We start from the raw sequence: 117,011 nt of genomic DNA on the forward strand, positions 1-117,011 counted from the left end.
TTAGCAATTCCTAAAGATAAAAGCAAACGGAGAAAATGAAAAACATTTGTTTAAACTTTTAAGATTAAAATTCCTAATATCTTTACTTTATTGCAATTTCAAAATCGATGGTTAAATTTATTTAACTTTAAATTGAGTGTCGGGATACCCTTAAAGCTGACATACAAACCAAGCATAAAACTAGTTCCTAAAAATAATCACAAACGAAATATAATTTGATGCAATCAGGAAGGATCTAAGCGTTTATTAGGTTTTACGCCAAAAATATTTTGAGGTCCTCTATGAAAAATATAAACCCAACATATTGTTACTTTAAGTAAATTATACCTTATAAGTAATTATTGCGTTACATCTTTTGTAACGTCACAAAACAATTTATTTAACTATTATATAGTTATATTTAACTAACATTATCAAGTTAGTTAAATATAACTATATAATAGTTAAATAAATTGACATGTAAAAATTATCGGAGCTTGACTTAGAAGTATTGCGTCATTTGCTTTACCTCAATTCATTGATTCAAAAGAGTTTGGGAGGTCAATGGCTTATTTTCTATGCCTATTGTTTGTATAAGGTTATAAACAATGATGGTACATAAGTTGTTAAAGATTAGTCATGAAGTTAGAAATAAATAATAAATAATAAAATAGTAATAAAATAAATGAACCATAAATATTTTTTTTTTTTTTGAAAAAACGATTATTACTTTTTAGCCAATCCAATATTTTACAAAGTAGAAACTCTACCAAGCTAGAGGCAAGATAATCTCTAGGTGAAGACTCAAAAGTAAATAACTCTTCTCATCATCTTATTCAGGCAAACCTTGGAGTTTAGCATTTTTTGAGCTTTTATCATTAAAGTTTGATGAGAACTGCTCCCCTACCTTTCCCATTAAACAATATAACATAAAATTTCAATATAAATTAAGATCAGAGTAAATTTCTAAACAATAATGAAATGATGCAAATTATGCTCAACAAAGCACTGTCATTTATAGAAAATTATGAATAACCAACACAGAGACCTACGTTACAAGTAAAGTTTCTAATATAACAAATTAGCAACAAGTGTTTTTTGTTCTCTTTTTTTTACCAACTTTATTACTTTTATTTATTTATTTTTTACATTAACTTAAGTTTTCTAGCTTTAACTGCTTTTTTTATACTTTTCTTTTTTCTTGTTTCACTAGTGCAGCCAATTGAACTGCAACTTTAAAAGAGGAACTAGTCTGATATGCATTTTGATTTGATATTTAATATTTTGATTTAATATTAGGTTAACTCTAAAGCAAAAAGATAGTATGCTAACTCAATTTATGTTTCATGTTAAAAAATGGCAACAGACATGGCAAATGACAACTTCGATCAATTACTTTTTAATCCTTATTAATCAGTGATTAATAAGGATTAAAAAGTAATTGATCGAAGTTTTTGAAATAACTTCAAGTTTATAACTATAAACAAATTTCGAAATATCTACTACGAAACGTGTTCACATGAATTAACTTGAACTAAAATAAAAAAATTATTTAAAAATTGGAAAGGTATATTTAATTTATGAAAGTAATAATCAATCAGATATCTTTAATTCTAGTACTTTCTGTATTCCTAAAATTATTTGAACGTGTAAGTTATCATAAAAGTTATAACCATTTTGCTAAAAGCAGTTTTTTATTTGCACAAAGCATATAGTGAACTAATAAAACTCTATGGAGTAATAAATAAAACTTATGAATAAAAAGTTCAATGAAAGAAAAAAATATATGGTTTATAAAGAACCCGGACAACTAAATCTTATGCGTGGAGCTCTACAAGAGTCAATTCTCGGTCCACTCTTTTACATATCTAAATGGTTTCAAGAATACAGCAAAGACAAACTCAATAATATCTTTTAGCAATACAATATCTTTTACTTTTAAGCAGAGGCGTCATGCAGCTTTTTTTTGACATGAATTTTAAATGATGGAATTTCAATGAATGGTTTAAGGTTAATAAACTTTTACTCAATGTAAAAAAAAAATGATTTTTTTTGAATGGAATACTGTAGACCAAAACTATGAACCACTTTACAAAAAAATAAAAAATTTAAATATGGTAAAGTCGTTAAATTTCTTTTTGTTTTAAGTTTGTCATAAAGAATGAACTTTTTAAATTAGATAAAAAGTTATATCTAATTGAACATTTAATAATTTTAATATTTCTGTTTATCTTTGTTTTCTTTTATTCTTTTATATTCAACAGAGAAGAATTTATTCTTTATATTAGTGAAAAAATATATTCCTAATATAAAAGCATTTAAAAATAAAATCTTCTTGTGATCTTTGTAAAATTCATTTAATTCATCTAAACCAGCGGTTTATCCAATCTATCAAAACCAGTGGTTCATTTAACCAATCAAAACCAGCGATTCATTTAATTTAATGATATAAACCGCTGGTTTTGAATGGTTAACCAATCAAAACCAGCAGTTTATATCAAACAATGTTGTACAACATTGTAACATAAGACAACCTAATAAGAGATGGGAGGTTTTGTTCTGTATTTTTGGTTGAAATGGAAAACTTATTAACAGATTATTTGATTAAATTGAGAAAAATAATTTTTAGTATCATAATTTGCAGTTCAATATAACATTGCTACGTACCAATGTTATATTGAACATAATTCGTTTCTGCAAAATCAAATGCAAAATTTCTGAGCTATTCTGTTGTCATACTAAAAACTCTTTTTCTCATTTTAATCAAATAATCTGTTAGTAAGTTTTCCATTTCAACCGAAAATACAGGATAAAACCTCACATTTTTTATTAGAAATCGATCAGAAATTTTTTAAGATAAGGTCTCAGTTTTGTTTCTTATTATCCATACTTTAGTGCTGCTCAGTTTTTACCACAAGCATTCGAATTGTATGCTTAATAGCTAAAAACGTGTTTTGCCATTTGACAAGCGTGTCATTCTCATCTACACATCATTTTAAAACATTTTTTGTTTTCACTTATGTCTAAAAGTTATTTTTCTGAAGAACCAAAAATCCCGGCTAAATAATCCTTAAACCTAGTGTGTAAAACACTTGGTGGCGGAAATGAACTTTCGTAACGTTGCATAAAGAGTAAAACAATTGTGCTATCTATAGCAAGATGCTGAAACCGATAACTTTGAAACTCAACAATTTGAAATTTTCATTTTTATTGAAGAAAAAATTTGCTTTTATTATCTTTAGATTGTAAAAAAAATATTTTCACAATAAAACTATTTTTATAACTTAAACTTTAAAAAAGTTTCAAAATAAAACTAACTATAATTTAATGCAAAATTATATTATTTAGAATTATTTTCAGAATATCTTGTTTATAAAAAAAAATTATTTTGTGATCTATTTAATACAACTCGCAACATCCAATAAAGATTGAATTAAGCAGCTGATCATTTTACTAGTGAAAAGTTTACATCAAAGGAATACGTAAACACACAACTCTATATACTTTTAGTTTTTTACAAAGTTTTTATTTATTATCATTACGTATTTAACGTTCTATGGCAAGTTTGTACCCATAAATTTGCTTAGTTTAACTTAGTTTAAATTAACTTCTTACTGTCAACTAGTTAACACTGATGGAACTTAAGATGGGATATATGTTTTTTCACATAAATATACTGACGCCTTTAACCCGATTTGCGAGATAAGAGTTTTTGATGTTTTAAAATAGATAAAAATCGTAAACATTTCCGATTGAGGTTTAAACACTACACCACGTGATTTGAAGACTTCTTTTTATTAGTAATGGTATTAAACAGTTTTTGAACTGCTTTTCCACTAAGATTTTAAATTTATTTATAACAGTACTATTTTTTGAAAACTAAAATAATAATTACATCTACTTTAAATGGAAAAACAGTTCTTTTAACAGTTAGTAAATTTTTTTAGCTTTTTTTCAATAGAAAAATCTATTATGGTAGATCATTTGATAAAAGGTTTCAAAATTGATGAAAAAAAAGCCTGCTTGGAGACGCAAAAGTTTAAGTATCGAAACAACAACCTAACTGCTGATCAAGCTAAAATGGACTATATTTGTTTACCAAATTCAATTACAAGAGACCATCGTATGATGCTTGCAATAGTCTCTGCCGGAAACCAAGTCGTGTGTAACGAAAGAAAGAAAAAAGCTCGATTTAAACTTGAACACATTTTTCAAACATTTAAGATAAATGATAATCAAAAACCGTTAGAACAAGATCTTGTTAAAGATTCTTATGAACTAATTAATAGTTGTCCCTTGATTAAAGGCGAGAACAATGGTCAAAGACGTTATTCAATGGCTGAAAGATGGAAGAACGATAGAATGTTAGTCTATCATGCATGCAAGAACTATTCTCAATTGGAATTGGTTGATAACAACATAAAAACCATCGAGAAATAAGTTTATTTGAAATATTGTGCGAGATATTAGATTTAATTTTATTTTAAGTTTGCATAAAAGTTATTTAACATTAATTTATCAAGGATTGGTTTTATCAAATATTTACATAAAAGAAGATTTACTTTTTTTTTTTTTCTTCTTTTTCCTCCCGAAAAAAAAATAAAACTATTTAAAAACAATTTAATTTCTTGTAAAGCCATTCATTCATACATTCATTATGTCGATTAATTGAAAGTAACGAACGTCGAACGTCGAAAAGTTGTTTGTTCAAAAGGTTTTCCAATAGTTATAGATATATTGTTCAAAAGATTTTGTTTTAGATAAATTCTTGTTGAAAAATAATTAAATGAGAAAATAGATTATTTTCTCATTTAATCTTTATTGTTGCGCAATTCCTATACAAAGTTTCTACGACTATTGGAAACCAACCTTGGTAGTTTGAAAAAACTCCTTGTGTGCGCTTATGCGCACACAAGGAGTTTTTTCAAGAACCTTTTTACTCGACTTTATTATTAGACTGTTTGCAACTAATCCTATACATCTCCGTTTCTGAGTCACATATCGAATAGTTGTTTTTTAAAAAGTTTTAAAATATTTATTTTGATGTCACTTCTTAACTATTTTTTTTTATTTCGGCTTTTTCTTAGAATATACAAAAAGTTTTGCTTTAAAATATTAAAATGTGGTAACTGCTTTAAAAATATTTTAGGATTCGGATGTAAAATGTAATAGTAAAGAAATCAGAAAACTGTTAAATACCTGGTAAAAGGACAGATTTTTCATGAACTTTGATTAGAAAATTTTTGAAACATTTAGATGTAAAATTAACGGTCCAAGACACTTACTGTTTTGCACAGTTTTTAATTTAGTTTTCAACCATTTCTTATATTATTTTGCAATAAATTTAGGCGAGACTTAGTGGTTCATTTTTTATGACATAATTGTTAACACAGTTTTGCGGATTTCCAAAAGCAAATGGCATTGCTTTGCTAGGCTTTAACTAAGAAATTCTTGCGGAATCTCACCAAATATAAAACCTTATTGAAGCACCTCAATTATCAAGAAAAAAACAACTTAAATTTTCGGAAAATGAAAAACATAACTATTATCAAGAAAAAATTGCAGTGTTTTTAGTAAACAACAGTTATCTGTCGGAAAACAACAAACAGAATTAATCTCTGAAACAAATAAACTGAATACCGATTTTAATAACGGTTAAAAAAAAGGAAACGTAATTGTCATTACAAAACAAAGGAATGTACCAATCAAAAATGTAATCTGTCTAAAAATAACAATTGCAATTGTATTTAAAAAATTACTTTTAAGAAACTACGTTGATGTGTAAATATTATTACAGTTTAAAATTTTATCGTTCCTAATAGTACTTAGTTTTCTAATTACTTCCATTTGGTGGTGCCTAATTAAGATAATTATGAATGAATTAATCATCCGTAAATAATAAATAATGGTTAACGTATAAATTTTTATGACTTTTTATTTTTCTTAATTATTTAAGTAATGTTTTTCTGCTTTTTCTTTCTTTTTTTTCTGGTTGCTGAGACCTTACTTTCGTTGATACCATAATTAACTCGTAGCCTGTTCATAAAATCGGCTTTATAAAACGGTTTTTATTGAATATAAGAAAGTCTATAAATAAACTGATAAACTTCACCGAAGGCGCCTTTGAGTTAATACTAATTGGATTTCATTTTTATATCGTTTTTTTAATTTTAAGTGTACGCTTTTAAAATTATTAAATAGAAATAGCAGAGCAACAGTTTTCAGACATGCCGAACTTCCCATTCATTAGTGAGATGAATTAAACAGAAAAACTAAGGTTGCAGTACGTACTGCAGTACGTACTGCAGTACGTACAACTTTAGTACGTATAACGGGAAATGCTGTGTAGAATAAAAAATGTGTAATATTTTTAAACTACTATTTAAGGTATTATTTTATTATTTAAGGTATGCAATCAATTAAATAATTAATAAAGGCGTACAAATAAAATATTAAAAAAAACTATTTGTCTATTATGAAAGACTCTTTTTAAAACTTTTAAAAACTAGTTCAAAAAGATTCATTAAGAATTGATAAAAACATGTTTGACCAAAATCATCTCATCATACCTAATGCCACCCTGTACTATGATATCTAGTATGTACTCTAAATGTGCTACGAAAAGAAGTGCCGTTTTTAGCCACAGGCAGCATAGGCGGTAAGCTGGAGGGCCGAAAGAGAGGTTAAAAATTAGGCTAATAAAGTTGTTATCACCCGAATTTCAAGAAATTCGGGTAATAACAGTTTTATTACCTTAATTACCAAAAATTAAGTGTAAAAAGATGCCAAAGTTGCAGTAGTTCGCGTTACAAGTTTCAAAATAACCTTCCATAATCTCTATGGAAACGTTTTATTCGACCATTATTCTGCGCCACGCTTTTTGAAGTCTGTTTCAGAGTTACAACCCTTGTAATAAAAATGTAAATTTGTAATAAAAATGTATATTTGTAATAAAAATGTATATTTGATACTAATGACATTGATACCTAATACTATCATTGATAATAATGCTATTAGTATTAATGATAGTATTAATGAACCTTTCATTGAAAATCCTTCATTGAAAAGCTATCAACCCTAGCGTTATTAAGTTATTGGGGGTAATGTTGTATAATAGAGGCGTAAAAACGTTTTATTATTTTGCTTAAAAAAAAAATCTTGCAACGGAATTTTATGTATAAAAAAATAAAAAATGAAAAATCCTTAACTACTCTTTTAAACTAAAATCTTTAACTCGTTTTCTATTATTTTTATCAAAGGTAAGATAAACTCTTTAAATATTTTAAAAAGATTTTTAATACACATTTTAAAATTATTTCTTAAACGCATTAAAATATTTTTTAAATGTTTATTTAAAAATTTAAAATTAATATTATTATTTAAATTTAAAATTTAAATAATAATAATAATAACAAAAATAACAATAATAATGTTTCATAGCTTTAACAACTTCTTTATTTGTTTCATTTGACAAAGTTAGGCAAAAAAAAATCAAATGTAATACTGATGTTAAAGCAAATTACAGGGTGATTTATTATTTGAAAAATGATATGCTCTATATGGAGGAGGGCAAAACTACATACATGAAAATACCAGAAGATGAAAATAAATATTCATTACAAGAATGATAATTTACAACATATAGTTATGTTATGTCCCAATAAGTAACGTTTTCAAGCTGATAAGAAAAATGAGGCTCGATAACTTGACGTTATTTTTATAGTACTTTTGAGAAAATTCTAGGTAATTGAGAAAATCAATAACCTTGAATGACCATTGATTAATACGAAAACGGTGTGCAATCAAAATGATTGTATTGCATTTATTTAGGCTTTTAAGCCAGAGAACCAAAAGCAAAAAGTGAAGCCTAGTCAATCGTCTATGAAATAACTAGCTTCAAGTTGATAAGAAAAAAGTAGATTAAAAAGAGTCTGTAATTTTAATTTTTATTTAAGGGGCATTATTTTTTTTAAAAGGATATTTGTTCTTCATTAATATGGTTCTGCTTAAGCTTTTTTTAATCATAATAGTAAAGTCCTTAAGATCTTTGTTGCAAAGTTTGTTAAACCAACATTTTGTTACTTTGTGTCTTAAAGTTTTTGCAAGCGGGCGTTTATGTAATGACTATGTGTAATTATATATACGCCATCAAATTTATTTTAAATGCTATAAGTTTTAAAACTGAGAGCAAAAGTGAACAGTTATATTCGGATCCAGTAAACCAAAAATCAATAAAAATTTTGACTCTCATACTCGATATGTTTGTCAAACAAGGGGACAATCCCAACAGCAATCTATTACTAGGATCTCAACTTCAAAACAAGGCATAAAAGTTGATGTATTTTTAGAATTAAAAATTCTAATGTGCTTTACCTTACTTCAAAGATTCTCAAACTTTGTGATCTTTTTTCATTTCTAAATTGCCAGTTTGTCTGGAATCACCAACACAAAACCTACTATCAACAAATTCCTCCCTAGAATTTCAAATAACTTTTAGTTTCTTCAATCCATTAATAATTTGAACCTACCAGTCATAAAGCACTGTTCTGCTACTTATGGACATAAGTCGATAAAATATCAAAGTATCTCGCCATCTTGCAATAACCTTCCCTATGACACAAAAGCTCTCTAGTCAAACAAAATTTTTAAAGGCAACTTTTTCCACTCCTTCCAAAATAAATACGATTAAAATATCCAAGGATATTTGAATGCATATAAGTGTGTGCGCGCGCGTGTGTGTGTGCGTGGGTGTGTTAGCGTGTATTTGTATATGTGTACTACTAGTATTATTAAATCACTAATATTTTTATCATAATTATTGCTATTAGTTTTGCTATTATTTGTGTTATTGCTGTTATTATTGTTATTATTACTACTTCCACTTTTATTATTAATTCCATTACTACAATTATTGATTACTATTATAATAATAATAGTATTTTTTATACTAAGTATTTTTACAATAATTGATGTTATTGTTATTAGCTCCAACAAAGTTTTTACTTAAGACATGTAAAATGTACATGTACAATTTTTAGTATTTATGAAGACTGTACATGTAAAATGTACATGTACAATTTTTACATGTACTTAAGACTGTACATGTAAAATGTACATGTACAATTTTTAGTATTTATGAAGTGTAAAAACTATTTTAGAAATATATTTAGATTGATTGATTCCATTTGAATGGAATCAATATTGAGCAAAAAGTACAATAATAGTTCGTAGCGCATATAACTGCAATTTCTCTCATTTTAGAATTGCCGATTGAGAAATATATATATATCTTCCTCCGACTCACTTTCTGTCTTACAGATGTATTTATAAACAAATGTGTCTTTTTAATCGACAAATGTGTGTTTCTTTTTAATCGACAGATGTGTGTATTTTTTTTATTTCTACAAATGTGTGTGTTTTAATCGAAAAACCATCGTGTGTATCTTTTTAATCATTATAGAAACGAGTTAGTTGTATCCTTGTTCTTGATTTTAAACAAGTCAATAGTTGTTTTCCTTCTAATTGAATTATTTAAACAGTTGACGTTTAACGTAAGGGAAGTAGAAAGATTACAGCTCCCGTAACTTTTAGAATATATATGAATATATATATATATATATATATATATATATATATATATATATATATATATATATATATATATATATATATATGTATATATATATATATATATATATATAATATATATATATATATATATATATATATATATATATATATATATATATATATATATATATATATATATATATATATATATATTTATTATCATATAAAATTAATCTAAAAGTTACGGGAGCTTTAATCTTTCTACTTCCTTTATGTTAAACTAAAAACGGCATGCGTTTTTTAATAGTTTGCTTGAATAACCACACTGAGCTTAAATAAATAAATTAAAATTTTTTATACTGTGCAGTGCTTTGTAACTTAAGTCTGAATTTTTCTATTTGGAATACTTAAAATTTCCGTAAGTGAAGCATTCTTTGTTTCTATAGTCTTATCAACTGTTTGGAAATTGTTTTTTTAGTTTTTAAAGCCATGTTTTATTCCAGATTAGCTTTACATAGTGAACTGTATATTATAACTTTTTTTTCTTTCGGCAATGTTTACGAGCTGAATGATGCAGTTGTGCCACTTGTGCATCTATGCATTTCTGCCCACAGAGAATTGTTTTATGAAAAAATGCAGTTTCATTGCTTGCTTATTCGGTTATGTTAATATCACAAATGGTTTTCACTTGATGAAATAGCGCTGATAACACATAAGTGTAACACTAAAAACAAATGTTGCTTAATCCACAAAAAGATCTTGGAAAAATATGATGTGAATATGATACTTTTATAAAATAAATGATAAAATTGTAAAATGAAAGTTAAATGAAATGATAAAAAAAATGATCAATATGCATCCATTTTTGTAGAGATTATTTTGCTATTTATGGTTTTGGCTTTTAACACTTTGATTTCGTTTTTTTTTATTTTAGTGGTCGAACTTAATATTTTTTTTTTTTTTAATTTGTTACGTTTGTTTTGTTTGTTTGTTGCTTAACGAACGGCAAAGTTAATTTTTTAAGGCCTGAATTTAACTGAAAGACGAGTTTGGACTTTATACCGAACTTAATTGAAAACCAGATTGGAAACCATATTTTACATAAAGTTAAATTTTGACTTATGATGCAATAGCTAAATTACCATGCGGTAAATGGTATTTATAGAATGCAAAGTACGTTGATATTGACACGAGCTAAAGCATTAAACTTTGACATATGGATTATTTTTTTTAATTTAAAGATAGTTCTGGGTAAGAGAGACAAGCTTCTCTTCATTATTTTTGCTAAGATTGATTCAGATCCAAGTGACAACTTGGCCAGCTGTAAAAAGTACTTTTTCAGAAGAAGCTGAACTGAATATATTTTTCTGACAAATATGAGATGCCAGGTCTTTCACCACTGCAAGATACCAGTTTTTTGCTACCAATGGTGATGAAAGATATCTTTAATTCCAGTTCTGCTTGAATGTCAGAAGTGTTTTTGGATTTCGGTCTGAAACTAAGGCCATTCTGAGTAAGAATATCCTGATTTCAGTAAGAGAAGTCTCGTCAGAATCTAGAGTATTAGTAAGTGCTTTATGGAGAAATGGTTATCGAAAAGGTAAATTTGCTTAGAAGATGAATCTAAATTATATTCAACTTGGATGTTTTGGTCATTACATATTTGTCATACTTTGTTTTGAGAAGTTTGCCTTGAAAGACTGGGTCTAGCATGTGAGCAATGGTATAAGTGGTGTTCTCCATGCCATCATGTCACCTTCTTTATAATTTTTTTATTTGCTTATCCATAGCTGTTGCTAACTGTTTGAGATATTTTTTACTTCAGCAAGTCTGATATTGACGAATCTGTAATAATAATAAACAATAAGTAAACACATATACAGCAAATTTTATTAAAATATAAAATAATAAAATAATTGTGAATGAAAACTTAAAATCATTTTTATGATAAAATATATCAAACTTCAAGTACATGAAAATATATAAAATAAAATAAAGTGAATTTAAGATTATTTACAAACAAAATTAGCCAAAATACCAAAAACTACCTGTGAAGATTGATTATGCTGGGATTATTTGCTGGACTGTGAATGTTTTGATAGCAAAACCTTTGACAGAAACTTAGAGAAATGTTGAAAAATAGTCAAAACGTTTTTCAAAATCTGAAACTGAGTGTGAGATGGATCTTTGTCCTCAAACGGGGGTCCTTTTCTGAAAAATATTTCAAGACCCACTCTGATGTCATTGACTTAGTTCACACTCAAAAACTGACTGTTCAATTAAGTCTTGCGAAGTAAAATAATCTTTTTTTAGGTGATATTCAAGTCGACACAAGTTATTTTGAGTTTGGTTTTTGTTTTTAACTTTTCAATTAAACTGAAAGTTAAATGAAATTTTGCAAGTGTTACCGAATTTAACTGAAAAAAGAACTTCTATTTTAAGTTTCTGCTCCTTTAAGCTAAAGTTAAGATGTTTATAGATTTTTGTGAATAACAAGTTTTATTGGAATTAAAAGAAAGTTTGGAACAAAGCCGCTGAACTAGATTGGCAAGATCATGGATGATGTATTCGTTATTTTTTTAGAGGTTTGTAAGCTGTTGCAAACCTAATGGATGTATGTTGGTCACTTTTTCAAAATTATGTCTGCTTCTAAATACAATATGATAAATTTTTATTTTCAGAACAAAGTTATATAAGAAATATATCTACTTAAATAAAACTTTTTTTTTATTAATAAGACAAATAAAATAAAAATCTTATTTTTACTTCATAAAATTTTTATGATGTAAAATATCTTTAAAATAACAATTCCACAACTTTCTTTGCTCATGGAGGCATTTTTAACGAGAGTTTTAGACTAAAATCTAGACATTGACCAAATCTAGATATAGACTAAAATCTAGACTACGTAATAACTCTATTGCAATCCTCATTTTACCTAAAGATTACACCTTCAATATAACACATTGAACATTGATCAAAGTTCTGATCAAATATATCAATATCTATGAAAATACTCAATAGTTTGTCACCTATGGTCTTATAGCTGTTATGGAATGCTAATTTGTGATTAAATTTTGAACATTCAAAATAACGACTCAAATTGTTGTCTAAAATAACGACTCAGACTGTAGTTCAAAATAAAGAATTAAGTTGTTATACAGACTTTGGTTATGTAAGGAACCATTTGAAGGCAAAATAAAAGTTGCCGAAGCGCTCAAATTTTACTTTCTCACAATCAAAAAGTCTATTCTTATTCTAGCCATATTTGCAACATAGATAAGAGAGGCGGCATGAGTTAACTCATTAAATTCTTTTCCACGGTGCTTTGTGACAAGGCGGTTAGGTCTTCTTAGAGCAACTTATTAATCAGGAAAAAAACTTTTGCATAAAAACTTCTTTATGTTTACATAGCTCAAGACATGTTAATTTTGGAAACACAAATGTTTTGTATGGAAGAAAAGCACTAGTTGTCATACAGAGCAACAGAGCTTTTTCTAGGGTTGCTCGAAAACATCGAACATTGTTTTGAACATTAAGTTAGGTCTCAAAAGAAACAAAATAAACAGAAGAATTAACAGGATAAAAAGAAATTTAGAACAGGAAAAAAAAATGAAACTGCAATTGTTGCGAAATTTTGAAAATTTAAAAAATGAAGTTTTAAAAAAGCACAAATGCTAACAGAAGACAAACAAGCGAAAAAATCGAAAATACAAGAAAAATTAAAACTAATGAGTTTAGTTTTGCTTGCAACAACAAGTTATGTGGCGATAAATTCTTAGGTTTCTTCTTGGCATTAATAAAGGTCTTACAAAACAACTTATTGTTGAACTAATGATGCTTCAACGACTTTATCATTTTCTATTTTGAGCAAATGCTCTTATATCCAAGAAACATTAAATTATTTAAATTGGTGTGAAATAGTTCACATAAAACAAACTTTGTCTATGAGTAAAGCATATATTGACTAGAAAAAGTATTCCATTGAAACATTTATGGAAGCATTTTAGTATTTTTTTTCCCTTTCACAATTTTCCCTACAACCGCATCAGAGAAGATTTTGAACTTCAAGGTTTACTTACTTTAAGAAGAATTACATCGTATGATTTTACTTGTTTTGAATATGTATGTATGTTTTGACTTGTTTTTATTTAAACAGGTTCATTTTGGAGACAATAAAAAATAACGGGGGCAGTTATCTGTAATGTAACAGTCAAATAAAGGTTTAATAACTTTTTGAAAAAAAAAAGAAGCGCGGTGCATATTTCTTTTATTTGATTACGCCCGTTTAATTAAAAAATTACGTAACAACTAGGTCACCGGAACTTTATATTACGATAAAAAAGAAAATAACACAGTGGTCAATATTTATAATTTATATAAGTTTAAATTGAAGAATATTGGTAAAATATCTAAACTAATAAAATTTTCTTTATATCAAAGCCACTTGAAATGCCAACTCACTTGTCTGTGAGTGCTTTGTGATAAGCATGAAAATGTCATTCAAACCTGCATGAAAACAAAGAGACAATTACTTTATTTACTAAAGTTATTGAATTTTTCGAAAATACTTAGAATTCACAATCCTTGTGTAGATATTCGTTAGAAACTTTTTAATCGATCTTCTTCTGCTAATGGTGAGAATTTAACTAAAGATATACAGTATACGATTTTAGCACTCTAACCTGATTTACCGCTGTGGTTAGAGCGTTTGTTTTAGAAACAAGAGATCTAGGGTTCGAGACAAACACTGGACATATTTTGCATTATCGGTAAGGAAGGAGGCGTGAACTTCCTAGTTAGTTGTTCTTCCGTGGTGGTCTGTGACATAAACATTAGGTCTTCTTGAGGCACCTAAAACAAAAATAAAATAAAATTTTTTGCAATGCAACATTAAAAAATGAGGCATTGAGAACTGTTTAGCTTAGATAATAGAATGTAAAAACCTTTTTTACATACTATTATCTATTTTTAAAAACTCCCCAGGGAAATAATCGGCAGATTAAGTCCAATTTGAAAGACGCTTACTTTTTAAATGTTCAATGTTCAATTTTCTATTCTCTTTATAGTCTATTAACCCTTTTTTATTCGACATATATTTGTTAACTCAGATTTTTAGATTTAAAAAAAGCTGTTTCACTTTATTGTAAGTGTTTTATATTTTTATTTTTGTTGCACTTAAAGCAACATTGTTTTATTTTTTACTCTAAGTTTTGAATCTTATCCTTTTGTTTCAACCTTTTAATCTTTTTTCTGAGTAAAAATTTTTATGGCAAACATTAAGTTTTGTTTTGCATTGTAACATCTGCTAAGTCTATATCTAATATACACATTTTATATGTCTGTTGTATTTTAGCTTTAAAATAGCGGTGAGGCGCGCGCTTTTTTAAACCTTGACTATAATTAAGTTTTAAAAAACCCTGCCAAAAGCACTGCCTCGAGGCGGCGCTTTTTTTAACCTTGGTTGTATTACGATAGTTGAATCCGTTTGTTGTTCCTCATACCTTTCAACAATATAACAAAATTAAATATTAAAGAGACAATACTATTTTTCAACATCTGTTTTTCGTTATCTTGATACACGAAATTTTTAAACGGTTGTTTATTGCAGATTTGATAGTCACTAGACGCAAACTGTAGTCGCTAAATTACCTATTTTTTAATAAGTTATTTATTATTTAATGAAATCACAACTTCTTTCCTTTAAACTAAAATAACTATTTAGGTATATTAAAAAAAAAGTAATTGATGGTAACTTGTCCCCATGGCCTACTATATTACACGGCCATGTATGTTACATTTTAGAGGCCGATTCTAAGAGGCCCAATGATATATTATATAACTAGATGTCTAACTTCGATCCGAAAAGTGAAGCCACTTTTTGAATTTTTACAAATGGCGGATTAAACTTGTAAACAAGTATTTTCAACTGTTCTTTTCTTAAATGAAGTAAATATATTTTAAATTTAAATACTATTTACGTAAAAATGTTAAGCCGAAATTATAATACTTGTAAAATGATAATTTATGATTTTCGATTAAAAAGGGAATAAAGTTTTGAATAGAAAAGTAAAACGACTGACGCTTTTGAAGCATTTTATGAATTAAAATACTTTTTAATAAACATAGGCTCATAAACTTTGATAAGTGTTTTATAATTAATAAAATTTGTTTTTGAATTATCTTTAATTTGATTGGAACTTTTGAGTTGCATTTTTAACTTTTATTTCACACTTCGGCTTCAGCTTTTGCCCTTTTTACAAATGGCGGACTATTGTTATAAACAAAAAAAGCGGCTTCATTTTTTGTCCAATAAAATCCCGCAAGTTAGACAACTAGTTATATAATATATCATTGAAAAGGTCTATTATAAATAAAGAGGGCTGCGCAACTATAGAGAAAACATATAGCTATATCTCATCTAGACTAAATATATAATATAAATATAATATTACGAGCAGGAATATTATGAATTTAAAGTATTTACGTAAAAAAACTGGCATTTTGTGCTTTCATACTAGCGATTTTTGTGTTTATAAACATATATATCTATGTATATTATAAATGCAAATATTTGTATCTATAATATATATTTTTATATGTTGTTAAAAATATCAGAAATAATTTATTACTCTGCAAAAAATTTGTCATTCCATCTTTCCATTATTTACTTATAATATAAAAGATGATATCTATAATTGTCTAGCTAGTTATATAACTTGGAGAGATTTTCATCTTCTACATTCTAAAGATGAACAAATTAAAGGTAATTTGAGAAAAGCTCCAAAAATTACTTATCAAAGTCTTCACCCTGGTAATAAAAATCAAAATGTGTCTCTTAAGAGACTTAATCGACGGTGCAGTTGCACCGTCGATTTTCAATGAAACAACAATAGCAAGTTTTAAAAGTTACTTTCCAGAATGAAACGACATTTCTGGTTTTTTAAGTGTTTTTCAAAAACGGTGGACTGTTTCAAATTCAAAACAACAATTTAATCCTAATAAACTTGGCAATGCAATTATTTTTGATGTATAACCACATTTTTTAGGCAACTAGCTGATTGGATTGAACTTTGGCAGAAATCTCAATTTTTTACTTTATCAAAACAATTATCATCTGCTCTTATCACAACTCTGCGTTCTCAAGCAATGCTTATAGACGAGCTTATCGAAGAAGGATATTTGTATGTGCTTACTTCACAACTTCAAAGTGACCCTATAAAGCATAGATTTTCTCAATATCGACAGATGATGAGTAGTGAGAGATTTCTAGTAAATTTACTAGAAATTCAACATTCAGAAATTATTTTAGCATGTTGGACTTTTATTAAGGAGAATGTAAACTTTTGGGATGAAGATTTAAAGAACAATTTTGATGACCCGATTAATGATGAATTACTAATAACATTAGATTCAAACTCAAATGAGATATAAGAACTAACTCTATCACCTGAAACAGAAGTTGCAACAACAATTGCTGGTTACATAGCAAAGAAATTAATAAAAAGAAGCAAATGTAGCAATTGCAAGTCTATGCTTGCTACAGATGCAAGCAATATAAATATTTGTCTATATCTACTAATACTTTCATGAGATGGACTTACTGTGCCTTCACTTTCACTCAAGGATTTCACATATTGATGTTTTGCAGTCTTAGATAATCTTTCAAATTTAATAACTAAACAAGGTGCTAATGTCAAAGATGTGTCAAGCTTTGTCTTATCAAAATACTTTCCAACAGTTTGCTTTACTTGCGATTTACACAAAGAATGGGGGTTTAAAATTGCTTCTAAAATTATAACTAATGTCTTTTTTAACAATAAGCAGAAGATAATCAATGCCATTATACGAAAAGATACTGTTAAAAGTTTTAAAAGTAGACAGAGAGAAAAATAATATTAAAAAAAACAAAAAACATAAATAGATAATAACATGAAAATATATAATTAAAAGAAATACAAATTTTAACCTTTTTTTTTGTGTAAATTCCCAGTGTTTAAATGTGTAATGTACAAATATGAACACTATCATAAAATAAGTATATTTTAATATTTGAATTATCAGGGTGATAAATAAATAAATTTGACTGATTACCAAATTTGGAATGAAGTAAATTAAATGCATTTACATTTGCTTGATAATTGTCAGTAACAACTCCTCGAATTTTAAAACCAGATAAAGAAAGAGAGCTAATAGAATCTGATATTTGCTCTGAAAGCCATTTACCACTAATGGTAACTTCGGGTACTGCTTTTATAACATAAGGAATAGATATTTTTAAACTAACAATTATAAATGCACTACAATATTGTGCCTGTTTCTGAAGATAAAATTCATCTACAATTAATATTATATCTTCATGTATTGAACCCTACTCACGAAGTGTGAACAACCTTTATTGCATCAACTCGACCTTGTTTTATTTTATTTAATAAAGAAATTGAAGGTAATGGAAATGATTAAAGTAAAATTTCATAAGCTTGTTTAGATGTATATCTTAATAATAAAGCATGTCTGATCATATCTGCAGAATATTGTAGTTGACCCTTTGCTTTATAGTATATTCTACTATTTATTTCTTCAAGAGGTAAATTTCTATTAGAAGAAGCTATGTTTTTTATGTAAGATGCAAGATTTTCTAGCATACTTAAACTAGTTAACTTGCCATTATGACCTTTAGTTAACTATGGAGGCAGTGGAACATTATTTTCTTTGTATTTCAAAGCTACACATAAACAATGATCAATTTTTAATGATTCAATAACAGAAGGAAAATGCATTAAAGGATCAAATATTAAATTGTAATAAATAACACAATTGAGATGTTTTTTAAATTGAAAACCTTCTGGTGAATGTTTACTGTTTAACTTGTTTCATTCAGTTATTTTATCATTTTCAGAAAAAAAAACTAAGTTCATCTTCTTGATAAATACGAGTTTTAGGTGGCCTTCTTAAAGCAATAGGTGATGGTAGTGTTTTAAGCATTCACTTGAGAAAATTTTAGGAATAGGGTTTAAATTCCAATTTAACTTGCATTTTATACCTCGAATAATGTACTTTTCATTAAATTGCTTTTCACATAAGACAAAATTTGGTGAGGGCACCCAACCACTATGGTTTACAAAACAAACCCAATAATTTAGCAACTGTTGATTTGACGGAAAATGAAAAGACGGAAAATGAAAAGAAGTAACTTTTATATCTTCCAAAGAACTGCTGTATCCAGTTTTACAACCATATGCAACACATTTGTTAACCATAATATTCAGCTTTGCTAATAATAATAAATTGTCTAAAATAGCATTTTATATATATATATATATATATATATATATATATATATATATATATATATATATATATATACATATATATATATATATATATATATATGCATGCATATACATATATTTAATGTTTTTTTAATATTGCAGTGTCATTATTCTGTTGCGTTTATAGGCCAATGTTGTATTTTACTTTAAATGAGCATTAAAAAAAAAAAAAGTGTAAAAATTTGCTTCATTTATTCAACATTTCTTCTGTTTTAGCAAGTTGTTTAAAAAAGAGATTTCTTAAAATGTGAAGATCCTTTTTTAATACCCTTTGGTATTTCAGATACTTATATATTAACTTAGGTACCCTAGAAGTTTTATTCATTCTAGTAGTATATTTCCAAAGTTGTAGACATTTCCATAATAGTTTCAACGCTCTTGTTGAGTGATGACAAAATCAAAACTTATAATCAAGCAAAAATATTTATTCTGCAACCAGGCCTCTTCCAATGTATTGTAAAGAAACTGGGAAAGTTTCAAATAAAAAGAATAAATCTTTCTGGGGATATCCTTTTTTGACTTTATCTGGTTTGCTATAAATCTAATATGGAGATAATCGAAAAACAATGATAAAATTACAAATAAAATGTTCCAGATTCTTAAAAAAAGAACTGGTTCTACTTCTGCTTATTTATCCAAGAATTTTTATATTCCTCTCAGCTTCTGGGTCTTTACTCGCCATATGTTGGCAGATATATAGTTTGCTTTTGATATATGTAACACATCGTGTAACTTAGTAGCTTTATTCATGAACCTTCCATTATTTATGCCTCAAGCTTTCAAAACATTAAATACTCCTTGAAAACCATTATTGAATGGATTAATAGTAGAAATTAATGATAAATTTAAAGATCTTTTACCAATATATAAATCCTTCGGACATCTTTTCCAAATAGCACCATTTTAAGCTTTCATTACCGTTCTGTACTTTACTGCAAAGACATTTTTTAGTAAATCTTGATTAAATAAATCTCTGTCAGTTTTAAAATTTTTTGAATGGCTAATGAAAGGCTTAATTTTTTTTATATTTAAATAAGTTTGTTAGTTTGTCAGAATGCCACTAGCAGTATTTGGACAAAACTTGGTAGCATATTCATAAATGCTGCAAAAGTACAAAGAGATTTATAACAATTTCCAACCTCTCAAAAAGTCATAATAGCATTAAAATTTACAGCAGCAACAGATTTTCAAGGAGAGGTTAAAATTGGCTTAAGGCTTGAAAGAGATGTATCAAACTTTGCAAAGAACTTACACATATCATACTATTACTGTAACTCATATGAGAAACATTTTATTTATTATTTGTAAATTGTCTTTTAGTAATAACTTTCCACCATTTAATGAACAACATTCACTTCATTTCATAATCATTAAACATTGTCTTTTAGTAACAACTTTCCGCCATTTAATGAACAACATTCCTTACATTTCACATCATTGAACATTGTATTTACATCTTTAAAGTTTATAACTATATTGCTATAAACTATAACCTTTATAACTTTATTATCCTCTGTAATTTATCCTTCAAGTTTTTTTTCTACATTATGAAACTCAGCATTATCTTTTAAAAAGTTTTATTGAATTGCATTTCCTTTTTTGTTTAAAACAGAGGTTTAATTAAAACTGTCTATACTTTAATTGGTAACATATTGGTTTCCTCTAAGTACTTTTCTTATATAAGTTCGGTAAATCTTGGAGTTTTTTTCAAACTTTTTTACGTTTATATCAATGTATCATGGATAAATTAACATATAACTTGAAAAGTTTACACTGCTGCTGTTAATTTACACAGCACTATACAGTATTATACATGGTAAGCGAAAGATACTATGACTCAAAGTGAGGTTTTGATTTTTCAAAAAACGGAGACCAGACATCATACTGATTTAGGGAGAAATGTAAGAGAAATATATCGACTGATTTAGGTAAAATATGCGAGTGAATGCTGCTAAATTGACTGAGGGTTGGGGCAAGCATAAAGAACATAAGAAGATAAAAGATAAAGATATATCTATATTTCATAAGAAACTTAAGTAAGGTAAGGATTTCAAAATATAGCAAAAAGTTACCAAAAAGCCATTTAAGACTTAACAGTGTTTATTTTTTATACTATGACTATATGCATATTGATTTTTGAGGTGATAATTATTAAATTATTTTGAAAAAAAAAGTTTGCTATGGGCGTTATTAGGTAAACAAAATCTACCCTTCCTAAGGGTTTCTAAGGGATCGTCTATAAATTACGTGGCGCAAACTTATACAATAAACAAAACAAGTTCAAAAGTTTTCCCTTGCAGAATTTAAATAACAAATTAAATTAGCAAATTAGTTTAATAAAAACCTCCGCGTAAAAGAGCATAATATCTACTCTTCATATCTACTCCTACTTCTGTTTTTTAAATATTTTTTGCGTTGCGTAATTAATGGACGATCCCTAAGATGAATTAGACCAGTTTATGTACAAATTTGGCTAATGTAAATTATCTAATTTGTTTAGAAGGTTGAAATAAAAGAAAATCACTTTTTATAAAATCTCGAAGAAAAAAATTAAAAATACGTTTTGAATTGAGGTTGACCACCTTAATGGTACTTGTTAGTAAATTACTGTATGCTAACCAATCCCATAATTTTTTTTCGGAGTGGCTAATGAGTGGCGTAGAGGTCATATTTATATGAAAACTTTTTTTTATTTTTTCTTGATAGAAGTATTCGCGCCGATTGTTACGCTTTTATGATTTTTGACTAAATTTAGAGCAATTTCCAAGCATTGGTGCGAATAGATTCTGATTTCAAATCCAGTTAATTTGTTTAACGATATTTTCTAAATGTGTTCTTGTACCAAAAAAAGCACTGTGCTTAATAATTTAAGAAATATGTTGTACCTATCTTTCACTGATTTCGATAGATAAATTAACACTTTGGCTATTGTGAAGTAATTTTTTGCTGATCTTTGAGCTTTTTCTCAGTCATACGACAAAACTTATGATTTTTATCTAATTTTGGTATCAAATGATGTTTTTTAAAAAAAATACTGTTAGGGGAGAGTGGGGTAATGGCGAACGCGGGGTAACTCCGAACATGGTCAAAACAGCATTGTAGAAAAATAAATTTGAAAATTTCTTTTTACCTGCTGAGAAGGGATCCTATGCTCAGTTCCAGACGTGCAGTAGTGTAATGAAGCTGCAAATGTTGTTTACTATAATTTGATTTTAACTTTTTCCGATAATTTTATGCAACTTTTTTCTTGAGTAACACTCTATGGTAGCTTCTATGGAAATAAAGCCACTCCTTTTTTGTTGTTGTTGTTGCATAATATAATTTTTAGACTTAGTTATTACAACTAGCATTTTATTTGTTATTACACAACAGTGTTTGTGATTGCCCCCCCCCCCTGATGTGTTCGGAATTACCCCACGTAGGTAGGGTAATTCTGAACACCAATGGTTTTTATTTTTGCCATAAATTTTTATTTTATAATAAGACTTTTAAAAATTGCTTTGAGGGTTTGTGACTGAATAGTTAAACTAATTGATAAGCAATATATATGATCAATTTTGTATAACTGGTGTCTTTAATTCGCATTCCCGCTTAGGTGTTCGCCAATACCCCACTCTCCTCTACTGGAGTCTTGGATCAAACAAATCCAAATTTAAAATGTTTTCCTAAAGTGATTGGGTAAAGGACTTTGACCTTTTGTTGTAAAAAAAAACTAGATCAAAACGTATAAATGTGATTCAAAAATATATACACACATTTTTCCTATGCTTATTTTAGGTGCTCCAAGAAGACCTCATGGTTGCATCACAGAGCATCGCAGAAAAACATTTAACTTGGAAGTTTACGCTTGCTTCATGTCAAAAAAAAACCTAGAGTAGGCATCGAACCACAGATCCGTGAAGGATTCTGCATTTTTTGGTGATTGAGATAGCTAACAGGCATGGCGCAAACTCCAAATATTTGTATATTTATACTTATGTCAAATAATGATGCTTTGCAAAATATTACGATGATTGAAGGCTGGGAACAAAAATAGTCCTAAAATTTTATCCTCTATGTCATAAAGGAGAGAGCAACAAGTTGGTAAGATAACTTTTTTGCTATTCTTAACTAAGTTTATATTCAGCGATAAATTTTAAGTTTCATAGTGTTATCTCTCAGCGTTCATAAATTAGGACTATATAAAGTTTAAACCCCAGTTAATTTGAGGAGGTTACAAATTTTATATGGTCATAATTTTTGAACGCTAAGAGATTGTAAAACACTTCTTAAAATTTGTTGATGTATATAAATTTAGTTAAAAATAGCAAAAACAATTTTTCATCAACTTCCTGTTCTCACGTTTGAGGCAGGAGGGATAATATTTTAAGGTTTCTTTGTTCCCAGCCTCCAATCATTGCAAATTTTTAAAAAACATCATTACTTGATATAAGTATAAATATAAAAATGTTTGAATTTTGCTCCATGTTATCTCAAACACCAAAAAATGCTGGATCCTTTATTACCACAGATCTCTTTTTTCTGAAGCAGAATTCAGCGTTTAAATGCTACAAATGTTCAATAAATGTTTATATACATATACATTTTCAGCTTAAGACAAATATCTCAAGAAAATATTTATAAAAATAACTTTTAAATGTAATTTTAAGGTTCAGATTTTGCAGTTAGGTACCGGATCAAAATTCAAATGATTAGAACCATTCAATAACGAGAAAGCGAGAAAGCAGTCGCCGTAGCTAACTCCTTGAATCATTTTTTTTCTTTTTTTAATGGTTCTTTGCAGAAACTCTTTATTTGAAGTAGCTTTTGAAGATTCTCCAAGCTCATCACACGCTCAACGTTATTTTGAATAATTTTACTGTAAGCACAAAAATACGTTTTTTGTTTTAAGAAATAGATATCCTACCCTGCAATTTATTTTTAAAAATAAGAAATATATTTCTTGTTTTGAGAAATAAGTTATTTAAACTATGATCAATAGATTTACGATTTTGCATTGAGTTCTGATGAGTTGTTAGCAACTTTGAAAGATTTTAAAAGATTTAAAAACATTTATTTTTTAAAAGTTTTGGAATTCATTGAATCCAAAAAGTCTCATCCGAAAGCATTTTTTCCAAACTATTACCTTGATATCAAAAATTAATCTATTAGTCTGGTGAAATATAAAACTCAAAACCTAGTGGCAGGTCTTTATCCATTTTTACATCTTTTTGGACCTCTCCTTGTTTTTGAATACAGAACTTGTTATCATTTTTATATTGTGATCTTGGTCAAAAGATACTAACGCCAGCACTAATACCTTATGGTTTTACCATGATTTGAATTTCACCTCTGCAGCAGGCCTAATATACATCTGCCAATAGCCTTGTTGATCTTAAAAGTGTAAATTAAAAATAATGCAATGCAGATAAAATAAGTTTTAAATGACACGGTTAAAACTTCTTACATTTAACTTTGACAAGATAAAATCAAAGTGCTACTTCTATTGATTTCATTTTTATTAAATTTCTACTGATTTTAAGAAAAGTTTGTAATTGAAAAAAAAATTGGTTTAGAATTATTTTTTTTTTGTATTTTGCATCTGATTTTAAACCATTTTGCAAACCATTGTTGTTAAACAATTTGTTACTTATATCAAATATCAAAACTTATGAAATTAAGTTTTACTTTAAAAATTGCAGAATTTTCTAACATTTTATGGTGTTATGATATAAATAATTTATTCGCCAGCTAAACAGTTTTATTTACGGCTACGGCTAAATGAAGCTCTCAGACATGATGGCAGGAGGTAATCAAGAATAATGGTTGGTCAGCTAATATTATGTATTTATTATCGATATATTTACCAGTAAATATTATGCAAAGGCATTAAATAACATAATACCGACTGGAAGGTTCACTCTCATTTAGCCTGGCTAAAGCGAAAAGAGCGACCTTGTAAACAATAACAAATTCATAAAAGACAAGGACAAGAAAATAAACAAGTTTCAAAAAATAAATACAAATAAAATAAAAAAGAATAAATGAAAACAAACTCAAAAAAGAAACAAAAAATAGAATAGAATATATATACATATATGAATATACCACTATAACGCTAATGGAAAACTATTATCTCTAATTTTGTGAACTTAAGAAGAATAATTTAAGTTTTTCTTTTAGACTTTTTTTATTTAGTTCACAGAAATGAAAAGTATTTAGCTTACTTTGTAAGAAATTCCAGTCACTTATTGCAGAGTTTTTAAAGGAATGTCTACCATAAAATTTTGCATCAAAAAGCTTGAACACACAATCCACCTTTTTGAGACATCCTAGTAGATTGAGTATGAGCATGTATTAATGGAGTAAACATTTCTGTAAAGATAGAGGAAATCTCATCATTTATGCAACTGTGAATAAAAAGAGATTTTTCAATTTTTATGTAGTTAGAAAAATTTATTAATTGGAGATCCTTGAATAAATCTATTGTGTGGGAGTTATGTGGTTTAAAATTAATTATTCGTATAGCTTTTTTCTGAATGACAGAGAGACGATTCTTGATAGAAGAGCTTTGTCCCCAAGATAAACAACCATAAGTGAGGTGTGAACTAAATAAGACAAAATATATAGATTTTAATGTTTTTTTGTCAATAAGATGTCTAAGTTTAGACAGAATTGCATTGGATCTGTTTAATTCTATTGTTAAATGATTGATATGATCCTTCCAGATTAAACTTTCATCAATCTTTATTCCAAGATAGTTAGCACATTTCATGGACAAAAGTTTATCACCGTTTAACTTTATTTTAAATTGATGACAAGGATTTTTTAACCTTGGTTTGAAAATAATCAACTCAGTTTTACTTGTATTTAAAGAAATTTTGTTGGCATTTAACTAGTTGCAGAGCTTTTTTAGATCATTGTTGACATTTTTATTGATTGCCTTGTTAAGAGACAGCAGATTTATGTCATCCGCAGAGTGTTGGACTCTACAAAATTTTATGGCTTTGGATAAATCATTTATATAGATTAAAAACAATAATGGACCCAGCACAGACCCTTGAGGCAATCTAACAGTGACATCACAAATATTAGAGTTTGATCCGTTGATAGACACAAACTTTTTTCTATTTGTAAGGAAAGATTCAAACCAGGTATTTGAAAATCCTCTTATACCATAGTAAGCTAGTTTTTTTAATAGAACTTTAATACCCACCGTATCAAAGGCTTTTTTAAGGTCTATAAAAATACCACAACCAAACAATCCTTTATCTAGAGCACTTCTAATATTTTCAGTCATACTTAATAGGGCAAATGATGTAGAATATTTTGTTCTGAAACCAAATTGTAAATCACATAGAATGTTAGAGTTATTAAGGAAATTTTAGACTTGATTAAACATAAGCCTTTCAAAATTTTATCAATATTTGAGAGCAGGGATATTGGTCTATATTTAGATACTAACTTTGAATCTTTTTTAAAAATAGGAACAATTTTAGCAGTTCTTAAAATATCAGGAAAGACTCCCTTAGAAAATGAAATATAGAAAATATATGACAAAATAATTGAAATTTCATTTCGGAGTGGTTTTAAGATATTTATTGGGACACTATTAGGACCAGACGAATTGTATGCATCTAGAGATTCAATAATCTTTATCATTTCACTACTATCCATAGGCATAGTAATAAAGGAATTCGGTGAAGGGTTTAATAGGTAATCAGTAAAGTGGTTCATAGATAAAAGAATGTTTGAGTGGATGTCTAAGCCAACATTGGAAAAATAGTTGTTAAAAGCATTACAAATGTCAACAGGATTAGTTAGAGCAATCTTGTTTCGGAGAATTATAATTGGTGAAACCTGTGCAGTAGACTTAAGGTTGATAATATTAGCAATACCTTTTCATGCTGCTTTCATATAATTAAGTATATTTTTTAATAGTTGTTAAAGTAATTTTTTTAACTTTCTTTAATAATTAATTGAAGTGTACTACGGTACTTTTTATAATCATTATAAAATACAGTTTTAAAATATATTTTTACATTATACAGTTTTAAAATATATTTTTACAAATACATTATAAAATATATTTTTTAAAAGGCTTATTTTTGTATTTAATAGAGAGTTTTAGATCATCAGAGATCCATGGTTTTGAAATGGTTTTGATCCATGGTTTTGAAGTGGGTGAACTATATTAGATCAAAAGCATCTAACAAATTTCTAATTGCTGTGTATTGAGCCTCAACGCTATTGTGTTTAAAAGCCACGTTTTTTTAATTTCATAACGAATTTGTGCGTTTTTAAAATACCACCAGTTAACAAAAATTATAGCAATAAAAATGTGCACAATTTTTATAGATAAAAAACCTTCCATTATTTGTAATGACGTTATTATGTAGTTAATGATTTGTAAATTTCTATTCGCACCGATTGTTTCAAAATGCCCTTAAAAACTCAAAAAATATAAAAATGTTAAACTTTAAAAGAGTGGCGCGAGTATAAATGTTCATCCAAGATAAAAAATAAAAAAATTTCATTAAGAAAACAATACCTTGGAAATATTTTATGACACTCGCGTATTAAAATTTGTTCACGAGGGTCATATTGGGATGGGCTACTATATGTAATATCATTTAAATTCTACAAAAAAGCAAAGAGAACTCGTCGCGTTGATTTGATAAAGTTCTAATTGCAATTTTTTATACTAGGAAAATTTAGAAAAAATCTTTTATCTTTTTTTTAATGTTTGATTTAAATTATTTATACAATTGTTTTTTTATTCGTTCATGTACTCTTATTTTGGTTGATGTACAAAAATGCATAAATAAAAAATAATTGTATAAATATTTTTATTTAGACATTTAAAAAAAAAAGATTTATTTGCTATTCTCCAAATATAAAAAAAATCATTTACAATCGTGTCACACCAACGCACTGTGGACCGGATATTAGACATATGACGAACAAAATTATTTTGATCTTTTTTTTACCACTACAACCCTTTAAATGTCCAAAGAATCACTTTGTATTATAATATATTTACTTTTATCATAAATTTTAATTAAATAGTTGCTACTAAAAATTATTTAACTAACTTAATAAAACTTAAAAGAATTTTTAATTTTTTAATTTTAAATCCTTTAACTTATTAAAATCGTGGAACTGAATGAATGGAAGAGGATGAATGGAATAAATGAAACAAACTCTTCCGGTGGAATAAACTTAGAAAAAAAATTGATGCCACAAACTTTAAAAATAAAAATGCGCAATTCAGAAAAAATGAAAATTTATCATTAAATTTGAAACTCTGTTATCAAATTATCATATATACACGACGTTTCAAATGTCTGTATTATTTATCATCTCTATATATAATAATTTTTATTTTTAAGCTTATGGTCGCACATTCTGGAAAACTACAACGTTTTTATTATTAAAAAGTCTGGTGAGCCCTAAAGATAAGATGCATATAATCAACAGACACTCTTTATTCGCTAGATCATGTTCACTATTTTCTTTTTAACTTTTCTGTTTGTAAACACTATATTCTGTTGCACCATTAAAACCAGCTTTGCATTTAAACGTCAGTTTAGTTAATTCCTTAGTATTGCGATTAGCACATTAGTTTGTATATCACACAGTTTTTTAAGAGTGTGTTTTAGAAAATCTTAAAGCGCTATTTGTACTAAACAGCCAACTACTTGAATGTTCTTGGAATAGCATTTAGCTTTTAAAGATCTTATACCATTATATAAAGGATATATGTGGCAGCCGTTTTCTTAAGCACCATTTCTTAGAAGCTGGTATGTTGATTTTGATATATCACCATTAATAATTAATGCTAAGCTTCATCAGGTTATTATACCTAAGCAGGTTTAATGGGGTTTTTATATCAAATTTTAGCAATTTTTGTACAAGTACCGTAATTAAACTCACTTCTTAGTTTCAATTTTGTTGTATGAAGTAATTTAGAGTTAGATAAAATATTAATAACATTGTTAAACTTATACTTTTTGTTTTGTTAAAAGCTTGCATGAAGTAATTTCTGTTACAAGCTTTTTCAAAAGAGCAACATGGTTTCCCAAATTCATTAACTGATACATTAGCATTTAATGTACCGTAGGTGTATTGAAAATCTTAAGCTAGCCAATTTTCATCTCTGAAAATAAGTATTATCATCGTTTACAGCTATCCACTTTTAACATTATACTTTTATAAAGTTTTTCATGCAGAATCCTTTAGTTTGTTATCTGGGGAAACTACAAGAGTTGATTTTAATGAAAAAAAAAAAGTATTATTAAGAACTATTTTAAGTATCATTAAGAACTATTTTATTTTGTCGTTTAAGTCCGTAAATGTCACTAATTTTTATGTTATTACAAAAGAAAAACATAAAAAAATTGTTAGGTAAACAGAACAATTTGTAGTGAATTAAATAACAAACAAAATAACATTTTTGTTTACGAGAAGTTAAAGCAAATAACTTAAGTTACAAGTCATTATTTTAAAATGTTAAAGAAACCTAAAAGGGAAAATTAGGGGCAATGTATATAGTTTAAATAGGTTGTTTACACATTACCTTTACTAGTTTTAGTATTTAATATAGGCAAGATCGGTGCGATGAGGAGGATGTAACTCCCCCCCCCCCCCATCAGTGATTTTTTCGTTCATTTAGTCGGCAAATTTGACCTTTTTAGACAAGTCAGTAGGCAAATTGTGGACCCTTTAGACAAGTTAGTCGGTAAATTTGGACAGTCGGCTAATTTTAAAAAACGAAAACTTCTTCTTTTTAAGTCGGAAAAAGTTATATTGGCATCCCCCCCCCCCCCACACGGAAACACCTTCTCGCACCGGCCCTGAATATAGGTTCTCGTAGGCTCCCTAAATTTTGTGACACTTTTTGTACAAAATTAATTCCGTAAGCTCATAAAATTTTCAAATTTTTTTTTACTATAGCTATGCATAAAAAAAAAAAATTCCACTCTATTTAAAAAAATCTTTTTTTCCCCCATTATAGATGATTTTTGTGGTTTTAAAAGATACTATTATACTCGTAGCAGTTTTTAAAATAGTAAATGAGAGTATTACTAATATGTTTTATTTATGGTTTTGAATATAATAATTTTTTGAGACTTTGTCCACCACCTGGCTTGCTGTTTAACTCGACGAACTATTGCAATTAGGAACCCAAATATATATTTTTTAAGCGATAAGAAAAGCTAAAAAAAAGTTAAACGCAGTAGTTTTTATTGCTTCTTGAAAAGTATTAGAACTTGAAAAGTTGCAGCACTAAACGTCTTATTTTATAGAATTCATCAAACTCCGATGAAAATTGGCACCAAATATAGCAAACTCGTCATGAGATAAACAAAATAATTTGATTAAAAGCATTAAAAATATCATTGGGTAGAAAAATAGAGATATTAGAAAATACCAAGAATAACAAGTTTGACAGATAAAAAAAGAACACGATTTATTAAAATTATAAATAATTTTTTTAATTAGCAAGATGTAGAAAAAGTTTAACAATTTAAAAAGTTAACTTATGCGGTAGAAAATTAGTAGTAGAACACTTAGTTTACAATCATTAAAACAAAGTTTAAATTCACCCTACTCCGCGCTCAACGTGTTTTCCTCGCAGAGACCTTTGTGTTTCGGAGACTGGGGTTAAGAGAATTACAATTAAAATTCTTAAAGAAATGAGTAGATTCCTTGACAATATTGGGAAATAGGGAAAGTGAAAAAAATATATATACATATTAGAAAATCTTAATAAAATAAACACCTCAATATACCTTATTATACCGCCATATACCTTCATATGACAATAAGATTGAAAAAATAATTTTTGAGCAGAACAGTTTTTATAAATTTACACAATCTAACTGATCTAATCAGAATTTCTTCACAACAAATTTCACGTCGTTTTTTATATTACTAATTTAAAAAAAAAAAAAAATGACAATTATATTTATATACACAGTTAATAAGCGAGTCAGGTATATAAATTTACAGAAACGTTTTCCAGATTTTTTTCTTCTTATTTTTAATTAGTAATAGTTTTGCTGAAGTAAAAACACCAAAAACTTCGTAAATAAATTACTTTATTCCCAGTGTTTCAGTATGTACCTTTGGTACTTTGTATTGAATTAAAGTCGATTGAAATTGGATGCTTTTTTATGGGAATATGGGCAGTCTTTTTTGAAGAGTTTCCGTTATCACCTTGCATATCTGCTAGACAGGTCCAGTTTCCTAAATAATTTGCTAAAATAAAAATAATTAATATATAATTTCGAATATGATAAAAATGCATCCCTAATACAAAAAATTAAATAAATTTAGTTTGGTTATAAATATACAAAAATTTACTAAATATTTTTAAAGGTCTTTACTAAATAGTCTTGTTTAAATTGTTGTACATATAATGAGGGGAAAGTTCTTTTTGTTAATATCAGGTGAAAAAATGAGGTGAAAGTTTTTCTTGTTTCAATTAGTTTGAATTGTGAAAAATTTATTTAAATATGTAAACAACTTATGTAAATTGATCACAATTTACAGAACTTCAAGTTAAAACAAAGATATTACAATACCAGGGTTAACTATTATTAGTTGTTTTTACTCTTGAAAAAAAGTCAAATAAACTTAGGTCCTTATTTATTAAAATTCTTTGCAATGAAGTTTAATTTATTTGCATGAAGTTTTTTTTTAAATTGACACAAATTTTGTTACATAGTTACATAAATATCTAAAAATAATTTTGGTTTAGACAACCTTATAGATTAATAAATAAAATTATTCAGAGGGGTATTTATTTACTCTTTAAAATTGTTGATGAATGATCATTGATTTTCATGATCAATAATGAAAATCAATGAATCAATCATTGATTTTCACTATTAAAGCCTTAAAATTTTACATTTTCTTAAGGTTACTTAAATATTTAACCCTAGCCTTGTAAAATATCCATAGAATTTAAGTGGATATTCAGTAAAATGGTTATAAATTAATAACTTTTTTATTGTAAAAACTACTTTAAAAGCAATTATTTGGAACATATATGGAAAATATTTAATAAGCTCTCTCTCTTTATATATATATATATATATATATATATATATATATATATATATATATATATATATATATATATATATATATATATATATATATATATGTTTATATACTCTTGCATGATGGTCGAAAAGTCTTTCATAAACTATCGTTTTAAAGGGAACGCTTATAAACCAGACCAGAAAAAAATTAAAAAACTTAAAATTTTTTTTAAATTGATAGATTGCTTGCCCAAACCAAACCCTCTGTCGATGTAGCAGCACTCTTGGAATGTTTAGGTATTTGTCAGTCAATGTAGCAGCACTTCTAGCACGTTCTATCTATTTGTCAGTCGATGAATGTACACACCTTGTATGTTCTACCTATTTGTCAGCCGATGTAGTGACACTCCTTTCTTGCTCTACCTGCTTAGTCTGTACATGTATTATGTATGTACACTCATTGCATGTTCTACTTAATTAAGTTAGACGATGTAAAATGGGGTCAAATGGAATAGTTAATGATTTTAATTATATACTTTTTACGGAAAAAAGATATTTAATTTTATTGTTGTTGTAAGTTGAAGAGAATATTGAGCTGTATTTAAATATATAAAAATCAAATGATTTTTTAAAGACTTGTGAAACTTTATATGAATAAAAAAAATTTGTTCTATTCTACACTGACATTCGAGGAGAATAAAATACGCAAATATACATGTAAGTGTAATATACATGTAAGTGTAATTTAAACAAGATTAAAAAAATAAAAAGTAATTAAAAAGAACAATTAAAAAAACAATCAATAATAGCAATTGAAAAATCAATCAAATAAAATTAACTTTTTTATTCTTGTGATGTTGAGTAGTTTAGAGTTACTAGAGATTGAGTTAAGTTTTCAGTCGTGCGCCACTTTTTGGTGCAATAAAATTCAGCGCCTTTTACGTATCGCTTTGGTATGCATGTTTGACATAGCCAAACCTTGCAATTTGAATTTTCACACTGGTACCATTCCATATTTTGACTTGCTGAAGCTTCGCTTAAAACTTATAGGCACTTTTTACACATAAATTGGTTTTAAGCTAATATTTTCGTTGGGCTTGTTGCTTGGTTTATTTTCTAATTGCCATTTGAGCTAAGCTTACGTTGATTTTTAGCTTGATTTGCTGCTTTTTTATTTTCAAGATCTCTTAACCTTTCAAGTATTTGGCACATTTACATTTTTCTTTTTTTTGTGTGTCAACGTGTCAGATACGAAACATTTGTTGCAAAGCTGCTGCAAGTGATTAGGCTGATTGCAGTTGTTTTTCAACCTTTTTTTGAATTTCCTATTGAATAGCCGGAGTTACTACAACATTAAAGGTTGGTTGCAGAAATTTATAAAAATATATCATTTAATAAAAGCAGTCAGTAAAAGTCATTCATTTAAATTCAGAAAAAATTCATTGAAAATTTTTTTTCAATACAAAAAATTTATAGTTGGAGATTTATTGGTCACTTGAGATTTATTAAAAAAAAATATTTAAGAAGTGAGCTATTGCTTCACATATTATTAGCGTATTTCAATCAACCCCACAATTCTCCTTTTCTATTTTTTACTCGTAACTTTTTTTCCTAAATAGCAAATTTAATTTTGAAAAAAAATTTTTGATCAGCATAAAAAAATATACCAAGAAACTTTTTAAGTTCAATGATATCATATTTAACTACTTAAGTTTTTCAATATAATAAAACAAATCTTATTACGCATACGAAAACTTAAAAACTTATAACAAATTATTTTTCATCAAAAATAAACTCAGAAAAGTATTCTCTACAACATGATTTAAAATTTGCAAAAAGATTATCCAATTGTTAATTAAGAGCAAAAGAATAAACATTGTTATAACTATTTCATTCTACCTGCTGTTTCATTTTACCTTGTTTTACTTTATGAAACAAAAATAAAATGAATAAAAAGTAAATGTTAAAAAGTGTAAAATGATAAAAAAAACATTAATTAAAAAATTCATATTTATTGCAGTTTTTTAAATAACGATTAAACTTAATGTACTTGCGCATTTATACAATTGTTTTAATGTTTAAGCAACATTCAAATGTCACAGAAATGTTGATGGTTGCTTAAATATTAAAAAAAAGGATTGAAAGAGACATTTTTTTTAACCATAAAAGGCTCTCACGACTTCTATGCAAAGATATATATATATATATATATATATATATATATATATATATATATATATATATATATATATATATATATATATAGCTTATTAAACATTTTTGCTAACTACATCAGCATTAAAAATTTAATAAAAAAATTTGACCTTTCCATATTCTTACTCGACCATCATCTCCTGTTGATGAGAGAATAGTTCCAGTAAGATTCCACTCAACACGCCAAACCTATAAGAACATCAAAAAACTTATATGAAACTCTGTCCTCTCTGTGTATGTATATTTGTATGTATATATATATGTATGCGTATGTATATATACATATACACACACACACACATATATATATATATATATATATATATATATATATATATATATATATATATATATATATATATATATATACACACACACATATATATATGTATATATCTTATACAGCTGATTTAGGTGAGCAGTGTGATGTCATATTAAATTAGCCTGCTGCCGAGGGCTTCAGTACATACATCCACTGAAAAATAGCCTGACTCGCAGTGGAGTGCTGCTACATCGACTGAGGGTTTGGGATGGGGCAGTAATCTTTTCATTTATTATTCTTTGTTTTCTTCTTTTTCTAAAAAGGCATACTGAATTAGATAAGCAAAAAAAAATGAGCAAGTGCTCACATAAATATGCTATAGTATATATATATATATATATATATATATATATATATATATATATATATATATATATATATATATATATATATATATATAATACATTAAATTTAAGTGAACCTTTAATAGTATGTGTAACAATAATATAAGCATTAAAACATTATATACAGTATCGTACTAGTTATTTATTTTTTTAAGTAATATTTTGATGCCATTGCAACATCAGACATTCAAAATTTTTTAATTTTTAAAAAAATGGTTTCCAATGGTGAGTTATCACCAAATTACCATTGTCACAATTTAAAACCTTTTTATTTAGGTTTTGAACATTGTATACATTGTATTCCAATAGCCTCACAAATTTTTCTTGTGTTATTGTTTGCAATAAAAGAAAGCTTTTTAGGGTTCTCCCAGTTTATTTTACTATTACAATGTTGTGAATGTTCTACTATTCCAGATGTTTCCCAGTTGGCTTTTGTAACATTTTTATATTCTTGAATTCGTGTGAAAATCTTTTTTCTTGTTTCCCCAATATAACATGTACCACATTAAGTTGGTACACTCCTGGATGACTATTTGTAGGCAGTTTAGACTTAATTCGGCAAAGTATATCAACCAATTTATTTTTTATTTATTTACCAGAACAGAAGACTGTTTTAACGCCGACTTTACAAAATTCTTTTCTAAGAACAAGACTTAATTTTGGGACCCATGGTAAAATAACAAGAATTTTTGGTATCAGTTTTTTGAGAGCAAGATGGATTTGTGGAGTATTTATAATTTTTAGCAATATCTGAATACTGTTTAAAGGAATGTCGATTTTCAGTAAAAATCTTAATAAGAAAATTAATTTTATCTTGAATGTTATGTTCTGAACAAACTTTGGTCAGGTTTGGGGATAACAGGTCTGAATATTATAGAACCCACACATGACTCATTTGGTTAATGGGTCTAGCAGGTTTTGGATAATAAATAACAAGACCCAGACCTGATTCAAAAGAGATTTAGTCAAGTCTTTTTTTTAATTGATATGAAAGAAAATTTAAAACCTTGTCTTTTCTGGGTATTTCTGGGTAGTTCGACTTTAATTACAAGCTTTTAATGGTAAATTTTTTTTTTTTCTTTATATAAAAGAGGGCATGAGTGTTAAGTGTGGCGCAATAGTTGATTTAATGCATTTCACTTGTTGGGTATCTTGAGTATATTTACATTAAAGCAAATTTAGTTTTAAAATCTTTTAGAGTTTAGGGATGAGGTAATTTAACTTGTATGTGTTCAAAAATCTATCAATATCAATATTTATTTGCAACTTGCATATTTAAACACTTTTTTTTAACAAAGGAATATACAGGTTTGTGTAGGTTGAGCCAATTCTTTTCTATTAAAAAAAATACACTTATACTTGAATCAAATTTTTTTCAAAACATTTATACTAAAATCTAAAGTTTTTTGGGTAACATCTTTAGTTAGCTCTTCATACTTAAAATATCCATGTCCTGCTGCCTTGTAGGATACGCCTTTTTAGGCAAAGGCTAGGAGATGCCAACTCCGATTTAAAACACCCCCTGCCTTGGGGCTCTTGGTTGAGTAAAGGCTAGAGATGGTGTCTCGATAAAAATACTCATCTTGGGCTGATGTTAAATGCACCCGGCTACTGTCTTGTAGAAGGCCTCCTAGGCAAAGACTTAAGGGGTAAACAGATTCTATCTGTTGACCAGCCTCGCACCCCTTCTTCATCTATTAGGCTGGCGCAGATGTATTTTTAATACATTGTTTCCAGTTTAGGATGTTGAATGCTGGATCTTCTTGACTCAATGCATGGGTTTGCTTGTGTCACTGTTTTTATGACTACGCAACTCATTCTATTATCTCCTAATGAGGGTACAGCTCTAAAACTCAGTTTTATGGTTCTGAGGCCGGCTGGTAGTCAGGTTTCCCGAACTCTGTGGTAGCTCTCAGAGAGGCTGATTCCATCAACAGCTGAAAAATATCAAAGTATTAACAGTGCCATGTTGCGCATGGATGGTGTCCCTGTTTGTACTTTTGGTGTGCATTGCGGAGGCCACATTTGGAGCCCTTTGTTACGGCTTAGGGTTTATTAGTAGTAATGAGGCAATTGCTTGGGCTATTAAACGGTGTTCTGAGTACTATCTATGCTTTGAGTCAAGTTCTTCAATCTAATTTAAAAATGAATAAAGTACCAAAAACTATAAAACACAAAAAACCATCATCATCACCAAGTTCTCTAAACCTATCATTCACTAATATTCGTGGTCTTCGAAGTAACTTTTCTTCTGTTGAGTCTTATCTCTTGCAAAGTTCACCAGACCTACTTGCTCTTTGTGAGACTAATTTGAGTTCGGCTGTCTCATCTTGTGATCTTAGTGTTGATGGTTATCTTCCTCTGATTCGTAAAGACTCCAATAGTCACATGCTTGGCCTGGGCATTTACATTCGTAAGAATTCACCTGTTTGTCGTGAAACTAGGTTTGAATCCACAGACTATTCTTTCATGTGCTTTCGTTTAGCACCACTTCACTCTATTGCCTTTCTCTTTGTTCTATATCGCTCTCCTTCATCTCAAGACTGCACTCTTTTTGATGTTATTTCTGATCATATTGACCAAGCCCTCTCTCTTTATCCATCAGCTAATATAGTTGTTGTCGGTGACTTTAATGCTCACCACTCTGAATGGCTTGGCTCTAGTATCAGTGACTCTGCAGGCATTAAAGCCCACAACTTTTGCCTTTCTCAATCCCTAACTCAAATAGTCAACTTTCCAACTCGCTTTCCTGACAACCCTAATCATTTACCTTCTCTACTCGACTTATGTCTTGTTTCTGATCCTAGTCAGTGCTCAGTTTCTCCGCATTCACCCTTAGGTTCTTCTGATCACAGTTTGATCTCTCTAAAACTAATATCTCATTTTCCTTCATCACCTGAATCCCCCTATTACCGAACCTCTTTCAACTACAGTAAAGCTGACTGGGATTCTTTCCGTGATTTTCTTCGTGATGGCCCTTGGGTAGAAATCTTTCAACTTCCTGTCGACAAATGTGCTTCTTACATAACTTCGTGGATTCAGGCTGGCATGGAATCTTTTATTCCCTCTCGACGATTCCAGGTCAAGCCTCACTCTCCTCCATGGTTTTCCTCACACTGTGCTGCTGCGATTGCCAATCGAAACCGTTACTTCCATATTTATCAGCAAAACAATTCTCCAGAAAACAGACGTCTGTTTATTACTGCTAGAAACAACTGTAAAAAGGTTTTGTCTAACGCCAAAACCCGCTATTCTCAGGTCATGAAATCTCGTATCTCATCTCAAAAATTAGGCTCTCGTGACTTCTGGAGAATCTTTAATAATATCAATAATAAGGGCAAATCTATAATTCCACCTCTCTTGTATGGTTCAGACTTTGTCACCTCACCTAAAAACAAAGCTGAATTGTTTGCTAAAAACTTTTCATCAATATCATCTCTTGATTCCACTAATTGCGTTCTACCTGATATTGCCAACAAACAGGTTGATCCTTTGCTTGACATTCATATCACTCCAGCATCTGTATCTAAGGTGATTTCCTGCCTAGATTCTTCTACAGCTTGTGGCCCGGACAACATACCTGTTATTGTTTTGCAGAAGTGTTCTCCGGAGCTGTCGTCTATACTCTCAAAACTATTCAACAAGTGCTTATCAGAGTCTTGTTTTCCAGCCTGCTGGAAAGCCGCATCTGTTATCCCTATCTTCAAAAATTCTGGGGAGCGATCTGATTCGTCTAACTACCGTCCCATAAGTCTTCTTCCTATCATAAGCAAGGTTTTTGAATCTTTAATTAACAAACACTTAATTTCTCATCTTGAATCTAATAACTTACTTTCTGACCATCAATATGGATTTCGATCTTCTCGTTCTACAGCTGATTTGCTAACAGTAATAACTGACAGGTTTTATCGTGCATTAGATGAAGGTGGAGAGGTTAAGGCCATCGCTCTTGACATTTCAAAAGCTTTTGATAAAGTTTGGCATGCTGGTCTTCTCCATAAGCTTTCTTCTTATGGTGTATCCGGCAACATCTTTAAGATCATTGAATCCTTCCTTTCCAATCGTAGCATAAAAGTTGTCCTCGATGCACAACACTCTTCTTCTTATTCTGTAACTTCAGGGGTTCCTCAAGGTTCTATCCTTGGCCCTATACTCTTTTTAATTTACATTAACGATCTTCCAGATATTCTCACATCTAAGGTGGCATTGTTTGCTGATGATACTACCATTTATTCTTGTCGTGATAAGAAACCATCACCCTCTGATTGCTTGGAGGGGGCATTTGAACTTGAAAAGGATCTCACTTCTGCTACAGCATGGGGCTCACAGTGGCTGGTGAACTTTAATTCAGATAAAACTCAATTTTTTTCAGCCAATCGTTATCGCAATAATTTAGATCTTCCTATATTTATGAACGGTGATGTACTCGATGAGTCACCTACTCTTCATCTTCTAGGATTAACTCTTACTTCCAATCTTTCTTGGAAACCATATATCAAAACAGTTGCAAAATTAGCATCTGCTAAGGTTGCATCTCTTTATCGAGCTCGTCACTTTCTTACTTCGGATTCTATTCTCTATCTCTATAAATCTCAAATCCGGCCTTGTATGGAATACTGTTGCCATATCTGGGGCGGATCTTCTAATGATGCCCTTTCTCTTTTAGACAAGGTGCAAAAACGCATTGTAAACATAGTTGGACCTGCTCTTGCAGCCAACCTCCAACCATTATCACATCGTCGTAATGTTGCTTCTCTTTCTCTTTTCTACAAATACTATAATGGGCACTGCTCTAAAGAGCTAGCGTCTCTTGTGCCATCTACTAAAATTCATTCTCGTGTTACTCGTCATTCAATTAAGTGTCATCCTTTTTCTGTGACTGTTCCTAAGTGCTCCAAAAGCGCTTATTCGTCTAGTTTTTTTCCTCGAACATCAGTTCTTTGGAATTCGCTTCCTTCATCTTGCTTTCCTGATTCATATAATTTGCAATCTTTTAAGTCGTCCGTCAATCGTTATCTTGCTCTACAATCTTCATCTTTTCTCTTACAGTAACTTCCAACTTTAATTAGTGGCTGCTTGCAGCCTTGTTGGAAGCGAAGATGTTTAAAAAAAAAAAAAAAAAAGTCTGGGTCTAGACCGGACCCATTAAAAGCCCTAAGATATATTCACTTTAAATAATATGTACAAAAAAAACCAAAATGCAATATTTAATTCTGCCTGTTACTCCCAGACAATCTAGATTTTTTACTTGTTTTTCTGATGGTCTAGATCAGAATTTTGACAAGAGCCGCAATAAATATGTTGCTATGCCAACTTCATTTTTGAAAAAAATAGTTGGTGAATGTAAATTTAGATTTTTTATACGACAATATTTAGATTTTTTTTAAAATGGAAATGCTTTTATAAATAAACTTAAGAACACAATATGTGTGTTTAGTATTTAGTTTTTGTTACGATAAAGAAAGTTAAAATTCTTTAAATGTAAACATGGCTACATAAAATCTGATTCCTTTTTATTCACGCTAGAAAACCATATATAGAAAAAATTAGAGAAAGCATCTCCAGATCATAAATTTTTTTTAAATTAACACTATTACAACAACCATAAATTTTCTAATAAAAATAATTTGGAGCAAGATATAGAAATCTAAAGATAAAAAGGTTTCTTAAAAAAAATTATTTTAATGTATTTGAATTAAATTTGCTTTTATTCGAACTGAATTATAACCACTTAATAGCATAAGCTACTAAAAACCGCACAAATACCAAATAAATAAATCACTACAAAATAAAAAATTATTTTCAATGAACTTCAATTAAGTTCAAATTACTTTGATTTTACAATTAAAAAATAAATTTTCATCATTAAGCAAAAAATTAGACATAGCAAAAGAACTCTTTTTATAACATCAATTATTTTGTAAAAGACCATTAGAAAATTCTTCTTGCATAATAACTTGCATAATTTACTATAGATTTATTAGGCACTAAGATTTTGAACACTACTGGTAAGTTTTTTAAAATTTGGTTTCAAGCTTGTAGTTGATATTCTAAGCAATTCTAACCAATGTTCACTAGTTGAATTGGCATGATAATTTGATTTAACAAAAATCATAGATGAAAATAAAGATAAACATGTATATGTTGAACCAAAAATTGAAATGAGTTTTATACTAATCCTTTTTAGTAAAGGAAACTTAACTTCAGAAATTATTTTCCAAAAATTCAATAAAGTGTTTTATGCAGCATTTGAAGATTTTGATCTTCTTGGAGATCTAACAACTCCATTTCAAATTGATATGTTTCTTTCCTGAAATTAGACAACCATCACTAATAATATCAATTAAAAAAGGTTTTACTAAAAATGCTAATGATGATTTAAGAGCATGCAAATCTTTAAACCTGTTTTGAAAGTCTTCGAATAAATTCTGTAGTTTTGCCCGTTATGATTCAATCTTATGATTATCGTACTGAATCATAGGATTATGATCATCATACTGAATTGTAGGATTAGGATTATAAATCACATTTTTCATTTAAGAAAAACGATAAAAAGTTTTTAAGGTAAGATCTTTCTGAAATAGAGCAATTTTTTTTGAAAACTAAATATAGTCTGAACAAGATCAGATATATATACATTTTTTCCCTGAAGTGACTAATTCAGATTTTGTAAATGTTGCACTACATCAGTTAAAAATAAAAGATCTCGCAAAAAATAAAAGATCTTGCAAAAAATTCACATCATCAAAGATTTCAAATGTCTTTTGCTTTTCAAGCAAAAAAGGTTTAATTGGTTCTAATAGTTCTACAAGCCTATAAAGAACGCCACTAACTGAAAGCCACCTTACAGCACAGTAAAACAACAAGTCATTTGGTTTGTCAGCAAGATCCAATTCACTAATGAAAATTTTAAACTGTCAGTGATTTTTTGCGTTAGATCGAGTATAATTTACAATCTCCAAAAATGATTCAAAAACAATTGGAAAATTAAAATGCTTTGCTGCTAAATGGTCTCAATGAATCATACAATGAACTGGGATAAACTCTGGATATGTATGATTACTTTGTAGTAAACCAATAAGCCCAACATGTTTTCCAATCATTGCATTGGCTTTCACCAGAACAGTGTCAAGGGCTTCTTTTAAATCAATTCCACGAGGTGTGTCTTTAGCTCTACTAAATCTAGCAACACTTCTTTCTCAAGTACATCTGATGTTACATATCTAACAAATACTGCCATTTGAGGTTTATCTTGAATATTTGTTAATTTATCCAATGCTAAACTGCATGCTTCAAAATTTTTTAAGTCATTTAACAAATGCTGTTCAACTTTGAAGCTGATCTCAGATATTCTTCTTTCAGTTGTATGTTGTGAAACAAAAATATTTGAAATTAACCTTTAAATTCTGCTATTATTAGGTTCTTATATCACATCTGAGATCACATTTAAAAGATTTTGTTTTACAATGTGATCTCATCTGTGTAAGGATGTTTACTTGCAATATTCCAAGCTATAATAGAACTTGCTTCCGTTGTAATATTTGATTCTTTGCTGGAAGATGAAATATCCATTTGTTGATTTTAAATATTGTTTTAGGCAACTCGATTTTATTTTTTCTATGACATGAACTTAATGAGTATTCTTCAGAAAAACACATATGTTTTGTTTCATAACGATGTTTAACATTACATGTCTTATTATGAGCAAGTTCGATATTGCAAATTAAACACAGATTTTTTTTTTTTTTTAATATATCCATATTTTTCTGTCCAACCACCATGAAATAATGTGTCATCTTCAATTTTTCTTTTGTTACTTTTATTGTGAAGTGCATTATTGTCACCTTTTGCTATTTATAAATTCAATTATAAATCCACTTTTCAGTCAATAGTATGTCTTCCTGCTATGTATAATTTAATTTTTTATTTTTAGTTAATCAATAAAACTTGAAAAGAGCCACAATGACGTTCTAAGAGCTGCTATTTGGCCATCCCTGGTCCTTTTTGGCTCTTGGTTCTATAATAAACTGAAGCAAGCATGCATAACCTTATTACCTCTTTCTTGTGAAAAATTTAAAGAAATTAAAACTAAATGTATAAAAAAAGGTAAGTGAACAGAAAAAAAAGAAGGGGGAAAAAAAAGAAAAAAAAAAAAAAGAAGTGTAAAGTGAATGAGAAAAGCTAATCTTTAATTAATTGCTTTTTAATAACTTATTGTCCAGGAATCAGAAACAGAGCAAATTTCAGATTCAGAGTTGAAAATTATAAAAAATTGATATATAGTAGAAATACCAGTGGTCAGCCATGTTATTATAGTTTGACGTTTTGTTTTAAATCCACTATAAATAACGCCATAAATAAAATTAACCAATAGGGCTGTCTCAAAATATATTTCATACAAATAAGATATATTAAGTAAAAATATTATTGGTTGAATCTATTTATAGTGGATTTAAAACAAAACTAAAGGCACACTACTTCAGCATGGCTGACCGCTGATATTTCTACCCTAAATAATATTAAAACTGAAAAATTTACTTTATACTTACTTTGATAATTTAAATTCATTTGGAAATAAAAAAAATAAAATTTTTTTTTATGCCTGTGTGCTTGCCAGGGTTATACAAATTCGATATAAATTACAGATTATTTACAGATTTTAAATATGGTATATAAACAGTAGGTTGTCCTAGATAAAAACCTTTTTTGTCCGCAGGATACTTCTCAAGTTTTTCCCATTCTCTTCAAGTCCTTTGAAGTTAAAAATCAATGGGAAAAAAAAATCAGTTGTCAAAAAGTGCTTTCTGTAAAACTTGAAAAAATTGAATTTTTTGAAAAAAATTTTGTCAATTTGGGATTAGTTAGTAAGGAAATTTTTCTCATCTTTTTATTTATTTATTATTAAACTTATTTATTATATTATTATTATTTATTTTAGTTGAATATTATTAGCCTGATGCGTGTTTTTATAAACATATTTATTTTGAAACAGGTTTGGGTATGCTTATGCCAAATTTTATGAGGCTCACAAACATGCATAAACTTCTGATACATAAATATTTTTGCTTTGCAAAAACACAAAAACACGATAACTTTATTTAATGATTTTTATGCAACAAATAAGCACTAAAATTCTGATATTAATAGATTTTTGCTGATATTACGCAAAAAAAAGTGTAATTTAGAGTTAGGCTCAGCAATATACTCGTTAGAGAGGATATTCAGTTATTTTAAGACCAGAAAGAGGATAGGAAAATGTATATTACAACAGAGGCAGACAGAATTTAAAATATCTGTTAAAAACAGACAGGCTTGGCAGTGGAGAATAAATAATATATAAAATGCAGAATTGGAGAAAGAATAAATAAAGAAAAACCTGGCTCTAAGTGAGGTTTTTTTAGATTCTGATGCTGGTTCCTCTGCATTAGACTCAGAAGATGTATTTTTTACAGATGAAGGTTCTGTTGATGAATTAATTCAATATTCTTATTCAACATAAAAGCCAAGGCAAACAAATGGTTATAAAATAAAAACTTGGTTAAATTTACATTAAACTAAATTAAAATTCAATTGGATCAGAAATATCATTAATTTTTATTATTTAGATAATGATAATTATTAGTCCTGATGATCTGGTGGATTGTATGCCTGTAGCATCTGCTCGTTATAGGGTTAGAATCTGACTTCAAACCATGATCATTGCAGCAATATGCAATAAATCAGGTGTAAATCTTGAAAATATTCCCGCTTCCAAAAGCTCTTTTCATCAAAAGAAATTCAAGAAGATTGAAGATCTAGGTAAGAGTTATTAGTATATAAAAAAAAAGCTATGATAGATAAAGATTTAATTACGTAAGTTATAAAGTTATTTTGATTATTAGGAGACCAGATAATATATATACATATATATATATATATATATGTATATATATATATATATATATATATATATATATATATATATATATACATATATATATATATATATATATATATATATATATATATATATATATATATATATATATATATACACACACACACACACACACATATATATATATATATATATATATATATATATATATATATATATATATATATATATATATATATATATTTAAGATAATGGAAACTTTAAAGGGAAAAAGAATTGTCCTGCACTTCGACAGCAAAATGATCAAAGAAGTTGAGGAGAATTTGAATATCACTGTTGAAAGAATATCTGTTAGTATTACTTTACCAGATATTGATGACACAAATAATATCCTCCTTGGAGTGGTTAAAGCTGAAAGCTCAAAAGGAGTTGACCAGTCAGATGTAATCTAAAATCTTCTAGAGTATTATAAAATTGTCGATCAGTTCTTTGCCATATGTTGTGATAACACTGCTTCCAATACTGGAGTATTTATTGGCGCCATTCCATTTTCACAATTATTCTAAACATCCCTTTTACATGGTTTATCTGCAGGCAACACATGTTGGAGTTACACATTTCTTATTTTATAGAAACTCTCACTGGAGAGAAAACCAAAGGGCCCAGTAGAGCACTATATATAAGATTGCAAAAATCCTAGCCATTAAACTAGGAAAAGTTTTTCTTGTCAGCATGCAACGGCATACATGGTACTTAACAGAGCAGTTAGTTATACTGCCCCTAGCTGACAATGATGTTAGCAAGAATATAAAGCTGACAAAACTTAACAAAAAAACCAACTCAAAAATGTTAAATTTTTTAAAGGGAAACATATATTCTGAAGAGAGCTCCTAAATAACGTATTTTTTTACTAAGAAATGATTTTTTTATTAAATGAATTTTACATAAATCACTTTTAAATAAACAAAAATGCATTTTTAATTGTTTTAAGCCTATTTGGACTATTGAGAATACGAAAAGCTTGAGAGATTTTTTTTTTTTTTTTGGGATACCCTAATAGACAGGGAAGAAAAAAATAAGGTTGCATGATTAAAAATAAGTAAAATTTATAAAAATCAGTTGTTGAAATTAAATACTTTAAATGAAAAACCAACAAGCTAAAACATCCCTATATATATGCAAAGATATATACATCCCTATATATATGCAAAGATATACACATATAACTCTACATATATACAAAAATATATAGATATACACACATTTATACAAGGTTTATTTAAATATATTTTATTTTCCTATTTTTTATTAAACATAATTTTAATGTGTATTTTAAATTTAACTAAACATTTACTAATTTCAATTTCTAAATTACTATACTCAATTTCTTAATTACTAATACTCAACTTCTAAATTACAATCAGCATATAAAATATATTTGGCAATGGCTTTATCAATATATTAAAATGTTAGCAAATCTTATTTAAATTATAAACAATATATATTACAAATAATATTTTTCCAAACACAGAGTTATAGTATAGTTTTATAACTTACACAATTTACAAAATTACAAAGTTTGTATGACTAAAAGTAATCGATGTTTCAAAAGATTAACTAGGAAATTATGGCAATTTAAAGTATTCTTTACCGGTGCTTCGTGATCGTGAAGAAGAGCAACTTGAGAGATCTCTGGTTTATCAACTACCAGTGTTCCACTTGTTGATTGTGTCATTTTTTCTCTAATAAAAGTATAAAATAATTTATGAATACAAAATAAAGAAACACACAAAAAAACATAGCCAATTAAATACAATCTTACTTAGATGGTTTGATGGACATTATGTAAACATCTTTAGATGCAATTGCTAACAGATGATGAGTTCTAACACAAAATAAAAAACCTAAACTCTACAAATCAATAAACAAACAAAACTGAAAAAACAAAACAAAAAAAACCCAGCATTTTAACTTTTTATTACCTGCCAATATTTGGTGCAAAAGCAACATCATGTACTGCTTCAGTTACACTCATTAAAGTTCCAACTTTCATCCATTTTCTTGATAAAGCAATAATGCAAAAAAGCTTTTTAAAGTCATTTAATTATTTGTTTCACATGACAAAATTCAACACCTTTTAATCATTAATTACATATTTTTTTAATGTGCTATAATATATAGGCATTGAATGCGATTGTTATCGGATTAAAATGAGTAAACAAACATTAGATTGAAAAAAGCTTTTTTTATTGTCATAAGTTGACACTTTAAAATTGTTTCACCAGTGTTTCTCAGTCCTTCGTTGAGTTTTGTGGCAATATAAACAGACTCAATCTAATAAAAGAGAAGCTGAAAGTGGAGAAAGAAAAGGAAATAAAGATAAATATAAAAAAAAATCTATCTATCATTTGCTTCATCATAGAAAAATCTATCATTTGCTTCATAAAGGCAACTTTTTAACTGAGAAAACCAGTGCATAATTAAAGACAAAAAAGACTAGAAAGGACACAATTGCCAAGTTGCCAATATTTTTAATAGTCAAATAGTGGGTGTGGCTAAAAAATTCAAGTAATAAAACTGAGAAACTTGGTCTTAAATTTCTTATTTAAAGGCAATCCTGTGGTTTGAATAGTATATCATAAATTACTTGGAAAACTTTGAACGTGGATTTGTATATAAAAGATTGCTTAGAGTAACACCTTTTGCCATTTATTCAAAAGTATGATATGCCCAAAATGTTTTTACTTGGTTTGGCTACAATCCACAACTCCCAGAAGTCTCTAAAATTGCACGAACAAAATGACTTTGAATTTGCACCTAAAGAAGTAAATCCTCCAAATTATCCTGAACAGCAAGTTATTGAAAGTTATTGGTCAATTAAAGAAAGAATTAAAAAGCAATAAACTAGCTTCAGATAAAAAAAGTAACACAAAGCGAAAATCAGCAGATGATGTCAAGTAATTGCTAAAATAATTGCAAAATAACAATATTTAAAAAAAGGTCTGATAAAAAGTGTAAAAATTTAATGAAATAAATAATTTAATTAGCTTATATCTGCTAATTATACAGCTTATATCTGCTGAGTAGTTTTTAAGTAATTAACAATTAATGGGTGCTGAACTTTATTGTGTTCAATGAACAATAGATAATGAACAATAGATAATGAACAATATACTTATTATTGAACAACATACTTATTATTGAAGAACATTTTTATGCTTCAAAATTTTTTATATTAAAAAATATAAAATAAAGTTTTTAAATCAAATTTTGAATCAGTACATTTTGAATCAGTACATTATATACTACTTATATAGTAAATATTTATAACTACTATAACTAATGTGAAAATATCAAATATTATATGAATATTGAAACATTAATATATAGAAACCTTGCATTATTGTTATACTCATGTATCTCAACTTTTCCACCAGCATTTGGGCTTGTATCATCACTTCCGACTGCTAACATAGGAGCATGTGCTCTATTTTTAAAAAAATATATATATAAATCCTTGTAATTCCACACAACAGCAATCATATAGGTTATGAAAAAAGTAAAAAAAGAAAAAAAAAATTGATAAAAAAGAGTAATTTTTATAATTTTTTTTAGAGCAAAAGATCAACATTGAAAAAAAAAAGAAAGAAAAAATTTAATAAAGTATTAATTTAAAAAAAAAAAAAAAATTAAGTCCCAAAAATATATATTATATATTTAAAAAGTGAAAATATAAAGTTAAAAAAACAACAGTCAAAAACTTTTACAATGTGAAGCCATTCTAAAAATTGATAAAATTAAAAAAATGTGTTAATCAACATTAAATCAAGTGAAATTGTAATGTTGAAAAATAGTATGGAGTCTTTTTGTTTAAATATAGCAATAGTAAATCTTTCAATTAAACATTATTTCTTCAAAAGAATTTAAATCTTCATAAATATAGAAATAGTAAATCTACCAAACTTTATGACTATGAATAAAAAAAAATAATTATTGGTGTTCTTCGTTGCAACAATATTGTGCAATGGCTTGCGAAAAACATTATTTTATAATTAAACGACATTTGTTGTTTTTGCTGAAGTTTTGTAATTGTAACTTTATTTCGCTATGCAATTTATTTATAAAATTGAACTCGCAATAAATGTGAAATAGTGAAACTTACGAAAAAAAATGAAAAAGTGAAACTTACGAGCTTGTGTTACTATTTCAAGCTACTATTTTAAAACCTTTTTTACTTTTCAATCTTTAAAATTTCTTTTGATGACACAAATTATTACATGATGGTTAATCTATAAAGATCATCAATCAAAATTTAATACGTTTTTTTTTTGAGAAATGCATTATCGATTTATTTGTTTTCTCGATTTGCTTGTGTATCAAAAAAGAAATCCATTTACACGAATGCCCACCAGTGAAAAAGAAATATATATATAATATAAATATTCAAAATAATACTCTTTAAATACAAGCAATGATATATTAAATTAAAAATAAATCAAATATACAATTCTTAATAATAATTCATATACACTGATTAAAATAATATAAAAATATATAATACTTAATATATCTTTGAAAATCATAGTTTAATTTGCTGTGTCCTGGTGAAGCCAATTTAATTTTGAATTGACTTCATCTTCATCTAATAAATGTTACAGACAGTATTTTTTTAATTTAATTTTTTTTTTAGCGCTATCCAAATAATATATGTAGCGCTGAAGGGGAGTAGAAGAGGAAAAGGACCCTACACATTCCTGAAACAAATTTTAAATTTGGGGAGAGAAGAAGGATTAGAAAATATTTTGACAAATTCTCAACTTTGTCAAATGCTGTATAAAATTTATTCCTGGTTAACAACCTGTGTGCGTGTGTGTGTGTGTATATATATATATATATATATATGTATATACAGAAAACATACATGATATATCATGATAGATCCTGATAAAAATCTGTTCAAAAAATATTTGAAGGTTTAGTGGTTGCAGATATACTTATATAATAATTATACATGCATTTTTGCTTATGTAATAATTTTTGCATATAATACAGAAAAACAAAAATATAGAAACTAATGTTTTTAAAACACTCAGCATCGGCTGTTTTACCAAGACCAAAGCAGATACATTGGGTAAATGGTCAACGAATCAGCAGGCTGATGCCGATGCACCCCTCTTTTATATATATATATATACACAAACCTTGGAACTAGGGTTGGCATTCGGCAATGCCGACCTTAAAGTGTTTGAGGTTGGCAAAAAATTGCCGACCTCGTTTCTATGTCTTATGGTAAGACTTTTGTATCAAATTTTATATATTTATATATATATATATATATATATATATATATATATATATATATATATATATATATATATATATATATATATATAAATAAAACAAGTTAAATTAATTTCTAAATCTTAAATACCCCTGATTAGGCACCTATATATTATATAACTGTAATGTAACAAAATATTTTAAAAAATTCAATTCCAATTAGAAATCTACAAAAAAAAAACAACATCCAATTAGAAATTTGAATATTCATAAATTGTTGCATTTGTAATAGTTTACTAATTATACAATAGAAACAAGAACTCATTGAATAAAAAATGTTTAAAGGGAACTTAAACCTCCAAGATATGTTGTGTTCATATTAAAGAGAATGATAAAAAAAAAAAATGTTTGGGTTAAAGTATTTTGATTAAAACAAAAGAATATATGCATACCAAAAAAAAACTAACTTTTTTATTTTAGTTGAAGCTTGCCTTATCCGATTTGTTGTCGATCAACTAGTTAGCCACAATCTACAGACTTGATTTTTTTAAATTTATTCAAGCGCGTTTTATTCCTATGAGTTTCAGTACATGACATCATTGATTTTTGTTTGTGTAAAAGATCGATTATGTAAACTATTATTGAGCAATTGTTGGCTTTATAAATCCATCTTGCTTTTCTTGTCTGTAAAACTAAAAGCTAGAAGTTATTGCAACCTCTTTCACAATTCTTTCTATAGATTGTTCATGTACAGAAAATTCTGAAACATCTATTGAGGCTTCTAAGAACTTAATAAGTTCTTCTTTACCAAGTTGGCAAAGAAATTTGTAGGCTAAGGCTTATATTAGTTAAATTAGGCTCCTAATAGTTACTACTAATGATCATAGTAATAAGTTCCTATAGTCACTACTCCAATCAATCAGTTTAATAATGATTTCAGCATTGATGTTAAATTTTGGAATTTTCTTTATCTAACTTTCTTAAGTAAAAACTTAAACTTCGTTATTGAAAGTAGTCTTTACATATCTCCTCCCCAGGTCTTAGAGCTATTGCTTTTTAACAACAAAAGTGTCTGCATAATTTGCAAAATTAAAAGTCTAATATTTCAAGAACTGTATGGAATTGGACAATTAAACTTTCAGTTTTTAGAATATTCATAATTCCTATAACATATGTTAAAACTAGTAAAATTAAACACATCTTGTAATCATTTTTTGTTTTTTCTACTGAATTGACAAGGAAGTATAAATATATAAAAATTAAACTTAAACGCTGTTGAAAAAAATTAAAATTATTTAATATTGCATAAAAGTTTATTTTAAAATAAAAAGAGTAAAAATATAGAACAAATGAATTAAAAAATACAGAACAAGTAAAAAATACCTTGATGGATTCCAAGATATTGAACTTGCACTGGTTATTTTGCAGGTAATAACGTGCTAAAATCAATATTTTTATTTCTGCTCAGAATTCTGTTAGAACCAAGTTTAACAAAATTATTTAAGTTTAACTTAAGTTTAGTTCAAAGTAATTTAAGTTTAAAAATTGTGACAATAAATACATAACAAACCTGAACAGACCAATGACTAAGATTCATAACATCTGTAGCTTCATATATTCGAACAACACCATCTTTATAACACATAGCCTAATAAAAAGTTATATTAATAAAAAAAAATACTGTAAATGAGAAATTGTAGTTATTATCAAAGTTGCTGCAGACTGGTCACACTTCAAAATATTTATGGGCTCAATAAGAAAGACATAAGATTTTTTGACCAATTTTTTGAGTATATAACAGATTAAAACTAACAGCATATAATAAATCCTTTTATCTATTTAACAATTTAAACTTAAAAAAAGCCAAAGCACTTGGACCGGACCAGAGTATGTCTGGACTGAAGTCCAGTTGTAACATGACTTGTTCAATATGATTACCTAAACTACATTCCAATACACTGACAAGCTTTTTGAGGATTAAATTATCTTTTATTTCAACATGTAAATAAAAAAAATATACCACAAACAACTATATTTGTATTGAAAACAATAATAAAAAAAAAAGTATACCAATAAAAGTCCAAGGTGCTTGGGAGAGAACTTTATATCAGTAACTGAGTTACTACTGTCAACCAAAGAAGCTCGTTGAATCTTTAGAAAAATAATCAAAAAATCTTTTTTTTTTTGTAACAAGAAAACAAAAGCAACAAAAAATTTAAAAAAAAATCTTTAAAAATTACAACATGTATTTTAGTACAAAAGTTTAACAAAACAGAAAAGAACCACATCGAGAACTACAAAAGAAATAACCACATAGAGATTTACAGTAGTCACTTAACTTATGCTAATGCAGCCTCTGTACAGTAGGGTACATAAAAAAAAATTAGGTAAAAAAAAAAATATTCAAAGTTTGTTCCTTTTTTTTAGATTTTTAGAATTTTTTTATTTTCAACTATAAGCAATGCTAATAGTTAGGTATGAGAAAAAAAAAAAAAAATACTGGTGATTATAATTATTAAGTAACCAGGGTTAAAATTTGACTAGTGAAAGGTTTGATAAAATACAGCCAGGGCCGGGGCCAGGTTGTGACTAGGGCTGCATAGACATTTATACATCCTAAAATATATTTTAATTTTAAAATTCATGTTATATTTTGTATTTATACGCATATAACTGTTAAACATCCAAATCACTCTGGCTTCCAATGATAAAGTTAATTCTACAGGTTTTTTTTCAGACAAGATTTCCATCATGGTCTTAAAAAAGTGTTCCAGAACTCTTTTCAATTTTTGCTTAACTATTGAAAAGTGCTAAATAAGTGGTTCCAATTTTTAAAAACTCTAGAAAACACTTTGACCTCTCCGGCTATCTTAGGATTAGTCTTCACTCAGTTATTAGTTTCATTATATAAAGTTTTTGAGATTATTAAATCATTTCTTTATAACTGCAGTAATAAAATTATTCTTGAAGGCCAACACTCTTCTTCGTTTCGAGTAACTTTACGGGTACCACAAGGTTCTATTTTTGCTCCTGTATTGTTTCTTATTTACGATAAAGACCTTTATTTTACATCCAAAGTGACTCTATTTGGTGACGATTCAACTTTATACTCATCTTGACAAAAAGTATTCACTTTTTGATTGCTTAGAACAAGCTGCCAATTTTTAATCTCTTTTCTGTAAAAGTCTAAGATTTGCAGTGGTTTGTGGATTTTAAGTCTTGACTTAAAATCCACAATTTTTTGTTAGACAAAAAAACTCATTTATTTATTGCAAAAAAATATTGTAATATTGTTGGCTTTCCTATAATGAGGAACAAGAACCTTCTTAATCTCAGACAAAATCTAAAAGCACATTGTAAGTGTAATTAGACCTGCTTTTTTGATCTGCCAAGCCTGAGCCACTCCCATTGTTGTAAGTTTGCATTTCTCTCTTTTTTCTACAAATACTATCATGGTCAATGCTCAAACGAGCCAGCTCTATTACAATAAACCAAAATTAATTCTTGCTTGGCTTCATATTCAACAAGTAGCATCCATTTACTGTATCTGTTCTTTTATGCTATAAAAACTTTTATTAATCCAGTTTTTTTCCTTGCACAATAAAATAACCTTATAACTCTTACCCATCTTCATGTTTTCCTTTTTTTATACAACCTACAACTTTTTAAGTCTTCAGTTAACCGTTTCCTAGCTTTTTAACCCTATCCTCTATTTTAAAGTAACTCATAACTTTAAAGTGGTTGCTTGCAACCTTGTTGGAAGTAAATTAGAGTTTAAAAATATATAAATATATGCCAGTATTTAACAAATAGTAAATTTATAAAATAATATAAAGTATTATAAATTTTTTTCCAGCCCTGGCTACCAACCCCTGCTAAATCTTATAATTTTACTTAAATATATTGAACATAATAGTCATAACACAAATATTAACTTATATAAGACTTACCCATTGACTTGTTCGTCCAATTTGCACTGAACTTGCTTCTCCAACTGAAAAAGAAATGAGTCCAATTAAAAAAAATTATGTTAAATGTTTCCTGGTCATCAGGGCTGGCTCGTGCGAAGTGTGCGAGAACACAGACACAAATTTTATTTCTAAAGTTTAAATTTTTACAATTTAAACTTTAGAAATAAAATTAAAAAAAAATACCATTTAAATGTTATTATAAATAACTTTGAATCATTAATTTTTTGTAAAGTTTTTATATTATGCTTAGGCTGTTAAATAAAATACTTTAAATAAAACAAATTACTATTTAACGATTATCAAAATAAAGACATTTTACTTAAATAAACAAAGAATATGTAGTTTATATAAGTTTTATGAATAATGCACATGTTTAAAAACATAGTTTTGAAAGTGGGTATTTTTTGATGTTTTTATTTTTAATATTGAATTTATAAAAGATTTTCTTTAAGTTACTTAAAATTTCCATAGGAGTGAATATATTTGCAAATTCAAAACTTATTATAAATCCAAAAAAGATATTGTCTGATTGGCAAAATATAATAGAACGAGGAAAAAAAAAAGCAGAAGCTTTCGAAAAGCAGAAAACTCTTTAAAATTACCTTCAAACATCTGTAGAAAATGACATTAAATATGAGAATTCAAACATCTGTAGAAAATGACATTAAATATGAGAATTCAAAGAAAAATAAGAACAAAAGTTTAAGTAAAAAGCAAAATGTTTGATTGGCAAAATAAACTAAAATAAAACAAAAAAAAAAAACAAAAAAAAAAAAACAAACACAGAAACTTTGTTGAATAATGTGTTCAATTAGGATTCTCAACTGCTCTGTTTAAACAGTTTTTTGTATTTCTGTCATCCCTTGAATTTCAAAGATCTTTAGAAATTATGAAACTTTTTTTCAAAACATCATGTTATGTATAATTTTTTCAGTGCGCCTATAAATGCTTACCAAATATTTAAATCAAAATGTTGCAAATTAACAGTAAAGTTGTTAGTACTACAATATAAGAAAGTCATGCTAATGCTGTTTGTTCTTTAAAATTGGAGTTAAAAGAAATTTATTGGGCATTGAAAGAAGTTATAGTCATTGAAAAAGATTCCATTACTAGACCAACTATTGTGCCACTTACATCAAAATTAGACAGTTTGAATTCATATGTGTTATAGTTTGGCACAATGCATTAACTGAAATTAATTGTACTATTACAATATCAAACTGTAGACATGAAGACTGATGCAAATGCATTAAAGAAAACAATGTACTTTTTATTTAATAAACACACTGATGATTCTTACAAAATTTCAAGGCCAAAACTCTAGCAAATGATGCAAATTTGACTGACATATCCAGTTCTCTTCACGCATAAGAGCTAGAATAAAAAAAATATTTTTTGATGATAAACCTTTTAAAAAAGATAGTGACTTACAACTAAACCAAAATATATTAAAAGGATTTTTGATGTACTCTTTAAAACAGCTAAAGATTCAAAAAGTGGAACAATTTGAAGGCTTTTTAAGTACACTAGAACCATTTGAGTTTTCTAAGTATTGACTCATGCTGAATTAAAAGCTGTGTATTAAGAGGATTTGTTTCTTGAAACTAATTTGCTACCACAGAAAGTAGATGAGAATAAATCACGAGAATCTGTGCTTAAATGGATTTATGATAACCTTAAATATGCTTTAAGAAATTCTAAGTTTCCTAATGTTTGTATTTCACTACAAATTTTATTAACATTTATGATCAACAATGGGCCAAGAATATTTAAATGGTTTATCAATAATTGAAAATAAAATTGGTGGATACTAATACTATAAGATTAAATTTTGCTAAAGTCAAACATTAAATCAAAAAAAACTAAAAATATGTGCAAAATCAATAAAGTTATTTAATATTTATTATTTTATTATTAAAAGTAATTTAAAGTTTTTGAAAACAAGTTTAAGTTCCATTTTAAAAGCCGAATTTCTTACTAACTTATTCTCCCACACATAAAAAATGTTAAATGAGCCTGCCCTGCTGGTCATACATGTCAAAAGATTTTTATTTGACATACATATAAAAAGATTAATTTGAGGATTATAATCCCCCAGAAGTTCTAGGTGTAAAATATGAAGAAAAAAAAGCAATAACTTATAAATATTTGTATTAGTTTTGGTAATATAAACCACAACTAATATAATTAATAGGATACTATTCAATTTTTTGGCATATCTCTTTTCTATCTGTTTATAATACAATTTCCTTATATATATTTTACTCCTATTAATCAGGATATCCAATCATTGTGGTTTTTTACTGGTACTATTGTATAATATATCTGTTTGCGAATATTTCTTTTACAATTGCTAAATAAGAAATGTGCAGTTTTTAACTTATTTATTTTATTATTACTTATTTTGTTTGCAGCTCAGACAAGTTACCAAGACAACATACCTAGTGCAACCAGACAAGTTACCAAGTGTAACATTTTAAATTACAATTGTACTATTTGTTTGCAGCTCAGACAAGTTACCAAGTGCAACATTTTAAATTACAATTGTACTATTTGTTTGCAGCTAAGACAAGTTACCAAGTGCAACATTTTAAATTACAATTATACTAATTTATTAGTATAATTGTAATTTAAAATGTTGTTTTAGTTGTCTTAGTTGAATAAATAAAATTGCTGAAAGTAGTAGAAAGCGTGGTGACACTATACAAAAACTGAAAATGGTTTACAAGATAGGAGTCTGATGAATTTGCAACTTCACAAAGCTTATGTAAGCAGTTACACATGCAAGGATTAAACACGAAGTGATATAGAAAAGTTTCCAACAACTAACAGTAGTGAACCCAAGTGGAATAGACTATCCTATGACCATATTTAGTTTCTTTTATTGTAAAGAGTGTATTCCATTTGAGCTTAAACATTCAGAATCGTAGAATACTTTTAGAGAGTGCAGAAGATAGGATAAAAAAAATAGTTCAAGTTTGCTAAAAACTGTACACACACACACACATATATATATATATGTGTGTGTGTGTGTGTGTGTGTATATATATATATATATATATATATATATATATATATATATATATATATATATATATATATATATAATTAATATTATTGTTTGTAATACTTCAAAATAAAAATGGTAACAACACAAAGCAGCAACCACGTTTTTGTTTTGATTTTCTTAAAACACAACTTTACCGCAAGCAAATACGATTAGTATTTTATTGTTTAAAGAACATAGCTCAACACAAAATTAAAAATCAAAAATTTTAATTTTTCTATTACTATATAATGATATATATTTTATTGTTCAATAATATAAATTTTTTTAAATTATGTATAATTTTTTTTCTAAAATAAATATTGAAAATCTTGAAAAATAAGAAATTCTTTTTATTTTATGAGAAAATTTATTTTAGTTTATGCTTTTGTTTAATTCGGTGTTTTAACTTTTTTTAACATTTTCGCGTTTTCGCTCTTAAAATGGTGCCGTTATTGACATAGTTTAAACATAAAAGTTTTTATAATGTAGTTTCATTTAGCAGTTCATCATCCTTTTTTTAATCTGTCTGAGGACAGGATATTACAGAGTGATTTCTTTATTTACATACAATATAAACTGTATAAAAATAAAAAACTTTATTTATTATTAAAGAAGTTTATATCTGTTTATTACTATATAGTAATTGTATTGCGTTTTAATTCATTTAAGAAAAATGTTTTTGGGTTTAAATTAAGTTAATTAAAGTCCAACAATAATAATAGCTATTATTATTGTTGGGTCAGCGGACTTTCTTAAATTTATTTTGTCAACATTACGATTGTTAAAAACCGTTTATGGGTTTATTATTTTCTCATGAAAAAAATATCATAATAAGTCTCAAAACATCTACTTTGTTTTCAGAACAATATTATTACTATGCAAAATACTAATATAATTGTGGTCAAAGTCGAAGACTTTAAATCAAGTGATTAATAAAATTTGATTTGTGCTTACATAAATATTTTAAATGATTGTGGAATTTCTTTAAAATGTAGAAACAATTAAAATTTGCCAAAAGGCCCATATTTAGATGAAAAAGTGAAAAGCCCATGCGGGAATCCCGCTTAGCCTCTGAGGCCACCACGCCTCTGTTCAAATCACATTTCACTATCTTTCATGCTACAACTTATTATTATAAACTTTATGCTCAAAATATAATAAGTGTACAGAAGAAAAAGTAAAATCATAAAATATTAGTTTTTCCCTACTTCAAAGTCACATGGTTAAACAACTGGGAGACTGTGTAAATATTAGACATCACTATGATCGGTTGAAATTTGGACGATTTTAAATCGAGTTAAAGATTATAAATATCATAAATTTATTAATGAATTATTATAAATATTAAAATTATTATAAATTTTGAATTGTCAGACAACATAACCAATTGTAATGACTTTCTTTTTATAATGATGACATAATTGATTTTTATTTATATAAATAATTTTTATTTACATAATCTTTATTTCAATAAAGTAAGTATAGCCTTAACTTTACAAAGTGAAAGTAGTTTTTTGTAAAGTACCTGTCATAGTCTCCATAATTTTACTTTGCGCCACTTTTTTTGTAAAATTAATCAATAAATCTCAGAAATTTTTAACACTATTTTTACATTTGTCTCTACTCATCAATATTCCCTTCACAATTGCCCAGATAATTCGCAGCTCAGGACAGTTTGGTGGATTAGCATCTTTTGGAACAAAATAGACTTTTTTCTTATACCACTGAATTACTTTTTTGGAAAAGTGGATTGATGCCAGATCTGGCCAAAATAAGGATGATTATTTGTGCTTTTTAATTAGAGGAAGTCATTTATTTGTGTTTTTTAAATAATCCAATTGCTTTGATTTCTCCATCAAGCGACCTTTTTGGTATTTTTTCTTGTAATATTCTTTCAGATTTTCTTTTTTGAATATTCTTTAAATAAAAGCATTATTGCATTTAAACTTTGCAGCTAAATCTTGTTGTGACTGAGTCGGATTTTGAAGAATTGAGTCAACTATTGATTTTGCTCTTTTTTGGAAATAAATCTTGATTTTCCACCACTTTCCGATTTTATTTTACAGTTTTATTTGCCTTATAACATTTTATAACAATTCCAACAGTTGATTTTGGAACTTTACATGCTTTTGAAATCATGAAATATAAGAATTTCTATGTAAGATTTCAATTATATATTTTTGATTTTCTGACTCTTTACTCAACATTGCAAAAACTAATGAGGAGTAAACAAAACTACACTCACACACAAGAAAACTAATTATGCTAGCATCATTATAAAAAAAAAAATCATAACTGATTAAGTGATTTTTGAGAAAACTCAATTTAAAATTGTCCAAACTTCAACAGATCATGGTGATATAACACTAACACATGGCTAAATTAAAATTAATTTTTTATTAACTGAAACAAGGAGCAATAATATCAGCAATATAGCTAAATAAAAATAAATAAAAGCTACCAGCAAAGTAGCTAGATTTTAGCTTAGTGTAAAAATAGTTTTACTATTTTATCTAGATCACACAGGTTCAGTAACTTTAATTCTTGCACATGCTGAGCATAAAATAGAAAAACATTGTTTTCAAAGATTGGGAACAGAATCAGAGCTGGATACAAAGATAACTGACTACTATGTTTTTAGGTTTAAGCAATAATATATTCAATAGAATATATAATAACGCACTCATGTGCAAGCATTTTCAGAAAATAAAGAATAAATAATATTTTTTATTCTTTTATCTTTTCAGCAATAAATAATCCAAACATTATATACGCTTTGTACTTTGTAGAGAGGCATTATTTTTATATACACAATAATCATATTAAAAATAACTAAACAATATATGAAATAAATAAATAATAAAAAAATAATAAACAATATATAATTTATCTACAAAAACACAATATATGAACTATTTATTTACAAAAACATTTAAAGAATTAAAAGTAAAAGAACTTTTTTGTTTTAATATTATAAATATAACGAATATTAAAATTTTAATCGTGAACTAAATATTTATAAATATAAGAAAGACAATGTATTTATTCTTCTATAAAACTGATCACCAAAAAACCACAAAACCAGCTAGCACAACCACAAAACAAGTTAACTTTTTAAAAATATTTGTTACAAATGTTTTAAATATTTTTATTAAACTATACATAGATACAGTGGTGTGAAAAATATTAAGACCATTGTCAAAAAAGTGAATTTTTCTAATATTTCTTATGAAAACACAAACACTATGTCATAAAATGAGCCAAGTTCAGTATTTTGTGGATGCTCCTCTAGCTGCAATAAGTTTTTCAACCCTCTTAGGCATCCCATCAATCAGTCTTGGGCACATGTCTTGTATTCAACGGCGCACATACTGACATTTATTGTCAAGTATCTCAAACATAATACAAACACACTGTAGAAGTCTTAATCATACATTAGATAACATCCTGTAATCACTGGTTACATGTTCACTTCATTTTGCATTCATGCAAAAAACTTAAGCATTGCTACAATGCTCAATACTTATGGACATAAAACAATTACACTAGCAGATAATGTATGATATTAAACATCATTATTACATGAAAAAATATATTAATAAAAAATATGTTAGATTTTGCTTCAACTACGAGCACATGATTGTAAGCTCTTATATAAAAAATGGTGCCTTCCTCCATTGTTCTGTGGTCCAATCTTTGTGATACATGGCCTACTGCAACCTTCACGTTTGTTGAGCATTGGTCAAGAGCAGTTTTTTGCTTGGTCGATATGCTAAAATCCATTTTGTATCAGACAACCCAAACACAACTTGTTGAGACATTGATCTGGTGCTTCTATAGCACACCTTGGAGCTGCTAGCTGGTCTTTCTTCTGTTTTTTCGAAAGTTTGCAAGCAGAACCTGTCTTGCATGTGGCGTCATAACTGGTTTTCAGCCTGAAGTGGAACGTCTTGAAGAGGACGTAAAACCAAAGTCTAATCATATGTTGATGGTAAAAACTGCTGTTTTACTTAATCCACATTTCTTGGCAACAAAAAATTCTTGAATAATTAAAACCAGATTTAAAATCAGAAAAATATTAAACTGTATCACTATCAACAGCAATAATCTAACAAATATTCACTTAAAGGTCATTTGTATCATAGATATTCACTTGTCCGCAACTTACATTTCACAAGGCAAAATATACCAAATAATCACTAAAATACATAATTCTACAATAAAAGTTAACAGATTCAAATCAATAATTTCAATACTCAGCCACACCCGCAGGATGATAAAATAAAGCAGTGCTGCCACTTTTTTAGAATCTAAAAAAAGGTATCAACTAATAAAAAGCCTTTTTTCTTGGTGGTCTTAATATTTTTTACACCACTGTATATTACAATTCGACATTTTAAAGAACCAACCTTGTTCCTCCCATACAACTGCTGTTCGATCAAAAGAGCATGTCGCTATGACTTGACCAAACTCTGGATGTGCCCAAGTGACTTTCCATACAGATCCTGAATGAGTCTAAACTCATTGAAAAGGTAAATCTATAATAATTGAATATACAACTTGTTTCTCCAAGCAAAGAGGCAGAGCCAAAAAGTTAAATAATTAAAAAAAATAAATAAAAGTTATAAAAATAAATAGGAGACTATTTATTTTTATAACTTTATTCACCTTCACCTATGAAAGATAAACTAAAAAAATAATGCACAATAAAATCAAAATAAAAAATCAATAGAAAAATAAATACTTGTTTGTCTCATTAATAAACTTAATTAAAAAAATAAAAAAAATAAAAAACTACCTTCCAGTCAGCTGTGCACACCCATTCCCCATGCTCATCAATATCCCAGATCTATCAAATCAAGATTTTAAGTTAATAATAAGATGGTTATCAAATAAATTCAATAAAATGATTTAATAAAAACATGTTAATATAATCGAAGAACAAGCGCAATGATAAATCACACATGTAAATATAAAAAATTCTATTAGTTCATACAAACACAACAAAAAGTAAAAATGATCAAAAACAATGATTTTATATGGACAATGATAAAGCATGCAAAAAAGATACTTTTACTTTGTGTAAAAAGATAACAAACAAAATAATTATATCAATACAAAAATAACAAACTCAAATAAAAGTAACTTTTAACTTTGACTGTGTGATCAGATGAACATGTTGCCATTCTTCTACCATAAAAATCAAATGAAACATCATGGATGATATCTTTGTGATCAGCAGAAATTAATCTTGTAGTATACATATTTTCAAATAAAAAATTAACTAAACACAACCAGAAAACTAAGCATATTTACTACAGAAGATAAGTTTGAATTTTGTATGACCAACCTCTATGCGATCCTCCTGTGATACATCACAGGAACAAATAAACATTTACTATAGATTAAAACTTAAAATTGGTCAGATGTTTCAAACTTTGATCTAATTCCTAAGAAATTTACAAGTAACATGAGTACAAGTAAAAATAGAGAAGAAAAAAATAAAAAAATAAAAGGGAAATCTAAAACCATATAAGCAATATAAAAGGCAGTCATCAAAAGAGTCCATATCAAAAATCACCATCAATAAAACTTCGAGAAACTAAAAACCAAGTTTGCTATATCTCGATATTTTTTGCTTTATATATATACATAAGTAAAATAAAAAAAAATTTTAAATTAAAAAAAATCTCAATGACTGCTTTTTTATGACTCTGCTACACTAATCAAAACAAAATGTTTTTTTCAGTCAATTTTTGCGCGTTTTCGAGCAATAGCATCTTCTACAGCTTTGAGTTCTTTTAAAAGTTCATCTTTTCTAACAGGGCGTTTAGTGCCTGCCCCAACTGTTATTGGAATCTGTGCAGACACCTAGATCCAAGAAAGAAAAAAAAGAAAATATTATAGATTTCAAATTTTGAAATACAAAAAAGTAATAGTTCTGAAAAATAAATTACTTTTTCTGCAGGTTTTACATTTGTTTGTATTTTATTAAATGGTTGCTTGGTTGCAGCAGGTGCAATAGGTGCTGCTGCTGGGAAACGTGTTTCGCTATCAGTATCACTATCATCAGAATCAGAGTCACTACTATCTGATCCTGAATCTGTGTCAGAATCAGAATCACTATCAGAATCACTATCTGAAGCTGGTTTTCGCTTTGGTGAATCAAACTTGTCATCATTTTTTGGTACACTGATGGAAGAAGCTCTAAATAAGAAAAAAAAATTAACAGAAATAGAATTGCTAATAATGAAAAAATAAACTTTTCCTTAAATACTTTTTTGATTTTGTTATCAAAATTGTTTTTTTTTAAATTATAAATTAGGAAACAATAGTAGATTTTTAAAATAAAAATTTAATTAGTACAAATTTTTATTTAATTAGTAGATTTAATATGAATTTCAAAATTTTTAAAGATGTTTATCAAAAAATTTATAAATTTGAGTTGTGCTTATAACAAAATTTTATAAGTCTTAAGTTATACATTTTTTTTGAAAGTTGTAAGGTGCAAAACTTTTTCAGAAAGTCATAAGTTTCACAATTTTTTTAGAAAGTTGTGAGCTTCAAAATTTTTTCAGAAAGTCATAAGTTTCACAATTTTTTCAGAAATTCTTAAAAGTTTCACAACTTTTTAAGAAAGTCATACGTTTCACAATTTTTTCAGAAAGTCATATGTTTCACAATTTCTTTCAACATAAGTTTAATCAAAAAAAATAATTTTTTGGAGGGAAAAAAAAATTTTAAATTTTGTTTTATGTGAATGTTTCGTGCAAGTGTTTTTTTGAACTGATGTATTAAAAAGTAAAAAAGAAAAAAAATTTCAAGGCGTCAATTAATAGAAAAAAAAGAAAACTTACAATATTTCCCTTTCAATTGGTTTACTTGGAACTATAGGAACCTAAAATTATGAAAATGTTTGAACTTTAACTTTCATTAAAAAATTAACTTTCTTCGAGTTTCACCATACAAAACTTACTTGTCGCTTTTCGAGCAACCTTGGCAAATTTTCAGCAGGTCTTAATGGTTGTTTGACTTCATCTGGCTTACTTTTTCGAATATCAGATCGTTGCAAATCTTTTTGTCTCGAAGACTTGATGTCTTTAACTTTTTTATCATCAGATTGAATTTCTCTATAACATTGTTTATTGCATATTAGAATTAAAAAAAAAAAAAAAATTCTAATTTGATAACAAAATAGTGACATACTGCATTTTATTTGTTTGCTGATTTTGGTTGGCCATTTGTTGATAGTATTGAGCTTTTTGCTTGTTTTGTAAATGTTTCCATTCTTCATAACTAATAAAAAGAAATTCAATTGACAAAATCAATTGTTTAAAAAAATTTAAAAAAATGTTTGTAGATAAAATAAAGTTGTTGCAAAAACTAACCTTAGAGGTTCATTTTTGTCTTGGTTAGGTGGTGCTGGTGGCGGAATAACCTTTAATCTATCTGTTCTTGGTTTATGTTCCAACTCTTTATGCCTAGCTTCATCATTTCGAACAGGTAAAACACTCTAGAAAAATATTTTTACTTAAAATAGTCAATATTTTCTTTTAAAATATCAATGTTATGATTTTAACATCAACAACAAAAAAATGAATTACAAACATCATTATGGAGTAAAATGCTGAAATAATAAAATTTTTAAACTCAAATGTTAAAAGCCACTAATTTTTATAAGTGGATTTACAACCATTGAAGTGTTCTAAAAGTATTAGCAATTATCTAACTTAACTTATCTGTTTAATCCTAACATGCTATAACAAAGTTAAGTTCTTTAAGATTGTTTCATATGGCAAAAGGCTAAATTATCAAATTATTAAAAAAACTTATTGTTAACTTAACAGTTAACAGAAAAGATTTTAAAAAAACAAAAAAAAAAGCATATGCAGAAAAAGATTGCATTGAAAATAAGAAATCGCATGTGGGTGATCAATTCTACTGGCTAATATAAGGAATCGACCTTATATTAGCCAGTAGAATTAAACACAAAGAAAAAATAAAAATTTTGTCCAAAAAAAAATAATTGATTATTTTTTTTTGGACAAAATTTTTATTTTTTCTTTGCTTAAACTTTTACCTTCATAATAGTTCATTACTAAACTTTATAAAAACAAAAAAAAAACTTGAAAAAACGTGCAATTATATTTGATATTTTAAAATTTATTTTTAAATAATTCATTTATTGCAATGACTTCACAAATGGTGGTAAAAACTATGAAAAAAATAAAAAAGGTTAAATGGAAAAAAAAAAGGACAGTTGAAAAGGAAAATGTTATTAGTTACACACAACAACTTAACATAATAATAAAATAAGAACATCAAACTTTAAAGTTAACAATTTTAAAAAAGAAAAATGATTGTACATTTTATATATCTGCTCATTAAAACTGCTAATATTAGTTAGTAATAATGTTATTAACTCACGTGAGCAGGTACTTTTTAAACTGAATACTTTACACTAAGTAGACATTTTATGAAACACTCTTATAAAAATTACATAAAACAAGATTTTTACTAAATATATCTATTCTTTTGATAATTCTCTATATAAGGAGAGGTCCATAAAGTTTATATGTCCAAAAGTTAGAAATTTGGTCCCTCTTAACCCTTTTACCATGCACTTTTTTGTCCTCCCCGGCCAAAAAATTATGCAGTTCCTGTCCCTTAATGATATAAAAAACTTCAAATTTAGAAAAAAATTCTAAATTAGAAAATGTTTCTTAAAATTAGAGCATGTGTACTTAAAAAATGTACTTGAAATTGATCATACTCCAATAAATAAAAATAGAATCAAATAAAAATTAACTTTACATAGAACAAACACTTTTTTTCAGGCACCCTCCTAGTAAGTCCGTAAAAAAAGTGTCTTAACTGAAATAAGTAATATTTAAAACAAAACCTAAAACCTGTTTTTTTTGGACTCAAAAAAAGAGTTGCCTAAAATACGTGTTTGCCTTACTTAAGGTTAATGTATAAGGGATGGCATTTATATGCATAGAGGAACGCTAAGCACCCATTCCATTATGCATATATCCTTTTATGTTGGTAAACTAGGATCTACTGTCAGAAAATTAACTTTTTTATTGGTCAGCTGACAAATTATGGAAAACACCATACCATCTCAAGGTATGGTGCTGTTTTTTTTTAAAAAGTTTTTATGTTTCATCTGTAAGCTCCATTTGTTAAAATTGGGTTAAATGACTGTTCTCCTTATACTTGGAATCAATTTACATTTGTGAAAGCATAGATGTGCAACTTATCAACTGACAAGGTTCTCTTAAACACATTAAAGCTTTTTTTTCATAAAAATTTTAATATATTGAACTAATAATAATACCTTTTTTCCTTCATTCTCTGATGATGACGATGAGCTAGAATCACTTCCAGATGACCCTTACAAAAAAAATGTTAAAAAGAAATATTGAAATAATAAATATTTCAAGGAAATCCAAATAATTTAAACTCAACAAAAATATTTAACCCAATCTAATTTTGAAAGAAGAATCAAAGAAATACTAACAACTTATAAAAGAAACATAAATACAAATTTTTAAAATAAAAACAAAAGTTAAAATAATGTAAATATGTTGCTAAATTATTAAATTAAAATATAAAATAAGTTGCTAAATTGTTAAATTAAAATATAAAATGTGTTGCTAAATTATTAAATTAAAACATAAAATATAAATTATAAAAAATAAAAATAAATTGTTTGATAAAAGAAGATATACCAGAATCTGAGTCAGAATCAGAGCTAGAAGAGTCAGAATCAGAAATTTCTTCTAATCCTGCTTGCTTAGGTGTATCATTCCTCTGTGCAACAGGAACGTGCTGTGCACGCATCCATGGATCATGCCACTCTACAGCATTTATTTTTGAAGAAATTTTTGGAGCAGGAGAATCGCGGGTCAATTTAATACGAGGATCAACAATTACTTGTTTTTCCTCATGCTGTTTGGAATATATCTCAGGCTGGTAAATGGTATCAAAATCTTTCCCAGACCTATCATGTTGCTCTTTTTCTTCACGATCTCTTTTATCTCTAGCTTCTCGTTCACGCTGTCGTTGACGCTCTTCTCGTCTTATTGGATATGAACTTGGTAAGTCATTAGTGTGTGTTCTGCTAATTCTAAACATAACATTTGATATTACAAAAGAATATATATATATATATATATATATATATATATATATATATATATATATATATATATATATATATATATATATAACATGACTACTTTTGAATCTTCATACCTATCACTCATGTATAAATCGTCTTTTACTCTTGCATATCGATCAGACTAAAAGCAATAAAATATTGACAATTAGCAAATAATGTTTAGTAATGATTAATATAAAAGCAATGATAAGCAAGTAACAGCTTATAATATAACTATTATAGAAATTATAGGAAGAATAAAAAACCAGTAAGTTACAGAGTAATTGCTTATTGTTCTAAAATATTTGAACTAATTGGTATTACACTGCTAAATTAGTTTCTCTATTATTATGTACACATAAAGCTGGATTTTGAAGAACCATTTTTTTTCTACTGTAACTCTGGCAGTGTGACACAAGTGTGTTGTGTTATTTGTTAAAACAAATAACAGTTTGATTTTATTTAAATAGAGTAGTTTTTTTTTATGTCATATTTAATTTAAAGTTAACAATATCTTTATTGAACTAATTGGATTCAAAAATCTTTTAAAACCTATTCTTAAAAATTTCCTATTTCTTTATTATTCTTTATTTTGATACAAATTTTACCCACCTACCAAATTTTATTCAAATAAATGGATGCTCTCATATTAAAATATGATTGAAAAACCAAATACAGAAACAACTCAGCTCCTTTAAACTTTATCAATAATCGCATTATCAATGCATGGAACAGCTTATCATATTCCTTAAGTCTACTCTCTGCCAATCAACAGCTTCAAAGTCTTGACAGACTTTAAAGTTGTAACAGCCCACAACTCTATAACTTGACAACCTGCATTTTGTATTATAACAATTATTTTTGTATACTTAATATACTAGTGTGTGTAATTGTATTTATGTATATATATATACAGGGGTGGGCTGCCAAATTTTGAACAACCGGCTTGCTATTATTTAAAAAAAACAAAAAAACAGTAAATGAGTAAAAAAAAAACGGCTTGCCGAGTTTTAAAAAATTTTAACAACCGGCTTGCAAGAGCCAGACCGAGCTGGCTCCAGCCAACCCCTGTATATATATATATGAACTTTATTTTTTTTTTTTAATTGATATTAATACTATTAAGCAACCGGGGTTGAAATTTGACAGAGGCCAGGTTTGATAAAATATAGCTGGGGTCGGGTTTATGCATCCTAAAGTATATTTTTTTAATTCAAAACTCATGTTATATTTTGTATATATATGCATATATAAACATCATTATAATCAACATGATCATCATAATAATCATCACTGCCATAATAATCTTCATGATCATGGTTATGATCGTTAAACATCATCATTATCATTACCATCATCAGGCTTTAGCCTTCCATATTTATGCCGTTTCTCTAATAAAGAATAATCTAGAGCATTTTCTTTCCTTTACTAAAGCTCATTTATGCAATATATAAGGAACTCTCTTCAAATGTTCTTACTCCTACCTTTACTATTTATTCCTGAAGCTGCTAACTCTCTATATGCTGATAATTAAGTCATCTTCTCTAACAAACATTGTTTGATACAAACTTTTTTTCTAATTTGTTCTTATAACTCTTACCCAACTTCCTGTTTTCTTTTTATATGCAACCTACAACTTTTTAAGTCTTCAGTTAACCATTTCTAAGCATTTTAACCCTAACCTCTACTTTAAAGTAACTCATACTTATAGAGGTTGCTTGCAACCTTGTTGGAAGTAAATAAGAGTTTAAAAATATATAAATACATGTCAGTATCTAATAAGCAGTATATGTAAATATAAAATTATAACATATAAAGTATTATAAATTTTTTTTTAACCCCTGTTAAATCTTATAATTTTGCTGGGGCTGCAAAAAGTCTTATTTTTAGCTGGGGCCCCGGTCACTTCCTAATTATATATATAAATTAAACTAAAGAATAGGGTTAAATTGAAAACATTTAATTGAAAAATTAATTTATTTTCTTTTTTATTAATTAATTTCTTTTTGTCAATGATTATTATAAATTACGGTAACCTGCAATTTATTGTGCACAAAGAAAATAAGTTTGAAATAAAAAATTGCACATATCAATATCTGTTAATAAGTTTATCTTTCAGTCATCTCTTTTAAGTTTTAATGCAACTTTGTTATTTTACACTATTTTTTTAAGGTTTTCAATTGATAAAGAGAAAATCCTTACATATCTATCAGGTTTTCTATCGTCTCTGTCATTGCGATCATAATAATCTTGTTTTGGTAAGCAATAACTCATATCAATGTGATTCTCATCAGCTTCGTCATCTTTAACAATATTTTCTGGAATTTTTAAACTTAACCTTTTTTTTTCAAAATCCTTATCTTCTTCTCTTCTTCTAGCAGCAGCTTCTTTCACCTGTTTAAATAACATATATTATTAAAAACAGTTATGCTGTTAACAATCATAAACACAATAGTAGATTTTTTTTTCTTTACTAGGCAACCATTAAACTTAATTTAAATTTTCTTTTAGTAACTTTTAATTGTATTGTTGAAATAAAAATACAAAAAGTGGAAAACTAAATCTTATAATATAATATCCTAAATCTTTTTTTTAAACTCTTGAAAAAGTTTAAAAGTTAATAAAAAAAATTGTTCAATCCAATATTTAGCCTATTGTTAAAAATATTGCTAATAGTTCAAAAAGGTAACAACACAACCGTGTAATCAAATAATATTTTCTAAGCAAATTAACTAATATTTTTAAAATTAACTGAGACAAATAATAATTAGAGGAATAATTAAAATTTTGGATCAAAATGAATAGGTTTATGGAACATAAGTCTAAATTATATTCATTTTTTATATAAAGAATCTTATCAATTTTTCAAATATTTCTCAAATATTTTTGAAATATATTTGTTTTCAAAGTTTTTTTTTTCATTGAATTTTAAAGATGATTTTTTAAGGAGTTTCATATCAATACCTTTTAAACAACTACGTATTGATAACTTTGTTTACCTCTTTTGCCCGTCGTAAACCTTTTTCCCATGCTGTTTCTTCCTTAATTGGCAATAATTCATCTATCACTGAAACATTTTCTGAAAACATCTATACAAAAAATATAATAATATTTTATTGAGGATTCTATACTCAAAGGTTATAATATTCAATATTCTATATTCTAACATACAAGTTTATAAAATAACATCTGATAAATTAATTGCACCAAAACAGATATAAAATGTACATGCATAAACTAGTGAGTTTAGGTATAAACAGGTACTATATTTAAATGAAAGGGATATATTAGACAAAAAAGAGTGTGTACGTTTGTTTATATATATATATATATATATATATATATATATATATATATATATATATATATATATATATATATATATATATATATATATATATATATATATATATATATATATATATATATATATATATATAGCTTTAATAAAACTAGGTGTATTAAGGTAAAAACTTATTTAAAGTATTATAAAAAACTAATGAAAATATTATATACTTAATTTTTGTTTATTTTTTAGAAATTTTTTTTTAGACAAATCAGAGATATTGCATTATCAATTTATTAATTCAATTTCTTCATCACTGAAAACTACTGTTTCCTCTACTTCTACCTTCTGAATCTTGTGAGTTGAACTTTGACAATATAGGTTTTCTTGTAGCTATATAAACATCAATGTCTTTTCTAAAGTAAAATACCTCTGTCTTTAAAGAAAAAGCTTCATGTGTTAGAAACTTTATGACAACTTAACCTTGGATACACTTTTGACCAAATATAAGAATGTTTTTTGCGCTTTTAGTTTTATGTAAACTTCTGGATTCTGCATGGTGTTAAAGGCCACTTGTTGTTTTAAATGCATTCAGATTATTTCTTTTGCAATTCTCTGAAACTTTTAACCTCCTTGCTACTTCTCTGTTACTAATCATAGAGCCATCTTTCATATATATTTATAATTTTTTTACTGCTTTTGACCCAGTTCTGAGTACCTTAACTTTTAGATCATATCATAATACTTAAAAAGGTTTTAAATGTGACTAAACTGGTCACCATAAGCTATTTCATGCAACCTTTTATAGGAAATTATCAAACTAATATATAATTTAATAAAATAATGATAAAGGCTTGTGATAGAGCATTATACTGAGCATTTCGCTATATGCGTATGCATATAGTGGGTAGGGCTAGGATGTTAACATTATACTTTAAACACTTTTGGTGGGTAGTATTTAAACAAGTCTAAAGATATATTTTTAAGTGGTTTAAAAAATGTAGGAATTACACAACATTTTTACAAATATTTAAATGACAATTCCATAAAGTATACTGATTGTTTACAAATGGAATAAATTTTAGATAAAATGAAATAAAATAAAAAAAAGTTTTAATTTTTTTTAACTAACCAACTAATTTACTTAATCAAAATATTAAACATAAAAACTTGTATATCAAATATAAAAAATGAATATATATATATATATATATATATATATATATATATATATATATATATATATATATATATATATATATATATATATATATATAAACAATTTCTTGCAAACATGTCAACATTTATTTAGACTAGTTTAGTTAGTTTGATAAGTTTGATAAGTTAGACTTTTTCAGGGAAAGACAGCATAATTCAATTCAGCATAATAACAAACGATAATTTTATGTTAAATCTTCTAATTTCAATTTTGTCCACTTAATATGTGACGCATCTGACCAAAACCAGTCGGATGTCGCGTTATGTTATATTGAGAAAACCATCAAAACATCTCAAAAATTCAATTTTTATCATTATTTATTTTTTTGCATAATTGTTTACATAATTATGTAAACAATTATGCAAAAAAATAAATAATAATAAAATTGGATTTTTGAGATGTTTTGATGGTTTTCTCAATATAACATAACGCGACATCCAACTGGTTTTGGTCAGATGCGTCACATATAAAAAATCTTACTTTTAATTTAAAAAACAAAAATTTATTAAACAAAAGGAAAATAAAATAAATTGCTATTTAATCATAACTAAGCGCAACTTTTAAAATCTTATTTGTTGTTTTGTTTTAATAATTATATTTTCAAACAATTCTATTAAATACAAATTCAAAAAAATTTTTAAATTAAAGAGCTATATTTTCATTTCTTACTAAAATTAAAAATAAATTAAAGCTATTGTAAATTTGTAATTTTAAGGTATGTATTGTTAAACAGTGTTCCATTATGAAAATTTATTTTTTTACTAGAAAAATGTCTAGTTCTTGTTTTTCGATGGAAATCTCTCTAATAATGCTTCTATTCTCCCTTTTTTTATTTCATTTTAATAGAAATGAAATACCTTGTATATGCCAAAAATGTGCACGAAGCTTACGTCAAAGTTGTTTAAGTAATTTACGTCAAAGTAGTTAAAGTAAAAAAATTTTAGTAGCTTTTACATAAAACCTGTAATAAACTATTGTAATAAACTATTGTAATAAACTATTGTAATAAACTATTATAATAAACTATTGTAAAAAACTATTTTAATAAACTATTGCAGGGTTTTTATTCAGTAAGTAAAATTTTTAGTTTATTGTTTGCTAACTTTAAGTAAAAAAAACAAAAAAACAACTTATTTGCCAAATTGTTAATACATATTTAAGAAATAAAAAAAATTCAAGTATTCAACTTATATTCATTTAGTTTTAGAGAAAACATGTCCAAAAAAAAAAAACTTTTTTAAACTTTACAAAACCAGAAGCAAAAAACATAACATTTTTACATAACATTTCTACATTGCTTTATGTTTTTTTTATACATCTTATTTCTGCTTTGAGATTTTTAAATTAAACTACTAATTTACTAAATTGCAATAGTTAAAAAAAGTTAACATCAATCAGAAAGAAAATAAAAATAATTTTATGTCAGGCTACCTCGAATCTGTAAGAGCGGGATTGAGCAATGAAATTGTTCATCAAATGGAAAACTTTTATGCTTAGCTATATAATTGTAATCGAAAAATTGACTGCCATAAATGGTAATTTAAAAATTTTTAGTTTAGTTCAAATATTATGTTATATTTAGTTCAAATATTATTATGTTATATTTAGTTCAAATATTATGTTATATTTAGCTCAATTATTATAATGTTATATTTAGTTCAAATATTATATTTGTTATATTTGTTATATATAATGTAATATAATATAATTTGTTATATTTAGTTCAAATATTATGATGTTATATTTAGTTCAAATATTATAATGTTATATTTAGTTCAAATATTATAATGTTATATTTAGTTCAAATACTATAATGTTATATTTAGTTCAAATATTATAATGTTATATTTAGTTCAAATATTATAATGTTATATTTAGTTCAAATACTATAATGTTATATTTAGTTCAAATATTATAATGTTATATTTAGTTCAAATATTATAATGTTATATTTAGTTCAAATATTATAATGTTATATTTAGTTCAAATATTATGTTATATTTAGTTCAAATATTATAATGTTATATTTAGTTCAAATATTATAATGTTATATTTAGTTCAAATATTATAATGTTATATTTAGTTCAAATATTATAGTTTAGTTAAATGTTTTATTTAATAACATTATTATAAGTATATTAACAAGTTTAGTAAAAAAATTTTTTTTTTAATATTTTAATTTCTTAACATATTTAATTTTCATACTTCCTGCCTATCAAAAGCCAAAGAAATAACATCAGCATTATTAGGTGATGGAAGAACAGGCATGCTAATACACTGCATTGGTGGTGGGGCCTTTCCATATGCATTAGGATACATTCCAGGAGGACGGTGCATAACATAGTTTCCAGCTGTAGCATTCCATGTTGGTTGAACATCAAAAGGTATACCTTAAAAAAGTTAGGTTTAAAAACAAAACAAAAACATAAAAAGTTATTAGCAAGTTTAATTTAAGTTAATTTGCTTTTATTAATCTGCTATATAGCCTATTTATTTTATATATCAGTAATGGAAGGGGGAGGGGGTTCGAAATTGACATTTTTTTTGGATTTTGTGTTAACCTTTCTTAATTAATTTTTTAATTAAGAAAGGTTAACTTTTCTTAATTAATTATTTATGCTGATTTCGAATTACTTTTTTTCGTTATAAATATTTGGCCTTCTACTTTAATTCTAATAAAAGTAGTTATTTTGACTAACTATTCAATTGTTAAAATAAATGAAATAATTATTATTATCAAGTTAGAATACATAGAAAACTTTTTTTTCATTTTATCAATTTAACATATCTTTTAACATATCTTTCTGTTTTCAATATATTTTTTGACATCTGATTTGCAAGTAAATGGGTCGCCTTGTAATTTCAAACAAGCTAAGATATAATATCTCTTGGACACCTAATGTTAAGCTTACAGCTCTATTTTTTGCTAACCCGCTCCGCCTCAGTTGTTTCTGTCACTGGTTCCAACTGCATTTTATGTTTTTAAATTCTTTAACAATGAGACCTATTTCCCGAAATATTTCAAAATTACCTAAATCTTGATTTCACAATGTTTAGACATTTAATTATATTACCACGAGAAATTTATTTAATCAACTGTATTTATGAAGCCAATTGCATGAGTCCCATGCTGACGCTTAAGTTCAATGTTATTTGAAATTGTTTTATAAATTGCAAAAACCTGATTAAAAACGTAATACAACAAGTATTACATTATTGTATCTTTTTTCCAAACCCACAATACTTTTTTATTTTCTGTTCAAGAAAGATAGCTCAATTTTGCTAAACTATTTGCAAGAATGATACAATCATCACAAGTTTTTGATGCATATATACAAAATGCTTCTACAACTACTGAGCAGTCAATCCTATTTAATAAAAATTTCTGAAATATAATTTATTGTTGATTTTATTACAGACAAGTAGAAAAACAACCCTGAGTAAAATTTTGCATAATAAAATTCGCCTATTACTGTGAGGCTTCTAAAGAAATTTATTAATTTTGATTAACTTGTTTACTACTTTATGATTTAATAATTTATAAGTTTGTTACTTCTTTTTGCAATATTTTTTATTTTAATCGATATCTAAATTCAGTTAACAAAATTAAAATCAAAGCACTTCCTTGCGAAGTAAATCAAAACAAATTTTTACACTAAATAAGACTTATTTTTGTTTTTCAAACTTTCATTCATTTTAATTCAAAGTTATCCAATCCGAATTTAAACTGCATAAACTTTAACGTAAAGCTGCATAACTTTACAGGCTGCAAAGATTTCTAGTTTTTAAGTTTTTTAATATTTTTAAAATGTCATAAATTGAAGTAGAATGTCACCCATAAAAAAACTGAATTGTTTATTGAACTTTTCTAAAAAAATTAATCAAGATTAATTTTTTAAACAAAAAATATAGAATTTTGTACCCCTCCACCTCATACCAGGGGGTATTTTAGAAAAATAATTTGGATGGGGTACCCCCTGCCATATTTTTGACCCTCTTAAATTAATGCTTAAAAACAAGTCAAAATTTTCCTAATGATAATTCAAATCAAGTGTCTTTTTTTAATAATATATTCAACAAAATTATGTTGTAATATCATAAAAACATGGATGCTTAAAGTTGTAATTTGTAAACAGAAAGTTCAAATCCATTGAAGATTATTTTAATGGCAATTTTTTTTTTTTTTTTTTTTTTTTGCATTTTTACAGTAAGATAGATGATACAAAACACTGAACATTCATTTCTGTTAAAGATATTTATTTTCCAGCTGGACTCTAAATCTAATTTTATATGAAGTTTGTATATAATTGTCTAAATAACATCATCATGATATTGCTTTATTTTTATTTTAGGCAGCATTACATTAAAAATAAAAAATGCATTAAAAACAATGTGATTTTATAATTAATGTAAGTGTATAAGTATTAATCAATAAGTAATACTGATAATAATCTGTAATTATAAAAACTATTAATACATAATTCAAATAACAAAAAACATTTTATAATAATAATATTTTCAACTAAATAGTTTATTTAGTTGAAAATATTTTATTATAAAATAATAATAATATTTTCAACTAAATAATTTATTTAGTTGAAAATTACTATTTAAAAGTTGATAAATATAAAAATTATTAAAGAAAGTTATAAAACAAAAACACTTTAAAAAAATAATGAAGCCAATTCATTTAATAATAAACTTTTTTTTTTTAACTTTTGTGCTTTGTTTACTTTACCAGTGATTACATTAAAATATTTATATATATAATTTCAAAAAGGTTAAACAATAAGAAATTATTATTAACGTGTGTGCATATATATACAAATATATATACACACATATATATACACACATATATATACACACACATATATACACACACACGACTTTTCAATTTTTATTATTTATATATACTTTTTACCTTTTATTTTAATTAAATACATTTTTTAAATTATAAAATGTTTGATATTTCATATTCTTTTGAATTTTTTATTTATTTATATTTTAAACTATTATTATAATATAATAATAATCTGATATTTAATACAATAAAATAACAAAATCTGTTAATTATAATTATATTTCTATTTAATTATAATTATATTTCTGCTTTATCATAATTTATAAATTAATATCAAGTTAAATATTCATAATTTTGTTAGTTTTGTTTAAGTTCAAAGTTATGCAAAGAAAAAATATTCACAACATTAAAAAGTATATATTCATAAACCTTGTATAACCCCTTGCTTACAAAACATAAGAAATTCTAAAGTTTTAACTTAAATTATTAATTAATTGAAAAGTCTAAAAACAAAAATCACAGCATTTAAAAAAGAAAATGTTCAGCACTCTTTAAGCAATAAAAATGCCTATTAAGTTAGTAAGTTAAATCTGACTTATGAATGGCCTAAATTATAAAAAAATATATAAAAACAGTGTTCTTATTTTATTTTTATGCATTTCATATTGTTTTGTTCATTACTGACAAACTACATAACTATATGATATATATATATATATACACGCGCATACACACGATTGATTACTAAAAACTATAAATCCATTACCTTTATCATTGACTCCGGGGTGTAAAAACCTACAAGTAGATCCCCATCGACATAGTCCTAAGTAACAAAAACCATTTAATTTAAATAAGATTTTTTGTAAAGTTTGATTAGAGCTCCTTGCATTCTTTTATTTCACTCAAACAATACCTAAACAAATTTTTTGGGTTGCAAAGTTATCTTTACTTAAGTTTACCATATTCTTAAATATAACAGCAGGTGTAAGCAAAACTGGATATCCAGTCCCGTTTGTTAAAATCCAAATCCTATATCAGATTTTTGATAGTTAAATTTTATTTCAGATCCAATTTTCCAATATCTGTTTAAATCAGATCAGAAACCTGATTTATTCAAATCCAAAACTAATTATACAACAATAACATCTAAGTACATAACCACCTGGGTTTAAAAAAAACATTTGTCTTTGATTTAGCATACCAAAAAGTTCATGGTACATTTCATTTTTTTCTTACCAAAAAAAATAACTACTTTTTAAAAAAATTCATAAAACATAAAAAACATTGAAAAAACAAAAGTATATAAAAGAAAATATCACACACATAAAAAATCTTCTATTGAGTCTGAATAGAAGGAAAAAGTTTCTCTTAACAAAGATAAAACGAACACTTTTATTTAGTGCTTACATATTATTTACTAAATTAACTTTAAATTATTAAAAATATGTATAAACAATATTCTAAAGTTATAAAAAATGTATTTTTAAGAACATATCTGTAAAGAAAAAAAGAAAAAATTAAATAACTACTTTAAAGTTAATCTTTGTTATATCTGAATACTTAATTGTTATGATTGTGAAAATCTACAGATGAGCGTGCAAAAAGCTAATATAAAAATTTACTTTACACAATTATTCTGCAACATTACCAATAAAATTTTTATATTTTTAATCAGTATAGAAAATCGGAATAGATTTGGATCCGATTTATTAATAATTCTCAATCCGAACCTGAATTTATAGAAAAAAAAAAGAATTGGATATCCAGTCTGCTTTTTCTGGATCGGATACCCAAATTTTCGGATATTTTAAATCAGATACCAGATCGGAAATAAGGATATCTAGTAATTCAGATATTTTTTCTCACCTCTAACACACAAAAAGATGTTTCATTTAAATATATTTATCTTTTAAAAAAAAGCTTATGTCTTGGGCTTAATTTTCAACTTTATGTGTGCTAAATTTTTAAAAATAATTTTGTTCTTATTTGTATATGCTTTTTTGTACATAAATTATTATTCATTTTAATTATTTCATCAAGTAATAATACAACATATTGTTTTTGTATAAATAAATTTAATAATTCTTTTATAAAACTATATTAGTTTATTAACCCCTTAATTAAACCTTATTTAAATAAATAGTGAAATACTTTTATTTTATATTAAAGAATACCAGTCCAAACATGAACGCATAGTCAATGTATGTACACTCCCCCTGTGCCCTTCCCTATTCAAGTCAGTCAATCTATGTACACTACTGTGTAGTGTACATAGATTATATACTATATTTATATCAGTCAATGCACTTATTTTAAGAAATGCTGATGGTCTGAACTAATTAGGTGAACTATGGTGAAGCTGCAATGATATAAATGGTAAAATTATGTAGTGGCCAAAAGCTATGGCAATAAGTGTCATAGGTGAGCGCACAGCACAGAAATGGTTTGCAAAGTTCAAAAACAGTGACTTGACCTCGAAGACATCCCTCCCAGCGGAAAACCCACAAACAAGTTATGAATTGGCCGAAAAAATGAACTGTGATTTTAAGACAATCCTCAATTATCTTCACTCAATGGGATTTGCCAAAAAGCTCAATGTCTGGGTGCCTCACAAGCTTAACAAAGTCAATAATGAAAATTGCCTTCAAACCGCTGCTCAACACCTTGCGCGCCATCAAGCAACACGTGACCGAATTGTTGTACCGAATTTGTACCGAATCATTAGGGGAGATGAGAAATGGTGCTTGTACATCAATATGAAATAAAGAAAGTAGTGAGTGACCCCAGGAGACGTGTCGACGCTGAGAGGCTATGCGACTGAAAAGACCTGATCGTTAAGGTCAAGTTATCTCGCTCCAAGACAGCGCCAGACCCTGTGTTGCACAAGTTGTCAAAACCGCACTCCAAGAGCTCGAATGGGAGGTTCTTCAATATTCACCATACTCTCCAGACCTTGCGCCAACAGATTATCACCTTTTCCGCTTCTTGTCAAATCAAATGATGGGTGTTAACTTTGACGGCGAAGAGGACCTCAAAAACCGGCTCATCAAATTCCTCAACACCAGACCAGATGATATTTGGCGAAGCGGCATCAACAAATTGGTCGAGAGGTTGTAGACAGTAAATGCAAATACATAATTGATTAATTTATTGCTATAATTATTGTTTCTTTTTAAAGAAAGCTCTTTGGACAAAACCGAACAAACTTTTTCCCAAACGCAATATGAATAGTGCAAGAAGAAATATTTTCAGCAGATTTGACTAGAATTCTTTTAAAAGTTATAAAATATTGGGAATAACAAACAGTCAACATGAGGGCTCTACATTTTTAGTAACCCATATAAGCATCTAAGCAGAAATTAAACTGTATAAAATAAAAACATTAGATTTAATAAAATTAATAAAAAAAATTTTTTAAATCACTCACCATTATTATAATACTTGCAAAGAGTCTTTGGAATAAAACGTGCTGAAAATAAAAAATCGCATTTTTAATTTTCCATAAAAATTTAATTTATAAAAATTTAAAGAACAAAAATTTTATGTCTAAATAAATTAAACCTTCCTCTTAAAAATCTAAAAGTTTCTTTTATATAAAAAAATCTTTTATATAAAAAAATAAAACAAAAATAAAACTTAAAAAAAAAGTTTATGAAATAAAGTTTTAAAGCTTATAAGTTCAATTTTTATTTTAGAACTTGATCTAGTCAATCAGAGCTCTGTATTTACTCAGCTACATTTAAAAATATAACTTTACATTGAGAAGATCCAAGATTTTATCTTTGTTTATTTTTTTATAAGTTTAAGTAACTGCTGAGTTAGCAATATATTACTTTTGATAACAGTATTGCAGATCAATGTCCATGTTATGTTGTAAGAGGAGAAAATGCAAAGAGGCATTGTCTGAGCTCTTGCTATCTTCTTCTAATGACAGAAGACTTTTCTGCTCTAATATTATAATAATATTTGACTAATATTTATTAACTATAAATTTAGAGGGTAATTTATCCATAAAGACTAGGTTCACAATTTTGTGACAATGCTTGCTGATTCAGATAAAATCATAAATTTAGATAAATTGATTTTCAGAAAAATATACATAAAGATTTAAGTTTTAAAACTATTAAGGTAAGTTTAAATTAAGTTTAAATTAGAGAAAATCTGATTAAAGTTATTTGAGAATTTAGAATATTCAAAGGCTGTTTTCTAAACTGTTTGTTAAGCTTAAAGAAGAATCAAAAGAAGCACCTTATAATGAGGTAAAGAATTCCATAACTCTTTCACAGAAAAAAAGTCTCCTTACATCATTGATGTATTTGCTACGTGATGTTAATTTTTGGGAATGACATCTAGTAGAATAACGAGTAGGAGGGAGAGTAAAAAACTCAGGAAAAGGCAAATCAACCAAATTTTAAAATTCATTAAAAGATCAAATTTTATTCTTTGACATTCAAGAGACTCAAGATTGAAGATATCAAGTCTTGAAGCATAGTCTTGCAGTTAGTCAAACGGTGTTTGCAGTTCAAAAATTGTCTGCAAACACCGTTTGCAGACAATTCTTGTATAATGTTTCTGGACCTTTTCTATCCGACGTATATCTTTTAAGAGATACGGATTCCACACTGGGGTACATGATTGATTGAATATTAACTTTAAAGACTCTTATCAAATAGTAAACGACCAGGGCTTTGGCCGGGGCTAGGTTTGATAACACATAGCCATGACCAGGGCCAGGTTTATTATCAGGGCTGCGTTAATATTGATAGATCCTATAAAAATGTTATCTTTAATTAAAATTTATGATATGAATTTTATTTAAAAACAATATTTTATAGGATCTATCAATTTAATGCAGCCCTGGCCGGGTTTATGACCGGGGTTGCATTTATATTGATAGATCCTATAAAAGTATTGTTTTTAATTATAGCTCATATCATAAACTCCAATTAAAAATAACATTTTTATAGGATCTATCAATATTAATGCAGTACTGATCATAAACTCATCCCCGGCCGTGGCTATGTGTTATCAAACCTGGCCGTGGCCATAGCCCATGTCATTTACTATTATCAAAAGTTGAGAATCATCACTGATGAAAGACTTTAAGAGTAAGTAAGCACAAGAACTTGCTTTGCTAGCAATATGAGAACAGTGATTGGAAAATTTCATATCGGAAGAAATAAATATTTTATATATACATAAATGTTTTATTTTAGTATTGGTGTTATTAAAATGAATTTAAATAAAGTTTTCATCATTTCTTTACTTAGAAATATTGTAATGAAATTTCAGACAAAAGCTCTGTTAAGCTTAATCGAGAAGGCTTTTTCCTGCCAATGAGAAGTCATTGCAATCAATGAATTTTTATATAAATCAAAATTATCATTTGCACGCTTGCCACGGCCTTCTATAATAACAGGTCTTGGCATCGCGCAATTAAGTTGTTTAACTGAAGGCCGATTTATTATACTGTTTACATTTTCATCTTTTAACTTAAGACGAAAGTTTGTCTTTACAATTTTTTAATAAATCTTTCAAATTCGATTGGTTTATAAATTAAAAAGTGCAACTTCAAGACATAAAAGTTAACATTTTAAAAGTTGACAATAATAATAACTAAGGATAAGGTATTTTAATAGTTAATATGCCTTTAAAATGCTGTATTGTTTTAGACTATACAGCAGCATGTCGACTGCATTGGCCAGATAATGCACCTTTTTAAAGCAAATATGGGAAGCAACAGCCATTGAACCTGTTTTTAAAAATAACCAAGTTATTTTTAAAAACAGGTTCAATGGCAAGTTAGAAAAACTGTAACAACATCGGTTTTCATAATATTTTACCAGATGAGTCAAAACTTTTTCTAAAAGAGGATGAACTAATATTTGACAATATTCAATCTTTGTTAAGCAATAATAACAATGTTATTGTTTTCCAGCTTAATAAAAAAAGTTTACACATAAATCAAAAATTTACAAACTTGGTGTTTCACAATTTCTTTTATAAATTTTTGATGATTATTCATCTATAGCTTGCCATAATGGCACAACTTGTAACATTTCATTTTAAACTGTAAACATTTGGTTTATATTTATCATATGATTATGTGCATCTATAAAAATCTATACGAAACAATTAGTTGACAGAAAAAACTGGCAACCTTAATTTTTTGCACAATGAAGTACTGGCTTGGTTAATTGGAGTGATTTGGAAACCTTATATAAAACTGAGTGCAATAGTCTTTTTAAATTCTCTAAACTTACTAAAGTTTTGTTTGTTTGTTCTTGCAGAGAAACATTAGCTGCCTTAAGAATGCACCCAGAGATTGAAAATAAAGCATTTGAAGGTACTGCTGTATTTATTGAAAAATTATTTATTTTTATGTTGTTAAAAGCACCTGGTGATGGCATTCAGTTCAAAAATGTGGAGAAATCCACTCAGTTGGTGATCAGCAGTTACAACTGCTACGAAGTAATGCTGAACTGTCAAATTTTATGAAACTTACAGGTAAGCAAGTAAAACAGCTTACGTTAGATACCAGCAATCCAATAGTGCATACATGTTGCTTAATTGATTTAGTAGAAACTTTGTTGAGTTATAGAGCAAAGTATGGCTAATTAGGTTGGTTCTCAACAGATTCACTTGAAAGAGCTTTTTTAAAGCTTCGACAGGGATCTGGAGGTACTTACTTTATAAATGCTAAATCTATAATTGAAAAAGTTCATATTCAACATAAAAAATTGATATTATGACTTGTGACATATGTTGTAGAGATATATCTACTAATGAAAAAGAACTATGATCTTAAAAACTCAGTTAATAAATCTACATTAGTGGCTATAGTTTACATTGCCAGCTCTGTGCAAAAATGCAAAATAAAAATTTATTATTACACAACCAATTATTATATTAAATATGGAAGTTATCTGAATAGCCTGAAACACAGGCAGACTTGAAATTCTTTTTGATATCCTTGCCCAATGGTCAATATTTTGCATTCTACTTTTTCAAGATGCTGTTGGCCCTTTATGCACAACATTTGGTGTTACTCAGTTGAGTAACACCAAGTACTCATAGCAGCTGAGTGTAAATTTCAAAATCACAAAAAATAATGCAGAATATATTCTAATATTTTGCTAAAGAATTACACACTATTACCACTCCCAGTAGTAGAAAAAAATCTAAAATGAAAATACTAAAGCTATCATAATTTAAGTGAAAATTAGTTTTGTAATATATTAAGCTATTTTCTTATTGTTTTTTATTTCCTATTTAGCCTTTATGTCTTTCAAAATACTTAAATTTGTAAATATTTACCCTATTGAGATATAATTATAAAACTTTTTTTTTACATGAATTGATTTTTGATGGTTTCATTGTTGGTGATTTTCATTGTTACATTTTTTAGTTTCTGTAAGCAAAAGAAATACATCTTTCTAATATATAGTTAAATATTGTTCTAGCTCTGCTTGTTATTGTGTAATATTACACTTATATTCCTGATGAAACTTCAAATATGAAAAATATAATTATCTTTTAACAATTTTTTTGTTGTCCTTTTATATTTTAGTCTTTATTAGAGATTTTCATTAGAAAACATAGACTACCAATACACATTACTTTAGATGAAATCAATTTTCAAAAAAAATTTTAAATCAAAAAAATATATATCAATAAAAGTAATAAAAATAATCAGCCCTTCTTCTAGTATAAAGTATTCAGTTTAAAATTTTTTAACATTGTATATAATTTGTTTGAATATTAAAAAAAAAAAAAATTTTTTTTAAAACTTTGATATTATCAAACTTCTTTTTTTTAATTGAATGAAAATCTGTGCGTGCGAGCATTATTTTAACATTACCAGATAATTTAAACATTGCCAGCTGGGTAGCCAAAGGTGAATCTCTTTCTCTAGAACAGTAGTACAACAAGCCTGTTTCGAAACAAAAAACATGTATTCTATCTTCTTAAAGACAACAGACGTTGTTCATATTGATTTTTTGGAAAAAGGTAAGACTATAATATCTAATTATTACATTGAAAATTGCTTAAAGCCAATTATAGAAGATATAAACAAGATCTACCTCAGGTACAAAAAACGAAATTTTTTCATGACAATGCTAGACCTTATGTCACAAAAGCAGTGAAAACTTTCCTAGATCAAGCCAGATTTAATATAGTTCGCCACCCACCTTACTCACCAGACTTAAATCTATCAGATTTTTGGCTATTTGACTACATCAAAACTCATTTTGACAATCATACAGATGTTGAACATCAAAAAAGGTAAATTACGAAGATACTTTTAGGCATACCTACCGAAGACTATAGAAAAACATTTGAGAAACGGTTGGAAAGGATGCAACTATACATAAATAATAATGGCAAATATTTTGAACATTTAATAAAAGAAAATAAAAAATACATTAATTTTTTCATATTTTTTTGGGGGGTTGTCTTGGAGCGAGATAACTTGACCTTAACGATCAGGTCTTTTCAGTCGCATAGCCTCTCAGCGTCGACACGTCTCCTGGGGTCACTCACTACTTTCTTTACGCTCACAAACTTTCTTGACGCTCTAAGTATTCTTCAGATAAATATTTAAAAAAAATGCAAGCCAAAAAAAAAATTGACCGCCCATTCCATGTGCTATATATATATATATGTATATATATATATATATATATATATATATATATATATATATATATATATATATATATATATATATATATATATATATATATATATATATAGCACATGGAACACATGGAATCACACCCTGAATATAATAAAAAAATACTGGATTTAAAAAAAAATTTTGAATAAAAAATATTTTAGGGGTTACTGACCCTCGAACATTAAATAGATCCCTAATATTATTAAAAAAAAGTTTTCCAAAAGTCAAGTTGGGTTTCAAACAAAGTAAAATTATATAAAAATTTCAAAAATATTAACCATTTTATAATTAAATTTTTACTTTAGATTTTAGTGAACAGAAAATTTCACTTTTTAACTGAAAACGAAAAATAAGGAATTAAACAAGATTTTTTGATTATAATTTTTTTTATCAATGTTTTTTTATAAAATGAATATTATTTTATTAAATATCTATATATTAAATTTAAGTATTATTTAGAAAAAAAACTCGTACTTTGATTATTCAATGTTAAAGTTTTGCTGGGAGGCGTTTCTTCAGTATCTTCAATTTGACCTTCCTCAAGCTCCTGCAAAGATTTTTTAAGAAATAATTTTTATAGAAAAAGCTTTATAAATAAAAACAAAAATAAAAAAAAGAATCAAAAGAAATTTTTAGGAATAAAAAAAAATTATAATAAAATAAAATTACTTAATAAATAATAAGATAACAAAAGAACTAAGAGAAAAAAAAAATAAATTATTTTTGATAAACATTTAAAAGAAAATACTCATACTTGGTCAGTTTTTGAAACTTTTTTCCATTTATCATGCAAAGGATCAACACAAACATAAACTTGGCCAGTCTATAAAAAAAGTTAGATGCAATTAATTAATACTTAATTAAGTTCGTTTTTTGGACAGACATCACATTAACATTAAAATTAGCTTCATGGCCATAACTCATGAATCACATTGTTGACAAATAGAGGTATCTTTAAAAATCCTTTTTTTGGTGTTTTAAAAGCAATACAGAAAATAGCTTTTAGTGTTACTTGCTTATTTTAGTTGCAAGTTACATGCCAGTTTTCAGAAGTTTCATTCTAGTAAAAAGAAACCCTACCCAACTAAGTAACCACAGCACAAAATTGAAAAATTGTCAGACAAAATAAGTTAAATCAAATCAATCTTAAAGTACATTTCTTCAATTACACTATTATAAATGCAGTTTAAATTGTCTCAACAAATTGTCACACTAATTCACTAAGAACAGGTATTGGTAATGCATCGAAGGCTACAAAAAAGTAGAGACAATTTTATTTGCTTCTTTACAGAGTTTTGCCTCCAATAGGCTTCCTACAAATAAAAAAATGCTCAAAACTTATCAACTTAAATAACTATTCAGACAGTGACTTTTCAAGCACAGATAGTTAGAATCAAACTGAATGCAACAAACTATATTCACCTCCAGTTAAAGTCCAAAATAAACAGAAAAAAACTCAGAGTGACATCAAAGTTTGCCTTCAGTTAAGTATGGATGATATTCTTCACAATTGGATTCCAATTATGACCAGATTTGGGACTGGATTCAGGCCGGGTATGTGTCTTTTGTCTTCTCTTTACAAGGCTGGTGGAGTTAATATTGATAATATGTCGATATCAAGACTCCACAACATAATGTTGTGGAGTCTGAGGCACAGATAATTAGAGAGGAAAACATAGATAAAATAAGAGGTTTGAAAATTGTGGTACATTTCAATACCAAGATTTTGAAGAATTACGATTGGGAAAAAGGAATATCTAAATATGAGGATAGAATTGCCATTAGCACATCTTCAACAGAGTCTGGCCCACTTGACTTTTTTCTTGGCATCTTAAAAATTGAAAGTTCCAAGGGAAGTGATCAAGCCATTGCAATTTAAACAATGATTGAATACTATGAGATGTCTGATCAGATTATCAAATTGTGTTCTGACACAACATCCAGTGGGATCCATCCACTCGCAAAAATAAAGGTGCAATAAGAATTATTATCTCCTATGCCCTTAAAAGACCGTTTCTTTAGTTAATGTGTAGACATCACTTGAAAGGCACGTGGCTCATGTGATGAAAGAAATTTTTGCCCAACAAGTAGTCCCAGCAAGAAACTCTATGTAATTCTCTAAAAACTATGGTTGCAGATTTATGAAGATGTAAACAATCTTAAGAGAATTGCAATGTTTGACTGGTCTCAAGATGCTTTCCAGCTCATAACTGTTCAAACCTGCCTTGGATACTGAAGAATTCTGCATCACAGCTTATAAGAATACTTTCCAGAGAGGTGATAACAAGTATTTTTGTGAACTTCTGGGATTTTTTATTGAGATATCAAAGCTGAGATATCAAACTTTTTATATAAACAGCAAGGAATTCATCATGATACAAGATGGCTGACTGTATATAATTCCTGGTTATTCAGATGACTCAAATGTACCACCCTGCTAATTCCAGCAGTTTGAAAAAATACATTAAACCATCTGAAAGCTGTGACCAACTACATTGTATTTTTTCATTTACTCTTCTTTCTAAAAAGCCCCAATGCTTTTTTTCCACTACAAACAGTAGATGAGTTTAAAGAATTTGTAGCAATAGAAAGGGTTCTTTACCAGAGTCTTATGCATCATACTTGGTACCTGTCCCTAAAACAAGTAATTTTTGCTCTTGCTGATAAGGATCTGAAAACCAAAGTTAAGACCAACATGTTAAACAAGCTGCTTTCTTATGATATCCCAGAATTAAAAGATCTGATTAAAAAGAGACCTGAAACTAAGGTTGAAATAATTCTCACATCAAAATTAGAAGACTTTGTCAACAAGTCCTACCTTTTTGTTCCTGCTATTGGAGATCTCCAAGAAGGAACTTCTGCTATGGAAAAAAAAAAGACATAGAAGCATGTGAAAATGAGGATGTTTACCAGTCTCTAATTTTCTTTTTAATAGGTGTAAGAACACTTGCAATTGTAAATGACCGTGCAGAATGCTACATTAAGTTAATTCAAGATTTCATTGAGAGAACACACAATGAAGTCAGGCTTCAGGATTCCTCCAGATATTTTGTTCAATAATGGTTGTTGCTGTATAATTAGTACTTTTTATAAACTTATGTATTTGTAATTTAGGTAGTTCAGAGGAGCTGGCAAAAAATTTCAAAGAATGCTACAAAGAAAGATCTTAAAGTTATTTAGTTTAATATTATATGTTTTATTAATATTGGTTTACATTATATTACAATATTATAATAAGATAAATAATAAGAATATAATACTATTTTGGTTTAAAGTAAATGATAAATTAAATCTCTAAACTTATTTTTTTACTTATTACAATAAATGATAAATTTGAGGCTGAAACTTTGACATTACATGGGGGATCCAGCATTTTTTGATGCTTGAGATAAATGAGTAGCCCCCTCAAATTGAGAGTTGATACATACCTCATCATCATCTCGTATCTCACCATCTTCTCTTTCATCCCCATCCTATAAAATTTTAATAATAAAAACTATTAAATCAAAAATTTACGTGTATGTATATATATATATATATATATATATATATATATATATATATATATATATATATATATATATATATATATATATACATGTAAATTTTTATGAAATTGATCATTTATAAAGAGTACGACAAATCGTTTTTTTTTTAATAAACATTGACATTCGTTTCTTTATTTATTGACAAACATCTAATTTAAGAGGTATGTAGAATAACATGGCCGACAACGCATGAGGGGGCATGTGCCCCCTTCCCCCACTTTTCTAAAGACCCTTTTTGGTTGTTTTTTTTTAAGAGAACTTCTAGAGGACTTTTTTTTAGAAATAGATGGTTGTGCATCTCCACTTCGAAACCTGTGCTGTTGGCCATGAATAAGCCAGTTTTATTTTCAGTTCTTTCAATTTTAATTCTTTTTTATTTAAATAATTTTTTATTAAATTATATGGAAGTTTTATAAAGATATATAATAATTAGATATATCAAAGAAGGTTATTTTAAAATTTTTTTATTACAATTTTTCACGTGTTTGCAAAGTGCGCGCAAATTAATGATAACTAATATGCAATGTAAATTGTTATCCATTAATATATAAATAGTGAATTTTTCATAATTCATAAATAGTGAATTTTTTGTAATTCATAAATAGTGAATTTTTCATAATTCATAAATAGTGAATTTTTCATAATTCAAAAATAGTGAATTTTTCTCAATTTAGTTTGTTAAATTTATAAAAAAACTTAAAGAAATTTAATAAAAGGGAACTAAAAATAAAATTAAGGCTGTTTTGACATTTCTTTTTTAAAACATTTAAAAATAATAATATAATAATAAGTATTAATTAAGTTATTATATTAAGTTATTATTAAATATTTAATATGATATTATATTTATAATATTAAGTATTTAATAATAAAATGACGTACTATTAGTGTTGTTAAACGCACAGTAAAAAATGAATACAATAATAAACAATAGTTTTATATATTAAATTAAATTATATTTCTGCAAATCTTAAAAAAATTTTCAAAACTGTAAAAAGGGCAAGCAAACATTACTTTAATTTAATGATAATAAGAAAATTAAAAAAACACTTTTAAAGAAAGCAATGTTTTAGCATGGTTTCTTAAAAAGTAAATCCAAATGCATTCGATTTAACTAAAATTTTCCATGCTTTTGTAAACACATGTAAAAACTATGCTAAAATATAATTTCTTTCTTCAGTTGCGTACTTAATTATTAAACTTAAAAGTAACGCTATTGAAGAAAGCATTAGCATTGTTTCTTTTAAAGTCGTTGAAAATGCATTTTAAATTTTAGTAACTTACTGTTTTTTTATAATAAATATGTTTTTTTTTAATAAATAAAAAACTATCTATAATTACTGAAGTTATGTGTTCATTTTGAAAAATTTAAAGCGAATGCCAACGTTTGCTTAAGTAAAAGTGAGGAGCATTTGTTACAAAAAACGTTTGTTTTTTGTAACAAATGTTTGCACGTTTGTTGAGTTGTCACACCCTATTATATAACACGTAATTTTATAAATAAATTATGAGATTTTGTTACATGTATGTGTGTGTGATTATATATATATATACATATACATATATATATATATATATATATATATATATATATATATATATATATATATATATATATATATATATATATATATATATATATATATATATATATATATATATATATATATATATATATATATATATATATATATATACAGTATTAGACAAAACATTTGCAACCAACATTGAACAATGCTAAAAAGTGTTCCTAATTTTACATGTCTTAAAAACGAAACGAACTATACTACCACAGCAAACAGTTCAGGAGTCTGGAGTCATAGCATGCCATAACATGAGCAATCAGCTGACAGGTGACAGCACACAGGCAGAAATTCGTTGACAAGTGCTATTTTGCAGCGGACAAAACAAGTGCAACTTTTTTGATTTGTTTCATTTTCTGTCCATGTCAACGTCACGGAAGTTTTTTAATAATTAAAGAAAGTATTCAGAAGTTTCCAGAAGCATGCAGAAGCTTACAGAAGTTTCCAGAAGAAGCATCTGGAAGCATCCAGTAGCATCCAGAAATATCCAGAAACATTCAGAAGCATCCAGACGCATCCAGAAGCTTCCAGAAGCATCGAAAAGAAGCATCGAAAAGAAGCATCTAGAATCTTCCAGAACAGGTTCACACAGGTTCATTTTACTATATAAGTGACATGTAATTCAGTCAGTATATGGAAGTCAATCAGTCAGTATTATCAAGACAGTTTATCGAAGTGAGTTTTATCAAAGTGTTTTATCGAAGAACATTAATACAAGAAGTGAAATACAACAAGTGTTTCATTACATCAATACAGTCCACATCCAACCAAGACGTTGTGTTCCACAGAGCATTATTGTATCATCACAAGGTAAATGTAACACGGTAAGCCTTGAGAAGCGTGATTATTTATTTTTATTATTTTTATGACTTCAAGTGCAAAAATGGCTCCCGACAGTCTTGGATTGGAACTAAGAAAGAAAATTATTGGCAATTACGTAAGTGGAATGTCACAAAAAAGTATTTGTGATAAATATCGCATGAAAAAATGGACCGTATCAAGACTATGTTCCAAATATCGTTCTACGGGGAAGTTGGCAGCAGATAACAAAAGTGGAAGACCATGTTCCACCACTTCTAGAGAGGATTCTATAATCGTCAGATCCGTCAAGAGGGATCCATGGATATCAGTCAAGATACAAAAGCAATTAGAGCTGCCTGTATTGGACTGAACAATCAGACAACATGCTGTTGAAGCCGGATTGTTTTCTCGACGCCCTGCAAAGAAACCACTGATTTCACTAAAAAAACCAGAAGAAAAGACTCCTGTTTGCAACATCTCATATTGACTGGAATGTGCAGAAATGGCGGACTGTCCTGTTCAGCGATGAATCAAAGTTCAACATGATTAGGAGCGATGGCATTTGCCATGTACATTGACCGGCCGGAAAACGCCTCGATTTACGTTACTGCCATAAGACCGTGAAGCATGGTGGAGGCATAGTAATAGTCTGGGGGTGTTTTTCTGCTAACGGTCTAGGTCCAATACATCGAAACGATGGAATAATGGACCATTTCATGTATAAAAATATCCTGAAAGATGTTACCTCATGCTGAATGGAATATGCCAATAAAATGGGTTTTTCAGCAAGCAATAAAATGGGTTTTTCAGACAACGATCCAAAACACACTGCAAAAGTAGTCAAGCAGTGGTTTCAAGACAACCACCTATCGGTGATGGATTGGCCGCCTCAATCTCTGGATCTCAACCCTATCGAGAACCTGTGGGAGATCGTCAACCGCAGAATTAATCCTGAAGGTGTTCGTAATAAAGATCAACTGTTTGAATAAATCCAAAAGGCCTGGGCAGCGATTCCACAAAGTTTCATTGATCACCTGATCGAATCTATGCCTAGAAGATGCAAGGCTGTGATCGACAACAAAGGATTTGCCACGAAATATTGATAGCGAAATACAGCTTGGTCAACATTTTATCAAGTTGCACTTGCTTTGTCCAGAAGGAATAAATATATTTAAAAAATATATTTATAATCGTTAAACATATTCAAACATGGTTAAAAATTAAATTATGTCAGCTGTGTATTTTAAAGTACCGCATTATAATTTAATTTAACTTGAAACCACATTAAAAATCATTTTAAGTCTTTGTCTTTATAAAATATCTTAAAATTAAACAATATTGATATAAAAAAAAAACTATTAATGAAATTTAAATGTTTGAAAAAAATATTTATTTATTTATTGTGAATAACTTATACTTATTTAAACTTATACTATTTATTTCTTAAAACATTCATAACACAACATTATCTTCTTAGGTTTGTTTTCTCACGATTTAGTTTTTTTTAATGAGAGGTCAATTGTTTATGGTTGAATTAAAGGTCAAAAATTAAAACTGTTGAGTGAAATCTATCATAAAATCCGAATAGAGTGACTTCTTAACAAGGCCTGTCAACAATTCTATACTTTCATTTTATAGTTTATTTAGGAAAAAAATACTTAGATGTAATGCCTAAAAAAGAACTAAAAAAATAATTCATAAAAAAAAATTACACTTTGAACTAGTTTTATTAGACAACAGATAAAAATAATGTAACACTTAATGATCGTATTGCTGATTTTGGACATTTGCACAATACCTGAAATTAACGAAATATTATTAATTTTTTACTCATTGATAAAAATTAAATGTTATTATGCATATAGTTATTAAAACGCATTGATAAGCATTAGAATAGAAATATTAAGCTGCAGAACTAAAATAAAATATTATCGATATTTTACAGCAAAATAAATATTACCGATAAACAAAAATAACATATAAAGTTTTATATGAAAAAGTTAAACTACAAAGGAATTTGAAAACCAAAGAAGTGAAATTCCAAAATATTTCCACACTGACTGTTGAAAGAATATAAGAGCTTAAACTTTTTTATGGCAGAGTGTATATAAACATTATTACAGATACAGTTATTAAACATTTAGTTATTAAATTTATCTTATGTAATATCTTTCTTACATGATCTGAAACAATTTCACCATCTTCTGAAGGTTTATCAGGCTTTCGAGCAATAGGATCATACTCTGGAAGATCAGGAAGATCCTCTACATCATCATTTACAACTTGATCTTCCTGATTTTCCTCTTCTTCTTCATAATCTAACTCCCCTTCTTCTATATCTTCAAGCATGTTACGAAGCTTAAATAGCAAAGTTCATACTTATACATGTGTGGCTCTATATATAAATATATATATATATAAATAAATATATATATATATATATATATATATATATATATATATATATATATATATATATATATATATATATATATATACATATATATATATATATATATATATATATATATATATATATATATATATATATATGTGTGTATATATATATATAACGTAAAATTAAATAATAACACCTCGTAATTAAAGTAACATGACTCCGAGCTAGTAGCATTTAATTTTACATAATATAATTTGCTCTACTCTGTATTGAGCACTCTATACCAGTATTTATTAACACAATTATTATTATCACAATTATTGTGCTGACACAGGGCTACTGCCATCTGTATTATTTTACTAGCATAGTCTCTGATATATATATATATATATATATATATATATATATATATATATAAATAAAGGCTTCGGCAGGAATGGCAGGCTATAGCCAGCGCCCGCCTCCACACCTGTGCAAATCAGTTTATACGAGCAAAATAAAGCCTGTGCAAAATATAAATTTTTGGTAAAAATAAAGTTAAACATTTTTATGTTTTTATTTATTTATTATTTTAAAAACTTCTCAAATAATGTAATTTTGTAAAACTATTAGTTTTACAAGTTAAAAACGAAACTATTTCATTCAGGTTAGGCAAAAAAAAACTATGAAAAAAATAATTTTTGAATATTCTGATGTAAAAATAATAAATAAAAATCGAATAAGTTATTTCAAACAGATATAACTTTTTGTATTATTCTGTGTTATGTTAAAAGATAAATAATTAGTATATTAAAAACCAGACAAAACATGGATGTGTTGCAAAAGAGTTTAACATCTCATTTATAATCAACAGACTGCAAATCGATTTTTATAGTATAAATTATTTTATAGTAAAAATGTTTACAAAAACAGCGAACAGCTATTTTCAATTCAATGATTCAACCTGCTACAGGTTGAATTATTGGATTAAAAATAGCTGTTGCCATTAGTAAACGACTGGGGCTTTGGCCAGGGCTAGGTTTGATAACACATAGCCATGACAAGGGCCAGGTTTATGATCAGGGCTGCATTAATATTGATAGATCCTATAAAAATGTTATCTTTAATTAAAATTTATAATATGAATTTTATTTAAAAACGATATTTTATAGGATCTATCAATTTTAATGCAGCCCCGGCCGGGTTTATGACTGGGGTTGAACTTATATTGATAGATCCTATAAAAGTATTGTTTTTAATTATAACTCATACCATAAATTTCAATTAAAAATAACATTTTTATAGAACCTATCAATATTAATGCAGCACTGATCATAAACTCATCCCCGGTTGCGGATATGTGTTATCAAACCTGGCCCTGGCCATTTACTAGTTGCCATTGAATGAAAAAGACGACATTGATTACAATAGTTTAAGCAGTGAAAGTGAAACACCTGAATCGAGTGAAAGTAAAGAAACTGTGTTCAATTTTGAAATTATAGATATTTTGGGCTAATTTATTTAAAATGAATATTTATAAATAATTTATAACTAGATATATTCCTTTTGTATGATAAAAATAATACTATTTGTTTTTGTACTTTCATTACATTTAATACATTTAAATATGTTTTACAACAATAAATCTGATATATAAAATAATACTGCATTTAATACCCTTCTATTGGTTCTATTCATAAAAAAATGTAAAAAAGATTTGTTTTTTTTTTAAATTCATTTAACGCAATTTTTTTTTTTTTTTTATACACGCCTTCATTATATAAGAAGAGTATATTTAAGAAGTATACATACCAGAATCTTAAAAATATTTGTACTAAGTCTCTTAGAAATTAAAAACTAGATTACATCAAATTTTAACTTACATATCGCGTCAACATAACATACTTCTTTTCCGAAATTTTCCGAAAAACATACTTCTTTTCCGAAAATTTCCGAAAAGAATATAAAATCAATTACAAGTTCATAAAAGAGTATGATAGTAAATTGAACAAAAGTGACAGTGATAATTAAAATTTTAGTCTAAACAGTTGAAAAACAATTGTAAAAGAATAGAACTCTTTGGTTTAAAGTTTATTTAAAAAAAGATTTCAATATAATTGTCACTATATCTTTATAGCTTAGAGATATCATGGTTAAATTTTTAAAATTTAATTTAATTCACAAAGCACAAGAAAAATGAATCAACTAAAGAAGTGCAATAAAAAATGTTATATTTTATTCTATTATATTAATACTGAAATAGATCTTGTAAAATTGATACGTTCATTGCGAAAGTTTTTAAGCAAATGTCAAGATGCTTGAACAAAGAAACGTGATGGTTGCAAAGGTTGATTTTCTGCCATTTTTTGTGTTGCTTGCAAATTATTGGCTTGACTATATCTGGAATAAACTCAACAAAAATCTGATTATACAACTAATAAAATTGGAGAATTATAGAATAAAGTCTGAATAAAAATCGAGAAACAAAACCAAAACAAAAACAAAATAACAAAAACTCACTAAGTAGAGCGCACACTAATAACTCTGAGCAAAAGATAAAAACTGCAGTGTAACTTCGAAAAAACTATTATCTCAACTTTACAAGTATCTAACTATTCAAAGATTAATTGCCCAAGGTTTTTTTTAATGATTTGTCACTCTCCTACTTGTTAATAAAGCGATTGTAGAAATTTTTATGTACGATGACATTTTCATTTACAAGAGTAATGAATGAACTTTTATAATATAATTAAGATCATTTGTTTTTATAAAACAACTATATGATGTATACCAGTTTTTTTTTTATATATTGTTGTTTTATTAGAAAGATTGATTACATTTTAACATTTGAATATTGTTTTTTATTTATTATTTAATTAATGACTAAATTATTAAATAAAAACTAAATACAAAAAATTATTTAAAAAAAAAACATTTGGTTTTTCTTTTTTGCAAGTTGTATATAAATATATATATATCATGGGCTATTCTAGACCGTTTTTGACAGTGTCAACTGTTATTGGGCACTGATTTGGGTGCCGCCCAAATTCAGAAATTGAAAACCTTTTTTTTTTTTTAAATAAAATAATTATCTTTTGTTTTGTTTTTGCAAAAAAAATGCCTATGTAAGGCAAATTTCCTTATGGAAAGGTGCCAGCATGGGGGTACTGCCACCCAAATTATTTTCCTAGATATATATATATATATATATATATATATATATATATATATATATATATATATATATATATATATATATATATATATATATATATATATATATATATATAGGTCGGCCTAACTGCCGACCTGAAAGTGTTTGAGGTCTGAAAAAAACTGCCGACCTCGTTTCTATGTCTTATGGTTAGATGTTTGTATCAAATAATTTTTGCTGACCTGATGCCGACCTCTAAAAGATTGAGGTCGGCATCAGGTCAGCAAATTATTGCCGACCTCATTTTTCCTAATTCCGAGGATTGTATATATATATATATATATATATATATATATATATATATATATATATATATATATATATATATATATGTATGTATATATATATAGCTCTGGGAATAAGAAAAATAAGGTCGGCAATTACAGATTAAGGCCAACCTTAACCTATGCAAGATCGGCAGAAAAAATGTAAAACGAAAACATAGAAACAGTCGGTGATTTTTTGCGGACCTCAAACACTTCTAGGTTGGCAGTTAGGTTGACATTGCTGAATGCCAACCCTAATTCCGAGAGTTATATACATAAATACAGGCCTTGCTTTAAATAAAAGACTTAGCACATTAACTTGTCGTGATTTTGACATTATAAAGTTACTTTTATTTTTCTTTTTTTAAATTTATTTAAGGACATTAACTATTTTAACTACTACAATAATATAAACAATAAAATAAACTACAGCAAAACAAGTTTATTTTACTAATTAAGAAAAATGGATCTGGAAGTGTTACTTTCTAAATGTACATATTGTGGAATGTCTATTTTGTTTCAATTTTTTTTTTAGTGTTTTTTAACATTAAATAAATAAATTTAATATTACATTTTTTTATTATCATTTAACATAAATCAATTTCTTTCTATTCTCAACATTTGTATAAATGAATTTATATATTACACATTTGTATAAATATATATATATATATATTTTTTTTTCATTATTTCCTAAAATTGCAACTTAGAAAACAATTTTTTACTTGAATATTACTTTACCAGCGCATTTTTTTTGTGACAAACAAAGATTTAAGTCTTATTTATAAAAAAATACTGTTGAGCTTTCTCAAGTCTTAAGGCAAAAAAGTTAATCGTACGTATTATGAATAGTTTTGATGCAGTGTTATAACATGTTTACAAGTTATAACATGTTTACAAGAAATTAAATATTTCGTAAAAAAATAGAAAATGATAAAGAAAAAATTTTTTTTTAAATAACTTTTTTATTCAAAATTCTTTCTAAATTATAAAGAAATTTCTGTTTTTACTTTTTTGATATCGCACAACCTGTTAATTATATAAAGCTAAAATATATAAAACTAAAATATAAATATATATTAAATATAAAATATTAAAACTATTATAGACTAAATTAAAACTATTATAAACAATATTAAAGCTGATTAAAACTATTATAAAATATTATTATTATAAACTATTATTTTCGCAAAATAAAACTTATAAATATAAACAAAGACATTGCAAGAGCTTGCTTCAAGCATAAATTCAAGCAAAAAAATTAATAATTGAGTCTTATCCATAAATTTAGTCATATCTTTAATTATTAAAAACTCTTTATAAGATGTTGCTTAAAGTTTGTAACAATGTTTTTTCTTTACGTTTTTTTAAATCAATCATTATACCAAAAGAAACAAACACAAAAATTAAAATATCAAAAGTGGCGTTAATATAAAATAAAATTTAGTGTTAGGGCGTCAAAAAAAAAAAAAATTTTTAATTGCTGATCCTAAAAGTTTCTTTATGGTCCCACAATAACATCTATTTTTTTTTAGATCATTTAAATAATATTTAGGGGTCCCTCAAGGGTCATAAAGTTCTAGAATATTAGAGTAAATTGCGTTCTATGTCTTCAATTTGAGCAAATTTGGATAAATATTTAGAGATCAGTCTTTGATCCAATGATAATTGTTTATCAAATCTAGAAAGTTATTTGAAAGAAATTTGTAGAATCTAGATATATATAACTTTTGTGTACATAGAAATTTGCTTTCAAGGACAAACTATGTCAAAATTAAGCAAAATCATGAATTTTTAACTTCTACTGTGTATTTTATGATGCTAATAAATTTACATAAATTATATTATATATACAATTGTACATTAAACCATTAGGCTCATAAGTAGTACAATGTCTTAAATTAATGTCAAATTAACAATAACAATAATAATAACAATAATAAAAAAACTTATTTTAGATTTTTTTATTTCAATAATAATATTTATGACATCATTGTTTAATGAGTTCTGTAAATAATAAAAGTGAAGAGCAGGTAAATATTAAACACCATATCATTTCTAGAATATTTTTTGTTGGTCATGTGAGATGTATGCATTCTGCTGTTGGCAGAAAACATTTTCTTTGAAATGTGAAAAGTTTGTTTATTTATATTTCAAAACATAATAACTATAATTATCCACTATGTTTGATAGACAAACTTGTTAAAATCAAACAGAATAAGTTTAAAAATAGACTTTACTGTATATTAATAGATTATTACTAGTTTTGTTGATGAAAAGACAGTGCCAATTTACTATGGTTGTGCGAATCTCAGCTAGTAGCTAGTGACAATCAATATTATTAGCCTATTAGGTCTGTATAATTTTTATTTTTCTGATCTAGTAAACTCAATGCTCACAAAAGAAGTCACACATGTATGACATTGTATGTTGTCTAATAAGATAATTTATAATATAGTTATATAATAATATATAATATATATATATAAATATATATATATATAAATAAATATATATGTATATATATATAAATATATATATATATAATATATATATATATATATATATATATATATATATATATGTATATATATATGAATATATATGTAAATATATATATGTATATATATATACATATATATATATACATATATATATATATATATATATATATGTATATATATATGTACATATATATACATATATATATATACATATATATATACATATACATATACATATATATATATACATATATATATATATATATATATATATATATACATATATATATATATATATATATATATATATATATATATATATATATATATATATATATTATAAATATATATATTTATTTATATATATACATATATATTTATTTATATATATATATATATATTTATATATATATGCATGTGTGTGTGTATATATATATATATATATATATATATATATATATATATATATATATATATATATATATAACAGATAACTGAATAATACAGGTAATTTCCAGAGTGATGTCAAAATCCACTTCGACTGGAAGTAGCAATATAATCTGGATGATTGGACATCCCAGTGACAAGATAACAGGGGCACGCCTACCTTCTGGTTGTAATGTTATGAGAAACTTTGTCTTCTATCATCGGAAGCATTCACTGTCAAAGACAGCTGTTTCGTCAAGAAACTTCAGAACAGATCAAGGAGGAGGACTTTCGAGCAACGAAATCTGTCGTGCACTGGGATGGGAAGCTTCTGTCTAATATCACTGGAGTAAACACAGAACAAGTGAATAGATTGCCAGTTTTGATATCTTCTCTTGTTAATGGAAGCATCAAACTACTGGATATGCCAAAGTTTTCTTGTGGGTCAGGAAAAAGAGCTTCATCAGGTCAGCAGTTTCTAAATGCAGCTTAAGTGTGCCTTGGTCCATTCACTGGACCGGAGATTTTGATATATAAAAAATTTAAAGAAAACTGGTCCAAACTACTTCACTGTCAACTAAAGCTGCGACCAACACTGCTGATCTCTGCAAGTGAAAAATTAAAGGAAGTCATTGCTGATCAACTTAAACTCTGCCATCCTCGAGATGACTACAAAGAATTTCTTCAACTTGCGGCTTCCATGATTGGTTTGAACAATTTTACTATAGCAGCTGTTGAGCATGTTGGATGGCAAAAGCAATCTGCACAATGAAGGTCAAATTGCTTTTTGATGGAAACAAACCTGTAATAAAGCTAACAGCTTGAGAATTGCAAGAAATACAACGATTCAACAGATTTGTAGTCAAAGTATATCTTCAGTCTTGGTTTTCATGTCAAATGGTTGCTGATACACCAGTCAATGACATTCTTCTGATTCAAAGGCTCCATAAATATGACGGCCTTGGTTTGTAGACAGCAGGTCTGAAGATGTTGGTCCAGCATTCTTGGTACTTAAGCCAAGAGCTTGCAACACTCTCTTTGTCAACATCTATCCTGTGAAGAGAAAGTAAAGCTTGTATCAGAAATCAAAGATGATCAAGGATTGCATTTGGTCAAGTCACTTCCTTATTCAATATCGGTATTAACCATTTCTAGAAGTTTCTTCAAAACTACTGAATTGACGACAATTTTTTTGTCTTGCCTGTAGAAGAATGGAATAAAAGCCAAACTTATCAGATCGCATAGGAATAGATAAAAAAGCTTGGCCTGTGTCAATGACTGTGCCTAATGTGGTATTGCCCTCATACAGAATTTCAATGCCACTATAACAAATGATGAACAACAAAAACAATATCTTCTGCAAGTTGTCGAGAAGCAGACACAACTCTTTAAAGTGCAATTGTGACAATCTTCTGGACATATAGACAAGACTATAAAATTATAATTGGGTCAAAATTAAAACACTTTACTACTGAGAAATGATGTCAATATATTTTATATATGTAAATTTATAAGTAAGCTTCATAAAATATACCTAGTACCTAGTTCGACCGTAGAAGTTAAAAATTTATGATTTTGTTTGATTTTGGCATTATTTGTCCTTGAAAACAAACTTTCATGTACACAAAAGTTATATATTTCTAGATTCTACAAATAAATAACTGTTTAAATTTGATAAACAAATTATCATAGAATCAAAGACTGATCTCTAAAGATTTATCCAAAATTTGTCCAAATTAGAGACGAAAAACGCAATTTACTCTAATTTTCTAGAACTTCATGACCCTTCGGGGACGCCTAAATATTATTTAAATGATTTAATAAAAATTAGTTGTTATAATGGGACCATAAAGAAACTTTTAGGAGGGACTGCATCAGCAATAAAAAAAATTTTTATGAGTGCTTTGGAACACCCTATTTTTGCGTGTACTTTTTTTTAGCTCACAATTTTTTGTTTTTTAATTTGTTTAAAAATTTGATAATTATTTTTGTTATTGTTTGTAATAAGAAATGGTTTAAATAAATATTCTTGCTATTGCAAGATGATAAATCTACTTTTTTTTTTCTTTTGCTGAACATTTTTGATGAAATAGTTAAAATAATATAGATAAAATTTTCTTTGTTTTTTCTTAACTTACTATATTTGTAAACTGTGCAAATACCAAACTTAATTCTCATGCAATCTTTTTTATGTCATTTAAACATTCAGGTTTTTATAACCTTAACTACTTCTATTATCTTACTGCTTAAACCATTTGTTTAAATAATAAAAAATGATAAAAAGTGGCTTGATTGAAATGGCTTTACAGCTTATGTTAAATGGCTTAGCGCATACATAAATGGGGTGGCAGTTTACACTTTAAAACAAGGCCTGATAAAAATGTATATATATATATATATCAGTCTTCTCTGTTTGAAATTTAATGCCGGTGCACAAGAAATCGCTGACACAGAATGGTCATTTTAAAGTTAGCCTACGCGATTATTAAAATTCATTTTTTTCTGCTATTTAAATTGAAATAATAATTGCGAAAAGAATTGCTTTGAATAAATACTAGATAAAATAGTTTTAAAAAAAAACTGGTAAAAAAAAAAGCTTTTTTTTATAAAGTTGAACAGATGAACAAAAAAGTTTTGTTGCAATTTAAAACAAAATGCTTTTATTTTTTTGGCAAGCACTTTTTTAAGCACTTGCCAAATTTTTCGCAGGAGTGTAGGCAAGCACAAAAAGATTTAAAGCGCGAAAGCGCTGGCTAAACAAAGTAGACTGATATACATTATATATAACCCTCAGAATTAGGGTAGACATTCGGCAATGCCAACCATAAGGTGTTTGAGATCGGCAATATATTGCCAACTTCGTTTCTATATTTTATGGTAAGACCTTTGTATCATTTTTTTTTTGCTGACCTCTAAAAGATTGAGGTTGGTGAATTATTGCCGACCTCATTTTTCTTAATTCCGAGGGCTGCTATTATTTTTTAATACTTTAAAGTTACTTTTATCACTGATATTTACAAGAAATTTAAATTTTTCAATTTCTTAATTTCCACAATTTATCCTTTTTCCTTTCACTTATATCTTACATATCACAAAATTATTTTTTTAATTGACGTTATTTTTAAGTATGGGTTTCCTGACATTTCATTTTTTGGCCGTGATATTGTGTGTGTATGTGTGTGTATGAGTGTCCAAAAAAACAATATTTTGAAAAAATATGCAGGCACCCCTAATGTGTTCTATATGATAAAAAAAAATGGTTTTAAAAAATATGTTGACTCTCAAATGAAGCAATATTACATGAAAAATTTAAAAATGATAACTATCTTATAAATATGTTAGATTTAACAGCATAAAGTATAAAGTTTATTAACTAAAAAAAAAAAAACATTTTAACTAATTTTTTTTGACAACATTTTCTTTTTCAATAAGTTTTTTATAATATAATAATTATTTTTGAAATTTTCATATGATTTTGCTTCATTTGAGACACAACATAATACATTTTTGAAGAACTTTTCTTTGATAGTATTAGGAACTTGTTATATGTTTCTATTCAAAAAATTTTAAAACCAGTCTTTTTTTATCACATTAAGGGGGGTGTCAGTACAAATTTTTTTTTTTAATTTTAATAAAAAAAGCAGCCATTGTGCAGCGGTAGTACACTTGCCTCAAAAACAAAGAATTCGTGGTTCAAACCCCACCCCTGGGCAAGTTTTCCAACATCGGCTAGGAAAAAGCCGTGAACTTCCAATTAAATGCTCATCTGCAGTGCCCTGTGATAAGACTATGGACTTTTTGGAGCACCTAAATAAATTTTTTTTTTTTTTTTAAATGTTGTTTCATGGGACACCCTAATATATATATATTATTAGAATATTTACTATTTAAAAAAAATGAAGCATAAAACTAACTTGTTTAAAAGTTATTAGTTGTTAAAAACCATTTAAAGAAAGATATTTTGAAAAGGGAAATTTTATGGAAAAACACCCACAATTTAAATAGTGTTTTCTGTCCTAAAAATTTTGCTGAAATTTTAAGGACATTAAAACATTAAGGAAATTTTTCTCATATATATGTATTGCTTAAGTATTGCATACTTAGGTTAGTCAGCCATCAGTACTTATATTGACTGAGTTAGAGTTTCCTAAAAAAAATTAATTTATAATTCTTTATTTTCAACTTTAAAAAATGTCTAGGTAAACACATTTCAAAAATAAAAGTAAGCAAAAATTAGTATCATAACAACTTTAATCTACAGAAACAATAGATATAAAATTAAAAAAACCTGCATGACTGGTTTAACATGTTCTTCAACAGTTGCTAGTTTAACATCATGTTCAATAAATGCAAGCTTATGCTCTTCTATAGCAATTGGATTATTATTATTTTCTATAGTAACTAAATTGTCATGCTCTTCTATATAAGGTGACTGTTTATCCTCTTCAATACTGGCTGATGTAATAGGCTCTTCTATATAAGGTGACTGTTTATCCTCTTCGATACTGGCTGATGTAATAGGCTCTTCTATATAAGGTGACTGTTTATGCTCTTCAATACTGGCTGATGTAATAGGCTCTTCTATATAAGGTGACTGCTTATCCTTTTCAATACTGGCTGATGTAATAGGCTTTTCTATATAAGGTGACTGTTTATCCTCTTCAATACTGGCTGATGTAATAGGTTCTTCTATGTTAGGTAAATGTTCATTCTCTTCAATATTGGTTGATGTAATAGGCTCTTCTATAATTGTTTCAATAGGTGTTGTTATTTTTTCTTCAGTAGTCTCTGTTTTAACAAATTCATTTTGTTGTTTTGCTGAAAAATTTGGGGAATTACATATGTTATCGGCTTCTTCTTTTGGTATAGAAAAATCACTGTCACTTTTAGCCTCAACAATATTAGGAACTTCACATTTTTTTAAAGTCTCATCATTTCCTTCTAAAACATTCTCAACTTCTATTGAATGTGTTTGTTTGCTTAAACATTGTGAAAATATTCCATTAGTATTTATGACATCAGTGACATCAGCCATAATCTATATGAACTAAACATAAGTAAATTAACTTATATTAATAAATATATAGAACAATTCATAAAACTTTTTATCTTAATAGGATTAATTATATAAATATAAATAAAAAATATTTTTGAATATACACAATTAGGTCTGAATAAATTAAAAACAGAATTAGATTGTTTGAACTTTTACTCAACTGTAATGAAACTGTAATGAAACTAGCTGTAATGAAACTGTAATGAAACTAGCTGTAATGAAACTTTAATGAAAGAACTAACTGTAATGGAAGAACTGTAATGGAAGAACTGCAACGAAAGAACTACCTACTTTTAACTGAAAAAAAAAAAAATTTAATAACAATGCACAAGACTCTATAGGTATGAAACAAAATATAACATATTTGATGAGTGACACACTGAATCAAATTATTTATTTTTTGGGAGGCCATACGTCTATATCTTAATGTTATTCTTAACTGAAAGAGCAATAACAACAAAAATTCATCTGCTTTTTTAATTACTTGTTTGTTGAAGCAAATATGTAATAAACAATCTTTTTAAGTAGTAAAAATAAATAACAAAACAAAGCATGTGTTTAATCAATCACACTTTATGTCAAAAAGAAGCTAAAACATCATGGCTAAAAAAAGTTCACAGTTAACTCCATGGTTAAAAACTGTATAAAAAACAAAAACTTATAGTTTTCAGGTTTTGGAAGCAAAAAATTATTTTTAGTCTTGAGAAATGCTGCATTTTAAAGTAATCAATTCCATGTTCCTTTTAATAAAAAAATCATACCTTGAATAATAAAAAATTTAAATTATAAAAATTATATTTTAAAAAATTAGGAAAAGACTTGGATTTTTATTTTGCTTTGGTAGTGACAAATAAACTTTGTAACAAAAATGGTTACCATACTTATGTACAAGGTTTCATAACAGTAATTAAATTAAGATGGAAATTAAGTGACCGGGGCCCCAGCTCTAGCCCTGGCTAAAAATGAGACTTTTTGCAAACCCAGCCCCGGCCCCAGCAAAATTATAAGATTTAGCAGGGATTAAAAGCCGGGGCAATAAAAAAATTTATAATTCTTTATGTGCTATAATTTTATACTTATATTTACTATTTATTAAATGTATAAAAAAGAAAAACATAAGAATGGATAAGAGTTATCAGGTTTTTTTGATGTGCAAGGAAAAAAACTGGATTAATAAAAGCTTTTACAGCCAAAGGGACAGATACAGTAAAAGAATGTAAATTGTTGAATAAGAAGCCAATAGAGATAATACCTTATTTGAGCATTGACCATGATTAGAGAAACAGCATAAAAGAGAAAGGCTAAAGCCTAATGATGATGATGATGATGATGATGATGATGATGATGATGATGATGATGATGATGATGATGATGATGATGATGATGATGATTATGTTGATCATCATAATGATGTTTATATATGCATATATATACAAAATATAACATGAGCCCTGGTCACAAACTTGGCTCTGGCCATGTTTTATCAAACCCGGCCCCAGTCAAATATCAACCCCGGTCGCTTATAATGGAGAGAGGAGTATTTGATTTTCACTTAAAACCTTGAATAGAACAGTCAACAAATTTATACACAACTTCATACAAGACTAAGCATGATTTTGTTATGATTTTATTTAACCGTTTATTCTTAAAGAGTCTTTTAGAAAAAATTATTTATAAAAAACTTAGGGTTTGTTATGGTCAAATAATTATTTTTAATAAAAAAATTTAAATATAAAATTTCTACTACAACAATATGCATTAGTGGTGTAGTGGTAGACCGCTCCCCTCATAAATGAGAAGTTCTGAGTTCAATCCCCAACAGTTCCCTTGTGGGATTGTTTCTTTGCATAGCAGCCTTGTTCATCATTATAGAGTTGTAAGAGTTGAGAAAGGGTTGTAACCACAATTAAAGTAGCCTCCTTGACTGAAGAGGCTTTCTCAGCCTTAGGGAGGTGAATTAACAAAACAAACAAAATAAACACTTCATGTTTTATTATTGATTTAGGAGCTCATTATAAATTTTTGTGGCACAACACAAAAGCATTATATTTATTATCTCTTAACAATATTTAAATTTATGTGGCACAACACAAAAGCATTATATTTTTTATCTCTTAACAATATTTAAATTTCAAGCTTTCATACTTTGACTTGATGCACTCAAAAATTATTTGTTTAATATTTCTCGAGCGTATATTGTAAATATATAACAATATAACTATATAAATATTTTTACTAAATAAAATATCTTTAAAAGACTGATTTTAATAAATTATTTTTTATTCAAGTCAATCAAAATAATAGAGTCAATTATTATTTTGATTGACTTGAATAAAAAAAAATTATGCTAAAAAGTGAAACTACTATTATATGGAAGAAAACCTTGCTTTATTTATACTCATTATTCTTATAAATATATACATATATGTTTTAAATATTTTATTTTGTATAGAGAGAACTCGTAGTATAGAGAATACATTTTACTATAGTAATTTTTTTTTTAAATTAAAATTACTTTTGCGGCATATTGCAAAATAATTTTTTCTAAAATTGTTAAAGGCAAGATGGCAGATGGCAAATTTATATTGGATTGGTTTAAAAAGAAACATTAAAAAACAACATTCAATTTTAAATGTCTTTACAACTAAATTTCTTTTATTTTAGAGCTGACATTGATGTTAGGAATTTTATATGTGAAACTTTTATATTCTTGTTTTGCATATTTATTCAAACGATTTTATGTAATTTAATTTATGCATATACACTGACACAATATTGCTACAGTTCTCAGTTGATGCATACAATTTTCTAAGTTATCAATGAATACTCTATTCATTGATAACTTAGAAAATTGTATGCATTGACATGCAATAAAAAAAAAATGCTTATAGGAGCAAAATAGTTACTGAGACATTAACATTAAACCTAACACATGTTGTAGAGTTTAAAAACCTGTTTTATTTACAAAGCAACCACGATATAACATGTTATTTTGAAAAATATATTAAGCAAAATAACTTAGAAAATTAAGTCAGCAATAATTAGTCATTCAAGTCTTCATCTAAACTTTTCCTCTTTAAAATTTGTTAAAAAATATAACTTCCTAATAACATTATTTATAAAAGAGTTTAAGATGGTAATTGACTATTAACTTAAAAAAATCTTTATGACTTGTTTGTATTATTTTTACCTTTTTCTTTTTAGTTTTAAAAAACTTTTTAACTTTTATATAACCACAATATCAGGCATTTTATGCCATACAATTTATTGTAAGCCTTATAAATGATAATTTTTCATACATTTACTGTTTTTAACAATGAAGTTTGATTTGGAGAGAAAAAACAACAATATAATTGGGTTGATAATTGCCTTGTATCTTAACAAATAATTATTTTTTGATAAGTTCAGATAACTTTAAACCTAACTTCTAGTGTTTCTAATACATAGAACTTGTCGAACTACGTTGGCATATCTTTACCATTATATTATTATTAATTATGGTGACTGGTTCCTTTCAAAATTTGAATATATTAAACACTAAAAAACAAATATATCTGGTAGTTGTTTATTGGCCTCAGTCATTCTTAAATCAACCTGGCCTCATGAAAAGTTAAGGGAATCTAAGACTTTTATTAAAAATAAAAATAAAAGTTAAGGGAATCTAAGACTTTTATTAAAAATAAAAATAAAGTGACAAAAAAAAGTTCTTATATACCTCTTACCTTAGCATTATAGCCCTATACTACCCCACCATAGCCCTCTACCCCACCCCATGAAATTCTTCCATATAAAGATGCTACTTGTCATGATACATTACCTAGAACTAAAGATCCTAATAAAAAAGTTTTGTTTTATGAACATACTGGTACGTAATATTAATCTGTATATCAAAGAGAGATTTTTCAGACAAAAAAAAATAAAAAATAATACTTTAACTTTCTAATTTTTATTTTTTTTTTTAATTTTAAATTTATAGCTATAAAACCAAAAAATTAATAATATTTTTTTTAAATGACAAAAAAAAAAAAAAAAAAAAAAGTAGCTTTTTTGACAAAAAAAAAATAACTCAATTTTTGCTCTCCACTGAAAAACAAAGATAAAAAGAACTTAGTATAAACACAGCTCATCTCTTTTAGTAAAAAATTAAAAATGAGCAACAACTTACCAGAATACCAAGTTGTCTTCATTTATATTAATCTTGTGTAACAATAACTCATTTAACTCATTCTCAACTAATACAATGAATCCACAGCAACTATAAATGCAAAATTGCGTGAAAACAAGAATTTGCCTTCAAACTATTATTGCAAGGTATAGCATTATACTTGCTGTGAATAAACTAATTAGAATAACAAACAAGAGCAAAAATTGCTCACTCTCTTGAACTTTAAAGTTAAATAATTTTTAAATAATTACCCAAAATGCTTCTGATAATGCAAAAAAAAAACTCTCAGGAGAGTAGGAAATAATAGTATTTTAAATATTATCAAAAGAACCCTAGTCATTTTTGATAATGCACTATTCTCTCAGTAATAACTTTCTTTTATGCCATATCCATCATCCATGTCCATCATTATTAAAATAATCCATTAAAACAAACAATGCTTCAAGAAATAAAAACTAATTTCTAATTTTTCTGATTGTTTTTTAAAATACTTAGATAATTTTCTAAGATAAATATATATGTCATCATATAGAAATATGTTTCAGTAAAAAAAAGAAATAGCATTTAAAACTTCAAACATTGTATATTTTTTAAAACTAAAATTATATTCAACATTTCAAACATGATTTTCAAACATGGTGGATTCAAATAGGGTGATACTCTTCTTTTATCTATGTATAAAGCAAATTAAATTAAATTTAAATTTAAAAAGAAATTAATTCAAAATGCTAAACCAAACAAATTGATTACAATGTTTGATTGGAAAAAATTAATTAAAAAACTAAAATAAATAAACTTATCCAAATCATTTAAAGAACATTAGACTCTTCAAGATCAAGAGGTTGGTAAGGTTTATATATTTATGTAAGGTTTATATATTTATATATCTGTGTGTGTGTAAAATAAAACCAACCTAAAGTTGATTTGGATATGTTTATATTTTTTTACATTTACTATAACTAATTATTACAATTATTATTGTAATAATAGCACTGTTTTTTACAATATAATACATTTTACTATATTATAATTTATGATTTATGACTGAGAAATTCTAACATCGATTATTATCTTTTTTATAATTTACTTTGTGCATATATTATGTTCCTAATTTTAAAACAACCCGGATTTTATATCGTAATTTTTTCCATTAACTTTATTCTGAAAATTTAAAAAATTAAAAAACAAAAACCTGAAAAAATAAATAACTTTTTAGGATTTTCCTTTAATTAAAAAACTGCCTGTTCTAACCAAAACCCTCAGATGTAAATACAACCAAAGTACCAATCCCTAGAACATCATTCAATTGTATATTGCTTATGCTTTTAAACCCAAATTGTTTTAAAATCAAAAAATCAAAAACTCATGCACAAAGTTAATGATTAAAAAAGATGGGGATCAATAACAAATTTAAGTTCATTTTTTAACATTAAAATAAAAATTTAAACTAATTTTCAGACATACAATTTAACTAATTTTTATTCAGTGCAAAATTCATAAGATCCCATAAAAACATTACCAAGGAAATCAAAAACAGTGCTAATAATAAAAATAATAGTTATAATAATTGTTGTTGTTGTTGTTGTTACTGTTACTTTATTATTGCTATAATTAATAAATTTATTAACATTAGTATCATTAAAATAGTTTTGTTAATAATACTATTAATGTTTCTAATTGATTTAATTTTTTATGATCATTAATAATGAAAATTAATAAATAGAAATCAATTAGAAACGATTCAATAAGTAAATTAAAAATAGAAAAAGAATAATCTTTGTTTTAAAAACACTTTTTGTTTAATTTTTAAGTTTTAAAAAACTACTACTAAAGTTTGGAAGCAGAATAAAAAATTTTAAAAAATTTTAAAAAATTTCAAACTGATATTTAAACTTATATATTTAAAACAATTTTATAACAATGACAATTCTTAAATGAAGAAATTAAAGTAAATTCTAACAAAACTAAAACACTAAATTAAAGACATTTTTAAAATTTTCTTCGAAACTAATTACCCCTTGAATGCTGTTTAAAAAAAAATACAGCAAGAACTGATTTTTATGACTTTCTTTTAAGTTTGAACATAACAGGAAAACCTTGTCACTTTTAAAATACCCGGACGAATTCCATTCATATACTCGTGTAAGAGTCGCACAAAATTCTGCCCCTAAAAATATCTTAAAATGAGATTTGGTGAGCAATGAAAAAAAAAAAATTGCGTTTCAAGAAAAAAAAGTATGTCTATTTTTGACTCAGTTAACCTCTCCTAGAATAAACTTCAACAGATTGTTGGCTCAGTAAATCAATTAAGTAATCAATCTGCGCTATAGAAATGCTTTAGAGCTAGTTGACATCTATGACGTAATAATCTAGTAATTTGTTCTTGTTAGTAATTCAGGGGCTGATCCAGACCATTGAAAAAGGGGTGTGGAAGCTATATTAAGAACATTTTAGCAATCCAGTAAACCATAATACTTTTTTAGTTATTTTTTGTTTGAATATTATAATGTCACAAAAAGAGAAACTGCTGCCCCGTGAATCATAAAGTTTTTAAATATAAGTACAGTTAGATATTTAAATGGCATGCAGTGCATGTCTTAATTCAAAAATAAAAATCAATCAGTTTTAAACTATGTTGAAAAAACATTTAAATGAAAAGATAGCTATAACTTAAAACTAATGGTTAAGTAGTACAAAACAGTAGATGTATAAAAAAAACTCAATAACTTTTTTTTGAATCAAAAACAACATTTTTGAAAATAATCTGCCTGCACTTCCTTGATAACACTAAAATTATTTGAAACAAAAATACTTTTCCAAACCTATGCCGTATTGGGTTTAAAATAACGCGAAGTTATGAAATATTATTTCTTAAAAGTCTTACTGAAAAATATCATTTTTTATGCAATAAAATCTAAATGATAATTTTTATTTTTTTAAGAAAGGCAACCTCTCAAAAAAAATTTTTCTGTTTGATTTTTTTTTTCAGATAGTTTAAAATTTAATTGATTAAAAAACATTGCTCTACTCTATAAAGCAAGACTTTATTTATCGTTTAAAAATTTAAAACTTCTTTATTTTTTCTTTATACACAGCTACCTATCATACGCCAATTTAGCATAGGCAAGTACCCATAAAACTAAATTAACTTCTCTCTATAGACGACAGAAAATCGCTTCAAGAATTATATTTTACAAAGATAAGCATACTCGTGCAAACCCATAACTAAAACAGATGAATACTTTAAACATTTACCAAATCAGTATATATTAAAATATTTTGTTTATATTCAAACATAAAATGGGAACTGTTTTAAGTCGATTTATAAATAACTTTTTTAATGCTAGTATAAATAAATTTAGCACTAGAGCAACTGGAAACTATATAGTACCTTTGAAAAAAGAAAATTATCCTAATTCTCTATAGCATATTGTGGTCCTTACCCTTACTCTTTTAACCAATCACATCTCAAGCAACGAATGAAGATCATATGAGCAAACCCTTTCATTGCAGAAATGTTATGCTTAACTGGTAGTTTTGCATGGAAAATATAGACAAGTCGCAATAAAATTGACAATTTCTAATAGTATGTCAGTATTTATAAAAATATAGCATTCAGAGTCATTTATAATTTAATTTTAGCTTGTTGGAGTTTTTTCTAATTTTTTATTCAAAAGTTTTTTTTTTCAAAAGCTGATTTGTTTTTAGAACTAAATGTCGTTGCTTTATATTAATCTTGTGTATCTGTAACTTGGTTTTTATTAAGGGTTTGTACTGTTTTTTTGCTCTAGACTTCTGCTCTATTAGATGACCCCATATTAAAGTTATAATATAAACACAATGCTTAGAAAAATCAGCATAAAAAAACATTTATCATTAACATGCCTTCCCCTCAATTTGTAGTTTGTTGTTATGAATTTTATGTAAAAACAAAGTGAATAGCAGTATGTATAAACATCCGCTAAATTAAAGTTAGTGCCAAGAAAATGTTTATTTATTAAGGTTTTCTAAGAGCTTTGCATGGTTGCTATGAGCGTTGCTAGAGACCGAAAACTTCACTTCTTTAAATTAAAGTGTTATTTTATGCATTTATTTTTTTTACAAATATAAATGTGTTTTTGAATTCTTTGGTGTTTAAAATATCTAAAAAGTAGAAAATTAAAAAAAAATAGACACGCCTAAGATAGAATATAAAAGTGATAGAGTTAAATTTCTACCAGGGACGTGGTGGCCCAGTACGTGGGTACGAGGACTTGATGTTGAATAATAATAACAAAAAACGTTGTTGACCTGAAATTGATAGTTTTTATACTATAAAAAATTAAGTAATGCTTTAATACTGTACTTATAAGTAGTAATTAAAAATAATAATTAAAGATTTTAAAGTTTAAAAAAAAAATATCATATCAACGAAGAAATATAAAGAAGAAAGTTAAATATAAAAAAGAAAGCTGGAAACTGAAAATGAACGATTAGCTTGTCTTGCTCGAGAAAGAAAACGGAAGATTTCGAGCTAGAGCAATTGAATCAGCTGAACAACGAGCGAAGGTAGAGGCAGACGTATTGCTAAACGAAAAGAATACCGAAAACAAGCATTGTAGTGACGAACGATTAAACAATGTCTCCTCTTTATCTGAAATTAACCATCCCATCAACAGAAAAAAGAGAAAAATGTTATTGAAAAGTTCAAAACAATAAATATATAAAATGCAACAAATTCATTTGTTTTGCATTGATAAATATGGTTAATATATGTTTGACAAATAGTATTGTGTATTTAATGAATTTTTGTTATTATTTTCATTTACTACTACTCAATATGCTCCAGTCCACTCCCTATCGGTCCATGGAATTTATAAATAGTACTACTATGTATAAAATCCATGGACCGATAGTAGTTATAACTCAAACGAAAGAAACCAATGCCCTGGTTTCTATCATAGGACTAGTTTTAGTTCTATATTTATTTATGTTTCAGGTAAAATGAAGGAACAAAAAATAAAAAGAATCAACATGAAAATACAAATCTGGTGCTGAAAAAAATGCTCAAAAACGATAACATGAATTAAAAGCAGCTGGCAATGATTCAAAACAATTAAAGTTAACGGCAGGTCTCGCGTTAGTGCAAGTGCCACAAATACAGAGATAAGAGGGACATCATTTACAGCAACAGAGAATTTAGAATTAACATCAACATAACATCAACATCCATTATGAATATCACAAGTAAACCTATTATTGAAACAGAGCCAATAACAGAGATTAGTGACCAATCGTCTGTACAAGAAACAGACAATAATCAAGATATCATAATTGCAGCAGATAAAGGAGCAAAACTACAATATTCAGACGCGTTCTGAAACCAAAACATTACTAAAACTGAGAAAGTGCCTGTCGAAATGGGTAACTATGAAGTGCCTGTAACTGCAGCGGCGGACCTAAATCTAGCAGAAAAGATTAACCAGAAGCAACTAGACAGCGTTGTAAATGTTAATAAAATGATTCAGCTAAACTTCTACAAGATAGGTTTGATAATTGGTTAAACTTAAGTCACATCATAACAAAGAAAAACCATCGAAATGCTGCTGAAGCTATGGTCCATGCATTTTCAGACTCCACAATTCATAAAATAATAAATATTGAAACCATGAGACATCATAACAAAAGAAAAGGCGGAGAAACTGTATCAATACCTAATACGAGTTATTGATGCTATTCGGTATTTGATCGCAGAGAGTATTTCTTTACATGGAAATGAGGAAGCCAACTTAGTTGACTCTAAAAAAAGTGAAATCTTTCAATGTGGCGCGGGTAAATTTCTAAAGTTGTTAAATTTTCCTCAGTCAGTATGATGAGGTGCTGAATGAAAAAATTTCAAATGCTCGCAGTACTTAAAGACAATCTGCTGGAAGGGTGCTAGAATAACGTCTCTTTCTTATTATACACAAAACAAGCTAATTCATACTATGACACAGATAGTCAAGAAGGGTATTTTAGAAGAGGTAAATAACCCAGTACTCTTTTCACCATCAGCTGATGGCACCAATGATATAACACTCTGTGAGCAAACTTCTTCTGTATTACGTTATGTTACGCTTGCTGCAGAAGAGACCGTTGTAAAGGAACATCTGATTTCAATGGGTGAAACTACTGGTGAAGGAAAAAGTGAAAAAATTAAAGATGAAATCAAATTAATTAACGTAAATATTTAAAAGTGTGTAGGCATGTCCTTTGATGTTGCGAGCAAGATGCAAGAAATAAACAAAGGAGGTACAACAGATTTGAAGCAGTGTTCTCCCATGGCAACAATTATTTATTGTAGATCTCATGGAACAAATATTGTTATGAAAGTTTATGCAGAATCTTCCGTTGTTTCTGTTAACTTTTTAGAACAAAAAATAAGCAAATAAGTATCAAGGCACAGTGCTGACCAAAATGCTATTTTATCTGCTGTTAAAATTGCAACTGAAGCTCAGCTTAAACAGCACACATTTGTTGAGAATAGGACTTGCAGAAAGAAACAACTGGACTTCAATGAAATAGAAGATGAACGACTTACTTAGGCTAAAGCTCAGTGCTGGCAGAAGTGTTTTATACTCTAGTGGATTCAGCAACTGCAATTCTTGTTGACAAATTTTTTTTACAGCGGAAATTTTTAGAAAGCATATACACCTTTTATTGAAGAATATGAGTGAAGATATTAGTCATAATTTTCGTAACTCTAGTTCACAAGAAAAAATTCAATCAGTGCTTGAAAAATTCAAAATTGGTATCAGTTTAATTCACTACTGAAATGGCTGATTTTGTCGAGATCTACAGAAAAGCTGCTTAGAAGGATAACAAAACTTTGCCTTCTTTCCTCACCATTTACAATTTTATGCTGAAGACTATATTAGATGCTGTATTCCAAATTCAGTATGAGAGAACATTTCAAAACTAGTCTAGCAAATCGGTTGACATCAGAGCATGTTGGGGAACGTGTTCTTTTGTCAGTAGAACATGAGAAAGTGTGGAATTTGACCCATTCAAACAGAATAAAAAACTATGCTTATACAAATGAGTTACGTAATATTTTGTTTCTTGAAAAACTTTTTTTAGTTATAAATACGATTTTCCTTGATTGCTTATTTGTCTCTCGTTAAAAATACTTAACCGGGCCCCTCTTCTGGAGATTTGTACCTGTTTTTCAGGTGCCACCACGTCTCTGATTTTTACTAAACGTTTTCAAAAACGTATATGTACGTGTTATGGTTTAAGAAAGAAAAAAATATATGTAAATATTGGTGATTAATGTTAATAGTAATGATGTAAATATGGTAGACTCTTGGTGAATGTTAATAGTAAGTAATGTTAATAGTAATGATGTAAATATGGTAGGTATTGAAAGTCAAAGTTTATTTGAAAGTACATCAAAATAAAAGTGAACAAGTAATGGTACCAAGTGGGAACTTATAATGTGTATTTATTGATTTAGAAATTATGGCTTCTATTTTTGATAAACATGGGTGTCCAGAATGTTTGTGATTATCTTAGTTGTCGTTATGCAAGAATAAAAGGTTTTGCAAAGGAAATGTACCAAATTTTTTTATAATTATTTGCTCTTTACAGAAGTTTTACCTACGGTTCCAGAATACTTGGGTGATGGTGATAGCAAAAGCTACAGTCAAAAGCACAAGGATGTTGAAGTAGTTAAACTGGATTTTATCAGACATTTTTAAAAGTGCATTGAATCTCGTTTTTAAAGTTAAAGCCCATTTATGTAGAATTAAAATTAAACTACTTAAATTGCTAACTTCATGGAAAGACACAAAACCAAAATGAAAGCTTTAATGCAATGATATGGTTTAGAGTACCTATGTTAAAGTATGTTTTGCTTACGCAACTGAAATTTGGACTCTATGATGCTAATGGAGCTTTTATTATTGGATTAAAGTCTAGTATTCTTATA

The 117,011-nt window shown here is 27.0% G+C and overlaps 2 protein-coding genes across 4 annotated transcripts; both read right to left on the reverse strand.

Moving 5' to 3' along the window:
* Positions 1-30,742: 30,742 nt before the first annotated feature.
* LOC100206230 (nucleoporin SEH1) lies at positions 30,743-62,421 on the reverse strand. Its single transcript, XM_065820625.1, has 13 exons — positions 62,123-62,421; positions 61,768-61,818; positions 61,379-61,484; positions 53,900-53,943; positions 52,020-52,100; positions 51,520-51,597; positions 51,333-51,388; positions 48,064-48,156; positions 46,652-46,729; positions 46,492-46,554; positions 46,321-46,411; positions 34,237-34,315; positions 30,743-31,124 (listed from the first exon to the last, which is right to left on the reverse strand). Exons 1-13 carry the CDS (start codon positions 62,231-62,233, stop codon positions 30,979-30,981), a joined length of 1,077 nt encoding a protein of 358 aa, XP_065676697.1. The 5' UTR covers positions 62,234-62,421; the 3' UTR covers positions 30,743-30,978.
* A 162-nt stretch (positions 62,422-62,583) lies between these two features.
* Positions 62,584-111,225, reverse strand: LOC100209756 (zinc finger CCCH domain-containing protein 18). Of its 3 annotated transcripts, XM_065820622.1 has the most exons (21): positions 109,315-109,738; positions 109,064-109,153; positions 104,131-104,889; positions 93,234-93,413; positions 88,552-88,596; positions 85,878-85,946; positions 85,598-85,670; positions 79,871-79,912; positions 77,210-77,266; positions 73,845-74,029; positions 70,134-70,223; positions 69,337-69,528; positions 67,230-67,276; positions 66,704-67,101; positions 66,310-66,365; positions 64,358-64,482; positions 64,176-64,265; positions 63,946-64,099; positions 63,827-63,867; positions 62,927-63,176; positions 62,584-62,840 (listed from the first exon to the last, which is right to left on the reverse strand). In XM_065820622.1, the coding sequence occupies exons 3-21, from the start codon at positions 104,875-104,877 to the stop codon at positions 62,715-62,717; spliced, it is 2,967 nt and encodes a 988-aa protein (XP_065676694.1). In that variant the 5' UTR covers positions 104,878-104,889; positions 109,064-109,153; positions 109,315-109,738; the 3' UTR covers positions 62,584-62,714. The 3 variants fall into 3 exon arrangements, with proteins under 3 accessions (XP_065676694.1, XP_065676696.1, XP_065676695.1); XM_065820624.1 differs by lacking the exons at positions 109,064-109,153; positions 109,315-109,738 and adding an exon at positions 111,079-111,225; XM_065820623.1 differs by lacking the exon at positions 109,315-109,738 and having other exon boundaries at positions 109,064-109,239.
* Between the last annotated feature and the right edge of the window lie 5,786 nt (positions 111,226-117,011).

The sequence above is a fragment of the Hydra vulgaris genome, chromosome 15, assembly GCF_038396675.1.
Source record: "Hydra vulgaris chromosome 15, alternate assembly HydraT2T_AEP".
Taxonomy (NCBI): Eukaryota; Metazoa; Cnidaria; class Hydrozoa; order Anthoathecata; family Hydridae; genus Hydra; species Hydra vulgaris.

Excerpts from the sequence above, each read along its gene's own strand:
- LOC100206230 (XM_065820625.1), bottom strand. The coding sequence starts at position 62,233 with ATGTATACTACAAGATTAATTTCTGCTGATCACAAAGATATCATCCAT. Across the intron at positions 61,485-61,767 it reads TGTGCACAGCTGACTGGAAG|ACTCATTCAGGATCTGTATG; the intron begins GTAGTTTTTTAT and ends CAATGAGTTTAG. Across the intron at positions 31,125-34,236 it reads TCGAGTAAGAATATGGAAAG|CAAATTATTTAGGAAACTGG; the intron begins GTCAAATTTTTT and ends TTTTTATTTTAG.
- LOC100209756 (XM_065820624.1), bottom strand. The coding sequence starts at position 104,877 with ATGGCTGATGTCACTGATGTCATAAATACTAATGGAATATTTTCACAA. Across the intron at positions 93,414-104,130 it reads ATGTTAAACCAGTCATGCAG|CTTCGTAACATGCTTGAAGA; the intron begins GTTTTTTTAATT and ends TTGCTATTTAAG. Across the intron at positions 67,277-69,336 it reads ATAGAAAACCTGATAGATAT|TCTGATCGATATGCAAGAGT; the intron begins GTAAGGATTTTC and ends TATTGCTTTTAG.